General features: G+C 40.7%; 1 protein-coding gene across 1 annotated transcript; it reads left to right on the top strand.

Annotated features, from left to right (window-relative positions):
• Nucleotides 1-39,113: 39,113 nt before the first annotated feature.
• Nucleotides 39,114-100,509, top strand: LHFPL1 (LHFPL tetraspan subfamily member 1). The gene is made up of 4 exons (XM_061409516.1): nucleotides 39,114-39,253; nucleotides 48,036-48,674; nucleotides 60,573-60,671; nucleotides 99,264-100,509. The coding sequence occupies exons 2-4, from the start codon at nucleotides 48,224-48,226 to the stop codon at nucleotides 99,443-99,445; spliced, it is 732 nt and encodes a 243-aa protein (XP_061265500.1). The 5' UTR covers nucleotides 39,114-39,253; nucleotides 48,036-48,223; the 3' UTR covers nucleotides 99,446-100,509.
• Nucleotides 100,510-144,179: the final 43,670 nt, after the last annotated feature.

The raw sequence follows: 144,179 nt of genomic DNA, 5'->3' as shown, positions 1-144,179 counted from the left end.
TAGAAATAAACACATGCACCTATGGGTACATTATTTTTTAAAAAGGAGGCAAGAATATACAATGGGGCAAAATAGCCTCTTCAATAAATGGTGCTGGGAGAACTAAACAGCTCCATGTAAAAGAATGAAATTAGAAGACTTCCTAACACCATACACAAAGATAAACTCAAAATGGACTAAAGACCTAAATGTAAGACCAGAAACTATAAAACCCTTAGAGAAAAATATAGGCAGAACATTCAATGAGATAAATCAAAGCAAGATTCTCTATGGCCCACCTTCTAGAGTAACAGAAATAAAAACAAAATAAATAACTGGAACCTAATTAAACTTAAAAGCTTTTGCACAGCAAAGGAAACTATAAGCAAGGTGAAAAGAAAACCCTCAGAATGGGAGAAAATAATACAAATGAAACAACTGACAAAGGATTAATTTCTAAAATATACAAGCAGCTCATACAACAACAATACCAGAAAAACAAACAACCCAACCAAAAAGTGGGAAGAAGACCTAAACAGACATTTCTCCAAAGAAGACATACAGATGGCTAACTAACACATGAAAAGATGCTCAATATTGCTCATTATTAGAGAAATGCAAATCAAAACTTCAATGAGATATCACCTCACACCGGTCAGAAAGGCCTTCATCAAAAAGTTTACAAACAATAAATGCTGGAAAAGGTGTGGAGAAAAGGGAACACTCTTGCACTGTTGGTGGAAATTTAAATTGATATAGCCACTATGGAAGACGGTGGAGATTCGTTTAAAAACTATGATTAAAACCACCATATGACCCAGCGATCCCACTCCTAGGCATATACCCAGAGGAAACCAAAATTGAAAGAGACACATGTATCCCATTGTTCATTGCAGCACTATTTACAATAGCTAGAACATGGAAGCAACCTAGATGTCCATTGACAGGTGAATGGATAAAGAAGTTGTGGTACATATACCCAATGAAATATTACTCAGCCATAAAAAGGAACACATTTGTGTCAGTTCTGATGAGGTGGATGAACCTAGAACCTATTTTACAGAGTGAAATGAGTCAGAAAGAGAAAGATAAATACTGTATTCTAACACATATATATGGAATCTAGAAAAATGGTTATGAAGAATTTATTTACAGGGTAACAGTGGAGAAACAGACATAGAGAATAGACTTATGGACATGGGGAGAGGTGAGGAGAGGGTGAGATGTATGGAAAGAGTAACATGGAAACTTACATTACCATATGTAAAATAGATAGCCAAAGGGAATTCGCTGTATGGCTCAGGAAACTCAAAGAGCGGCTCTGTATCAACCTAGAGGGGTGGGATGGGGAGGGAGATGGGAGGGAGTTTCAAAATGGAGGGGATATACGTATACCTATGGCTGATTTATGTTGAGGTTTGACAGAAAGCAGCAAAATTCTGTAAAGCAATTATCCTTCAATAAAAATTAATTAATTAAAAAATTTATTTAAAAAATGCTAAATTTTAAAAATAAAGTGTAGTTGGGCTACTCCGAATCTTGCTTCCAGGTAAATTCTCCTTCTATTATTCATATGAATATTAAAATACAGTTATAGCATTGTAGGGTGACTGCAGCCATGAAATTAAAAGATGCTTACTCCTTGGAAGGAAAGTTATGACCAACCTAGATAGCATATTCAAAAGCAGAGACATTACTTTGCCAACAAAGGTTCGTCTAGTCAAGGCTATGGTTTTTCCTGTGGTCATGTATGGATGTGAGAGTTGGACTGTGAAGAAGGCTGAGCGCCGAAGAATTGATGCTATTGAACTATGGTGTTGGAGAAGACACTTGAGAGTCCCTTGGACTGCAAGGAGATCCAACCAGTCCATTCTGAAGTAGATCAGCCCTGGGATTTCTTTCGAAGGAATGATGTTAAAGCTGAAACTCCAGTACTTTGGCCACCTCATGCGAAGAGTTGACTCATTGGAAAAGACTCTGATGCTGGGAGGGATTAGGGGCAGGAGGAGAAGGGGATGACAGAGGATGAGATGGCTGGATGGCATCACTGACTCGATGGACGTGAGTCTGAGTGAACTCCAGGAGTTGGTGATGGACAGGGAGGCCTGGCGTGCTGTGATTCATGGGGTGGCAAAGAGTCGGACACGACTAAGCGACTGAACTGAACTGATAGCATTGTAAACATAAAATTTCATAAGATATAACTTCCAGACACAGTTGTTGGTTTTGTTAGCTTTGGTCTTCTATAGGCAACTGTGTTAAGTAGCAGTATTTGCCTAAGTCTTTGTGCACACTGATTTCTTAAACAGTTCTCTGTTGCTTATTTGTTGTAAATATGAAGAAACTCCACTTACAACAGAAATAATGGAAGTGATGAGACTTCTTATAGATAAGAGCAGGAGAATGTGTTTTATGGTGTCCTTTTCCCTTTCCCTATCTCTCCTCCTCTCCTTTTGCCTTTCCCTACTTCCCTCCCTCCCCTCTCCCCTCCCTACCATCCCCTCCTCTTGTTCCTCTTTCTCTTTTTTTGCTGCAGGAGTCTTCATAAACCCTAAGTTGTTCATTATCTTCTAAACAACTAGACCTTTCTAAACCTGCCCTGCTGTGTAAAATTCTGTGTATTTGTACTGGCTATTAATGCATCAATGCTCTAACATAAAAGTATAATCTATATGAAGGAATATATAGTTATTTTTAAAATAGATTTTTGAGTATAATATCTAACAGATATAAGAAATTCCATAGAACAAATGTATAAGTCAACCAGTTTTTATGAGGCAGACAACTTTAAAACCACCACCTAGGTTAAAAAATAGAATTTTGCCATGTATCTACCCTACCCACAACCCCTTTCCTCTTCTCAAAAGTAATCACAATTCTGACCTTCATAGCATTACTTCTTTCTTTATAAGTTTATCACCCAAATGTTATTCCTGGATTGCGAAGATCCCCTGGAGGAGGAAATGGCAACCCACTCCAGTAATCTTGCTGGGAAATACCATGGACAGAGGAGCCTGGAAGACTACAGTCCTTGGGGTCGAGGAGTCGGACACACAACTAAGTGACAAAGACTTAACTTAAGCACTAGTCTAGTTATACTTCCCTCTCTGCCAGAAGTCTCTCTCTCTGTCTTTTAAAATCTTTATTGAATTTCTTACAATATTGCTGCTGTTTTATGTTTTGATTTTTTGGCCATGAGGCATATGGAATCTTAGCTCCTCAGATCAGATCAGATGAGATCAGTCGCTCAGTTGTGTCCGACTCTTTGCCACCCCATGAATCACAGCACGCCAGGCCTCCCTGTCCATCACCAACTCCCGGAGTTCACTCAGACTCACATCCATCGAGTCAGTGATGCCATCCAGCCATCTCATCCTCTGTCGTTCTCTTCTCCTCTTGCCCCCAATCCTTCCCAGCATCAGAGTCTTTTCCAATGAGTCAACTCTTCGCATGAGGTGACCAAAGTACTGGAGTTTCAGCTTTAGCATCATTCCTTCGAAAGAAATCCCAGGGCTGATCTCCTTCAGAATGGACTGGTTGGATCTCCTTGCAGTCCAAGGGACTCTCAAGAGTCTTCTCCAACACCACAGTTCAAAAGCATCAATTCTTCGGCACTCAGCCTTCTTCACAGTCCAACTCTCACATCCATACATGACCACAGGAAAAACCATAGCCTTGACCAGACGAACCTTTGTTGGCAGAGTAATGTCTCTGCTTTTAAATATGCTATCTAGGTTGGTCATAACTTCCCTCCAAGGAGTAAGAGTCTTTTAATTTGATGGCTGCAGTCACAATCTGCAGTGATTTTGGAGCCCAGAAAAATAAAGTCTGACACTGTTTCCACTGTTTCCCCATCTATTTCCCATGAAGGGATGGGACTGGATGCCATGATCTTCGTTTTCTGAATGTTGAGCTTTAAGCCAACTTTTTCACTCTCCTCTTTCACTTTCATCAAGAGGCTTTTTAGTTCCTCTTCACTTTCTGCCATAAGGGTGGTGTCATCCGCATATCTGAGGTTATTGATATTTTTCCCGGCAATCTTGATTCCAGCTTGTGTTTCTTTCAGTCCAGCGTTTCTCATGATGTACTCTGCATATAAGTTAAATAAACAGGGTGACAATATACAGCCTTGACGAACTCCTTTTCCTATTTGGAACCAGTCTGTTGTTCCATGTCCAGTTCTAACTCTTGCTTCCTGACCTGCATACAAATTTCTCAAGAGGCAGATCAGGTGGTCTGGTATTCCCATCTCTTTCAGAATTTTCCACAGTTTATTGGGATCCACACAGTCAAAGGCTTTGGCATAGTCAATAAAGCAGAAATAGATGTTTTTCTGGAACTCTCTTGCTTTTTCCATGATCCAGCGGATGTTGGCAATTTGATCTCTGGTTCCTCTGCCTTTTCTAAAACCAGCTTGAACATCAGGAAATTCACGGTTCACACATTGCTGAAGCCTGGCTTGGAGAATTTTGAGCATTACTTTACTAGCGTGTGAGATGAGTGCAATTGTGCGGTAGGTTGAGCATTCTTTGGCATTGCCTTTCTTTGGGATTGGAATGAAAACTGACCTTTTCCAGTCCTGTGGCTACTGCTGAGTTTTCCAAATTTTCTGGCATATTGAGTGCAGCACTTTCACAGCATCATCTTTCAGGATTTGAAATAAATCAACTGGAATTCCATCACCTCCACTAGCTTTGTTCGTAGTGATGCTTTCTAAGGCCCACTTGACTTCACATTCCAGGATGTCTGGCTCTAGGTGAGTGAGTACATGCTTGTGATTATCTGGGTCGTGAAGATCTTTTTTGTACAGTTCTTCTGATTATTCTTGCCAGCTCCCCAACCAGTGATCAAACCCAGGCCTCCTGCAGTGGAAGGCTAAATCTTAAACATTGGACCACCAGGAAATTCACGATATGCCTCTTTTTATTTCAGGGACTATCCTTCTATTATTGTAATTTATTTGTTGAATAAATGGTGTCCTTTGTCTCTAGAGTTTCCCACAGTCTTGATTTCACTTGATAACATTCTCTGTTGCAGTTTAATATGCTTCTCAGTCCTGAGTTTCCTGTAGATTAGTAGTTAGGTCTACAGGATTAATCAGATTTGGGTTTATTTTTGTTTTTCTTTTGGCTTCTTAGGCAGTGGTGTGTTCTATTTGGAGGTACACAATGTGGGTTTCCTCTCTTTTCTGTCATTTTAGCTTCCATTAATGATCAATGTCATCAGGCTTTAGGTTGATAATATTTCTGGATGTTTTGATTGTTAGAAGATAGTTCTCTAAAATAAGGACAGAACTGTGGGAACAAGATTCCCTGATTTCTCACATGTTGGTAAATTTGTTGCCTTTCTATTTGAAAATCAGACTGGGTATAAAATCTTTGGCTCAGCTTTTCTTTCCTTGAGTATATTAAACATGCTATTCCATTTCCTGCTGGCATAATGATTGTTGTCAAAGTCTGACAACAATCTGGCTTTCTCTCCTTTATGAGCAATTTTGTCCTTTCACTGACTTTTTTCCCCTTAGACTCTAGTAGTTTTACTTGAATATGTCTCATTGCTTTGACTGGGTCAATTTCCTTTTATAATATGCAGTCTCAAATTCTATTTCAGATATATTTTCATGAACTATACTTTTTTGAAATTGTTCTGTTTCCTTCCTTTGATTGTCTTCTTTGAAGATTGAGAGCCTATGAAGAGTGAAACAATTTTGAACAGCTGCTTGAGGGACATCAACATAGGGGTGAAGAAATAAAGAATTGCCAATCAGTATTTAAAGGTGAACTGAGATTAAATGGCATTCACTTGTAGTGGAGCCAAGTTTGTATTGCAGAACTCAGCAGATATAAATAAAACAGATGTTTGGGTATGGTGACAAAGCAGATAGCATGGAACAGTAAGGGACTGAGGGATTCTAGGATGCTACTTATGGAGAAGGCAATGGCACCCCACTCCAGTACTCTTGCCTAGAAAATCCCATGGACGGAGGAGCCTGGTGGGCTGCAGTCCATGGGGTCGCTAAGAGTCGGACACGACTGAACGACTTCACTCTCACTTTTCACTTTCCTGCATTGGAGAAGGAAATGGCAACCCATTCCAGTGTTCTTTCCTGGAGAATCCCAGGGATGGGGGAGCCTGGTGGGCTGCCGTCTATGGGGTTGCACAGAGTTGGACACGACTGAAGCAACTTAGCAGCAGCAGCAGCAGGATTCTACTTAAAGTATAGCTGGAATAATTATCAACATATTCATTGCACAAATAAATGAAAAAAAATACATCTAGGTATTTCTGGGAGAGTTTCAATTTATTACTACTTTACTTAATTTTTTGTTTTCTTGAAATGATTTTCTACGTATTATGATTCTGAAGTATTTACTTATTTATGGCTACACTGGGTCTTGATTGCGCTGTGTGGGCTTTTCTCTTGTTGTGGAGAGTAGGGGCTACTCTCTAGCTGTGGTGTGCAGGCTTCTCATTGGGGTGGCTCCTCTTGTTGTGGAGCACAGGCTCTAGGCATGCAGACTTCAGTAGTTGTTGTGCATGGGCATTGTTGCCCAGCAGCATGTGGGATCTTCCTGGACCAGGGATCAAATCCTGTGTCCCCTGCATTGGCAGGTGGATTCTTTACCACTGGACCACCAGGGAAGTCCACTGCTTTATTTCAACTGAAGGGAACATAAATGTGTAAGTCAGTGGGGGTTAATTCTTATTCATTTGTAAGAATATTCATAATATATCAACAAATCAGAAAAGATAACCTTGATAAACAATCTGTCTGGATTTTTTGTTTCAAACAAAAATATTCTGTGTCTGTATGTTATATCAGCTAGGTCACAAAAATAGTCACACATGGATTTTTGTTACACAGTAATAATGGCAATGAAAACAGTGCCTAGGAGTCAGGACTTTTTAGTTGGAAATTAGTTCTTATAAGTCACATTGGCAGATGTCTCAACAACATTATTTCTACTAAATTTTAGGTCTGTGGCACTGAAACTATCACTCAGAAAGTGAGCAAAGTTGATCTTTGTTCATAGGCTCTATTTCTGAAGTAGGAATTCTTCAGTTTCTGGTTATTTTCTACATTTACACTTACCTTGAAGTAATACTAGACATAATTGTAATGTTAGAAAAGTGTATTACTTTTTGGCCTCTTTTCCTCATAGTAGTGGTAAAAGGGCTCCTTGGTCAAATACTTTTTCACTCTCCTGTAAGATTCCCCGTGTTCCTCTTGTCATATCTGTACCTCTTGTCACATCTGCACAATAAGCACCATTGATGTTTATTGGTTGGTTTTCTTTGCCACTTTCCCCTAGGTGTCTGTTAAACAAGAGTTAAGATACTGATGTCATCTCAGATAAAAATGTTTATGTCCACATGGTCTTGCCCTGCATGGCAGAGGAGGGAGGAGCAAGCTAGATATACATCAAATATATATCCAAAGGAATTCTGCAAGCAACTTTAGAATCTCACATGAAGTTTTATTATTTCCAACCACAAACTCTTGTTCTTTCCATACCTACAAAGTCCATTCTTTCTTGATGCCCTCCCTTGTAGTTGTCCAGGCAGTAGCCATTTCTTGCTTGCTTTGACAAGAATGGTGAAATGCAGTTGGGATGCTTCACAGTGAGCTGAATAGGATCTTAAAGTGAGCTTCTTGACTAATTTGTTCAGCCTGCAACAATCTCCTTCTAAAGGATCTCAACCCATTTCTGTCCCTATCTATTGTTAAGATGCATTTTGGGGCTACTCTCCACAGATGGCTCCAGGATGCTGATGCTTTCACCAGGAACACCAGTGCCTAAACTCTTTTTTGGACCAAGGTGACATTGTAGATGCTGAATTCTTTGTTGTAACAACACTGCAGGTACTTGCACTTAGAGTACTGACACTGTATTAGAGGCCGTGCATCATGTTGCTGCCAAAGCTGTTGGCACCCATGCTACTGATTCTTTTGTTTTCAATGTCCTATGGAGATTTACTGCAGTAAAGCAGCCTCTTTGCTAAAGGGTTCAGACTCCAGTCTCCAAGGCCTGGCCTAAAATACAATCTGATATACACCATGCTATTGTTAAAGTCTACCTCTCCTCATCCTCAGATACTAATTTATTTCTGTTGAATCAGATTTGTTTACTTTCCCATACAACTGTTTCCCAGAAGAATCCTTAGGTCCTAGAACAATATCTTTTCTAGCCTCACCAATGATCCTGATAACGCTCAGATTGTATCTGGAGCCCCTGTTAACATTCTTCCCCTTCCCATTAACCCTAGTAAAAAGTTTGCTGTCTTTATTTAGAGTCTAACCCCACCCAATAACCAGCCTGAGCAACTGACAGTCCTTCCAGTGAGAGCTTACACAACACTAAGTCATTGAGAAGAGACAAAAGTGGAGCCATCTGGTCTTGTTTATTAGCTCACACAAGTTGCCACAGCCCTGTTGATACTGACCCTGTCTGATGACTCATGGGACCCAGCAGGAAGCTGCTATTCAGTGCCTGCTTGGGACATGGTAATCTTTCTGTTGGGACATTGGTATATTTTATGAGATGTCTAATGGTCCTATCTTAGACGCACATCCCATAGCCATTTCCTTTTCAGAATCAGGAGACCTCACTATCCACACTGCCAAGAATCGGGATGCAGGCCTTTGTTTTTGTTATCCACATACCTCTTGCTTTCTATTTCCATTGTCTTGTAGCTCAAGGAACTATCCAGACTATAGGAAAAACCCCAGTGGCCCCACCATTCACAACCCTTACAAATTAATTTAACATACTTCTCCCATGTAGTTTAGCCAGAGTCAGGGTAGGGTGAGGTTCACAGGAACATTTTAAATATCTGTTAGAAAGAACTAAAGAGCCTCTTGATGAAAGTGAAAGAGGAGAGTGAAAAAGTTGGTTTAAAACTCAACATTTAGAAAACTAAGATCATGGCATCTAATCCCATCACTTCATGGCAAATAGATGGGGAAACAGTGGAAACAATGACAGGGCTTTATTTTGGGGGGCTCCAAAATCACTGCAGATGGTGACTGCAGCTATGAAGTTAAAAGACACTTGCTCCTTGGAAGATAAGTTATGACCAACCTGCTACTGCTGCTAAGTCGCTTCAGTAATGTCTGACTCTGTGTGACCCCATAGACAGCAGCCCACCAAGCTCCCCCATCCCTGGGATTCTCCAGGCCAGAACACTGGAGTGGGTTGCCATTTCCTTCTCCAATATTTGAAAGTGAAAAGTGAAAGTGAAGTCGCTTAGTCGTGTCTGACCCTCAGTGACCCCATGGACTGCAGCCTTCCAGGCTCCTCCATCCATGGGATTTTCCAGGCAGGAGTACTGCAGAGGGGTGCCATTGCCTTCTCCAATGACCAACCTGCTAAGTCGATTCAGTCATGTCTGACTCTGTGTGACCCCAGAGACAGCAGCCCACCAGGCTCCGCCATTCCTCGGATTCTCCAGGCAAGAACACTGGAGTGGGTTGCCATTTCCTTCTCTGGTGCATGAAAGTGAAAAGTGAAAGTGAAGTCGCTCAGTCGTCTCCAACTCTTCGCGACCCCATGGACTGCAGCCTACCAGGCTCTTCCGTCCATGGGATTTTCCAGGCAAGAGTACTGGAGTGGGGTGCCATTGCCTTCTTCATGACCAACCTAGACAGCATATTAAAAAGCACAGACATTACTTTGCCAACAAAGGTCCATCTAGTCAAAGTTATGGTTTTTCCAGTAGTCATGTATGGATGTGAAAATTGGACTATAAAGAAAGCTGAGTGGCAAAGAATTGATGCTTTTGAACTGTGGTGTTGGAGAAGACTCTTGAGAGTCCCTTGGACAGCAAGGAAATCCAACTAGTCCATCCTAAAGGAAATCAGTCCTGAGTGTTCATTGGAAGGACTGATGCTGAGGCAGAAACTCCAATACTTTGGCCACCTGATTCGAAGAACTGACTCATTTGAAAAGACCCTGATGCTGGGAAAGACTGAAGGTGGGAGAAGAAGGGGACTACAGAAGATGAGATGGTTAGATGGCATCACTGACTCAATGGACATGGGATTGAATAAGATCCAGAAGTTGGTGATGGACAGGAAGCCTGGCATGCTGCAGTCCATGGGGTTGCAAAGAGTTGGACATGACTGAGTGACTGAACTAAACTGAGAAAGCCTTGGAATAGGTATCTAGCATCTGCTTGAAACTTTTTTTTTTCTTTTCCTTTTTGTAGATAGGTAGCTCCCCTGGTGGCTCAGACTGTAGAGTCTGCCTGCAATGCAGGAGGACCCATGGTCGACCCCTGGGTTGCAAAGATCTCCTGAAGAAGGAAATGGCTACCCACTCCAGTGTTCTTGCTGGAGAATTCCATGGACAGAGGAGCCTGGTGGGCTACGGGGCCGCAAATAGTTGGACATGACTGCGCGACTAACACTTTCACTTTCAGTTCACTCTTACTATCTTCAGCTTTGAGATTTTTAATTGAAATTGTGACCAAAAAGTCCCATTTGTAAGTCTGTAAATTTTCCCTCAATAAATGTCAATCTTCCCCCTGAGTATAGCAAAGTGCATGTACTTCCCTAACTCTTACCTGTTCTCTTAGTAATAGTCCTCTTCCAAGGCTGGAGAGGGCCCTTTCTAGCATCCTGAAATGCAGGCACACTTAGTGTGCTGGGGATGGATAGCATTGTGGGACTACCTCAAGGGGAGTGCTGGTCAGAGATAATGAGAAAAATAAAATAAGGAAGCATTTTATTTATTGTATTGTAGGGCAAACCAAGGAGAAGGCAATGGCAACCCACTCCAGTACTCTTGCCTGGAATAATCCCATGGGCAGAGGACCCTGGTAGGCTGCAGTCCATGGGGTCACTAGTAGTTGGACACGACCGAGCAACTTCACTTTCACTTTTCACTTTCATGCCTTGGAGAAGGAAATGGCAACCTACTCCAGTGTTCTTGCCTGGAGAATCCCAGGGATGGGGGAGCCTGGTGGGCTGCCATCTCTGGGGTCACACAGAGTCAGACACGACTGAAGTGACTTAGCAGCAGTAGCAGCAGCAGCAGCAGCAGCAGGACAAACCAAGGCTATGTACTTTAATTGCTTTCATTTACATAGTCACTAGTTAGTATAAATAAGTCAATTGTTAACATAGAATTCCAGGGCAGATAGTAAGCTCCTATATCCCAGGGATGCAAACACCTTATTTAATATATTGTGAGGGATAGGTAAAGAAGGGCATGAGACTGGCACTATGGAAAATACAGGTTATAGAGTGCTTTGTAAATAGCAAGTTACTGCAGCAGGCTACCTTGCTCATTAGGGGACTATATTACTAGATATAGACCATGCTCAGTTCAACTTTGGGATGCTATCAAGCACAAAGTTCATAGAAATTATGGGAATTAAAAGATTTGAAATGTGTATAACAGACCTTATGGGTAAGATCCAATGACTGGGGTGTACATGTGTATGTGGCAGTATTGCAAATTTTTGAAATTTTACAAGAAGACAAGGGTGTCTGATAAACACTCAGAGGAGATAGTGTGAAGAAGTGTACTTTCTCAAATATAAGGTGACCATCTTATTATGGATTGATTGATCAATTGGCAGACTTTCCTTTTATCCAGCATCACCTAATAATGTGTGGTAACCCAGGGTGGAGACTCCCTGACTGATATCTAACTGTGCTGCAATCTTTTAGTGACAGTGCCCTGCAGCCCTTCAGCCCAGATGACTGTCTCCTTTGAACAGTCTCCTCAGTTTTTGGAACAAAGCCAAAGGAAGCAAACCCCAGGGTTTTCAGGGAACTCTTTGGTTCATTCAACCAGGAAGCCCCACACCAGGACAGTCTCCAGGTGTCACACATGTGGTATGGTCACAGCATTCAGGGCAAAGCCAAGAACACATTTAATCAGAAGGACAAATGAAACATGGGTTCAGTGGAAGGAGTAAGCCAAGACATTGAAACAAGGCTGCAGGGTGCACATCTATCAGTGAGGAAACCTTTAAACCTTCCAATGATGCATGATGGGAGTTTGGTCTAATGAACTATGAGACATTATTCTCTGTTAAATAGTAGGAATTCTTTCCACTTATAAATAAAAAGAGGAAAATAAAAACAAGTTTCCACATGGATCACTCCCAGCTGTATATGGTGCCTTGTAAATGTCTAGTTAGGTAGTTTCCTGAGGATTCATGGGGATTTTTCCTCTCAAGGTGAGATCTTCTTAATTAGGTGGCCTAAGAGTGTGAAGGCTGCCAGGAGGAGAGTCAGTCGTCTTGACCAAGGGAGTAATAAGACAGATAATGGAAAAGAAGTTTCTGACTTTTCAGGATCCACAGGGGATTGATCACCTTGGCTGAACTCATGATGTGCTGCTGTCCAAACTGAAGGAACAACAAAGCAAAAAATAACTGTGAAAACTAACTAACAGGCTAATGGTGTCAAAAATGGCAAAAGACATTTGAAAATTCTCTCCTTCACAAAAGCAATGAAAAAACAGGTAAAATGTGTCAGAATCAACTTTTTCAGAGCTCTGGAAATTAACAAAAAGTTTATGGCAACTTTGGAAATGTTTATTTAAGAAAAGTGGCTAAATCTCGAAACAGTGAACTTGTGGTTTTAACACCTCTTATTTACACTGCATTCTTTCCAGCTCAGTGGTAGTCTTGAAAACCAGTAGTTCATAATCACAATAAAAACCAACATAATGGGAGCACTAGAGGGAGCAGGACAGTTTTGGAGCTCCTTCAAAGTCTCACTCCAAGAGAACTGCTATTATTTGACTGATCCTGGAATGCTCCTACTTGCAAGGATATAGTCAGAGCTTACATAGTCCTAAAAGCCTTTTTTTGAGGGTATTTGTCAAAAATATATACAGGCATTATTTAACTTCAGTATTGCCTTAAGTGGTGGATAATAGGGCAAAAAACAAAAAACAGGCTAACCGAAATCTTAAAATGAAAAGCTGGAGAATGAGAAGTCCAATGGACTTTCATGTTGATATATGGCAAAACCAATACAATATTGTAAAGTTAAAAAAAAAAAAAAAAAGAAACAGTTGATCAGCAACATAAAGTTTAAAAAAAAAGTTCTTATGTATTCCTGAAAATCTAGATGGCCAAACACATTCCTAGACTGTAAGCAGCTCATCAAAAGACTGAGAAAGCCCTAAGTACTGAAAAAGGTAACTATATAGGTAAATATAACAGATAATTAAATATATTTTTGTTTATAATTTTTCTATATAATTTGAGACATTTATCAATCAGTTATTATAAATCTGTGTTGATGGGCATACCATCAGTTCAGTTCAATTGCTCAGTTGTGTCCAACTCTTTGCGACCCCATGGACTGCAGCACACCAGGCTTCCCTGTCCATCACCAACTCCCCAGGCTTGCTCAAACTTATGTCCATCAAATTGGTGATGCCATCCAACTATCTCATCCTCTGTCATCCTCTTTTCTTTCTTCAATCTTTCCTGGCATCAGGGTTTTTTCCAATAAGTCAGTTCTTCACATCAGGTGGCCAAAGTATTGGAGTTTCAGCTTCAGCATCAGTCCTTCCAATGAATATTCAGGACTGATCTCCTTTAGGATGGGCTGGTTGGATCTCCTTGGAGTCCAAGGGACTCTCAAGAATCTTCTCCAATACCACAGTTCAAAAGCATCAGTTCTTCAGTGCTCAGCTTTCTTTATGGTCCAACTCTCACATCCATACATGACTACTGGAAAAACCATAGCTTTGACTAGATGGACCTTTGTTGGCAAAGTAATGTCTGTGCTTTTTAATATGCTGTCTAGGTTTGTCATAGATACCCAGGACAAATGAGAACATATGTCCATACAAGAACGTGTACACGAATGTTCATGACAGCATTATTCAATAGCCAAAGAATGGAAGCAACTCAAAAGTCTATTAGCTAATATATGGATACAACAAAATGTGATATATCCATACAATGGAATATTTTTCATCCACAAAAAGGAATGAGTTTCTGAGACAAGCTAAAATATGGATAAACATTGAAAACATTATGCTAAATGACAGAAGCCAGACAATTGTATTGCATTTACCTGAAATGTCCAGAATGCAAATCCATAGAGAGACAAAGTAGATTAGTGGTAGCCAGGGGTTTGGACAGGACAGAGAAGTGTGCATGCTAATGGGTGAAAGATTTTTTTTTTTTGCATAAATGAAAATGCTCTGATATTAGTCACTCTTTCATAACTGTAAATGGAATATAACCTTAAAAATTGTGAATCATTGTATTGTATACCTTTAAATTATATAATGTGGTGGTGGTTTAGTCGCTAAGTCGGGTCCAACTCTTGCAATACCATGGACTATAGCTTTCCAGGCTCTTCTGTCCATGGGATTCTCCAGGTAAAAGTACTGGAGTGGGTTGCCATTTCCTTCTCCAGGGGATCTTCCCAACCCAGGAATCAAACTTGGTCTCCTGCATTGCAGGCAAATTCTTTACTGACAGAGCTATGAGGGAAGCCCAAATTATATAATATTGTACATCAACTATATATCACTTTAAAAAATAAAAACAAATCAAACAAAAGTAAAGGTGATAGAATAGGTAGGTAGACATTGATGAGGATGCATCTTTTAGGACAAATGATTTCACCTTGGCCAACCACATGACTGAGGTTCTGATATTTAAAAAGTATAACATTTGAAAAATATAGTAACTATTAGTATCCTTTCGTGGGATAACACCTGAAGGGCACCATTCCTGTGTGGTGCCAGTACACTTAGAATAAGATTTTATGGCTTAAGTGAATATGGAGTGATAATCTTGATTTTTGTGGGGGTACAAGGAAGAGGTTTACCAAAATTCTGGCTTCCAGTCAAAAAAAAAAAAAAAAAAAAAAGCCAGAATGCAGAGAGCCTCCTGGAAAGGCAAACTCCTTGTTTAGAGGTACCATTGGCTAGACTTGAAGTTAGGGTTCAAGAGGAAGCAGAATGCTCAGATTTTGGGACTCCAGAGTATATAATCATATGAGGAAATCTCTATGTCTTCATGAGAAAATCTCTCTAATGCATAGTGCAAATTTCCTTTAGCTAACTACGTGGTACTATTCTCTGTCTTAAAGATAAGAAAATTCATCCATTTGCCAAAAGGGGGAAGAATTAAGACAGAGGAATCTACCACATTGAGGTCCCCAGTTGTTCATAATCTAAATTGCGAAGCCCAAATGCCAAGGCTGCTCCTAAGGGAATCACTTGGTCTGACCTAGAGGGTACAGTATGCTATTGAGTGATAGTTGCTCAGTCATGCCTGACTCTTTGCAACCCCATGGACTGTAGCCTGCCAGGCTCCTCTGTCCATGGAATTCTCCAGGCAGGATTACTGGAGTGGGTTGCCATTTCCTTCTCCAGGGGATCTTCCTGACCCAGGGATTCTGCATTTCTTAAACATTAAAGAATAGGTAGACACTGGTGAGAAAGTCTTTTAAGTTTTTAGGACCCACGTTGGCCGATGAAACAAATAATTTTTTGAAATAAAAGAAAACAAACATTTCAAAACTGAAAAATAGCAACAAAAGTATTGATTGCAGGGAACACACGAGAAGGCCACCACTCCTTTGTGTGATGCCAGGACCTATTAGAGAAAACTTTATGGTTTGCATGTTTTACATAGTGAGGTCTGAGGAGTATTGATTCTTGTGTGTATGCAGGAGGGAAGGGGGTTGACGAAATGAAAATTAGCTAAGAAGCTAGCAAAACTCAAGACACAGAAGGCCTCCTTCTGGGAAGGCCAACTCCCTATTAGAGGATCCATTGGCTAGACCCAAGGACAAGGTGAGCAGAGGACCTGGAATAGGTAGTCACTAGTGAGAAAGTTTTTTCATCTTTCTGATCTGTCCTGAATATTTGCTTTGGCAAAGCTGAAGTGGTCATCTTTTATTAAAAGATAATAATATCTTCCTCTCACTAAAAAAGAAAAATAAAAATGTAATTGAGCAACAAAACAAAAAATACATGCACAAACACTGCAAACTACTATAACTCACTAAAATGGGGGCTTCCACATTGAAACCTACCAAAGATGTTTTTATCTCCTTAAGATGTGGTTTGTTTGTTTGTCTCCTGTGGAAAGCCTACCAAAACTTAGTTTTCAGTGATAGTGTTTTTATTGAAGGCTCCCTTTATTCCCAAGGGGAAACATTGGGAAACATTCCTTACCCCTGCCTCCCTGGTGGTCCAGAGGCTAAAGCGCCATGCTCCCAATGCAGGGGGCCCAGGTTCAATTCCTGGTCAGGGAACTAGATCCCATAAACTGAAACTAAGAGTTTGCTTGCTGAACTAAAAATATCCTGTGTGCTGCAACTAAGACCCAGCATAGCCAAATAAATAAATAAATAATAAATATAAAAAGTAAAAGACAGTAAGAAGAGCTAGGGGGAAAACCAGGAGCTTATACACAAATGGCTCAATAAACTATAATTTGTATGTACTCTACACTTTTTATACCTTCATGTATATATTGAAAAGTCAATTTTTATAGAAATTACATATAATAAGACAAAAAACACCTGGAACCTCCATATATGGTAATTTCACAAAAGGAAAATCATGTTAAATGCATCAAATATCAGTTGCCTTCTTAGGAATAATGAAGAAAAACTGATGCAAGCTTCAGTTAAAGGTACAATCTATGTGTGATTCAAAAATTTGACTGTCATCTCTTATTCTGGGCTAAAATGGAAGCTCTGAAGAGGCAGCTGTTGCTTTGTGTAACAATCCACATTTTAATAATTTCTAGCCAAGCTTGGACCAGATGACCTTCAGGACAATTGGCCCATTAATCAGCAGGATGCCTCATGATTATTTGATGTCATTCAGCTCTCTATTTTCACACAAAACTCTATTATTAGCCTAATTTCTATCAAAGAGCCACAGGCACAAAGCCAGCCATGGTCAACCTGAATATTTGCATTTACAGGAAGATGTTGTTCTGCAAAGGATGGAAGTCATTGAGAACTGAAGCTGGCTGTGGTATGAGAGATAAAAGTGGAAGTGCATGTCATTGGTAGACTTATTGCTGCAATATCTAGTTTTCTTGCCATTGCATTAGCTTATAAGTGGTCTTCCCTTTAGGTAGCCCTCTCAGAGATTACTTTGAAGGGTTCCACTCAATAAAAGGGTTCAGGAGTAGTCTTAAAAACTAAGTACTCAGATGTGGACAACAATATTCACTCTGAAAGCAGAGTTATGTTAGTTCAGAGGGCCTGACTTCCAAAAAAGTTAATTGCAGACATAATAAGAATTCTCATTTTTGTACTTTTCATTTTCCCTCACAGAAAAGACTTTGAAGACCTCCATAAGCCTTGAAAACAGCCAACTTTGGATTTTAAGGTCACAGAACACTCTTGGCAAAAGATGAGATGAAGGAGGCTCAAAGGGTTGAAGTTCCTTTATGCTCCATTCTATTTCAATGGTAAGCAATATCACAGAGACTCCCCTGTTCCAAGTCCGCATAGACCCCTAGATCGATTTCAGAAATGGAGAGAAACCCTGAGGTTTCTCTTACAAAAGGACTTAAGTTGTTGAAGTACCATCTCATTGGTCAGAGGTGATTACATAGGAGCAGTGGGAGATTTTAGAGAAATGGCCTCATGAATGTATAGGCAAGACTCAACCTCCTCTGAGGGGGGCTAGTCAGACCCATGGGCGATTATAGAACTTGCTCTTTAGTCCACTCATTTATGGGAAAAATAACAAAATAGCTTAGTAGCACACACCTAACTTCTAGAAGGAACTCAGGTCATCCTCTCTCACTCTACAAGAGGATACCTGAAGGGAGACAATGGATTGCGGGGTAGGGTGGATTGGAGTGTGGCCAAAAGAAAGGGCTATGATGCAAATGGTAAGCTAAAGACAGCAGGGATGGCAATACTAATATCAGACAAAATAGACTTTAAGTCAAAAGCTGTTACAAGAGACAAAGAAGGACATTTATAATGATAAATGGGTCAATTCACCAAGAAGATATAGAAATTATAAATATTTATGCACCAACCTCAGAGCTTCTAAATATATGAAGTAAATTTTGACAGAATTGAAGATAGAAATAGATAATATGACAAGAATAGATTTGAATACCCCACTTTCAATAACGTAAAGTACAATCAGGAGATGAGTAAGGAAACAGAGGACTTGACTAACACCGAAGACCAACTAATTGATCTAACAGAAATGAACAGAACATTTCATCCAACTTAGCAGAATATACATTCTTTTCAAGTACAGAGGAACATATTCTGTGATAAATCATAACTTAGGCCACAAAACAAGTCTTAACAATCAGAAAGATTGAAATCATACGAAGTATCTTTTCTGATCATGATGAAATGAAAATAGAAGCCAAGAGCGTAAGGAGAACTGGGAAATCCACAAATATGTGGACATTAAGCAGCACATTCTTAAACAACCAATAGGTCAAAGAAGGAGTCACAAGGGAAGTTAGAAAATACCTTGAGACAAATGAAGTGAAAACACAACACACCAAAATTTATATGACACACCAAAAGTAATAACAGAAGTTTATAGTTGTAATGTGTACATGAAAAAGAAAGAACTCAGAATAACAATCTAACTTTACATATTGAGAAATTAGAAAAACAAGAGCAAACTAAACCCAAAGCTAGCAGAAGGAAGAAAATAATAAAGATTAGAGACAAAATAGAGAACAAAACATAATAGAAAAAACAATGAAATGAAGTTTGTTTTTTGAAAAGATCAACAAAATTGACTAACCCTTACCTGATTTAACTTAGAAACAAAGAGAGACGATTCAACTAAAATCAGAAATGAGAGAGGAGATATTAGAGATGATGGCAGAGACATAAAGAAAAGGTTATAAAAGGATACTCTGAAAATTATGTACCAAAAGGTTGGATAACTTAGAAAAAAATGAATAAATTCCTAGAAGCACTCAACCTACCAAGACTGAATCATTAAAAAATAGCAAATCTGAACTCACTGACAACAAGTTAGAATATAGAATCACTAATCAAAACTTCCTAACCAAAAAAGTCCAAGACCAGATGGCTTCACTGCAAATTTTTACCGAATATTTAAAGAAGAATTAATACCAATCTTCCTAAAACTATTCTGAAAAACAGAAGCAAAGGGAACACTTCTAAGCTCATTCTATGAGGTCAGCATTACCTTTATACCAAAGCCAAAGACAATACAAGAAAGAAAACAGATCAACATTTCTGATGAATATTGATGCAAGAATTCTCAACAAAATACTAGCAAACCAAATTCCACAGCACATTAAAACAATTATACATCATAATAAGGTGAAATTTATTCTTTGAATACAAGGATGGCTCAACATACAAAAATCAATAAATGTAATAAAACACGTTAGCGTTATGAGTGACAACTACATGATCATCTGAATTAAGGCAGAAAAAAAACACTAGACAAGAACCAGCATCCTTTTATGATAAAAGAAAACACTCAGCAAACCAGGAATAGAAGTAAATTACCTCAGCATAATAAAGACTATATATGAAAAACTCTTAGCTAACATTATACTTAATTGTGAAAAACAGAAAGGTTTCCCTCTAAGATCAGGAACAAGGCACAAATGTTCACTCTCACCACTTCTATCCAACATAGTACTGGAAGTTATAGCCAGAGCAATTAAGCAATAAAAATAAATAAAATTCATCCAAATTAGAAGAGAGAAGTAAAATAATCCCTGTTTGTAGATGATATTTTAAATGTAGAAAATCCTAAAGATTATACACAAAGACACACACACACACACACACAAACTGTTAGAGCTAAAAAACTATTTCAGCAAAGTCGTTGCATACAAACTCAACATTCAAAAATATGTTTCATTTCTGTACATTAACAAACAATCCAAAAAGGTAATTAAGGAAACAATTCCATTTAGAAATAGTAAAAAATTTAAGAATAAACCTAACCATGGAGTTGAAAGACTTATATACTGGAAACTACAAAACCATGATGAAAGAAATTTTAAAAGGCACAAATAAATGGAAAGTCAGCCATGTTCATGGATTATAAGACTTAATGTTGTTAAGATGTCCATACTACCCAAAGCAATCTACAGATTCAATGCAATTGTTATCAAAATCCCCATAGCAAATTTCCATAAAAGGAGTCAAAGAAGTTCATTACATATTATAGTTATTAACTGTTTATCACATATATGATTTGCAAATATTTCTCCATTCTAGAGGCTGCCTTTTCACCCTGTTGTTTTACAAAAGTTGCTAAGTTTGATGTCCCATTTGTCTATTTTTGTAGAAAAAGTTATCCTAAAATTCATGTGGAATTTCAAGGGATCCCAAACAGCAAAACAATTTGAAAAGAAGAAAGTTGGAGACCTCACACTTTCTGATTTTAAAACACATTACAAAACCACAACAATCAAAAGTGTTACTGACATAAAGATAAGCATATAGATAAATGGAATAAAATATAGAGTCTAGAAATAAATTCTCATGTATATGGTGAAATAACCTTTGACAAGGGTGCCAAGACCATTCAATGGGGAAAGGATAGTCTCCAAAATGCATTTGGAAAACTGAGTATCCACATGAAAAAGAAGGAGGTTGTACACTTATCTTACACTATATACAAAAATTAATTCAAAAATGGATTAAAGATGTAAACATAAAATCCAAAACTATAAAACTTCTAGAATAAAACATAGGGGGAAATCTTCATGACATTGGATTTGGCAATGATTTATTATATAGGATACTAACAGCAAAATAGTCAAATAGGACTATACCAAACTTAACGTTTATACATCAAAGCACACAATCAAAACAGAGTGAAAAATCAACCTATGGAATGGCAGAAAATATTTGAAAATTATATGTCTGCTAAGGGGTTAATATCTGTAATATATAATTAACTACTGCAATTCAAAAATATCAAATAACCTAATTTTAAAAATGGGCAAAGTACTTGAATAGACATTCTTCCAGTGATGATGCACAAATATCCAACAAGCATACAAAAAGATGGTCAACATTTCTAATTATCAGAGAAATGCAATGCAAATCAAAACCACAATGACATTGCAATCATTAGGATGGTCACTATTAAGAAAACAAAACCACTTTTCCAAAGAAAAATACAGATAGCCAATAAACACATGAAAAGATGCTTCATATCACTAATTAGTAGAGAAATGCAAATCAAAACTACATTGAGCACCAAGCATCCTGTATCCTGCATCGAACCTGGACTGGCAATTCATTTCTTATATGATATTATACATGGTTTCAATGCCATTCTCCCAAATCATCCCACCCTCTCCCTCTCCCACAGAGTCCAAAAGACTGTTCTATATATCTGTGTCTCTTTTGCTGTCTTGCATACAGGGTGGGATGATCCAGAGGGATGGTATGGGGAGGGAGGTGGGAGAGGGGTTCAGAATGGGGAACATGTGTACACTCGTGGTGGATTCATGTTGATGCATGGCAAAACCAATACAATATTGTAAAGTAATTAGCCTTCAATTAAAATAAATAAATTTAAATTAAAAAAAAAAAACTACATTGAGGTATCACCTCACACCAGTCAGTATGGCCATCATCAAAAAATCTACAAACAATGAATGCTGGAGAGAATGTGGAGAAAAGGGACCCCTCTTGCAGTGTTGGTGGGAATTTATTTTTATTTGTGCATCATTTATTTTTTTAATTAATCTATTTTTTATTGAAGGATAATTACTTTACAGAATTTTGATGTTTTCTGATATAGCCACTATGGAGAACACTATGGAGATTCCTTAACAAAAAAACTAGGAATAAAACTACCATATGACTCAATAATCTCACTACTGGGTATATATACCCTGAGAAAACCATAACTGAAAAGACACATGTATGTACCCGAGTTTTCCTGGCAGCACTATTTACAATAACTAGGACATGGAAGCAACCTAGACATCCATCAACAGATGAATAGATAAAGAAGATGTGGTACATATATACAATGGAATATTACTCAGCCATAAAAAGAATGAATTTGAATCAGTTCTAGTGAGGTAGATGAACCTGTTATTCAGAGTGAAGTAAGTCAGAGAAAAACAAATATATTAATACATATAAAATATGGAATCTAGAAATATGGTATTGATGAAACTATTTGCAGGGAAGAAATAGAGACTCAGATACAGAGAATGGATTTGTGGACACAATGGGGTAAGGAAAGAGTGGGATGAACAGAGAAAGTAGCATTGACATATATACACTATGTGTAAAATAGATAGCTGGTGATAGGTTGCTATATAACACAGGAAGCCCTGTGTAGTGCTCTATGATGACCTAGAGGAGTGGGATGTGGAGAAATCTGGACCTTTGTGCACTGTTGTTGGGACTGTATAATGTTGAAACCATTATGAAAAAACATTATGGAGTTATAGAATTTCAATTCTGCAAAATGAAAATGTTCTGGAGATCTTTTGTACAGCAATGTGAAAATATTTAACACTGTTAGTATGAGTCACACATTCATGTCTTTTTGTGATGCCGTGGACTGTAGCCTGCCAGACTCCTCTGTCCATGGAATTTTCCAGGCAAGAATAGTGGAGTGGGTTACCATTTCCTTCTCCAGGGGATCTTCCCAACCCAGGGATCAAACCCAGTCTCCCTCATTGCAGGCATATTCTTTACCATATGAGCCACCAGGGAAGCCCCTTTTAACACTGTTAAGAAGTGAAGTCGCTCAGTTGTGTCTGACTCTTTGCGACCCCATGAACTGTAGCCTGCCAGGCTCCTCTGTCCATTGAATTCTCCAGGCAAGAATACAGGAATGGGTTGCCATTTCCCTCTCCAAACACTGTTAAGATGTAAACTTAAAAATGGTTAAGATGGAAAATTTTATTTACGTGTTTCTTACCAAAATTTCTTTAAAAAATCAAGGGCTCTGAGATCTGACTGACTGAAAACTGGTCATTGGTTTGAGTATGTTCATGAGCTGAGAGATCTATGACAAGTATGTTATAGTGGTGTTTCAGTATTTCCAATTATTAAAAAAGAAAATAACATAGTACCTCTCACACAAGTTTGCTGTCAGAAGCAAATGAGATAAACTATGTCAAAGCACTTAACCACAGTACTTACTAGATAGTATTTGTTAGCAATGATTGCTAGTTCAGGACACCTTTAGGCTACAGTTCCAGAGTAAGGGTTTTTATGTGATGAGGAAAGCAAAGCCTGAACTCTGATGACCAACATACTCTTTTCTCACAGGCCTTAGGTGAGTCAGAGAAGCAGGGTCATGAAGGTGTACAGATAGGATATTTCTGATACTCTGCCTATCTCCTTTAAGGCAGCCAGCTACATCTCTGGTTGGCCAAAACTTTATCTATTTAATCCTCTGAATTTACCAGAGAAAGAATTAAAGGTGTTAGGAGCATACCCCTAACTTTTAGAAGGATCACAATGCTCCCTCTTCTACCTGCAATGAGGGAGACCCAGGTTCTATTCCTGGGTCAGGAAGATCCCCTGGAGAAGGAAAGAGCAACTCACTCCAGTATTTTAGCCTGGAGAATCCCATGGACAAAGGAGCCTGGTGGGCTACAGTCCATGGGGTTGCAAAGAGTCAGACATGACTGAGCAGCTTTCACTTCACTTCTAACTCCACAAAGAGGAGCATTCCTGAGGGTCAGAGGAGACAGGGTAGTATGGTGTGGAGCTTAAGAACAAGTTTAGATTGACAGAACTTGGGAACTGCCCCTTATCTATGAGATCTTAGGCAAGATTTTAACCCAGCTATGGCTCAATTTCCTCACTTGTTGAACTCGTGTTACAAATGTGTAAAATCCTCACTAGATTGTTGTGTGGCTCAAATGAGATAACCTATGCAACACCTAGCATAATGCCTGGCACAGATAAGCATTCAATAAAATGTAGCTGTTAATGTTAGCAAGGTGATCCTTGGGCCACAGTTCTGGATAGTAGAGCTTTTGATGTTATGCACTTGGAACCATTGAACTTTCATATCCTTGGAACAAGCATATCATATCCTCACTCCATTGCGTCCTTGGTTGTATTCATGTCTCTGGAGCATTTAGTGAGAATTGGATGGAAGCTCACACCCTGAACAGGACTAGAGAGGATAGTTGGACTACCTCTGCTCTAGATGCAAAGAAAAGTACTCTCTTTCCCTGAGTTAGAGGGTTCCCTGATCTTTGATTTTAGAGGCCCTGGGCCTAGCACAATGAGGCCAAGAAAGCTGCTTAGCATATGTTTAGCATTATAAGCCTTAGACCTACGAGGAGCCTTAGGAAGATGGTATCCTTAGGTAATTTCCATCTTTGCCCCTTCTATCACTATTTTCCTATAACATTAGTCTGCTTTTTTTGTGATTATAACTTTGGTTGGTTGGTTGGCTGCTAAGTCGTGTCTGACTCTGCGACCCCCATGAACTGTAGCCCACCAGGTTTCTCTGTCCATGGGATTTCCCAGGCAAGAATACCGGAGTAGGTTGACATTTCCTTCTCCCAGGGGACCTTCCCGAACTAGGTTTTGAACCCAGGTCTCCTGTATTGGCAGGTGGATTCTTTACCACTGAGCCTTATTGACAAATAATTCACATATCATTCAATTTACCCATTTATTTTTTTTTCAATCAGTAGAATCCTTCCCCTCTCAGCTTTATTGAGATATATAAATTCACCCATTGAAAATGGTTTTCAGTATAATCACAAAGTTGTGAAACATCAGCATCATCTAGTTTTGTAATATTTTCATCATTCCTAAAGAAAACACTGCACCTATTGAGCAACCCTCTGTCCCTTCCCCCAGCCCCTAGCGAACAATAATCTTTCTGTCTCTGTAAATTTGCCTATTCTAGATATTTCATGTAAATTAAATTATATGATATATGGCCTTTTGTGTCTGGCTTATTTTATTTACCATGTTTTCAAGGTTCATCCATGTATCAGAATTTCATTCCTTTTATATGGCTATACTATAATTTGTTTATCTGTTCATCAATTGATGGATATTTGGGTTGTTTAAACCTTTTGGCAATTATGAAAAGTGCTTCTGTGAATTTTCATGCACAATTCTTTAATACTTGTTTTTATTTTGGGGGAGAGGGCGTATGGGTAGGAGTAGACTTGCTGGATCATATGGTAACTATATGTTTAACTTTTGGGGGGAATTGCCAAGCTGTTTCCCACAGTAGCTGTATGATTTTATATTCACACCAGCTTATTGATCATTTACATATCTTCTTTGGAGAAATATTCACTTAAATCCTTTGCCCATTTTAAAACTGGGTCATGTGTCTTTTTTGCCCTTGAGTTGTAAATGTTCTTTATATAGTCTGGATATTAGGCCCTTACCAGATATATAATCTGTAAACGTTTCCTTCCATTCTATGGGTTGTCTTCTCACTAACTTGATAGTATCTTTTGATGCACACAAGTTTTTAATTATGAAGTCCAGTTTGTATATTTTTTCTTTTGTTGCTTGCTTGTGCTTTTGTTGTCATGTCTAAAACACACTGCATAATCCAAGGTCATGAAGATGTATCTTTAAGTATTCTTCTATGAACTTTATGTTCTTTAGCTCTTATATTTAGATATTTAATGCATTTTGAGTTCATTTTTGAACATGGTGTGGAGTGAAGTAGGGGTTCAACTTCTCTCTTCTACACGTGGACATTCAGTTGTTCTTAACCCACATTTAATTCCTTAAACATTCTGAACGTTTTTATGCCTCTTAATTTTCTATGTCTTCTGCCTCTGCTTTCCCTCTGGGGAAGTTTCTTACCTTGGCTCTTTGCATGCCTGGCTCCTTCTGATCTTTTAGGTCTCATGTCAAATATCACCTCAGAGCCTTTCTGAACTACTTCACCTAAAGTTGTCCTTATTCATACCTTAACACCTTACCTTATGATCAAATTTTATTTTTGTTTTAGACATTATCATTTTATTTTATTAGCTCACTTGTTTGTTTGTTTTCTAAATTTCTTCTTCACTAGAATGTGAGCTTGGTGAGAGCAAGGATCTTGTATTTCTGATACACAACACATGGTCAACACTTCATTGTAGAATGAACAGAGTGGTCCCATCAGTAGTATAATACTGACAACTATGTCCTCTAAGTCATTTTGGAACTTAATAAATGATCTGTTCCCGCTGTGCATGAGGCTGGTTTTTAATTTTCTAAAATCTTTCCCTAGATAGGAAAATTAAATTCTGGGAAGGATATAAGTGACTCCCCAAGGTCAAACAGAGAGTCTTTCACTTGTGGAGTGATTCCCACAGCATTAATTTAGCTTGTGGTATCCCACAAGAGTAGAGGAGGAAGGCACAGGAGAGACTGTTCAAGGCCAAATCCAAGGTGCTTGAGCCTGCTTTTAGCCTCCCTGCTGTTTCTCGATATGTCTCTAAACTCAAGGAAGAAAACTGGGTGGTACTGGAGTTGATGGCTCTTTGCCAAGCACAGCAAGCATCAGTTACTGAGTGGCTCATTAAAACTCATTAAAAATAAAAGAGACTTGTTAAACAACCTGGAAATACTGTAGTGAGATTGGTTTCTCACAGCTCATCCCTGGTTACCCTAGGACAGAGGTTGATCAATAAAGCACTTAACACTGAAAGATTTTTAACCACTCTGCTGCCTCAGCCTCCATATCCCCACATCCTTCCTGAGCCTGTTCTTCCTGAGCCAGCTCTGTTCTTGAGAGGTTGTGGTGTGTGGGAAGCAGGATGATAAGGGGAGGACTGAGCAATTTGTGTCTCCTTCATAGGTCCTTGTCTCTTTGCGTGAGTTCTCAGTCACTCAGTCCCGTTTGACTCTTGTGACCCCATGGACTGTAGCCTGCCAGGCTTCTTTGTCTATGGATTTCTCCTGGCAAGAATACTGGGGTGGATTGCCATGTGCTTCTCCATGGGATCATTCCTGACTGAGGGATCAAACCTGTGTCTCCTGCATTGCAGGCAGATTCTTCTTTACCACTGAGCTACCTGGGAAGCGCTCCCCGCCATCTTGTCTCTTTGTGAAAGTTTCTCAGTTGTGTCCAAATGTTTACAACCCCATGGACTGTATTGTTTCTTTACCCATCCTTTTAATGTGGAGATAAACTTTATCAGGGTTATTCATGTCCTCAGCCCTCCTATTTGACAAACACCTTGGTCTTATAATCTACTCTTGGGGCTTCTGTCTTCCACATCTGAACTTTCAGTATAGACTTCCCTCTGAGCTTCAGGCTCATATAAACTATCTATTTACTATGTACTAGTATATTCCAGAGATGCTTCTAACAGCCAAGATGAACTCAGTTATTTCCAGTTCTTCGCTATCCATCACCAAAGAGAAAGGATGTAGGGAGGTCACAGTGCAATCTGCCTTTATTCTTATTTTAATGAAGGATGTCTCCATGCACCTGGTTTCTCAAAGCAGAAATGTAGGGTTCATGCCATGTTTCTCCCTTTCTCTCATACTCCTTTTGACCCATCCCCTCTGTTCCCAGGCAACCTGTCTTCTGTCTCCAAGTCTTTTTCTGAATATATTACTTAAGAGCTCCCTGGCTTTAGGAAAGTCATTTAACTTTTATTTATTTATTTTTAATATTTCATTTATATCTTTGGCTGGGCTGGGTCTTAGTTGCAGCACATGGAATCTTTGATCCTCATTGTGGGATCTTTAGTTGCCGCATGTGAAATCGTTTTAGTTGTGGCATGTAAACTCTCAATTGCGGCCTGTGGGATCTAGCTGCCTGACAAGGGATCAAATCCAGGCCCCCTGCATTGGGAGCATGGAGCCTTAGACACTGTATCACCAGGAAAATCTCCCCATTTAACTTTTCTAAGCTCCAGTTTTCTGCCCTGAAAATGGAGGTAATGTCTACTTTATAAGGCTGCTGTGAGGAACAACTTTACTATTCAAATTTAAGGGTCAATTACTAAGTAAAAGGCAAGTTCTGCTTGTGAAGATGAGGCAATGTCTGCCCCTAATTCCCAGCAAATATCCATGATGACAGCCTTGGAGGCAGGTCTTCTAGATAGAAGGCATTTTACTTTTAATTAATTAATTTTTTTTGTAGTTCTTCTTTACCTGGTGGCTCAGTGTAAAGAATCTACCTGCGATGCAGAAGATGCAGGAGACCCAGATTCGATCTCTGGGTGGGAAAGATCCCCTGGAGAAGAGCATGGCAACCCACTCCAGTATTCTTGCCTGGAGAATCCCATGAACAGAGGAGCCTGGCGATCTATAGTCCATGTGGTTGCAAAGAGTCAGACATGACTGAAGTGATTGAGTACCCACATGTGGATAAAATTTTATTTTCATCTTTAAAATATATTATTTTATCCTTAATAATAATGCTCTTTTTTCTGATTTTATTTATTTTTTTTAATTGAAGGATAATTGCTTTACAGAATTTTGTTGTTTTCTGCCAAATAGATGAGCCTATGATGTCCCCAGAAAGCAGGTACATTCCAGGAAGAGAATGAGCAAAGTTTTTTGGCTGCCAATTGTGTTTTACCCACAACTGCCAGGAAAACATGGTATATGCTGCAAGTCTCTAGGCAAATGCCCTCGGGTGGTCTTACCCCAGCACCCAAACACTCACCCAGAGAACAAAGCCAAGGTTCATAAAGCAGGGCCTTTCTTATTGTGTGGTCCTTCCTTCCTGCAGCTGTTGCTTCATGGGATTTTGTGGGCAAGTAGACTGGCTCATAGTACTGTCTCTGCTGGCCAGCCACTAGCCCTATCAGATAACCTCTATGGAAAATGCTGTCATATATTTCCTGAGCTCTACATCTCATTTCCTGAGCATTTGGGGGTTATCCTGTAACCCTCACTTTCCCTGCAGCCTTTAAGACTGTACTGAACTGGCAGGAGGCACATTCATCGTTTCAGTTCTTTTCATGTCCTTCTGGAGTATGATAGCCCAGGCGTTTTGGAGTAGCCCAGCTGGCTACACCAGTCAGCAAAGCCAGGGAAATGTAGTAATGCTGCAATAACCAATGGGATGTCCAGAAACCAATCTTTGGGAGTGAGGTCCCCAAATTGCCAAAGCTCCATGACTTGCTTCAGGGATCAGAGACAAGGATAATAAGGATTTCTTGGTTCTGGAATGCTGCTTCTCTTGTTTCATCAAAACTCTTATACCTCAGATTATCCCCTGGGAAATGAATCAGGGTGGTTTAGAAAATCAGTTATCCTATCAGAAGACACTCCCCACATGGTTTGGCTGGCTGTGAAGACAGGGGTTTACGCTGATGGCTTTGCAGTGAGAGGTGAGATAGAGAAGGACAGAGGAAATACTGTTGACAGACTTGGGAGAAGACTGTTTTTTTTTTTTTTTTAACTATGTGGACCATCATTTAGAACACTGGCCTAGGAATAGAATTCTAGTCACTTTTTTATTGACTGATGCATGAGAGTAGACCTTCTGTTCCTAGGCAAGACAATTTCATATTTAGTCAGCATTGGGATACCTTGAATGCAGAGGCTCAAAGGAAAAGAAAAGTGAAGTTTGGTGATTGTAAATGTAAGATGATTACCTAGAACAGATGAAAGCTTTGAGGAAGACCTGGACTGCAAGGAGATCCAACCAGTCCATCCTAAAGGAAATCAGTCCTGAATGTTCATTGGAAGGACTGATGTTGAAGCTGAAACTCCAATACTTTGGCCACCTGATGCGAAGAGCTGACTCATTTGAAAAGACTGATGTTGGGAAAGATTGAAGGCAAGAGAAGGGGACGACAGAGGATGAGATGGTTGGATGGCATCACCGACTCAATGGACATGAGTTTGAGTAAACTCCAGGAGCTGGTGATAGACAGGGAAGCCTGGCATGCTGCAGTCCTTGGGGTCGCAAAGAGTAGGACACGACTGAGTGACTGAACTCAACTGGAAATGCTAATATTGCATTTTTTTAAAGAGAAGACCATTTTCAAATATAAATCAGATAATACCAATGTATTCTCATTGGTCTGATCTGGCCAGACCAGAAAATCAGGTCAAAGGTCAAAGACTGGTGAAGATAATGACTTAGATTAGGTCAAGGCAGACTAAGTGATAAAGTACTAAACCTCAGTTTACTGCTAATAATCTGTGAATAGTAGTACCTCAGAAGCCCTGAGATAAAAATAAAATGATGGTTACTGTTTCCTTGTAGCTGCTCCTGTTTTCACAGCAGTACATATGAAGTTGTGTGGTCTTAGAGACCTAGTGGGCTTCCCTGGTGGCTCAGCTGGTAAAGAATCCGCCTGTGATGCGGGAGACCTGGGTTTGATCTCTGGGTTGGAAAGATCCCCTGGAGAAGGGAATGGCTACCCACTCCATTATTCTGGCCTGGAGAATTCCATGGACTGTAAAGTCCATGTGGTCACAAAGAGTCAGACACTACTGAGAAACTTTCACCTTCACTTTAGGCTTCCTTGATGGCTCAGATGGTTAAGAAACTGCTTGCAATGTAGGAGACCTGAGTTTGATCCCTGAGTCAGGAAGATCCTCTGGAGTAGGAAATGACAACCCACTCCGTTATTCTTGCCTGGAGAATTCCATGGACAGAGGAGCCTGGTGGGCTACAGCTCATGGGATAGCAAAGAGTCAGACACAATTGAGTGACTAACACTTTCACACTTTCATTAAAGTCCTTGCAGCATCTGCCGTCTGCTCACCTCTCTACCCTTACCTGATACCACTCCTGCTGGGTTCACTATGTTCCAGTGCCATTGGCCTTTCTGTTCCTTAGCATCCCAAGATCCTTCTGCAGAGCCTTTCCATTTACAATCTTCACTCAATTTCTTCCACCTCTTCTCTTACTTTTCATTCTTAAGCTTGTACACTCCAAGCCACATGAGAGAAGCTTTCCATGATTCCTCTATTTAAAGTAGGTCTCTCTCATTTATTCTTTGTCAATTTTTTGATGATGGCCATTCTGACCTGTCTGAGATGATATCTCATTGTAGTTTTGATTTGCATCTCTCTAATAATTAGGGATGTTGAGCATCTTTTCATGTGTCTCTTGGTTATCTATATGTCTTCTATGGAGAAATGTCTATTTAGGTCTTCTGATCATTTTTTTGATTGGTTTGTTTGCTTTGGTGATGTTAAGCCTCATGAGCTGTTTGTAGATTTTGGAGACTAATCCCTTGTCAGTCACATCATTTGCATATATTTTCTCCCAATGGTTGAGTCCCTTTGCTGTCTACCTGAAACTATCACAACATTGTTAATCAGCTATTCTGCAATTCAAAAAGTTTTAAAAAAAGTAGATCTCCCTCAACCTCATTACTCTTTCAGTATAACTATTTTTTAAATTAGTCAGTATTCATCACTGTTTATTATTATCATGTTTTTTTCCACTTGAAACTATCACAACATTGTTAGTCAGCTATACTCCAAAACAAAATAAAAAGTTAAAAAACAAAAATAAAGTAGGTCTTCCTCAACCTCACTCTATCAGTATCACTATTTTTAAATTACTCAGTATTCATCACTGTCCATTATTATCATGTTTGTTTGCTTGTTTAATCTTTTGCATCTCTTTGAGTTGAATGTAAACATCACAAGGGACCCTGTCTATCTTTAACTCTTGTGTTTCCAGCACCTAACACAGAGTCTGGCACACATTAGTGATTAGGAAGTAATTGTCAGGTAGCCTTTCTCCAAGAGGGAAACAACAGCATGAGTGATGGATCTCCCCACCTAATATATAGGACTTTTTAAGAATTTTGTTTGCTGACAAACTTTTTCCATATTTTTTTCTTTTTAAAAGTTAATTTCCATATAAACATGCTTAAAGAAAGATACTCATAGTAGTTAATATAATACAATTTAGTTTAGTTTATACTGCACAAGATGGACTAAAAACATTGTACATTATTTAAGTTTTTTTAAAAAAGGATTGCAATCTGTTTCTTTAAAATTTATTATAAATATAATAAAGATTCTCTCTCAGAAGTTGTTAAAGCAGTCAGTAATATCCATAAACAATTTATCTTTGGTTTACTTCTTAATAATACACCCATTGGACTCTAAAGACTCTAAGTTGGTGCAGTAAAAATTTTTGATATGTTTCAGTGTTGGCTGAATAGTGTGTTGAGAGTGGGGAGACGTCTGTGTGCAACACATAAGCAACTATGGTAGCTATTGTATTTTGGTTAATATTGTATACAACTTATAAATCTACACAAACCAAGACTGAAGTAATTCCCTGAATCTGAGTTCCAGTAATGTGTGGGAATTGGATTGTACCAGCTCGTGAGAGTAGACTGTGTATGTATCTTTCCAACTCCACTTTCATTGACTTTAAGTTGGTAGCTTGAAATTGGCCATGATGAGAGTATTTACACCATGGAGATCAGCAAATGTCACCAATCAGGGCTCTCTTGCTCCCATGACGCCAAAAACCAGTTATTAAATTAAGTATTTGCCTGCCCAACACACCACTAGTTAACACTAATAAGGTCATCGTCTGAGGGTAATAAGAAAACTCAACAAAGAGTTGTTAGTTCTAATTTTTATACAAAAAAAGAAATGTAAGTTTCATCCACACTGTGAAAACTCCATTAATAGCTGAGTGGATAAAGAAGATGTACGTATCTATATACAAAGGAATATTACTCAGCCATTTAAAAAATGAAAGCTTGCCATTTGGGACATCTTGAACAGATCAAAACAGTGTTATGCTAAGTGAAATAAGTCATATAGAGACAGACTAATACTATATGATTTTAAGTGTGGAATCTAAAAACTAAATCAAATAAGCATACAAAACAAAACAGAAACATAGAGAACAAGCTGGTGGTTGCTAGGAGGGTGGGAGAAGGGGCAAGTGTTGGATGAAATAGGTGAAGAGAATTAAGTGTACAAGGGTAGGTAATATGCAACATAAGGAACATATAAATAATACTATAATAACTTTGTATAGTGATAAATGTTTGCAAGATTTATGGTGATCATTTTGTATTAGATTTAATACACCTGAACCTAATATAACACTGTATATAAACTATACTTCAATAAATTTTTAATCTCTTGGTAATGTAAAAAAAAAAAAAGAAATATAAATTTCATTTCTAGGTTTTCAGTCTGGAACTGAAAATATAGTATAAGCAAAGTGTAGCTACTGTATCCAACCTGCATGAGTGACAGGTCATAGGGTCTATGTGGTTTTAAATTTGTATGCAAAGACCATCCCCATGGAAAAGAAATGCAAAAAAGCAAAATGGCTGTCTGGGGAGGTCTTACAAATAGCTGTGAAAAGAAGAGAAGCGAAAAGCAAAGGAGAAAAGGAAAGATATAAGCATCTAAATGCAGAGTTCCAAAGAATAGCAAGAAGAGATAAGAGAGCCTTCCTCAGCGATCAATGCAAAGAAATAGAGGAAAACAACAGAATGGGAAAGACTAGAGATCTCTTTAAGAAAATTAGAGATACCAAGGGAACATTTCATGCAAAGATGGGCTCGATAAAGGACAGAAATGGTATGGACCTAACAGAAGCAGAAGATATTAAGAAGAGATGGCAAGAATACACAGAAGAACTGTACAAAAAAGATCTTCACAACCCAGATAATCACGATGGTGTGATCACTGACCTAGAGTCCACATCCTGGAATGTGAAGTCAAGTGGGCCTTGGAAAGCATCACTACGAACAAATCTAGTGGAGGTGATGGAATTCTAGTTGAGCTATTTCAAATCCTGAAAGATGATGCTGTGAAAGTGCTGCACTCAATATGCCAGCAAATTTGGAAAACTCAGCAGTGGCCACAGGACTAGAAAATGTCAGTTTTCATTCCAATCCCAAAAAGGCAGAGGAAAGTGAAAGTGAAGGTGAAGTAGCTCAGTTGTGTCTGACTTTTTGCGACCCGGTTGACTGTATAGCCCACCAGGCTCCTCCGTCCATGGGATTCTCCAGGCAAGAGTACTGGAGTGGGTTGCCATTTCCTTCACCAGAGGATCTTCCCGACCCAGGGATTGAACCCAGGTCTCCCACATTGCAGGCAAACACTTTAACCTCTGACCCACCAGGGAAGCCCAAAAACCAGAGATTAAATTGCCAACATCTGCTGGATCATCGAAAAATCAAGAGAGTTCCAGAAAAACATCTATTTCTCCTTTATTGACTATGCCAAAGCCTTTGACTGTGTGGATCACAATAATTTAAGCTATATGCTAGTAATTATATGGTTTGTTTTGGGGGTGGTTAAAATGTTTTGGAATTATATTACAGTGATGGAGTGTACAACTTTGTGAATATACTAAGAAAACCATGTTGATGTATGGCAAAACCAATATAATATTGTAAAGTAATTAGCCTCTAATTAAAATACATAAATTTAAATTAAAAAAATAAACATACCACATTTTCTGTTAAAAAAAAAGAAAACTATATTCTATACTTTTAAAGGGTGAACGTCATGGTATGTGACATAGGTCTATAAAATTGTCAGTTAAAAACTTAAGGCATATTGGAGACGCACATAAACGCAGGTTCAAAGAATAGCCAGTTAACAGAGAAACACATTTTTGTAGACCTAGTGAAAATTTGGCTTATACTGATCTCTAGTGCATTCTTAACTTCACAGATTGATTCTAAAGAACTGGCAAGGGTTGACTGGCACCTTCACAAAGCTGAAAGCAAGCAGCACTTCTCTTTATTTCACTTTCCCTCCCTCTTTTTTCCACACCTTTCTTATAACAATTAACATAATGTCTCTGCTGTGGTGTGGATCTAAACCAGTAGTCAGAATTTTTTTTAAATAGCCAGAGTGTAAATATTTTAGGCTTTGTGGACCATGAAATCTTTGTCACAACTACGCAACTCTTCAGCTGTAACATGAAAACAGCCATAGATGATACATACATGAATAAGTTATGTCTGTGTGTCAATAAAACTACAAAAACAGGCAGCCTATTGAATTTGGTGCATGGCACAGGCTCCAGCTTGCTGACCCCTTGTCTAGACTGCAAATGTTGTTGGAGTGTTGATTCTGCTTGGGAAATTCTATTGTACAGAGCAGTGTTTTGCAAACTAAGAATGAGGGTGAGGTGGGGCAATGTATCAGAATCACCTGTCACCATATCTTATCTTCACAGGATCTCTTGTTTCATACTGATCAAAGGCAAAATGTAGGTATTCCCCAGGTCCCTGACCAATACCCATTTTAGTATTATTAAAATATTATATATCACCCTGTCCCTTAAATGACTAATAAGATGTGTTCCCTTCTCAATCCTTCCCATATGATATTATGGAAGCAGGGTTGAAAAGCCTTTTCAGATGTAAATTTACCAAGAGCTGCAAGATGCCAGCAAATTTTTTTCCCCAAGGTCACTATCAGTTGTTAAATTAAGAACAGGAAACAAAACTTTACCCAATAAATTTGATTGTTATTTAGCATACATTTAAGTTTACATGGTATTCCACTCAAAGGAACTGGAGGCACAAGAAAAAGAGGATAAAAAAGTAAAAATTAGCTCTTCTTAGAATTGCAGATAGTGATGTTACCCAAATGTCAGGTGTAGCCACTAAGCAAAAGGCAATCTTTATCAATGCATAGCACAGAATCACTATCTTTCTGATGTCAAAATTTTTAGCCATATCTCACACACAGTGTCTGTTAATATTGACTTATTTTTAATGAGAAAGGGTCAGCATTTCTCTTTATATAGTAACCAGTCCATTCTGAAGGAGATCAGCCCTGGGATTTCTTTGGAAGGAATGATGCTAAAGCTGAAACTCCAGTACTTTGGCCACCTCATGCAAAGAGTTGACTCATTGGAAAAGACTCTGATGCTGGGAGGGATTGGGGGCAGGAGGAGAAGGTCATAACAGAGGATGAGATGGCTGGATGGCATCACTGACTCGATGGACGTGAGTCTGAGTGAACTCCGGGAGTTGGTGATGGACAGGGAGGCCTGGCGTGCTGCAATTCATGGGATTGCAAAGAGTCGGACGCGACTGAGCGACTGATCTGATGTGATCTGATATCTGAAGCAGTACTACTCAAGAGGACATGAACAGGAAGATTATAAAACTTATCTTGGGAGTTTATACTACTGAAAGTTTGACATTCAACCTATGGGGTCACCTCTTCCTCCCCCAGAAACTGCCTTAGTAAGCCATCATTACAGATGGAAATGTGGTTTATCAGTGTGCTGGAGCAGGAAAAAAATGGTTAGAAAGTGCTGGTGGAAAGTAGCAAGACAGACAAATGCATACATTCATGAATATAAGGCTATATCACTGATGAAAGACAGAAATGCCCATGGGAAAAATTTCAACAACTTCATTAAATACTCAGGCTACAATGAATGTGCTAAACTGCTAGTTCACTTGCTCTCATATTCTGAATTATAACAGGTCTGATAACCTCCATAGCATTCTGAGAAGGTAAGTGGGCCATTATGGAAGGAAAGTTTCTTTGGATCAGTCTAGTATGCTCTATTGGGTACTCTTTCTGCCCCCTTCTGATGCCTATGTCAGAAGCTTTCTCTGTCTCCTTTATACTTTGATAAAACTTTATTACACAAAAGCTCTGAGCGATCAAGCCTTGTCTCTGGCCCTGGATTGAATTCTTCTCCTCCGGGGGCCAAGAATCCTGATGTCTTCGCGTGATTCAACAACAACCTTTCATCTTGGGGGCTCGTCCGGGATCCTTCAGGACAAGGTAAGGATGTTTGGAGCTCTAGTTCTTTGTTCTCTTAGCAAACACATTTTCTGCTATGCTTTACTAACTCTACGGTGTGCTTGTGTAAATGAATGACATGCCCTGCATGAAGCAAGTAAGGAGCCCTGCTCTGCGGTTCCACAGTGATCTCATACGGCTTATTGCAGAAACCTTTCTGGGGGTTATACCGACCTGCCAATGCCAAGAGGCACCCAATGTCTCCTTTGGGAACCGACCAGAAATGGGCAAAGCATGTGGACCGAACTCTCCTTTCTCGGTCAAACTTTTTGGTCTCTTTGACCATTTCATAACTCCTTGGGAATTAGAAGTACTAACCTAATCTATTGGATCAGAGACTTTCAAGGGACTTGTGATCTATACTGTTACTGTGTACTGTGGTTTAGGTCCCAAACTTGGATTGGTAGTCAAGAAAGCGCCTAGCCTCGCTAGGAATTGAAAATTCGGAAGCTAGATGGAGCTCTAGCTCCAAGAACATCTCTGAGGTTAAAGGTTACTCAGATTGGGACTGCAATGGGTTTACAGGCACTCAGGTGACAAATGTTTTCCCCAGTGGTCTTAGCTTGGGAGGCATTCCAGAAGTTTACTCTGATTGCACCCTGGGTGGCTTCAGAGGCAAGCAAAGTTAAGGGTGAAGAGCTGGACGTCAAGTAGGGATGCTATCAAGTCTACCCCTGGTACATGCCCACCCCATCTCGGTGGTAGAACTGAGAGGGACTCGGACGGTGCCTGCGTGGGTAAGGGACAGACTAAATCCGACCGGGAAGGAAAATCTTTTGGTGTAAAGTCTGTCTACACCCCCATCTAGAGCAGGGAGGGATGCCTCCGGTAGAAAAATGGTGCTGGTCACTTTTTTCCTGTCTTACAGATGGGAGCTAACAATTCCAGCCTCACTCCTTTGAACTGTATCCTGAAAAACAGATAGATTTGATCCCCAGGGCTTAGAGGAGACACACCTGGTCTTCCTATGTGATGCTGCATGGCCACAGTATCCATTGGAGGATGGCGAACAGTGGCCAGTCAAAGGGTCTCTTAAGTATAATACTGTTCTACAATTAGACCAGTTCTGTAAGGAACAAGGGAAATGGGTAGAAGCAATGGCACCCCACTCCAGTACTCTTGCCTGGAAAATCCCATGGACTGAGGAGCCTGGTAGGCTGCAGTCCATGGGGTCGCTAAGAGTCGGGCACGACTGAGCGACTTCATTTTCACTTTTCACTTTCATGCACTGGAGAGGGAAATGGCAACTCACTCCGTAATTCTTGCCTGGAGAATCCCAGGGACAGAGGAGCCTACTGGGCTGCCGTCTATGGGGTCGCACAGAGTCAGACATGACTGAAGCGACTTAACAGCAGCAGCAGCAGTATGCTCTATTAGGGCTTCCCTGGTAGCTCAGATGGTAAAGAACCCACCTTCAATGCAGGAAACCCCAGTTTGATCCCTTGTTCAAGAAGATCCCCTGGAGAAGTGAATGGCTACCCACTCCAATATTCTTGCCTGGAAAATTCCTTGGACAGAGGAGCCTGGTGGGCTACAGTCTATGGGTTCGCAAAGAGTCAGATACGACCGGGCAACTAACACACAACAACACAACAGTATGCTCTATTAAGTTTAGCTAGTTACCATTCCTTCTTCTAACTCATTTTGTTCAGCCAAGTTCCCTGTTCACAAGGCAACTCAGAGGTGAAAGGATACATACATGCAAAAAGTTGATACAAGGTAGAAGGTAATAAATTTCCTGAAATAAATATATAGTGCCAGGGACATTAGAGGTGGGAGAAATGACATCAGCTTGGAGCAGAGTGTCAGGCAAAGCTTCATGAATCTCCAGACTTCTCAATTCTTCTCTCAAATATAAAAACAGTTATTGGTGCTTTGGGATATTAAACATTGACTTTTGGTAGTGCTGCTATTATTTTTTGATAGTACTGTTATTTTTTTAAAAAAAGTATTATTTAGCCTTTTCAATGTGTGATTTCAACTTTTTCAGTGTAAACTTGGGAGACCTTGGAGTCATGGATGGCCCTGTTGGAGCACCTTCCCCGTCATATAGTGGAAATCAGTTTGGGGAAAAGAGTTTATTCTGTCCTACTTCCTTCATGCATGTGTCTACTGAGTCATTTCCAGCCATGTAAATCTGCTATGTAATATACATGGTGAGATTATTTAGGGTTTGGGAAGTTAGGGAGAACCTCTATTCCTCAGCAGGCATTTGGGCAGCAGGTGAGGAAGTGAGACAGCTATGCAGTTCAAGTGTGGACATGCCTGCACACACTCATACACACACGCATATACACACGCATGCACACTCTCACTTACTCACGCACAGCTGACTTGGCATCTGTGAGGATGGAGGTGGGGGACGCTGTGCCTGCTGAGCTACAAGTGCCTGCATGTCTGAGGCTGACTTTGAAGACACCAGCATGTTTGGAGTTAATTCCCATTAGGTTAGACTCCGCCTCTCTCTCCCAAAGGTAAAGCAAGTTTTTTTCAGGCATCACTGCAAAGAGCAGCTGGAATTCCCATCCCCTCTGACAAGCTGTGAGGAGAAGTTGTTTCTCAGATGTGAGTCTGAAGACAGGGAATAAGTCAATCAGCCTTCGTGGTCAGAAGGTAAATTTGCAACTTGGGCCAAATACAATTGAAACAGCTGGATAAGAAACTGTTTGCTCTCCCCTTGCTCAGCCCCCCTTCTCCCCTTCCTTTCTCAGGCTTCCTGCCCTTTCATCTGACAGCTCAGAGAAGCTGTTTTCTTCCCAAAGGCAAACTGGTTCATTTTTACTTCCTCAAGTCTGTTGTTTGCACAGAGGCTAAGAGGAATCGGGGCTGGATTCCCGTTTCGTGTTGACACGGTGTGAAGACCTAAGAGTTAAATGCTGGTTGGTTTCCCCAGGAGAGTTGGTAACTTGAGGAGAGGAAGTCCGTGTCTCTGGGAGTGGAGGGAAGGATTTTGTTCTGACCTGTCTATAGAAATAAAAGTGGATCGGGTTTGCTGATGTGCTGGGTTGACTTCTTAGACTTGCCAAAATTGGGGTTACAGTACTGAAATGGGGTGCTTGGGTTAAACTGAAATGCAGATGTTGAAGTGAGTTGGACTGGAAGTAAAAGATTGCATTTGCTCAGTAAATATTTGAGTTCCTACTGTGTGCCAAAGCATGATGATTTCCAGAAAAACCTGAAATAGTTTAGCTATAAATCCATTCTTGAAAGGAACACTGGGCCAAATAATTCTGTTTCGTGGTAGGAAACAAAGCAGAAATAAGTCTCATGGTGAGGAGAAATCACTGAGATACTGGTTAGGGGAGAAAGGGAAGAGGAATAATGTTCTCCTTCTTGAGTGACTCTGAGTCTTCTCTATTACTTAATGGGACGATATTGTCTTCTCTAGTAGATGGGAGAATTACTTATCCTGGTGTTAGGATAACAGCACAGATGATACTTCACTTGAACTCGGTGTTCCATCATCTTCATTTTATAGAGGAAACTCGAACTCATAGGTTTTAAGTGAGCCTTTCAAGTTCATCTAACTTGTAAGGGGCAGACCCTATCCCAGATCTGGATTCCAAAATCTGGACTCTTGTCCATGAACATGCTATTTCTCAATCATTAGTTTCCATCAGAATCAACTGAGGATTTTTGAAAAATGCAAATTCCATAGATTCTAATTCAGTGAATCCTAAAAGGAGGTTGTAGTCTACATTTTGGACAAGTACTGATGGTGATTCTGATGCAGAGGTGTTAGGAGACCCCATTTGAAAAACACTCTTCACATGCCAGGCTGCCTCTCATGTCTGCTGAAGTAGGAGAAGCATTCAGTGCACCTTCTTCCTACACTGGCTAGATTCATTGAATGGAGGAGGTCAGCTGTGGTGGCATTTTATTCATTACTGGAGGTCATGGGTAGAGGGAGTACTGGGCAACAATAGTAGGGCTGGGGCTGTTAACTTAAGGTTGTAGGGAAATGCTTTACCAGCTAATCCATTGATAGAACTTAACGGTGTCTTGCCAGAGCAGGCTGGTTGGAGTAGTTCCTAACCCATGGAGGGTGAGAGATAGGTCTCCTAGCCGACCAATTGAACACTAAATGTGGTGGCACTGGTCCAGGCAAAATAAGACCTGGGGTGAAGATCTCTGATTGATACCCCACTTTCCAAAGCAAAAGACAGACAGGGAGCTCAATGAGCAGTATTTTATTTTATTTTTACAAAGAAGGGAGAAGCTCATATAAAATTTAGGGAAATCATTCCAATTTCCACCTTTCTAATCTCAGACTCAGGAGAAAGGGAATAGCCCAGGACATAACATGGAGGTTCTTTTTATGGGCTTTCCCTGTCTCTCCATGGCCAACGTGATTATTTAGAATTGACCTTCTAGGTTATTGATGACTCGGTTGGTCCTCTCTTGGCACTAACTCCCTGGCTTCCTGCCTCCCAATATCTTACCTCCTGGTGAACATCTTCACCTCAGGATGGAGAAATGCAAATAAATGAACAAACAAACCCAACACAGCTACTTTTGCTAGTCTTTCTACCCCAGATTAAAAGAGGATGGGAGGAGGGAGAAGACTTAGAAAGACAATCCACAAGCAAGAAATCTGAGGATTTGAAAGACAAGATTTAGACCTAAAGTGAGGTCTTTATAAGCATAGAGTAGAATGGTGGTTGCCAGGGGCTGGAGGAAGGGGGAATGTGGAGCTGTTTCTCAGTAGGCATAAAGTTTCAGTTACACAAGGTGAAAAACTTCTAGAGATATTCTGTACAGCTTTGTGCCTGTGGTTAACAGTATGGTGTTGTGCACTTCAAAAATACACTGCAAGGACAGACCTTGTGTTAAGTTTTCTTCACACACACAAACTCACAAAACAATACAAGGAACTTGTTTTTTCAATTTGTTTCTTTATTTTTAATTGGAGGATAATTGCTTTACAATGTTGTGTTGGTTTCTGCTGTACAACAACACGAATCAGCTATAAGTATACATGTCTCCTCCCTCTCCAGACTCCCTCCTACCGCCACCCCATACCACCCCTTTATGTTGTCACAGAGCACTGGGTTGAGCTCCCTGTGTTATACAGCAACTTCCCATTAGCTATCTGTTTTACATATGGTAGTTTATATGTTTCAGTGCTACTCTCTAAATTCGTTCCACCCTCTCCTTACCCTCTATGTCCACAAGTCCATTCTCTAGGTCTGCATCTCTACTCCTGCCCTGCAAATAGGTTCATCAGTACAGTTTTTCTATATTTCATATATATGGGTTAATACATGATATTTTTCTCTTTCTGACTTACTTCACCCTGTGTAACAGGCTCTAGGTTCATCCACCTCACTAGAACTGACCCACATTCATTACAAGGAACTTTTTGAAGATTATGAATATATTCAGTGCCTTGGCTGTGGTGATGGTGTTACAGATGTAGGCATGTGTCCAAACTCATCGAGATATATACATTGAATATGCGCAGATTTTCATATATCAAGTGTACCTCAATAAACCTTACAAAAAGTGAGGTCTTCTTCAAGTCACCACAATACAAATGGGAAACAAACACAATTCTGGGGGTAGATAAGTCATGAGATGATTTCAGGCATAGGAGAATCTGGAGAGATGCCCATTGGGGAGATGTATAGAGGAGAAAATTCTGGGTGAACTCAGGTGGCAGAAAATAAGGCAAGAAATACTTGGAAAGTGGTTATAGATTCTTTTTGAGGCTGTGTCTGAAGCAGGTCGCACTTGTGGTAAAGAATCCATCTGCAGTGCAGGAGACCAAGGTTCCATCCCGGGTCGGGAAGATCCCTTGGAAAAGGAAATGGCTACCTATTCCAGTATTCTAGCTTGGAGAATCCCATGGACAGAGGAGCCTGGCAGGCTATAGTCCATAGGGTCACACAGAGTTGGACACAACTGAAGTGACTTAGCACGCACTGAAGCAGAAAGATCTAGAATGGTCATGTTGCTTATATACCCAATTCGATACAAGAGCAAGAAACTTTTCTGGAGTAGGACTCTATTTACCTACTGAAACCATATGCCTATGCTTATTAATTATTTCTTAAAGTCTCAACACTGAGTATGATGAATAGGGTTGGCCAAAAAGTTCTTTCAGGTTTTTCTGTAAGCTGTTATGGAAAAACTTTTTGGCAAACCCACTATTTGTTAAAGGGTTGGCTAGTAGGCTATGCACATTGTTTGGGGGTGTGATGAGAAATGCCCATTCATATTCTCTTGCCAATAACAGTGCCAACAAAGCTGCTTCTCACAAACCAGTCCAAAACTGGTAGTGTTTTGAGTCCTTTTCCATGAAGACTGGGGAGGAGATAAGGTGTTGGAAGAATTTGCTTTATTTTTCTCCACCAAGAAAAATACAAGAGCAATGTTTTCGGTTTCATTGATACTAAGTAAGTGCACACATATAAGTAGGAATACACAGGAGTGAAAAGTTGAGAACAAATGATGACAGGCTTGGGAAGGAGACACCACAGGGAGAGGTAGAGTGCTCATTTGGGGAGGAAAAGTCCAAAGGTAAGGTACCAGCAGGGCTTCCCTTGTGGTTCAGATGGTAAAGAATCCTCCTGCCAATGCAGGAGATGCAAGAGACACAGGCTAAATCCCTGGGTTGGGAAGATTCCCTGGAGGAGGGCATGGCAACCCACTCTGGTATTCTTGCCTGGAGAATCCCATGCACAGCAAAGCCTGGTGGGCTATGATCCATGGGGTCGCAAGAGTTTGACACAACCGAGCAACTGAGCACAAGATACCAGCAATCTGAGTTAATCTGTGTTGATGAAGGGCTCTTCTCTGGATGACAGTGGCCAATCTGTCCTCCATTTCCTCTGAGGACCTGACCAAAGGAATTGGTCTTAAGTTGGGAGTTGGTGATGGACAGGGAGGCCTGGAGTGCTGAGGTTCATGGAGTTGTAAAGAGTCAGACACGACTGAGCAACTGAACTGAACTGAACTGAACTGTATCAGAAAAAGGTTTAAAATGAGACATAAATTATTTATTGACAGTGAGAGTCATCAAGCTACTGAGAAAAACTGTTGAGTCCTCTTTTCTCTAGAGTTCTTTAAAAGCAGTATAGATAATCATTTGGTATGTATGGCTTAGGAGTGTTTCCTACATCTTATAGGTTGAAATGACCTCTATGCATGAGTCTATTTTAAAATGACCACTGTATCCTTACTACTAGTCTCTAGTAAGGACAATAAATTTAGAACAGCCTTCATGCTTCCACCCTGGTCATTATAACTTTCTAGCCACACTCATTGCATCTCATACAGCCACTCTCAGAAACAGGCATGTGATCCGTTGAGGAGCTAGAGCAACCAAGGCGGAGAGACCATGTGATAAACAAAGAGAGAGGGACAGTAGCCAACTTAGCAATACCTGGTTACTGGACCATTTAGCGGGAGCACCAGGCTGAGTTCTTGGTTTCTGAAATCCAGTGTGGCTGTGTGGTGAGGCCTTCCAGGACAGGGAGACAAAGTGATTGCTACATGAAATACACAAGAGAAGTAAAGTGAAGTATAGCATTGTGTGTGACTTTTATTTATGTGAATGTAAAAGAGACTTATCTAGCTCCTGGGAATGAACTTGATTGCTTTGGAGGGCTGTCATGAAGGGAGGTTACTCCATGACAGGTGGTGCAGTAACTCAAAGCATTTGGTTGAATGCATTTCTCTGTGTGAACATATAACAGTGTACATGCAGACCCCATGTGGGCCATTGCCGTAGGAGAAGCTGGGCTGGGACTTATTTTGTGCTCAGAAAATATTGAGCAATGGGATCTCTGACCTCCCTTTCTTTACTGCATGAGGTCAAGCCTATGATTCAGAAAGATTTTACCTTCAGGATATAAAGATTTCATCTCTCCATTATTTAATTCCATGGTAACTTTTCACTTTATATTGTTTGAGTCCTGGAGAGAGAGCAAGAGAAAATTATCTGTGGCAGTGATTCTCAACCTGCTGTCCATGGATTATGCTGGCTCACCACACTTCTAGTCCTAGATAGAATGACTAACTCATCCATTTGGGGACTTTCCTATTAATAGTTTCATCCCTGACAATCCCACATCCCTTAGTCCCAAGTTAACTAGCATGGTTGGACATCCTAGTTCTAAATGAGATAAGGAGAATGAGTTTTTCCTGAAGTTGAAAGTATTTGATTTAAATTCTGAAAGCCAATGAGTTTTTATAAAGCTAAACATATTTAATTTAAACTGAATTTTGTAATTCCACCTCCCTATCTCTTGGCTTCAAAATGGCATATTTAAAATGAAATGATGGCAACAGTGGTTGGTAGTCTTATAGGTTTTTAAACAGCCTGTCTTGGCACAGATGGTGATTACCTTATATCAGAAGTCCTCCTCCTATTTTAGTATAGCCTAGGTACCACTCACCGATTTAGTCCCTTTCTCCGCCTTATACTCTCTTCCCTTCTATTGGCTTTTGTCCTGGGACTTGATCTCAAGATGATAAACATTCATGGTGGACATACGGGGTTAGTTCTGACTACAAACTTGAAATATCTAATGCCCTGGTCCTGGTGGTGACATGCTGGGTACAGAAAGTCGCCTTCCTCCTGCCTTGCCTGTCCTTCCTGTCTGATTTTTTTCATCATCCTTAAACAGATTTGCCATTGTGGGTGGGAAACCATGGAGGCTTTTCGTTGAAACACTTTTGGGGTGATGAGGAAGAATATGGGGAGGGTGAAGTGAGAGGTGAGAAATGATAGTGTTGCCATTTGAGTCACTGTGTAAATTTGGGCAAGTTCCTTAGCTTTATTTTTTAAATTTATTTTTAATTGGAGAAAAATTGCTTTACAATGTTGGTTTCTGCCATACAAAATGCAAAACAGCAGGAATTATACATATATCCCCTCCCTCTGGAGCCTCCCTCCCCTCCCCACATCCCACCCTTCTGGGTAATCACAGAGGACCAGGCTGGGCTACAATAGCTTCCCACTAGTTATCTACTTTACACATGATAGTGTATATATGTCAGTGCTACTTTCTCCATTCATCCTGCTCTCCTTCCCCCGCTGTGTCCACAAGTCCACTCTCTACGTCTGCATCTCCATTCTTTCCCTGCAAATAGGTTCATCAGTACCATTTTTTTAGATTCCATATTTGCTCATTTGTAAACCAGGGGTACTACCTTTCTTACCAGCCTGAGGAGATTGTTTGCCAGAGCACATGAAACAATGGTCTTGGAAGGGAATATGATGGTGCACCCAGCAGCTGTTTATCAGCTTGTTTCCTCTCATCCTCTGGCCTGGGCTTCTTCACCAGGAAGTGAGCTCATAAAAGAGAGCTGCTTGCATTTTCCATAATCTTACATGCTCTAATATAGCAAGCAGAGGCATTACCTCATTGCGGCCAAGCATACCTGCTTTCTAACAGCAATTACTCAAGACTAGTTTCACTTCTCCTGTTGGCTTTCAACCCTGCATCACATCTTTCTTTCATTCCCCCAACTCTCAGGCACAAAGCCTCATTCCCTGGGGCCCAGCTCAGGGCACTTTCTTCCCAAGCCCTAACATTCCAAAGTAAACACCTGCAATTTATAGTCTCTGCTCCCTTCCTGTGCAAAACACACAGCACACAATATATCTGTATTGGGAGGGGAATTGTGGTGAAGCAAGAAAAGAGCATTATACTAAGAATCGAATAACTGGACTCTGATCCAGCCAGGGTACTCCACTAGTTCTTTACCCTTGAGGAAATCATTTCCTCTCTGTATTTCTATATGTAAAGTGATAGAGGAGGAAGGTGGTTTGCACTGTGGAGTACAACAGTACTGGCCTAGGCATCTGTAGATTGGGTTTCTTATTCCAGTCTGGCTGCTTGCTAAATTCTCTGTGATTTGGGGGAAATCACTACCCACTTACAAGGCCACACCTCCCCATATGTAAAAAAAAAAAAAAAAAGGTTGAATTAGGTGATTCATCAAGATTTCTGCCAGCCTAGAAATTGGATGCTTCTCTAGAATGGGTTTCATTAAATATACATGGATGGCAGTGCCTGCTTTATGCCAGACATTGTTTGATGATAGTTGTGACATGGCTGGGAAAGGTCCCTGAGACTCTGAGTACAACTGCTACTTGTTTCTGGCCATGTCTCAACTGGCAAGGTGGTGACCCCATGGACAGTTCCTATAATTCCCCTGCCTTTAGTCCCCTACCCCTTCTCCCCTTTCCCACCACCTGTAACTTTAAGCAGTGGTGATGAATCATGAAGTTTCTGAAACAGATTCCACCACCTGTTTGCTGGAGATGTTCACAGTGCTGTCAGCAGGCTGCAGTGTGGTCTCTGGCTGCCTTCATTGAGAAACAGGCCAGAATGCAATGGCAGATTAATGTAGTTGGGAAGGAAGCAGTTGATTTTTGACAGTGGGGTCTGTGAAAGCCATTTGTGAGCTGGGCTGAGGAGATTAAATTTAAAAAGGCACTCAGCGTCTTGAATCTGAGATGACTTGTTCCAAAAGGCATCTTGAAAGGCCCTTACAGCTCGAGATCTATGTTCCTGCAGCCAGGCAGGGGGAACCAGATCTGTTTCAGAGAGAGAAGTTTTGATGATTATATTCAGCAAAGGACTGGGCAGCTTTTCTTAGTAGACAGTTTAGTGTTAAACAACTCTCATTGTTTGGGATGGTGCCTCCTTTTTTGTTCTTGGGGAAAAGTGACTAAACAGAGCTCGCTCAGTGATGAACATAAGGATTGAGACTAGGTGCCCCTTATTTTATTTACCCATTTAAACCTAACTGATGCAATATTGGGAAAGCCCAAGTTAATGCTCTCTTGGATATCCTACTAAGGTCAAATGGGCACATCCTTTAACTCCATGGTGAGCGCTCCTTCCCTCTTCTCCCTTGGAGTATGGGCAGGCCCTGTGAGTGATCTTCCTTTTTCCTTCATTCTCTGAAAGCACCTTGGATCCTGGCCCTCTTGAGGCAGTACCTCCTTCCAGGCCTCAGGTAAACAAGGTCATTCCATCAGAAATTGAGGGCTCTTTGGAGAGCCTAGGTTTGATTCAGGCCTCCCTCTTACCCCTTGTTCCAAATTAGATGTCAAGAACTGAAAGCTCTCTGTTTGGGTTGCACTGGGCTTCCCAGGTGATGCTAGTGGTAAAGAACCTGCTTGCCAATGCAGGAGATGTAAGAGATGTGGGTTAGGTCCCTGGATTGGGAAGATCCCCTGGAGGAGGGCATGGCAACCCACTCCAGTATTCTTGCCTGGAGAATCACATGGACAGAGGAGCCTGGCGGGCTATAATCCATAGTGTCACAAAGGGTTGGTCACAACTGAAATGACTTAGCATTCACACACTCAGGCAGGCTGCATTGGAGTAGACGAAACAGTCACTAATTCACTTCTGTGGTTCTTCCATTGCAGCCTAGAGATCATAGAAGTCTGAACCAGGTGGAAGGAAGGGAAGATGAGAAAAGCGGTGGAGAGCAGAATCCCATAGGGACCCAAATGGTCCTCAAGACAATAACCTTATCCAGAAGTAAGGGCCAAGAAGCACATGACTGAGCCCTGGGGCTGGCCAGGCAGATGAAAACTAGGCTGGTGGAGCCTACATGACAACTTTCTGCATTTGGTGCTGTGAACCGACTCATCTCCCCATCCCCACCGAGAAACCTGGGACTATGAGGAGCAGCCTGACCCTGGTAGGGACCCTCTGGGCCTTCCTGTCCCTTGTTACCGCCGTGGCCAGTTCTACCAGTTACTTCCTGCCTTATTGGCTCTTTGGATCTCAGCTGGGGAAGCCAGTGTCATTCAGCACATTCCGGAGGTGCAATTACCCTGTGAGGGGAGAGGGGCAGAGTCTGATCATGGTTGAAGAGTGTGGGCGCTATGCCAGCTTCAGTGCCATCCCCAGCCTGGCCTGGCAGATGTGCACAGTGGTGACAGGTGCTGGCTGTGCTCTGCTGCTCCTGGTGGCACTGGCTGCTGTCCTGGGCTGCTGCATGGAAGAACTCATCTCCAGAATGATGGGACGTTGCATGGGAGCTGCACAGTTCGTGGGAGGTAAGACTGTGTGGCTGAGATTGGAGAGGTTGGGGAGCTTTGCAGGGGTGGGCATAGTGGGCGTGTTGCCTTACAGGGAAATCCACTTACAGCTTCTCCTCTTTGTCCAACTCTAAGGCTGTGAATGGACTAAGGCTGTGAATGGGCTAAGGCTGTGAATGGGCTTCCCTTGTGACTCAGATGGTAAAGAATCTGCCTACCAATGCAGGAGACACAGGTTCAATCCCTGAGTTGGAAAGATCCCCTGGGGAAGGAAATGGCAGTCCACTCCAGTATTCTTGCCTGGGGAATCCCATGGACAGAGGAGCCTGGGGTGCTACAGTACGGGGGGTTCACAAAGAATCAGACATGACTTGGCAACTGGATAACAACAACAAGACTCTGAATGGGGGCTCCTTTGAAATACCTGGTCTGGGACTCCCCAAAGCGCAATCTACATCAGGGTTTTATTCACAGCAAGATTGTCTAGTAGGCAGAATTGATATCTGTTTTTTTTGGCCCTGATTTTCATCACATTCTTTTGCCTGCAGAGTGCCCATTTAACAATATTATCCAGGTCTGATTTGCAGAGGACGCAACTCTAGTATACTACTAGTATGGTATACAACTATATACTCTAGTATTACAGTTCCCAAATAAACTTGACCTCTAAGATCCCTGATCGCTGGTAGTTATCTGAGGACCATGATCTCATTAACACGTACACAAAGGTGCTAATTACTGAATGAGTTTAATATGCAGTCCTCACCAAAAAAATATATCTCTAATAGTGAAATGCTAGCTACCAGGCAGACTGCAGTTGACCGCTTATCTGGCAATATCTAAGGCTAGCCCTGACTGGTAGCCATCAACAGTCTATCCAGGTTTCCTCTGGCCCCGACTCACTCTACTTATCTTTTCCCTCATTCAGTCTGCCTCTAAATTTAGTGCGGGAGACCTGGGATGCTGCAGTGTGTGGATGGGCTAAGAAAGAACAAAATGCAAAAATGGCAGACAGTAGGAAAGCAATGGGAGTGGTTTCATTTGAACTGAGAAGAAAAAGGCAAGTTTAGACACACAGGCAAATACGTGTGTGAATATATGAGCTATTTTTCACACCTGGATGGGGAAATGGAAAAAAGTGCTGGTAGAATCTATGGCTGAAGTTTGTTGTTGTTCCTGAAGTTTTAGAATTCCTATTCATTATAACTGTCATCTCCATTAGCAGCACAGTGTGGGTGACTGGAACCAGGAAACTTCGATCCCACTTCTGGCTCTTTCACTAAGTTGCCCTGTGGTTGTAAGCAAATGAATGACCTCTCTCATGTTCACTTCCCTTCTTTCCTTGAATTGGTTCATTGGCAGGATAGCCCAGATTCTAATTTTCTTCTTCTCTCCGATAACTGCATTCAAGTAGCCTTGAGGTGCAATGGCAGTGATGAGCTAAGACAGTGCTTCTCATCAGGGACTGACTTTTTACACCCTTCACCCGCCCCACCCCAACCAGAAGACATTTAGTAATGTCTTTGAGACATTTATGGTTATCACATATTCGGGAGAGTGTTACTGACAATCAGTGGATAAAGGTGAGGGATGCTGTTAAATATACCACAATGCATAAGAATAAAACAGTTGCCTACTCCCCAAAACAAAGAAATATCTGGTCCCAAATGTCAATAGTGCCAAGGTTGAGAAATCCTAAGCTAACGTATTATGAGTTCCTTGCCTTCTTATGAAAAGTACCGGATTCTCTTTTGTGCCAGTTAAGATGATGTTTTCTGTTTCCCTCTTTCCTCTAAGGAAAAGGGACCAGATATTTCTTTCTTTTGGGGAGTAGGCAATTATTTTATTCTTATGCATTGTGGTATATTTAACAGCATCCCTCACCTTTATCCACTGATTGTCAGGAACACCCTCCCGAATATGTGATAACCATAAATGTCTCAAAGACATTATTAAATGTCTTCTGTTTGGGGTGTGGGGGGGTGAAGGGTGTAAAAAGTCAGTCCCTGATGAGAAGCACTGTCTTAGCTCATCACTGCCATTGCACCTCAAGGCTACTTGAATGCAGTCATCAGAGAGCTCATTGTAAAAAAATGGAGCCTGTAAAAAAAAATCTCATTGTAAAAATTTTAAATTTGAATTAACATTCTAATCTAATGAACTAATCCATGAACTGAGTGGGGAAGAACTTTAACTGAGTGGCAGATGTCATGCAGAGGCAACAGAAACATCAGTATCATTTTCATCTCATATGATTCTGCCATTTTATATTCCCCATTGGCTATCGCTCATAGGAACATAGTCACAGTGTTTATGCTTAGATAAAGGTCTTTAAAACTCAAGAATAAAATGCCACTTGACAGTAGTCATGGAAAGAGTTAAGACCCAAGGTGTGCTACAAGGTTTCTCTCTGGACAAGGGAATAATATTGGACAGATGGCTGAATTTCCACAACTTCCCCATCTGTAATACCAGCCAACTAAGAGTCATTTTCATTTCCGTTTTAGAAGCTGGAGCCTGTCAAGGTTATATCAGATGTGAAGGAATGGTAAAGCCTGCTTGAATGTATCATATTTTCTAGGCACTCCTTGGCATACAAACATTATCCAAGGTTCTGCAGGATCTTGTGCCTCACTCCTCAGAGATGGGCACTGTTAGTGGCAGAAAGCCAAACCTGAAGAGTGTTTTGAGCTACACGGATAAAAGACATAAGAGAAAGAGCTGTGGGGGTTAAGTTGAAGCCTGTTGTTCAACCGAGGGAAATTGATTTCATTGCTCCAGGCCGGACTGCTTCTCAGCAGCTGGTGCATTAACCAAAATATATCAGGGGGAGGAGCCCATTTGTTTCAGGTTTGGTTTATCTCTGCCAGACCCCAAACCACTGAAGAGATGGAGTATCCATTAAGAACTACTCCCTCCCCTCTGCCTGATTTTTGTTCCCCAGTTTGGCGGCTGTCCACAGAGATGAGCGGTGGGAAGTGGGAGAGACAGGAAGAAATAAAGTACTGCTGGCCTGAGTCAGATTCAGCAAGGTGACCTGATGGGGCCCTTGGGTCCTATTTGCTCCACCTGCAGCCAATCCAGCTGGACAAGTGTAGGATCCAGAGAGCCTTCCACTGGGACCTTCATGCCCTCCTCTAACCAGGGAAGGAAACATCTGGTCAGGAGATTATTTCAACCCCGGGGATGCTGAGGTTTCCAACCAGCTGGCCCCTGATCCCAGAGAATAAGGTCATTATTTACATTCCCCTGTGTATACACATGCAAGATGCTTGTGAATTATCCTCTAACTTCAGTGAGAGCTAACTGAAGAAGAAATAGGTGAGAAGTAAATATAAAGAACTCTTGGCAGGAAAAAGTGTAAGATCTTGGATCAGGTTACTTGAGGGAGGCCAAGAATCTTTCTAGAGCAGGGAATGTATCAGAATCACCTGGAGGGCTTAAAAAAATGGTCTCTCTCACTCTTTCCCATACTGATATACATAGCAACAGGTGGAAGGCTACATGTTTTTAAAAATCTCCCCAGTGACTCTGATGTGTATTCTGTGTTCCCTTTCCCCAACCCAAGTGAGAACTACCACTCTGGACTTTTTTATTTTGGTTTAGTTAAGCAGATAGAATTCAACAAACCCAGACAGGCACTAATGTTTTGCTCCATATAAGGTCCTAATACTACATGCTTCAAGCTGAATGAAATTGCCATTGGATACAGATCACTGAGAATGTGATTCAAGGAAAGGGTGGTGTTTTCTAAAAACCGTTATCTTCTCTGCAAACCAAGCATTTCCTGAAAAGTCTTGCAAACTGTCATCAGTCATCATTTAACTTAAATGTACCATGTTGAGCAAGGATTATAAAAGTGGCTTTCTGTTTGGGAAATGTTATTTAAAGGAGTTAATCTATTAACAAAGACTCATGTAGAAGATTTGAAGCAGAGCAGAGAATGTGGTCCAGGCCTTCTGACTCTCAGCCCTGGGCTTTATGCATTGGTGTCATTGATTTTTCTTTATCTCTTTAGAGAGGAAGTTCTATCACAGTGTTTTTCAGAGTGGTCCTTGAAGCACTTGTATAAGAATTTCCTGGTGTGCTTATTAAATGCAGATTCCTTAGGGCCTTCCTAAACTTCTGAAAGAGATGGGAATACCAGACCACCTGACCTGCCTCTTGAGAAACCTGTATGCAGGTCAGGAAGCAACAGTTAGAACTGGACATGGAACAACAGACTGGTTCCAAATAAGAAAAGGAGTACGTCAAAGCTGTATATTGTCATCCTGCTTATTTAACTTATATGCAGAGTACATCATGAGAAACGCTGGGCTGGAAGAAGCCAAAAGCTGGAATCAAGATTGTTGGGAGAAATATCAATAACCTCAGATATGCAGATGACACTACCCTTATGGCAGAAAGTGAAGAGGAACTAAAAAGCCTATTGATGAAAGTGAAAGAGGAGAATGAAAAAGTTGGCTTTAAGCTCAACATTCAGAAAACAAAGATCATGGCATCTGGTCCCTTCACTTCTTGGGAAATAGATGGGGAAACAGTGGAAACTGTCAGGCTATTTTTTTGGGCTCCAAAATCACTGCAGATGGTGATTGCAGCCATGAAATTAAAAGACGCTTACTCCTTGAAAGGAAAGTTATGACCAACCTAGACAGCGTATTAAAAAGCAGAGATATTCCTTTGCCAACAAAGATCCATCTAGTCAAGACTATGGTTTTTCCAGTGGTCATGTATGGATGTGAGAGTTGGACTGTGAAGAAAGCCAAGCGCTGAAGAATTGATGCTTTTGAACTGTGGTGTTGGAGAAGGCTCTTGTGAGTCCCTTGGACTGTAGGGAGATCCAACTAGTCCATCCTAAAGGAGACAAGTCCTGGGTGTTCATTGGAAGGACATGCTGAGGCTAAAACTCCAATACTTTGGCCACCTCATGCGAAGAGTTGACTCATTGGAAAAGACCTTGATGCTGGGAGGGATTGGGGGCAGGAGGAGAAGGGGATGACAGAGGATGAGATGGCTGGATGGCATCACTGACTCGATGGACATGAATCTGAGTGAACTCCAGGAGTTGGTGATGGACAGGGAGGCCTGGCGTGCTGCGATTCATGGGGTAGCAAAGAGTTAGACATGACTGACTGACTGAACTGAACTGAAACCTCCCGAATAAGAGCTGATGCCTGGCACTCTGGATTCTACATAGCCTCTCAGGCTGACTTATTTATTTTTGAAAATATAATATGAAATATTTCAGATATATGCATCATAAGGCTTAAGGAATAGACTATTACTGATGTTGTTTAAGTCTTCATACCCTGATCGTACTCCACTGTCTCCACAGCAAAGGTAACTACTCACATCCATATATGACTACAGGAAAAACCATAGCTTTGACTAGATGGACCTTTGTTGGCAAAGTAATGTCTCTGCTTTTGAATATGCTGTATAGGTTGGTCATAGCTATTCTTCCAAGGAGCAAGCATCTTTTAATTTCATGTCTTCAGTCACCATCAGCAGTGATTTTGGAGCCCCCCAAAATAAAGTCCCTCACTGTCTCCATTGTTTCTGCATCTATTTGCTATGAAATGATGGGACTGGTGGAGAAGGAAATGGCAACTCACTGCGGTATTCTTGCCTGGAGAATCCTGTGGACGGAGGAGCCTTGTGGGCTGCTGTCCATAGGGTCACACACGGTCGAACACTACTGAAGTGACTTGGCATGTATGCATGCATAGTGGGGCTGGATGCCATGATCTTAGTTTTCTGAATGTTGAATATTAAACCAGCTTTTTCACTCTCCTCTTTCAATTTCATCAAGAGGCTCTTGAGTTCTTCTTCACTTTCTGCCATAATGGTGGTGTCATCTGCATATCCGAGGTTATTGAGATTTCTCCCAGCAATCTTAATTCCAGCTTGTGCTTCATCTAGCCCAGCATTTCACATGATGTACTCTGCATATAAGTTAAATAAGCAGGGTGACAATATACAGCCTTGACATACTCCTTTCCCTATTTGGAACCAGTCTGTTGTTCCATGTCCAGTTCTAACTGTTGCTTCTTGATCTACATACAGATTTCTCAAGAGGCAGGTCAGGTGGTCTGGTATTCCCATCTCTTTAAGAATTTTCCAGTTTGTTGTGATTCACATAATCAAAGGCTTTGGTGTAGTCAGTAAAGCAGAAATAGATGCTTTTCTGGAACTCTCTTGCTTTTTTGATGATCCAATGGAAGCTAGCAATTTGATCTCTGGTTCCTCTGCTTTCTCTAAATCCAGCTTGAACATCTGGAAGTTCACGGTTCACATATTGCTGAAGCCTGGCTTGGAGAATTTTGAGCATTACTTTGCTAGCGTGTGAGATGAGTGCAATTGTGTGATAGTTTGAACATTCTTTGGCATTGCCTTTCTTTGGGATTGGAATGAAAACTGACCTTTTCCAGCCCTGTGGCCACTGCTGAGTTTTCCAAATTGCTGGTATATTGAGTGCAGCACTTTCACAGCATCATCTTTTAGGATTTGAAATAGCTCAACTGGAATTCCATCACCTCCACTAGCTTTGTTCATAGTGATGCTTTCTAAGGCCCACTTGACTTCACATTCCAGGATGTGTGGCTCTAGGTGAGTGATCACACCATCGTGGTTATCTGAGTCATGGAGATCTTTTTTGTACAGTTCTTCTGTGTATTCTTGCCACCTCTTCTTAATATCTTCTGCTTTTGTTAGGTCCCTACCATTTCTGTCCTTTACTGTGCCCATCTTTGCATGAAATGTTCCCTTGGTATCTTTAATTTTCTTGAAGTGATCTCTAGTCTTTCCCATTCTATTGTTTTCCTCTATTTATTTACATTGATCACTGAAGAAGGCTTTCTTATCTCTCCTTGCTATTCTTAGGAACTCTGCATTTAGATGGGTATATCTTTCCTTTTGTCCTTTGCCTTTCACTTCTCTTCTTTGCTCAGCTATTTGTAAGGCCTCCTCAGACAACCATTTTGCCTCTTTGCATTTCTTTTTCTTGGGGATGGTTTTGATCCCTGCCTCCTGTACAATGTCATGAACCTCCGTCCATAGGTTGATGGTCAGAGTTCATAGGCACTCTGTCTATCAGATCTAATCTCTTGAATCTATATGTCACTTCCACTATATAATCATAAGGGCTTTGATTTAGGTCATACCTGAGTGGCTTATTGGTTTTCCCTACTTTCTTCAATATAAGTCTGAATTTGGCAATAAGGAGTTCATCATCAGAACCACAGTCAGCTCCCAGTCTTGTTTTTGCTGACTGTATAGAGCTTCTCCATCTTTGGCTGCAAGGAATATAATCAATCTGATTTCGATATTGACCATCTGGTGATGTCTATGTGTAGAGTCTTCTCTTGTGTTGTTGGAAGAGGGTGTTTGCTGTGACCAGTGCATTCTCTTGGCAAAACTCTGTTAGCCTTTGACCTGCTTCATTCCGTATTCCAAGGCCAAATTTGCCTGTTATTCCAGGTGTTTCTTGACTTCCTACTTTTGCGTTCCAGTCTCCTATAATGAAAAGGACATCTTTTTTGGGTGTTAGTTCTAGAAGATCCTGTGGGTCTTCACAGAACCATTCAACAATGAGGATAAATGACCCTGTGACTTTGTTTTTAAAATAATATGTCTCCTTGGACATCTTTATTCATCTGTGATCAAATGTATTATAATCCTCTGTTACAAGTGCAATGAAGTATGCACTTGTATGTTACAAGTCCATGAAGTATGTTTACAACCTATTGTGCTCACCTGTCTGAAAGGCAGGAGGGAGACTGGGGGATGGGAGGGGTGGTAGGGCAGGTTGAGAAGAGCATGTGGCCACCTGCACTGGGGCAGAACACATACCTGGCAGATTCCTACTTTCTGGCTTGGTGCCTGAGAAAAATTGCAAGAAAACAACACCAAGCAGGTGACTTTTGAATCAAGCCTTGTTCAGCTTTTGACTTTTCATCTGTTATGAGGACAAAAACATGAGAAAGAAATTAGCATGGCGAATATAAGTAGAAAGTTAGGGAAGAGCGAGAGAGAGAGGCTGCTGTTTAATAATAGTAATAAATCTTTATTGAGCACATTCTATGTGCCTGGCAGCTTTATGAGTACTACTTTTTGAAACAGCCCTGTAAGTTAGAGTACTATTATTTCCATTTTAAAGATGAGGTAATTTAGGCACAGAGAGATTAAGTAACTTGCTAAAGTCACACAGCCTCTAGGGGGCAGAGCTGGAATTAGAAATTAGTTCTAGGGACTGCTGCTGCTGCTGCTAAGTCACTTCAGTCGTGTCCGACTCTGTGTGACCCCATAGATGGCAGCCCACCAGGCTCCCTCGTCCCTGGGATTCTCCAGGCAAAAACACTGGAGTGGGTTGCCATGGACTACAGAACCCAATCTCTTTCTCTCTCTCTTTTTCCCCAGCTTCATTGAAATACAATTAACATAACATTGTGTAAGTGTTAGGTGTACAATACACTGATTTGATGCATGTATGCATTGTAAAAGGATTATCACAATAATGTTAGAGAACACATAAATCACCTCACATAATTGTTTTGTGGTGAGATCATTTAAGATCTACTCTCTTAGCAACTTTCAAGTATATAATATTGTATTGTTCTCTTGCTGTGTCTCTGAATCTTAATGCCTATAAGATTCCTAGTGCCTACTATAGATACTGTTGCCAAAAAGTGATCATTTCTGGACACCTGTCTCTAGAAGAACAGCACTTCTAAGGATCTCTCTTATTAGTAAGAAAAGCATTGCCAGCAACTGGCTCTGCGACCTTGAGTAAATTGCTTTCCCTCTCTGGGTCTAAGCACCCACATCTGTAATGGAGAGGGATTGGAGTAGATACTCTCCAAAGGCCTTTCCTTCTCTAAAATTCTGTAGCTGTATTGAATGTCTAGGATGACCTCTCATCTCTACTATGGAGATCCTTTCAGAAGGCTCCCCCCTTGGGAAGTGGGAGCAAAGGAAGCTATCTGTTAGATAGGCAGAGCATACTCTGACACAGGTACATTTATTGAGCACTTATTACATACCAGGTAATAAGTAGGTAACAAGGATACATAGTTGAAGAGAAATATGGTACCTGCCTTCAAGGAATGCACAGTCCAGTAATGAAAGCAGGTGGCAGTTTTAAGGGCTTATATCACAGAATATTCTTATCACAGAAATAAGCACAGGGTATTTCTGGAGCAGAGGTAAGGAATATGTAACTTTGCTTGGGGTAGGCACTGGGGATGGTGAGGAAAGGTTTCTGGAAAAGGTAATCTGTGACTTGAACTTCTCAGCATGATAAGGTCTAAGGAGCAGGAGGGCTGAAGAAGGTGGAAGGTTTCTCCTGCCATGTCGGGAAAGGCATTTAGCTAACACAGGCCCCTGCTTGAAAAGTCAGAGCTCATGCCCATCCCAGAGATCTGAGTGTGGAGGCTGGAATACAGAACTGCTGTTTTTTTATAAACATGTGTTTTTTTCTTCCTACTCTGTGTGGGAAAGCTCATTTTTTTATTAACTCTTCTCTCAAAGGGTAGACACTGAAAGCAGGAAAAGGCTGAGGTTTCATTTCCAGTTCTGTCCTTAACCCATTGTATATACTCTGGGATCACATACTTTGGTGCATACCTCTTCATATCATATGATTTCACTTTATCTGCTGTAAGAAAAAAATGAGTGCTGTTCCATTGCCACTGGACAAATTCCAGAGCCTAGAAAAGTCTTTTGAGTGACCAGTTTCATTTCCTTTAAGACTATCAGACAGATAAGAATGTCTTCTAATTTTAAGCATTCCACTGAAGGGAATTTCTAACCTTACTTGGTCACTCTTTTTAGTTTCTAAACGCTCTCTCACCATCAGAAAGCTCCTTCTGTTTTCCTATTTAAACTCTTCTTGTTTTTTCTTTAGGTCCATATCTTTTTCTCTGGCCTCACTGAATATTGAGAACAGCTCATGTTGCCATTGGAGAAGGCAATGGCACCCCACTCCAGTACTCTTGCCTGGAAAATCCCATGGACGGAGGAGCCTGGTAGGCTGCAGTCCATGGAGTCGCGAAGAGTCAGACATGACTGAGCAACTTCACTTTCACTTTTCACTTTCATGTATTGGAGAAGGAAATGGCAACCCACTCCCGTGTTCTTGGCTGGAGAATCCCAGGGACAGGGGAGCCTGGTAGGCTGCCGTCTCTGGGGTTGCACAGAGTCGGACACGACTGAAGTGACTTAGCAGCAGCAGCATGTTGCCATGTTGCTGACAAGCTTAGCGAGTATGTTAAGATCTTATTCAAAAAGGCTTCAGCTGAAGGCAAAGTGGGCTTATTAGCTTCTCAGAGTGTATACAGAGAATCTTCCTCATTGAGGAAAGAGAAACAAAGGTAAGGCCAGCAGTTCCTGGAGCAGCCTGCCTTTCACTGTCTGGAACATTTCTGGAACCTCTGAATATGCCATTCAGTCACCATTAATCAACCTGTCTATGGGGTTGCACAGAGTCGGACACGACTGAAGTGACTTAGCAGCAGCAGCAGCAGCATACTATGTTAGGTTCTGCATCGACACTCGTAGTAGGTGACCATCCCATGACCTGTGGTGTAGCACTCAAGTATAGTGTTCTTGTGGTTAGACTCTCTTGGTTGTAAGTAGCAGAGACTCGAGTTCTCCAATGAAAAAGGGGATTTATTATAACATAAGAAAAGTGGAACTGGAAAGCCATTGACAAGAACTGAATTCCCTAACTCTTTCAGGAACAGTACGGAGTTTCCCTTCATGGTGTATCTGATTTCTGCCACTGTGTTCTCTTCTTTTACCAATCAGTTTGCTCAGCTTACCCAGAACTGATGTCTATTCATAACTTTGGATTGAACTTGGCTTCAGCTTGACACAGACTTGATTTTACCTCCTGGTGTTTTTTTCCTATCTTCTGCTCCATCTGCTAACTAGCACAACGTTTCTGTGTTCCTTGATTAACATTTCCAGAAACAAGAATCTGGCCCAGCTGTTCTCTTCAGAGCATGATATATCACCCATTACTGGCCAGCCAATTAATTTGGTTGCTCTTGTGTCAGATGCCAATGCTTAGTCCAATTCACGATCACCAAAGGCAAGGGAGAGTGGGTCACAGGTTACAAAATGTAAACCTAGGCAGCAAACAAGAGCTGTAGTTGATGCAAATGTCCTTAAAAGGCAATGCCAACAAGTAGACCCAGATTTATATCTCTGGTCAGAAAAGTAATGTTATCACTAAGATTGCACAGAGTTGCCCTCTAATAATTAAATGACCTCAACAAAATGAGATGAAGGCAAGGGACACAATGGAAGGTTTTGAAAGCTAAAGAAAGTAGGAATGCTTAGCATGAATCTGGAATGGTCTCTCGAAGTGTTTCTGGAGGAGGGGATGTGGTCCCCTGCTCACCAGTAGAAGCCTACATAATGTGTATACTTTGTGTAGATCTCAGTCTGGCAACTGATTTCAAGTTACAGAAATCATGACCTATCTTCAACTAGTAGGGACTGACCTGACTCTTAGAAAAGGCTGAATTGTAGGGACAAGTAGCTGTCTCTACCTTGCTGTTCTTTGTAAATCAGACCAACATAGAAAAGGACTCTGGTTGGAGAAGCCAACTCAGCCATGTGAATCATTGGCAAAAACATTTTGGCTGTTAAAAGTACATTGGTTGGTCTCAATCCCCAGTACTGTCATTTTTTATGATTTGGCCCCTTTACTATCTGTTGCAGCTCACCACCTCTGACACAGTAAAGACATCCTGTTGAGTTGATAGTGTCATAGAAATCTAGGTTAAAAGAGGAAAGGTAAACTCTGAGTGAAAGAGGCAGAATTTGAGCTGAGCTAATCCAGAGGGGATTTTGGGATGACAGAGGCCTGTTGTATTTTTTTCTGCCTGTGTGTATTTTTTTTTTTTCTAGGACTGCTGATAAGTTCAGGCTGTGCATTATACCCTTTAGGATGGAATAGCCCGGAAATAATGCAAACATGTGGGAATGTCTCCAATCAATTTCAGTTAGGTAAGATGGTTTGTGCAAGATGGCAGTGACGGGGAATCAGTTTCTCAAAGTGCTCTTAGAGGGGCCTGTACTTGCTAGTGGTGCTTGCCTGAGTCTCTCATTGTGTTAGCTTTGTGGGAAGTGCTATCTTGGTCAGTCTCATGTGGCCTTGATAATTTACAAGGATTGAACATAAATTCTGCTTCTTTAACGATGTCTTACCACACCCTTATGTACTTTTACCCAGAGTTCTGTGACCGATTTAGGGCAACCCTGTCTACAGAGAGCTTCCCTGGTGACTCAGATGGTAAAGAATCTGCCTGCAATGCAGGAGACCTGGGTTCAATCCCTGGGTCCAGAGCATCCCCTAGAGAAGGAAATGGCAGCCTACTCCAGTATTCTTGTCTGGAGAATCCCATGGACAGAGGAGCTTAGTGGGCCACAGTCCATGGGTTCTCAAGGAGTTAGACATGACTAAGTGACTAACAGTTTCAGTTTTATCTACAGAGGGATTCTAAATGCTTAGAGACTGCAGATCTGTCATCCTTTGAATAAGTCCTAGACTCTATTAGTATTTCTTTCTAGGCAACTGTTTTCCAAATACAAATCAATAGTATCTCTTCTCACTCTCCACTGAGCATATAACAAGAGGTAATTTGTTTTATATCATGCATTAGGAACCTAAGTTAAACATTGGGAATTGTTACTGGCATTTTTACATTGTTACTGGCATGTTAATGACAAGAGGTGTTAAATATTAAAATGGGTGACAGAAATAACTTTGGACTCTTCTATGGTTGCCAACTTCTCTGAGAATGGCTTGAGTTCATTATTGTGAATTGGGAATAGATTAGACTCTACCTGGAAGATTTCAAAATACTTGTCCAAACTACCAGGATGGAATGTCTAGGTTTCCTTGATTATTTTCAATTGTAGTAGAGGATTTTGGAACAACGAGGCCACCCATTCGCAGTAGCTTATGCTCCCATACTTCCCTTTTCTCTCTGTTGCCTCAGACTGTTTTTTGAGCCTTACCTGACTCATTTTTGGAGGGAGTTGTTTACTGTACAAACATAATATAAGGAAAGGGCTGTAGAGAATATGTGACAAAATGAAGACCCTAGAATGCATGTCCAGTGTTCCTGGCTCAGGGTGGGGCTGACTGGTAAACACAATGATTCTGCCATAGGTGAAGGAAGGAGTAAAGAAATTCAAAAAGAAACTTTGGGGGCAGGGACTGAAGAAAAAAGAAGCAAGACACTGATGCTGCTAACCAGGGTAGAGAAAGCTGAAGATTTAGCACACATCTCCTACTGGGTTCTTACTCCTATAATTCTACTTTTTTTGTTGTTGTTGTTGTTGTTGTTTTTTAAAACAAATAATGGCTTTAACAGAGCATTTTTAGGGCAGTGAAACTATTCTGTCAGACTGAGTATCTACTATAATGGTGGACACACCCAGGTGGCTCAATGGTAAAGAATCCATCTGCCAATGCAGGAACACAGGTTCAATCCCTAGGTCAGGAAGATCCCCTGGAGAAGGAAATGGCAACCCACTCCAGGATTCTTTCCTGGAGAATCTCATGGACAGAGGAGCCTGGTAGGCTAAAGTCCATAGGATTGCAAAGACTTGGATACAACTGAGTGACTAAGTACCTTTGTCCAAGCATATTGCATGTATGATACCATGAGTGATTTGTAATATACACTGTGGACTTTGGGTGGTTATGATTTGTCAATTTTGATTCATCAATTACAAAAAATTTTCCACTCCATTGTGGGATGTTGACAATGAGGGTGGTTGCGGGTGTGTGGGACAAGGTGCAGAGGAGAAATCTCTGTAACTGTCTGCTCAACTTTGATGTGAACCTAAGACTGCTCTAAAAAGTAAAGTTTATTTTTTTAACTTAAAAAAGTAACAGTTTTATTGATATAAAATTTTCCCTTTTAAAGTGTACAATTAGTGGGTTTTACTATATTCACATGGTTGTGCAATCATCACTACTATCCAATTTCAGAATATTTTCACAATCCCCAAAAGAAACTCCTTACCCATTAGCAGCCACTTCTCATTCCTCCCTGTGCCCAGCCCCTGGCAACCACTGTCAATTTAGATTTGCCTGTTCTGGACATTTCAGATAAATGGAATCATATAACATGTGGCTTTGTAGGTCTGACTCCTTTTACTTAGCATAATGTTTTCAAGGTTCATCCATGTTGTAACTTGTATCAGTACTTCTGCCTTTCATGGATGAATAATATTCAATTGTGTAGCTATATTTTATTTATCCACTTATCAGTTGATGTATGGAGAAGGAAATGGCAACCCACTCCAGTATTCTTGCCTAGAGAATTCCGTGGATAGAAGAGCCTGGTGGGCTGCTGTCCATAGGGTTGCACAGAGTCAGACACGACTGAAGCGACTTAGCATGCATGCATGCATTGGAGAAGGAAATGGCAACCCCCTCCAATATTCTTGCCTGGAGAATTCCAGGAACAGAGGAGCCTGGTGGGCTGCCATCTATGGGGTCACACAGAGTCGGACATGACTGAAGTGACTTAGCAGCAGCAGCAACAGCAGCAGCAGCAGCAGTTGATGTATACTTTGGCCTTTCTACTTTGGGGCTATAATGAATAATACTGCTATAACAATTTGTGTACACATTTTTGTATGGAAATCTATTTTTATTTCTCTTGGGTGTAGGCACAGAATTACTGTGTCAAATGATAATTCTATATTTAAGCCTTCTGAGGACCTTGCAAGTTGTTTTCCAAAGTGGCTGCATCATTTTACATTTCCACCAGCAATGTACAAGGGTTCCAATTTTCTAGCATCTTCACCAATACTTATTTTACATTTTTGAAATTATAGCCATCCTAATGTGTATGAAATGATATCTCATTGTGACTTTAATTTTCATTTCCCTCATGACTGATGTTAAGCATTTTTTCATTTACTTATTGGCCATTTCTATATCTTTGGAGAAATGCCTATTCAAATCCTTTGCCGATTTTTAACTGGGTTATTTGCCCTTTTTTGTTGAATTGTAAGAATTCTTAATGTATTCTGGACACTAGACCCCTTTCAGATATATGATTTACAAGTACTTTTTCTCATTTTGTAGGTTGTATTTTCACTTTCTTGATGACATCCTTTGAAATACAAATTTATTTAATTTTAATGAAATCTGCTTTTATCTAATTTTTCTCTTGTGGCTTGTATTTTTGGTGTCATATCTAAGAATACAATTAGTAGTGCCAAATCTAAAGTTATGAAGATTGTTTTGGCTACTCTGGCCTCCTTGTGTTTCCCTGTGAATTTTAGGTTCAGCTTGTCAATTTCTGCAAAAAAGTGAGCTGAGATTTTGATGAAGATTGGATTGAATCTATACATCAATTTGGAGTATATAACCTCTTTAGCCATATTAAGTTTCCCAACCCATGAACACAAGATGATGTTCCAGTGAATCAGGTTATCTTGAATCTCTTTTTATGATATTTTTTAGTTTTCAGTATACAGTATACACGACTGAGCGACTTCACTTCACTTCACTTCTTCATACAGGTCTTACAATTTGTTTGCTGACATATATCCCTAGGTATTCTGTTGTTTTTGATGATATTGTAAATGGAATTGTTTTCTTAATTTTATTTTTGGATTGTTCATTGTTAGTGTATGTGTGTGTGCTAAGTCGCTTCAGTCGTATCTGACTCTGTGCCATCCTATGGACTGTAGTCAGGCTCCTCTGTCCATGGGATTCTCCAGGCAAGAATACTGGAGTGGGTTGCCATACCCTTCTCCAAGGGATCTTCCCAATCCAAGGATCGAGCCTGGGTCTCTTTCATCTCCTGCATTGGCAGGTGGGTTTTTCACCACTAGTGCCACCTGGGAAGCCCATGTTAGTGTATAGAAATATAAATGACTTTTCTGGATTGACCTTGTATCCCGCAACCTTGCAGAACACCTTTGCTAATTCTAATGATTTTTAGTGGATTGTTTAGGATTTATTATATACCTGATCATGTCATCTGAGAAGAGAGAAGTTTTACATCTTTCTTTCCAATCTTTTCCTTGTGTAATTGCCCTGGCTTGAACCTCCAGGACAATGTTGAATAGAACTTGTGAGAGTGCACATCCTTGTCTTATCTGTGATCTTAGGGGTAAATCATCCAGTTTTTCACCACTAAGTACTGATGTTGGCTAGGCTATTTTTGGACTTTCCCAGTGTCTCAGCAGTAAAGAATCTGTCTACAATGCAGGAGACACAGAAGACATGGGTTTGATCCCTGTGTCAGGAAGATCCCCTGGAGGGGGGTAGGGCAAACCACTCCAGTATTCTTGCCTGGAGAATCCGATGGAATGAGGAGCCTGATGGGCTACTGTCCATAGGGTTGCAAAGAGTTGGCCATGACTGAAGTGACTGAACATACATGTATAGGCTATTTTCATAGATGGCTTTCATTGGGTTGAAAAAGTTCCCTTTTATCTATTCCTAGTGTTGTGTTTTCATTATGAAAAGGTGCTGAATTTTGTCAAGTGATTTTTCTACACCTACTGAGATAATCATATGTATTTATTGATTGACTTTCATATATTAAACCAACCTTGAATTTCTGGGACAAATCCTAATTGATCATGGTATGTAATCCATTTTATATGTTGCTGGATTTGGTTTGCTCATATTTTGCTAAGGATTTTTACATCTGTATTTGTTAACCTGTAGATTTCTTGAGATGTTGGCTGGATTTTGGTATGGGCATAATATTATTCTAATAGAATCAGTTGCTGCTTTGATTAATGTAGCAATAAAATACCAGAGTGAAAAACTGGAGATGTGAGTTTCATGTAATCATTTGGCAATTTTCTGCACCAATCACCACCGCTAAGGACTTAGTTCCCAAAAGGGAAATTTTGTTTATGGCTGTCTCTGTCCCAAGTTGATGGCCTTCGATTGTGTTTACCACAGGATCATTACTTTTCTCATCTCCTTTATTTAACCTTCTCTCCTGCACCATATATTTGCCTAAGGACAACAGTGCCCCTCTCCTTAGTGCACTAAACACTGTGCTCTGTGAATCCATAGGGATGAAGGAATTACAGAATTTTGCTTGAGTCAAGTCCTCCTAGTTCCTTGTTTGATTCACTGTTGCATTCTTCCAACTGCTCATGTCTCTTATTCTTCTGAGGCTCGCATTTGCTGTCCATATTTTCCAATAACATGCCCCTATATTAGGACCTTCCTTTAGTTCAGTTCAGTTCAGTCACTCAGTTGTGTCCGACTCTTTGAGACCCCATGGACCGCAGCACGCCAGGCCTCCCTGTCCATAACCAACTCCCGGAGTTTACCCAAACTCATGTCCATTGAGTCGGTGATGCCATCCAACCATCTCATCCTCTATCGTCCCCTTCTCCTCCTGCCCCCAATCTTTCCCAGCATCAGGGTCTTTTCAAATGAGTCAGCTCTTCGCATCAGGTGGCCAAAGTATTGGAGTTTCAGCTTCAACATCAGTCCTTCCAATGAATACTCAGGACTGATCTCCTTTAGGATGGACTGGTTGGATCTCCTGTCAGTTGAAGGGACTCTCAAGAGTCTTCTCCAACACCACAGTTCAAAAGCATCAATTCTTCAGCACTCAGCTTTCTTTATAGTCCAACTCTCATATCTATACGTGACTACTGGAAAAACCATAGCCTTGACTAGATGGACCTTTGTTGGCAAAGTAGTGCTTTTTAATATGCTGTCTGGGTTGGTCATAACTTTCCTCCCAAGGAGTAAGCATCTTTTAATTTCATGCTTGCAGTCACCACCTGCAGTGATTTTGGAACCCCCCAAAATAAAGTCAGCCACTGTTTCCACTGTTTCCCCATCTATTTGCCATGAAGTGATGGGACCGGATGCCATGATCTTAGTTTTCTGAATGTTGAGCTTTAAGCCAACTTTTTTACTCTCCTCTTTCACTTTCATCAAGAGGCTCTTTAGTTCTTCTTCACTTTCTGCCATTTGTCATCTGCATATCTGAGGTTATTGATCCCGACAATCTTGATTCCAGCTTGTGCTTCATCCAGCCCAGCGTTTCTCATGATGTACTTTGCATATAAGTTAAATAAGCAGGGTGACAATATACAGCTTCCTGGTTAATACTAAAAACATGAGATAACCTGTGCCATTCTTGACCCATTTCTAGTCAACTGGCAAAGCATACATGACAATGACAATTCTATTAGCAGTTGTTCCCTTGTAATACAGAGGTGCCAGGAGCAATGGTAAAACATGTAATAGAATTTAAAAGAAATATTTTATGATGCGACAGGAATACCAAGCTTGTGAATACCAAGATTTGGGAATGCCAATGCTAGAAGTACAGCCTTTCTTCTTAGACCTTTCTTTAATATTCTGGAAATTCAGGTAGTGTGGAAGCATCCTCACATACCTTAGATATTGTGAGGATGGATGATAAACTAGGAGAAAAGTACCCTGAGTGTCCAGTGTCCAGGCTTTTGTTCTCTTTTCCTTGAGAGGCAGCATGGTATACGGGAAGATCATAGCGTTTGGAGTCAAACGACTTGGTTGGTATCCAGGCTCTGCCACCTATGGGGTAAAGTCAGTTGATGTTTGTGTCTCAGTTTTCTTCTCTGTGAAATGGGGGATACTAATGATACCACGGGGTTTTCCAGGTGGCTCAGTGGTAAGGAATCTGCCTGCCAATGCAGGAGATGCAGGAGATGTGGGTTTGAGCCCTGGGTCAGGAAGATCCCCTGGAGAATGAAATGGCAACCCACTCCAATATTCTTGCCTGGAAAATTCCATGGACAGAGGAGCCTGGTGGGCTAATCATGGAGTGTTGTAGTAGCAATGAAATAAGAAAAAGTGTATTGAAGGACCTAGCACAGTATTTGACTTAAAATAGGTGATGGGCTTCCTAACAAAGTAGAATGTCCTGGGGAGTAGAGTCAAATGATGGCATTACTTTGATTCTGCTCTAGGCTCTGTACCCTACTATGTGCTCTGTAGTTTGGGAAGGGAGAGACTCAGAGCCAAGAAATACATGGAACCTACCCAAGGAACAAAGCTTCTTACCCTGACTGGTCTGAGAGAGATGAAGGGGATAGGAAGGACAACAGAAGCAGAGATTTCAGTTGTTTTCAACTGATGTCCTAATACACATACTTCAGCTTTGCTGTGATATTCAAATCCTCTTAGAGCTACAGAACTATAATGGGATTCCTTCATACCCAATGGCCTATAAGTGTTGCATATACAAATGATCCCCATTGAGAATTTAGAGAAGCTAAATACTTCTAATGTCAGATTGCTGTTTTCAAGCAAGTTTATAAAACCATTGTGTTATCTTTAGCATGTGATTCTAAGGTAAGGTCTCTTTGTACTTTATGAATGGATCACATTTGCAATGTTTTCTCATGAATATGAGCTAATCTGATCCTGAAAATTGCATGCACAGAAGATGGCAATATGCCTATTTTATAATGAAGAAATCCTGAGATATAGAGAGGTATGGCAATTTGAATAAGGTCACACAGCAAGTTGAAGTCAGAACTATGAGTGGAGCCTGTGTCCTGATTCACTGTCCTGTGTGTACTACATTGACTCTCCCCCTCTCTATTGGTGAGTGTGCGTCTTGAATCATTTGAGATTTTTTTCCCCTTAAAATACACTTAAGCTCTATTGTTTTTGGAAACAAATGTCAGAAACACCATGGAAAATACCCAGTATTGCATCCTTTCTCCCCTACCCCCACCACCTGGACTCAGCCTGAGTTCCCTATCAGTCTTTTAGTGTAATCAGAGTACAAATAAATAAGGCAGTGGCTGGACCTGATGGAATTCTCAAAGACTTTCAGTGGAATGAATATTCATGGGAAATTTTAAAGTGCCTTTGGGTTTGAATTGCATCATAAAGGCACCTAAATGGTCCTTTAAAACTTGATCATAGAAGAAAGATATAAAGATATATAGAAGAGTTTTTGTGTTCCAAATTCTAAGATCATATGCAGTCTACCTAAGGTCTCTCTCTGGTCTTCTGGGATATCTACTCCTTATGTGTATTTTATGTTCCTGAGAGAAAGAGATTGTATGTGTGTGTATGTGTTTGGGTGTGTGTGGGTGTGTGTGTGTCAGATAAACAATCTGAGGCAGAGAGGGAAGATACAGATCTCAAAATAAAAACTTACAGTTGCAAAATATATCTCAACCCTCTTGCCTTCCAGAAGTTTGAACTCTTTCTTTCCAACCTTCTCCTGTTTCTAGGATCTGCTCTCCTATTTCTCAGTCCATCTTCCAGGTGCCCTGGGGTCCCAGTCCTCCCCTAGTGACTGCTCTACCCTGCTGGAAAATCACTTACCTGGCTCTTACCCACCAGTCAAGTTTAGGGAATTGACTTTCTTCTTTTTCTTCATTTAAAGAAAAAATTAACTTGTATGGAACCACACAACACCCTGAATAACCAAAGCAATCTTGAGAAAGAAGAACAAAGCTAGAGGCACCATACTTCCTGATTTCAAACTATATTACAAAGTTACAGTAGTCAAAAGCAGTATACTGTTGGGGTAAAAACAGACACATAGATCAATGGAAGAGAATACAGAGCTCAGAAATAAGCCCACACATGGGTCAGTTAATCTGTGATAATGGAAACAAGAATATACAATGGGAAAAGGGTAGTCTCTTCAATAAATGGTATCAGGAAAACTTGATGTCCACATGCAAAAGAATGAAACTGGACCACATCTTACACCATACATAAAAAGTAACTCAAATTGGGTTAAAGACTTTAACATAAGACCTGAAACCATAAAATTCCTAGCAGAAAAACATAGGCAGTAGACTCCCTGACATGGATCTTGACAATGATTTTTTTTTTTTTTTAATTTTACCCCGAACACAAAGGCAACAAAAGCAAAATTAAACAAGTGGAACTACATCAGACTAAACAACTTCTGTACAGCAAAGGAAACCATCAACAAAATGAAAAGGTAACCTACCAAATGGAAGAAAATATATGCAAATCATATATCTGATAAGCTGCTGCTGCTGCTAAGTCACTTCAGTCATGTCCGACTCTGTGCGACCCCATAGACGGCAGCCCACCAGGCTTCCCCATCCCTGGGATTCTCCAGGCAAGAACACTGGAGTAGGTTGCCATTTCCTTCTCCAATGCATGAAAGTGAAAAGTGAAAGTGAAGTCACTCAGTCGTGTCCAACTCTAGCAACCCCATGGACTGCAGCCTACCGGGCTCCTCCATCCATGGGATTTTCTAGGCAAAAGTACAGGAGTGGGGTGCCATAGCCTTCTTCATGATAAGCTGCTAGTATCCTATATATATATATATATATATATATATATATATATATATATATACATATATATGTGTGTGTGTGTGTGTGTATATATATGTAGAGAGAGAGAAGTCATATAAATCAATAATTTAAAAAATCTAATTTAAATATGGTCAGAGGGTATGAATAGACATTTTTCAAAAAAAAAAAAAAGACGTGCAGATGACAGTTGTCCAACAGGTACGCGGAAAGGTGCTCAACATCACGAATCATCAAGGAAATGCAAATAAAATCCACAGTAAGATATCACCTCACACCTGTCAGGATGGCTATCATCAAAAAATACAGGAAATAGCAAGTGTTGGTAAGGATGTGGAGAAAAGGGAACATTTGTGCACTGTTGGTGGGAATGTAAATTGGTATAGCCACCATGGAGAACAGTATGGAGGTTCCTCAAAAAATTAAAAATAGAACTACCATATGATCTAACAATTCCACTTCTGGGTATTTATTCAAAGGAAACAAAGGTACTTACTTGAAAAGATATATGTACCCCAATGTTCATTGCAGAATTATTCATAGTAGACATGACATAGAAACAACCTTACCATGTCCACCAATGAATGAATGTATAAAGAAAATGTATACAAAGGAATATTATTCAGCCTTAGAAAGCAAGGAAATCTTGACATTTGCAAAAACATGGATCGGCCTTGAGGGCATTATGCTAAGTGAAATATCAATCAGTCAGACAGACAAATACAAGTACTGTATGATCTGAAAAAAACAACCAACGACAAAAGATAAAAATAAATTCTTAGATACCGAAAATAGGTTGGTTGTTGCCAGAGGCCAGGAGTGGGCACTGGGTGAAATGGGTAAATGGAGTCAAAAGGTACAAACTTCTGTTTATAAAATGTATAAGTACTAGCGATGTGATGTATAGCATGATTACTATAGTTAATGATGTCTGCTTAGTCACATCTGACTCTATGACCCCATGGACTGTAGCCCACCAGGCTCTTCTCTCCATGGGATTTTCCAGGCAAGAATCCTGGAGTGGGTAGCCATCCCCTTCTCCAGGGGATCTTCCTGACCAGGGGCCAAACCTGGGTTTCCTGCACTGCAGGCAGATTCTTTACCATCTGAGCCATCAGGGAAGTCATATTTTATGATACTATATTGTATATTTGAAAGTTGCTAAAAGAGTAGATCTTAAAATTTCTCATCATAAGAAAAAAATGTGTGGTGATGGATGTTAACTAGACTTACTCTGGTGATCATTTCATAATATATGCATATAGTGAATCATTATGCTGTACATCTGAAACTAACATAATTTTATATGTCAATTGTATCTCAATAAAAATAAGAAATTAATGAATCATATTTTAAATAGAAAAAAAGAATCATGAGCTTGAACTGAAACCTACAAGGCGAGGGACCATGCAGATCAACCAGTGGTCTCATTTATAGCTAATAAGATCCAACAAGCACAGTGACTTTCTCAAGTCCCCACTAGGGATTTGAGACTAGCCCACTGATCCTCATATATACTACTAAGATATTGCTCAATGGCAATCCAATATCTGTTCGTTAAATGTATCACCTATCAGTAAGAAGGGAAGAGTCAGACAACAGCTGCCAGCAATAGCCAAGTGCAAATTTCCTCACACTTAAATTTGACTAAGTAAATGAAAGATGTAAGCTGAGAAAGGTGTTTTGATGGTTGTTAATTGAACTCTAGATATCAAATAAAGATTTCATGGACTTGATCCATACAAATGAATCTATCTTGGTTCAACTTTAGCTTTGATGCATTTAATGCCACCTTCACCAAGCCTTTAATTGGCTTCACCAAGAGTAGGAGCCAGAGAAGAACCCATGAAAGGATTGCCTAGTGGTAAGAGTGGGCTTTATCATCACTACACCCTTAGTTCTGTGACCTTGGGCAAATCTTTCAGCATTTTGGAGCTTATTGCTACTTCCTGGGGTTGTTGTGAGGATCAAATGATATCAGACATGCAAAACACCTAGTACAGGGTTTGGAATATAGTACCCTGTCAGTAGTTGTTGTCTGGTATTATCATCATCATCATCATTATAATGATACCAGTTGTTGAAATGAAAATGTTCTCAGTACTTTAGTTTTCAGAAAAAGCCTCTATTACAGCAAGGAGCCACTTGTACAAATCATGATGAATAACAACACAGGCTATTAGTAGAAAGACCTGGGTTCAAATGTGAGCCCTGCCACTTAAATACTTGTGCATCTCTGGGTGCACTACTCAACCTCTCTGCCTTTCCATTAATGGGGATGGATAAAAATATGTTTTTTCCTAAGGTTATTTAGAAGGCTAAGTGAAGTAAAACATGCATAAAAACATTTAGCACACTCAGTCAGTCAGTTAAGTCACTCACTCAGTCATGTCTGACTCTTTGCGACCCCATGGACTGCAGCACACCAGGCTTCCCTGTCCTTCACGAACTCCCAGAGCTTGTTCAAACTCATGTCCATCGAGTTGGTGATGCCATCCAATCTCTGTTTTCCCCTTCTCCTCCTGCCTTTAATCTTTCCCAGCATCAGGATCTTTTCCAATGGGTCAGTTGTTTGCATCAAGTGGCCAAAGTATTGAAGTTTCAGCTTCAGCATCAGTCCTTCCAATGAATATTCAGGACTGATTTCCTTTAGGATGGACTGGTTTGATCTCCTTGCAGTCCAAGGGACTCTCAAGAGTCTTCTCCAACATCACAGTTCAAAAGCATCAGTTCATCAGCACTCAGCTTTCTTTACAGTCCAACTCTCACATCCATACATGACTACTGGAAAATCCATAGCTTTGACTGGACAAACCTTTGTTGGCAAAGTAGTGTCTCTGCTTTTTAATATGCTGCAGAGGTTGGTCATAGCTTTTCTTCCAAGGAGTAAGCGTCTTTTAATTTCATGCTTGCAGTCACCACCTGCAGTGATTTTGGAGCCCCCCCAAATAAAGTCTGTCACTTTTTACATTGTTCCCCCATCTATTGGCCATGAAGTGATGGGACCGGATGCCATGATCTTAGTTTTCTGAATGTTGAGGTTTAAGTCAACTTTTTCACTCTCCTCTTTCACTTTCATCAAGAGTCTCTTTAGTTCTTTTCTTAGGTTGCACTAAATATAACCTGCTGTTAGTAGGTAATCAGCCCATTTCTCAAGAGCCTCTTTGGAGAGGATGTCCCCGGCTTGACTTCTGGGAGGGAGGGTGGGAGGGACCCAGTCAGCTTGATAATGGCCCACAACAGAGTCTACCTAAAGGCCTTGTGTGCGCTCCCTGTTTCCTCTCTCAGAGGCCCATTTCCTCTATTTTCCCATCATTTCCTGTCATTCTTGCCAGTTCAAAGCCTTTTACGGTGACTTGGAGTTTAGCTTTTATGGTTTCACTTTACAGGGATTTCCTGTTACCTTTCCTCTCTGCCAGTTTCCTTCTTTAGGGACGGAGTGTTCTTATGCTCATCAGAGCACAATAGAACAGCTTAATACATGCTCATGTCCACAGAGGGGCAGCAGAGTGTGGTAGAAATAGCCCTTGCCTGGGTTTCAGAACAGTTGGGTTTTAATTTTCCTGAGCTTACTTGGGCATGTCACTTTCCCATTCTGAGCCTTGGTTTCCCAGTTTTGACATAGAGAGCCTTGGACTAGCTGATGAACAACCAGAGGCCCCAAATACCTACTGAGCTCCCTGTCATGACCCACCTACCTTTTTTAAAAAAAATCTTCTATTTTATGTGTTTCCTAAAAATGTTACACAACATTATTACATGCTTTTATAAAAAAAACCCACAAATCTACATTTAGCTGTTGATGTAAAGAACCAATTATCTTTCTTCACACATGCTTCATGTGGGATGAATTTGATGAGTTAAATAATATGTTTTTATTTTTTTATTTAAACCTTCCTGCCAGCCAGATACACTCCCTGTTTTTCTAAACAGTTTCTCACTTCCACATGAGCATTAGCACAATCCAAAAACCTTAACGGCATATGGGTGCAATTATCTTTTCTCCTGAGGAGATAAGTCAACCGATTTAGAGAAGTGTTTCTCTAGGCCTCCAATGGTGTCAGCCATGGGAATGGTGTCTTAGGGTTTCAGTCATGCAGTGCTGGCTCTCCCACCTCCTTTGTGGGGAGACATTTGATCCAATTTCATATTTACTTTGTTCTTAAAAACCAGAAATAGTGACAAAATAAGCCAATCTACTTAAGGCAACCCTCCTAGAAGAAAGGAGCCTTTTAGTATCGGTCATCCATGGCATCACCAATTCAATGGACATGAATTTGAGCAAACTCTGGGAGATAGTGGAGGAAAGGGAAGCCTTGTGTGCTACAGTCCATGCGGTGACAGAGTCAGACTTGACTTAGCAACTAAACAACAACATGGGGGTGGAGTCCAAGGATTGGCCAAAGGCATTGCCAAAAGCATCTCATTGATGGGCAGCATCAACTAGAATGCCCTGGGCAGCCAGTCCTTCCAGAAAACTTGTGGTTCAGGTGTTGCCTAAGGTTTTTCAGTTGCCCTCTTAGTTCACTCAGAGAGGAGTCTCCACCCAGAGAGGAGTCTCCACCCTGAGAGGAAGCTGGGCTAAGCTGGAGGAGGAAGGAGGGAATCAGTGGATGAAGGAGAAACTTAATTCAACTGTGGATCCCTGGTACCTGGCATGCTCTTGGCATTCTCTAAATGTTGCATTGAGTAGAATGAACAAATTGTAGAGTGGTTATGTTGCCATCTTACTGTGATGGCATAGCCAAGTGATTTAGTTCTTTATTTTTTGTGTGTTTTAATTGAAATACATTTGGTATATAACATTGTATAAATATAAGCTGTACAATATGTTAGTTTAATACATTTATATATTATAATATGATTGCCATTGTAGTGATCACTAGCACCTATATTACATTGTGTAATTATAATTTCTTTGTAATGATTGGAATAATTATGTTCTAGTCTCTTAGCAAGTTTGGTGACTATAATACAGTATTGTTTTCTATATTCACTGTACTATGTATTAGATCTCGAGGTCTTATTTAATATTTGTTGCAAGTTTGTATCCTTAACATCTGTCCTATTCCCTCACCCCCAGCCCCTGGTAACCATTTTATTCTTTTTTTTAATGATTTTGGCTTTTATAGATTTCACATGCAGAGTTCAGTTCTTTACACCTATTTCCCTATGGCTAAAGTGGGGATAATTTTATCTACTTTCAGAGATGGTTTCGTTCATGAAATGACAAAGTCTACTTGAACCTGATTTATGAGAACAATGCCCAACAAGTGTAAGTGATAAAACATGAGAAAGCTGCTTTGTTAACTTCCTCCTCCCTCTCATTTCAGTAGCTAAAATTCAGGGCAAATTTTTTCACTGACCATCTTCTATTAAAAATAGAGACAAACTTAATGAGATTCTACACATCTCATGGAATGCTAAGCTATTTTCATTTTGAATGCAATAGAAAAAATGGTGGTTCTTATAGACATTTCTGTCTTTCCTGAAATTCCCCATATGAAAGGAGGGTGCTTACCCCTAGAGTAGTTAATCTCTAGGGTGGTGTCTAGCCTGGTGACTCCAGAGTGAGTGTCATGTGTGCTAAGTCACTTCAGTCGTGTCCCACTCTTTGCAACCCCATGGACTGTAGCCCTCTAGGCTCCTCTGTGCATGGGATTCTCCAGGCAAGAATACTGGAGTGGGTTGTCATGTCCTCCTCCAGGGGATCTTCCCGACCCAGGGATCAAACCGGTGTCTCTCAAGTCTCATGCATTGGCAGGTGGGTTCTTTACCACTAGCGCCACCTGGAGGGAGACAAGCTCTAAAAAGTCCCCAAGGGCAGGTCCTCAGCTTCACTTGGCTTTATTTCCTTATCCAGTGTCCTGGAAAGGGTTTCAGATCAGATCAGATCAGATCAGTCGTTCAGTCGTGTCCGACTCTTTGTGACCCCATGAATCGCAGCCCGCCAGGCCTCCCTGTCCATCACCAACTCCCGGAGTTCACTGAGACTCACGTCCATCCAGTCAGTGATGGAGAGGGTTTAGTAGGCTCATAGAAACAAGGCTGAATTGTGAACCAGTTGTCTATACATCAGACCACCATGAGGTGGCAGTAAAGTCAGGCGGATTTCTTCTTTTCTCTGCCGCTTTCCCAGTCCTGCCTCTGGTCCTCCGGTCAAAGAACATTATTGACGCTTCATTTCTTTGTTTCCGTTTTCCTCCACTCGATTTCCCTCTATAAACCTCTACATTGGCTTTCTTTGTTCTCCTCACCTTTAATGAGTGTTTGTCTTTCCCTGCTACTCTAAGGATTATACTGTATCCTAAACCTTTGTTTTAAAATCAGAAACCATTTTTTAATTCAGTTCAGTTCAGTCACTTAGTCGTGTCCAGCTCCTTGCGACACCTTGGACTGCAGCACGCCAGGCCTACCTATCCATCGCCAACTCTCAGAGTTTACTCAAACTCATGTCCATTGAGTCGGTGATGCCATCCAACCATCTCGTGCTCTGTCGTCCCCTTCTCCTCCTGCCTTCAATCTTTCCCAGTATCAGGGTTTTTTGTTTTTTATTTTTTTTCAAATGAGTCAGTTCTTCACATGGTGGTCAAAGTATTGAAGTTTCAGCGTCAGCATTAGTCCTTCCAATGAATATTCAGGACTTATTTCCTTTAGGATGGACTGGTTGGATCTCCTTGTAGTCCAAGGGACTCTCAAGAGTCTTCTCCAACACCGCAGTTCAGAAGCATCAATGCTTCGGCGCTCAGCTTTCTTTATAGTCCAACTCTCACATCCATACATGACGGTTAGAAAAACCATAGCTTTGACTAGACAGACCTTTTTTGGCAAAGTAATGTCTCTGCTTTTTAATATGCTGTATGGGTTGGTCCTAATTTTTCTTCCAAGGAGCAAGTGTCTTTTAATTTCATGGCTGCAGTCACCATCTGCAGTGATTTGGAGCCCCCCAAAATAAAGTATCTCACTGTCTCCATTGTTTCCCCATCTATTTGCCATGAAGTGATGGGACCAGATGCCATGATCTTAGTTTTCTGAATGTTTAGTTTTAAGCCAATTTTTTCACTCTCCTCTCTCACTTTCAACAAGAGGCTCTTTAGTTCTTCTTAGCTTTCTGCCATAAGGGTGCTGTCATCTGCATATCTAAGGTTATTGCTATTCCTCCCGGCAATCTTGATTCCAGCTTGTGCTTCCTCCAGTCCAGCGTTTCTTATGATGTACTCTGCATATAAATTAAATAAGCAGGGTGACTATATACAGCCTTGATGTACTCCTTTCCTGATTTGGAACCAGTCTGTTGTTCCATGTCCAGTTCTAACTGTTGCTTCCTGACCTGCATGTAGATTTCTCAAGAGGCAGGTTAGGTGGTAAGGTGGGTATAATTTTTTAATTAGTGGTGTTAATACTGCAGCAACCATTTCACTGGGTTCTTGTGATAAAATGAAATTATATACCTAAAACATTTAGTACAGTGTCTCCACTCAGTAAATGTTAATGATAACTGCTATTATTATACATTAGGCTAAGCCAGAAGGAATTTTTTTTAAGTAAAATGAAATGTGTTTCAAAGGCGGGAACCAGAAAGAAAACCGGGGACAACTTCTACACATGCTAAAATCAATTCTCTGGCTAAGTTAATGATACAGGGGTGAAAATATATGTCTGTCTATTGTGTCATGACTTTTCCAAACCATCTTCTCCAAGCACCATCCAGGTGAACTGGAAAGAATTGTGTACAAATGTATCTTTCAAATGAAAGCCCCTACCACTGCACTGAGCATACTGTAGATTCTCAATAAATGTTGATTCCCTCCTACTTTTTACCTAAAAGCTCTGAATATGATCTGGTTTAGGTGATTCCCCAGTGCACTGTACATCAGAATCATTTGGGCCCTCCCCTGAAAGATAACAATTCTGTACATCTGGAGTAGAGCCTAGGAATCTGTGTTGTAAAGCTCTTTTGTAAAGCTCTTCCTAGACACTTTTGGGAACTAGTGCATTAATTGAAAAGTGTTTAGCTGAGAGAAAACAGAGCTGAGAAATATTGATCATTCTAGGTGCCATGCTAAGTGCTTTATATGTGTCATCTCATTTGATCTTCACAGCTGCTCTGAGAGGTAGGTGGTGTCACTTCTATTTTCCCCATGGGGGACCTGAAACTCAGAAAGGTTAAATGCCTTGCCTAGAGATTCAGTAAATGACAGGGCATGGTTTCAAACACAGTTCCTTGTAATCCTCGTCCCAGGCCCTTCTCCCTGTATTGCAGACTTGCCAAGCACACATGGGCCTGGTCCTGTCTCTACCCTCTGACCAAGTGAAAATCTTGGTCAAACACTTCATCTGGCTGCTCATTTCCTTCCTTGATAACAGTATTCCTGCCTCTGACTTAGACTTGATGAATGAATAAAACAAACAAAAGAGAATTAAACGAGATAATGAATGGAAAAACTAGCTTGTAAAGTGCTATATACATATTGTATTATTTGTGGCATTGGTTATTGTTTAGTCTCTAAGTCCTGTCCAACGCTTTTGTGACTCCATGGACTGTAGTTTACCAGGCTCTGCTGTCCATGGAATTTCCCAGGCAAGAATACTGGACTGGGTTGCCATTTCTTCCTTCAGGGGATCTTCTCAAACCAGGGATCGAACCTGTGTCTCCAGATTCTTTACCAATGAGCCACCTGGGAGACAAGGCATTGGTTATTGCTCAGGGATCCTGGATCTCAGGAAAGTGTGTATGGCCTATATCTATTGACCAATGGAACCTGGAAGGAAATAGATGATACACAAAGCTGGCATTGCTGATATGGCATGAAGTCAATAGCTGGAATGAGGGTGCATTCACTCCAGAGTTCTGAGGTAGGTCAGCTTGCCAGGTCTGGCTTTTTAGCACTTTTAAGTACTTGAATATTATGTCAAAAATAGATAACAGTCACTCAATAAGCATATTCTGGACACTTACTGTATACAAGATGGTGAATGGAGCACTGTACATAATTCACAGAACTCAAGATTACAGTCTTCAAGGAGCTTGTAGTTTATTTGAGGAGACATTATATATATATATATATATATATATATATATATATTTTTTTTTTTTTTTTTTTTTTTTAAACAATGGCTATCTAATGAATTCGACCATAGTAATGTCAACCCCAAACTATAAGAATGCTGGTCATCAGAAGGGATAAATACTGCTAGCAAAGGTATACAGTGAGACCCCCATAATCTATCTTCTTTCCCTTAGTATCAGTTCTTATCTGGATTATAGAAAACAGCCCCTGACTTTCTCTCTCTCTCTATTCCTTAAGATACTGCACACGACTGCCCTAATCTGTCTCCTGTTCTGTGTCCAAAAGTGATGTTTCAAAACTGCAAATCTGATGTCATTCTCACTGTTTGGCAATGGTTTCCCCACTGCCTTAAGGATAAACCCCAGATTCCTTTACATGGTCCATAGGGACCCCGACCATCATTTCCATCACCACCCAAGTTTCTCTTGCCCAGCCACCCTGAAAATACCATGTTCTTTCAAACTTTGGCAACCTTGCATGTGTTCTGCCCTTTGATCAAAAGTACCCTTCTCACCTTCCTCACCTTGTTGTTGTTGTTCAGTCGCTCAGTCTTTTCATTCTTTGTGACCCCATGGACTGCAGCATGCTAGGCTTCCCTGTCCTTCACAATCTTCCAGACTTGCTTAAACTTATGTCCACTGAGTTGATGATGCCATACAACCATCTCATCCTCTGTCGTCTCCTTCTCCTCCTGCCTTCTATCTTTCCCAGCATCAGGTGAGTTGGCTCTTTGCATCAGGTGGCTAAAGTATTGGAGCTTCAGTTCAGCATTAGTCCTTCCAATTAATATTCAGGATTGATTTCCTTTAGGATTTACTAGTTTGATTTTCTTGCAATCCAAGGGACTCTCAAGAGTCTTCTCCAACACCACAGTTTGAAAGCATCAATTCTTCAGTGCTCAGCCTCCTTTATGGTCCACCTCTCACATCCATACCTGACTACTGGAAAAACCATAGCTTTGACTATACAGACCTTTGTTGGCAAAGTAATATCTCTGCTTTTTAATATGTTGTATAGGTTGGTCATAGCTTTTCTTCCAAGGAGCAAGCGTCTTCTAATTTCATGGCTGTAGTCACCATCTGCAGTGATTTTGGAGCCCCCCAAAATAAAGTCTCTCACTGTCTCCATTGTTTTCCCATCTATTTGCCATAAAGTGATGGGACCAGATGCCATGATCTTTGTTTTTTGAATGTTGAGTTTTAAGTCAGCCTTTTCACTCTTGACTTGTTCACCTTCATCAAGAGGCTCTTTAGTTCCTCTTTGCTTTCTGCCTAAGGGTGGTATCATCTGCATATCTGAGGTTATTGATATTTCTCCCAACAATTTTGATTCCAGCTTGTGCTTCATCTAGCCTGGCATTTTGTATGATATATTCTGCATAAAAGTTAAATAAGCGGGGTGACAGTATACAGGCTTGATGTACTCCTTTCCCAATTTGGAATCAGTCTGTTGTTCCATGTCTGGTTCTAACTATTGCTTCTTGACCTGCACACAGATTTCCCAGGAGGCAGGTAAGGTGATCTGGTATTCCCATCTCTTTATGAATTTTCCACAGTTTTTTGTGATCCACACAGTCAAAGGCTTTAGTGTAGTCAATGAAGCAGAAGTAGATGTTTTTCTGGAATTCTCTTGCTTATTTTATGATCCAACGGATGTTGGCAATTTGATCTCTGGTTCCTCTGCCTTTTGTAAATCCAGCTTGAACATCCAGAAGTTCCCAGTTCATATACTGTTGAAGCCTAGCTTGGAGGATTTTTAGCATGACCTTGCTAGCATGTATTTCACAATTGTGTGGTAGTTTAAACATTCTTTGGCATTGCCTTTCTTTGCCTTTCTTTGCGATTGGAATGAAAACTGACCTTTTCCAGTCCTGTAACCACTGCTGAGTTTTCCAAATTTGCTGGCATATTGAGTGCAGCACTTTCACACAGTATCATCTTTTAGGATTTGAAATAGCTCAGCCATAATTCCATAACCTCCACTAGCTTTGTTTGTAGTGATGCTTATTAAGGCCCACTTGACTTCACAGTCCAGGATTTCTGGCTCTAGGTGAATGATCATATCATTGTGGTTATCCAGGTCATTAAGATCTTTTTTGTACAGCTCTTCTGTGTATTCTTGCCCCCTCTTCTTAATCTCTTCTGCTTCTGTTAGGTCCACAGCATCTCTGTTGTTTATTATGCCCATCTTTACATGAAATGTTCCCTTGATATCTCTAATTTTCTTGAAGAAACCTCTAGTCTTTCCCATTCTCTATTTCTTTGCATAGTTCACTTAGGAAGGCTTTCTTATTTCTCATTGCTATTCTTTGGAACTCTGTATTCAATGGGTATATCTTTCCTTTCTCCTTTGCCTTTCATTTCTCTTCTTTTCTCAGCTATTTGTAAGGCCTCCTCAGTCAACCATTTGTCTTTTAAATTTCTTTTTGGGGATGATTTTCATCACTGCCTCCTGAACAATGTTATGAACTTCTGTCCACAGTTCTTCAGGCACTCTGTCAGATCTAATCTCTTGAATCTATTTGTCACTTCCAGTTATAATCATAAGGGATTTGATATAGGTCATACGTGAATGGCCTAGTGGTTTTCCCTACTTTTTTCAATTTGAATCCGGATTTTGCAATAAGGAGTTCATGATCTGAGCCACTGTCAGCTCCTGGTCTTCCTCGCCTACCTTTTTATTTTTCTTGAAAACACCCTGCCCCCTTCAAACTGGATTTGACCCCCCTCATCTGTACCCTTTTGTCACTCTATGTCATAACACTCATCACATTAATACTGTATTTCCTTGTTCTACATCTGTCTCTGGTACCCTTTTACTCATCTGATTTGTTGATCTTGCATATGTGAGAACAACACGTTTAAAGAGCTTAACACAGCACCTGGTACATGGAGGCATTTGACCAATATTAGCTATTTCTATTCCAGTTGCAGACATAATTAGCTGAGAAAATTCTGGATGTAGCTTGATGCAAGAAGAGGTCTATTGAGCAGATGTTAGAGAGGTCCAACACTTCCTTAGCTGTTTGTTTTTTTTTTTATTAAAAAAAAATAAAACCTGTCTCTTGCGGAGAGTACGTGTCTTAGTCTATTTGGGCTGCTATGAGGGATACCAAAGACTGGGTAGCTTATAAACAACAGAATGTTTTTCTCTCAGTTCTGGAGGTTGGCCAGTCCAGGATCAATGTGACATCAGATTCAGTGGCTGATAAGGAAATGCTTCCTTATTTGGTACATGACCATCCTCTTACTGTATTTTACATGGCAGAAGAGGGCAAAGGAGCTCTCCTCCTTTATTAGAAAACTAATTCCATTCATTAAGGGTCTGTCCTCATGACTTGATCACCTCCCAAAGGCTCCAACTCCAAAGGCCATCACACTGAGCATTAGCATTTAACATAGGAATTTGGGGGACACAGACTTTTAGTCTCTAGTAATCCCCAAAGTTCTTGTGAGAAGCTGCTCCAAGTGTGCGGTGTGTGCTCGATTGTTTCAGTCATGTCCAACTCTTTGCAGCCCCATGGACTGTAACCTGCCAGGCTACTTTGTCCGTGAGATTTCCCAGGCAAGAATACTGGCATGGGTTGCTATGTCCATCTCCAGGGGATCTTCCCAACCCAGGGATCAAACCCGAGCCTCCTGCAGTTCCTGCATTGGCAGGGAATATTTTTTACCACTGAGCCTCCAGTGAACCCTAAGTGTAGTTGATGGAGTATACAAAGGACAACACAGAGTGACATGGAGGTCTTTTTAGGGGCAAGTAGGGGGTCAATTTTGGTAAAGACCCAGTAGCATAATTTATATTGGTCTGAGACATAATTCCTTCTCCTCACCCCCAGTGGAATAAAAAACATGAGCAGAGTAGCTGGACCTCAGGCTAGTGATGCAAGAAATAATATACATAGGAAAAGCAGGCTGGCAAAGTATGAGGATAGATGAGAATCAAATGCTCAGTAGTGGTGGGGAAGATTTCAATAGGACTCAATTTGTTTAGCAGAAGTTTGTGTAAAAACAAGAAAACAATCAACCAAGTCAGGACATCTCTGTCACTGTGAGGACTTGATTCTACAGAGTGCTACCCTGACTTTCTAGAAAGTGCCCTGGTCTTCCCTTGCTTTTTAGAACATCAGGTTGGACCAAGATGGAGTTGGCAACTCAGAAAGTCCTACCTCCCTGGCAGACCTGACTGAGCCAGCCAAATAGTGGCTACTAGAAATAATATGGTTACCTGAACTACTGAAGTTTTCAGAAGTTTTCTTGTTTATTTGTTTGATTTGCCTTCCTCCCTAACAAGGGAGCCTGAGAGGCTCCTGGAATCTTCCATAGGTTCTTGGCTTCCAATCTAAGCTCCTACTAATACTCATATTCAGTGAAGCAAGTGAGAAGAGAGCTATTCTCATGGCTTGGGTATCTTTTCACTGGGGGCTGTGGTGGGTGTGGGTACCTTTGAATTCACTGGCTTTGCTTTATCTTTGACAATTATGCATCTGTACTGAATCTAGCATAGAAGCTTCTCTACTCATTTAACTTGGTCTTGCCTGCATTAAAAATGTTTTTATGCTGCTACCTATGGCCTTCCCTGGTGGTTCAGATGGTAAAGAATCTGCCTGCAATGCAGGAGACCTGTGTTCAATCCCTGGGTCAGGAAATCCCCTGCGTAAGGAATGGGTATCCACTGCGGTATTCTTGCCCAGGGAATTCCACGGACAGAGGAGCCTGGAGGGCTACAGTCCATGGGATCATAAAGAGTCAGGCATGACTGAGCGACTAACACTTTGACTTTCATGGAGACCCTGAAGTCAGCAGTATGCTTAGCACTAAATTCAGGTCCCAGTGGGAAAAAATACGTTGAGTTAAGCAAGTAACAACCTGCCCTCTTCCTCACTGCCTTCCTAGTCCACCAACTACACACATCAAGCAGCAACTGGGGCAGTGGGTTGGAAATTTGGTCTCATAAGCTTAGAGGGTGCTGCAGTGATGGAGGGAGTACCTGTTTTTCCTGAGCTGAGTCTGCTTGGGAAAAAATAAGACCCTCATGAGGAAGAGGTCTGTTGAAAATCTCAACTCAGTGTGCATTGTGTTCTCAAGGGTTCTGATCTTCTCCTAATGTTCTCTCAACAAACTCCCCCTGCCTTTCTTCTCATGTTCTTCCACCTTCCCCTTTAGTCTTTGTCTTATTTAGTCTCACTGCCTCCTTTGATCTTTCTCTAGTCCGTCCCCTCTCAATCTACTCCTTGGAATTCCAAAGGAAACTTAGGTATCTCTCTGTAGCTGAGGGTCTTTCCCTCAGGGCCAGTGTAGGCAGCCTGATTTGATATGATGAAGGCTATGAAAGCCCCAGACATCCTGCATAGCTCATATCTATGCCATCCCTCTGTTCTGGGTACTGAGGTTGAGAGCACTATGCTGGTTCCCACTGCAGGTCCTTCTACATCCTGCAATCACTCCTTCCCTTATTTTGCCTACCTAAGTCTTTAGCAGTATTTTTCACATTTCCTGGTTATTGGACTAAATTAGACAAAACAAACAAACAAACAAAAAACAAAAAACACAACAAACAACAGCTGTTAATATGGTTCTCTTGGCATTCTTCATCAACCACTTCCCAACATTCTGACTCCATGAGTTGCTGGAATTTGTATTTTCTCTTTGTACAGGATTTCAGTCCTCTCTACACCCTGGAGCTGCTTATATTCTCAAAGCAAATTTATTACTTCTTGTCCTACCTTAAGGCTTGCCTCCATCAGCCTCTCCTCTACCACACTAACAGCTAGGTCTTTTTCCCACTGATCTCAAGTCACAAGCAAGTCTTTTCCTGAAGTATTAGCTCTCAGAACTTGACTTTTTGCCAACTCTTGTGTCAAATCAAGGGCTTCCCAGGTGGCGCTAGTCATAAAGAACCAGACCTGCCAATGCAGGAGACATGAGACATGGGTTCAATCCCTGAGTTGGGAAGATCCCCTGGAGTAGGAAATGGCACCCCACTTCAGTATTGTTGCCTGGAAAATTCCATAGGCAGAGGAGCCTCGTGAGCTACAGTCTATGGGGCTGTAAAGAGTTGGACACGATTGAGCACATATGCACGTGTAAACAGAGAAGGCAATGGCACCCCACTCCAGTACTCTTGCCTGGAAAATCCCATGGACAGAGGAGCCTGGTAGGCTGCAGTCCATGGGGTCGCTAAGAGTCAGACACGACTGGGCTACTTCACTTTCGCTTTTCACTTTCATGCATTGGAGAAGGCACTGGCACCCCACTCCAGTACTCTTGCCTGGAAAATCCCATGGACAGAGGAGCCTGGTAGGCTGCAGTCCATGGGGTCGCTAAGAGTCAGACACGACTGGGCTACTTCACTTTCGCTTTTCACTTTCATGCATTGGAGAAGGCACTGGCACCCCACTCCAGTACTCTTGCCTGGAAAATCCCATGGACAGAGGAGCCTGGTAGGCTGCAGTCCATGGGGTCGCTAAGAGTCAGACACGACTGGGCTACTTCACTTTCGCTTTTCACTTTCATGCATTGGAGAAGGCAATGGCACCCCACTCCAGTACTCTTGCCTGGAAAATCCCATGGACAGAGGAGCCTGGTAGGCTGCAGTCCATGGGGTCGCTAAGAGTCAGACACGACTGGGCTACTTCACTTTCGCTTTTCACTTTCATGCATTGGAGAAGGCAATGGCACCCCACTCCAGTACTCTTGCCTGGAAAATCCCATGGACAGAGGAGCCTGGTAGGCTGCAGTCCATGGGGTCGCTAAGAGTCAGACACGACTGGGCTACTTCACTTTCGCTTTTCACTTTCATGCATTGGAGAAGGCAATGGCACCCCACTCCAGTACTCTTGCCTGGAAAATCCCATGGACAGAGGAGCCTGGTAGGCTGCAGTCCATGGGGTCGCTAAGAGTCAGACACGACTGGGCTACTTCACTTTCGCTTTTCACTTTCATGCATTGGAGAAGGCACTGGCACCCCACTCCAGTACTCTTGCCTGGAAAATCCCATGGACAGAGGAGCCTGGTAGGCTGCAGTCCATGGGGTCGCTAAGAGTCAGACACGACTGGGCTACTTCACTTTCGCTTTTCACTTTCATGCATTGGAGAAGGAAATGGCAACCCACTCCAGTACTCTTGCCTGGAGAATCCCAGGGACAGGGGAGCCTGGTGGGCTGCCGTCTATGGGGTCACACAGAGTCGGACACGACTGAAGTGACTTAGCAGCAGCAGCACGTGTGAAATCAAAACTTAGTGTATCTATAAATTCCATTCCATTTCATTTAGCCCTCATCAGTTTTCAGGTGTTAGTGGTTGCTATATTCTTTCTATATCTCTGCTTCTATGTCTCCTCCTCCAGCCTTTCAGGAACCTAGCATCTCATCAAATGATTCTAAAAGGGAAGACTTGAGAAACTGAAAAGACAGACTTCCCTCAGTCTTTCTCTCTCATTTTATTAAGACTTTAATAAATAAGTTTTAGTTCACAGCAACATTGGGGGGAAGGTACAGAGATTTTCTATATACTATCTGCTCCCACACATGCATAGTTTCCCCCATTATCAACACCCTTACCAGAGTGGTACATTTGTTACAACTGATGAAGGTACATTGACACAACATAATCACCCAGAGCCCATGTTTGAACACTATGGTTCATTCCTAGTGTTGTACATTCTATGAGTTTGGGCAAATGTATAATGATGTACATCCATCATTATTTTGGGTTGGCCCAAAAGTTCATTTGGGAAAACATCTTCCAGCAAAAAACTCAAATGAACATTTTGGCCAACCCAGTAGTATCCTACAGAGTATTTCACTGCTCTATCTTCTGTTATTAAAAAAAGCAGAGGCATTACTTTACCGACAAAGGCCTGTCTAGTCAAAGCTATGGTTTTTCCAGTAGTCATGTATGGATGTGAGAGTTGGACTATAAAGAAAGCTGAGTGCCAAAGAATTGATGCTTTTGAACTGCGGTGTTGGAGAAGACTCTTGAGAGTCCCTTGGAATGCAAGGAGATGCAACCAGTCTGTCCTAAAGGAAATTAGTCCTGAATATTCATTGGAAGGACTGATGTTGAAGCTGAAACTCCAATACTTTGGCCACCTGATGTGAAGAACTGACTCATTTGAAAAGACCCTGATGCTGGGAAAGATTGAAGGCAGGAGGAGAAGTGGATGACAGAGGATGAGTTGGTTGGATGGCATCACTGACTCAATCGACATGAGTTTGAGTAAACTCTGGGAGTTGGTGATGGACAGGAAGGCCTGGCGTGCTGCAGACCATGGGGTTGCAAAGGGTCAGACATGGCTGAGAGATTGAACTGAACTGAACTAAGCAATCCTCTGTGCTCTGCCTAGTCATTCCCATACTCTTGCAACTCACGGCAACCACTGATCCTTTTACTGTCTCCATCTTTTTTCCTTTTCCAGAAGATCATATAGTTGGAATTTTACACTATATAGTCTTTGGGAAATGGCTTCTTTCAACTTAGTGATATGCATTTAAGGTTTTCCCACGTCTTTTCATGGCTTGAAAGCTCATTTCTTTTCAGCACTGGATAATAGTCCGTTGTTGGGATGTACCACAGTTTACTTATCCGTGTACCTAATGAAGGACATCTTGGTTGCTTCCAAGTTTTGGCAATTATGGATAAAGTTGCTGTAAACATCTGTGTGCAGGTTCTTCTGTGGCTGTAAGTTTTCAACTCCTTTGGGTAAATACCAAGTAGTGTGATTGCTGGATCATATGGTATGAATATGTTTAGTTTTGTAAGAAACTATCTTCCAAAGTGGGCACACTCTCTTTTTATGCCTTTCTTCTCTTCCTCCAAGGAGGACTCTTTTCTTTGGATTACTTCACTGGAATTGTTGGCTTTCAAGCTGGAACTACAACCATGCCCCCTGCAAAGAAATATTCTCCATCAGACTCATTCCTACTCTTATTCCCAACTCTGACACCCACACCACTGTTGGGCCCCATGAAAAGCATTAGCTTGTGGCTAACCCTTCCCACTTACTCATCATGAACCATTGACATTTGGCCAGATACCAAGTCCCTGAAGAGCATAGGACTAGATCTCTAGGGAGGAGGGTCAGTTTAAGTAGCAGACAATGATAATTTGTTCTCTAAACAGTGTAGATGTAATAACATAACTTAATGCTGAATCAAAGGAAATAGTCAAACTCCAAACCAATTTGATTTGCAGCTTGGAATAAAAGGCAACATGTCTTGATTTAAATGTCAGGCCCACTGCTGAGTGATGATTTAATAACTCTTATGAGGGATCTTGTCACAGCAAATTCAACACTGGAATAGAATGACTCACAGAGAGGGTGTTAGAAATGATACAGAAGAGCACAAAAAGAAACAGGATTATCTCAAGGCTTATCTAGAAGCTTTGCATAAAGCTAATTTGCAGTTAGGACCTCTTCTCTCACCCTATCCTGCCACCCAGTCTTTCTTGTCACAGATAACTATGCATGTATGTAGATACAATCCCCAGGTGTGATGTCAGCTCACTGCAGTATTTTCTGGGGACACAGGTCCTTGAACAATTCCAGCATGCAGGCTCAGTCCATGCATTCAGGCTGAAAGGCTAAGCACCTGTGAGCCTGGCTATTTTTGAAGGTGATCTCAAAAATTCATCCCATCCTATTGCTGTATCTTTACAAAGGTACTTAATTATTTTCTCCCATTTTAAGAGTGAGAGAGCTGAGATCCTATAGAGTTAAGAGATTTCTTCAAAGACTCCAGTTTCTTGACTCTCAGGGAATCAGTAGTTCCTTCTCAGTACGTTATGAGATCTCTCTCCTTGACCTGTCCCAGCTTCCCTGGGCTAGCACACTAGAATGCTCAAGGCTGACCAGGCCCCAGTTTCAGCCAGCTTGCCAGGTCAGTGAGGAACCATGCATAGCTGTTCTTAAGGAAGAAGAATCCATTCTTCTGGGGTAATCTTTCAGTCATCAAGATTCATTTTGGAGGTAATGCAAAGTATAAAATTGTGATGTTTGCCTCGATGACAGTTGCTCAATCTTGAAAATATGAACATTTTTGTCCAGATCATTTTTTGTGGTGGGAGGCTGCTTTGCATATTGTTGGATGTGTTGCAGCGTCTGTGGCCTCTGGTTAACTGGTCTCTGCCTATAGCAAAGGATTACTTCCAATCCCTTTTACACAGAGCTTTTAGGTTAATCTCCCAAACTGTACTTCTAACTCAGTGGTTCTTAATACCTCCACCCTGGGGACATGGCCAAGTCTGTCAATATTTTTGGTTTTCACAGTTCAGTGGAGCAGGGATAAGTTGAAGACATCTAGTAGGTAGAGCCAGGGTGTTACAATTCACAGAACAACACTACCCACCCCCATTATGACAAAGAATTCTTTGGCCTAAAATGTCAATAGTAACAAGGATGAGAAACTTTGTTTTATCATATCATTAGATAATTATTTCTGATGATTAGATAATCATCAGAAATTACCATTGTTCTCCACTCCTGGTGGTAAAGATGACAGAGTCATGATCCTTCCTTGTCTAGATTCAGCTCATTATTTGCCATCTACAGCTTCTTTTCTGAAATGACTCTGAATGGAGTGCTGTTTCTGAACCATGTGGTCTGCATTCTCACTTGTATAACTTTGCTCACACCAACCTCTCCCCCTGCCCAGAATGCCCACTTCTCATTACTAAAGTCTTGTTGAAATGCTATAAAACCCTACCTGAACCTAAATCCTCTCAGCTACAAGTAATTCTTTCCCTGGATATTATGTACATTTTTTACTTGTATGTCTCTCAAAACATTTATCATATTCATAATAGAATGGAAAATTTGAATTGGAAGCTGCCTTTAGAAATGTCTCCAGTAAAATTCCCTTCACTTTAGAAAAAGGAAATTGAGACCAAGAACAGTGAATTAATTAGGTGAAGGTATCATGAGTGTGTGTGTGTGCTAAGTTGCTTCAGTTGTGTCCAACTCTTTGCAACCCTATGGACTACAGCCCGCCAGGCCCCTCTCTCCATGGGATTCTACAGGAAAGAGTACTGGAGTGGGTTGCCATGCCCTACTCCAGGGGATCTTCCTGACTCAGGGATTGAACCCGAGTCTCCTACATCTCTTGCATTGGCAGGTGGGTTCTTAACCACTAGCGCCACCTGGGAAGCCCAAAGTTATCATACTTTCTCATAACACTTGGGCCATAATAATGTGTATTGTTGATTCCACTCTCCTGGCATGGTTGAAATGGATAACCATGGGCTTAGTCCTGGCATTCAAATTTCAACTCTGACACTTGTAAGTTGATAAAGTAATTAAGTTTCTGAGATTACTAAATCTTCAGCTCTAAATGGAAATAATCATGGCTGTTGTGAGAATCAAATGAGATGATGTATTCAAAATGTATGGCACATAGTAGATACTTAATAAATAATTGTCAGATGAATAGAAGGATCAATTGTATTTCAAGAAATAGAATTTAGGGATTGGTGATGTTCCATGGGGCTTCACTAAAAGTTGATTGGAGGTAAAGTGTGGTAGCTTATTCCCATGGCTTCCTACTTTTACCTCCTTCCACAGAAAACACGAGTTCCTCTGTAGGCCATGAGACCAGTGTCCAAGCTTTCTGTGGAGTATGTGAATAATGACAGCATCTCTCAACTTGGAAATGTAGTTCTTAAAAGGTTTGCTCTTTCCCCTCGTTTGCAATGCTAATGTTGTAACCTCTCTGTTCCCTCAGGTAGATAACAGGTAGGGTTGTCCAGAGAGGATTGGATAGGAGATATATTTCCTCTATTTCTCTTTGATTTCCTGTGTGATAGCAGCCTTGGGCTTAGATGCTTTTCAGTGGCTTAACTGGCATCTCTGTGAGAGGAAATTCTGCACTTCGAATGGCAATGGGGGCACTTTGGTGTTGGCTTTTAACCCAGGGATACCTGGTTCTGACTTGGCTTCAGTAAGGTTTATTAAGACCTTTCTAGCTAGCTCTTCACTCTGGAGCTGCCCACTGTGTCAGCTTTCTTCCTGCTTAGGGCTTTGGAGTAATGGCATGCTATGCATTTATTCCTTTCATTTACAGAAACAAGTCTTTCCCTGGCCCCAGGGTGCATGGACCTAATAGAAAAAGCTCTGCCCCTCCAATGGGGGTGGGGGTGACCAGACAGGAAACTGAAGCAGCAGCTTGAGGCTTCTGATACCTGCCTAGACTAGATTGGAAGCATTGCAGAGAGGAGGAAACTCTCCAACAGTGGCCCTTCCACAAAGCTGGCTTCTGCCTACTCTGTCATGTGAGCACAGGAGCTTTTCATTTGAGGGGTTAGGAAAGAAGCTCTGGTGAGTGAGTCTACTGCAAACTGACACAGGATCCCCCTCTGTACGGTTTACAGATTAAGGGTCCTGTAAGAGGCAAATGGCTTTTGGGAGGATGAGAAAAACAGTAGAGGGCAGAGAACCAGATTGAAAGTAAAGATACTTGATCTAGATCCCTGCCTGTACCTGCTATTTCTGAGAGAGTTTCTAAAGGCTTTAAATTGAGCCTCACATTCCTGTCTGTGAAGCAGGTACAAATAGCCTGTAGCCTTCCTTGTAAGGATGGCAAAACTGGAAGGTTTGCCCTTCTCTAGAATTTTCACTCTGTGAAATCCTAAGTATATAAAACCTCCTACTTTTACTGAGTGACTGAGTGAATGAAAAAGTGAGTGTCTAAAGGAAGGTGTGACAAGGTTGGAATAGGGGATCCAGCTCTATTGTCTGCTTGCCTCAAGATGGTATTTTTCACTTTACTCTTCCCAGAGTTCTACTGTCATTGTTCACGTTGCAGTTACTCAGAAAGTTGGATTCCTTTCTTCTCTATCATATTCAGAGTTGAGCTCTGAAGAATGATTGAACATTGACTACTCAGAGTGGTGAGAAGTGTATATGTATGTATGCACATTCAATAAGCATTTTAGGCAAAAGAAACAGAATACACTTATGCCTTATAGCACATTCCAGAAACAAATAAAATAGCTGGTTTTGTCATTTTAATTCAAATTTTAAGTCATAGTTTTGAGTGTTGAGGTTTGAAAATGCAAATATATCTATCTTTGAAGTATTGTTAGGCTAAATCATACTGAGCATCCACTGTTGACAGAGCATGGGGGGCATTATCAAAAAAGAAACAAATACATTTACTCTATTGAGCCAACAATCTGGAAGGAGGTAAAAAGTAAATGAAAAATACATGATATGAAAATCTTCATTCCAACATTTTGTCTAACAGGTATACTTATGTAAGTGGTATATAGATAAATTCCTGGAGGGCTACCTGGTTGAGGTGACTTGCGCTCACTGGGGTTAGCCAGGGAAGATTTCCTGGAGGTGCTGAATACTGAAGAGTATTCTTAGGAAGATATGAATTGGTGAACAAAAGGAAAGAAACTGTTTATAGCAAGAGAGACAGCATGAGTGATGCCTTGGTGCTCGAAAGATTATTTCTAAGGTGGGAAATTAGGGATAAATTAGCCTGGCCCTAACGGAAAAGCAAAGCAGCCTAACTTGGGGGTATTCTAGACTCATTAAATAACATGCCAACCAGACAATAAAAACAAGGAAAATTAAGGGTCAGTGGGAACCATGTGAAAAGAAATAATTGTTTATTGAAAAATAAATTGTCATGAGGGGAGATCAATCAAGATGGTGAAGTGAGAGGACTTGGGGACCACATTCCCCCCATACAAACATCAAAAATGTATTATGTGTGGAACAAGTCTCACTGAAAATCATCTGGAAACTGGCAGAAGGACTCCTGCACAAGCAAGTCTATATGAAAGATACATACGTAATTTGATAGGAAGGAAGAAAAGGACCTGAGTCTCTGGGAAGGGAGAATGCAAGGATGGAGACAGTGAGAGTTACAAATTGGGTCCCCAGTCCTGGGGTCCTATGTGTAGGAGACAAGCCATTTTGGCTGGTTGGAAAACCACAGGGATTATTGAGGGGTGGTGGAGTAGGGTTGCAGGAAACCTGAACTCTGCTCATGTGCTTGTGTACACATGCTTGCTTGTTCCCTAGGCAGGGCATAGAGAGCTCTTCTCTGGTGACTGCCCAGTTTCCCATGAATGCCTTGCTGTGCCTCAGCCTAAACCAAGCAAATGCTCCAGCCCTACTCACTCCACATCACAATGCAGCACTGAATCTGGGGCAGCCACAACCAAGGAGAAGACTCAACCATGGGATACAGAGGTGATCAGGTCCTAGGGCAAAGTCTTGGTAGAATAGCAGTGGCTATCATGGGTGCTTATTCAAGCAGTATATCAGAAGCAGCCTAGACCTCTGAGGAGTCCACTATAGCTCAATCCCCAATTTACACTGAGAGTTCACATGGACCCTGCCTGCCTTGTGATATGGCATGGTAGCATGGGTGGCAGAGGCTGGAACAGTAGTTAGCTATGAGGAACAAAGGGAACTTGTATCTAAGGCTTTGTCTGAGCAGAGAGGAAACAGTTTCAGGTGCCCATATAGGCAGCTTATTGGAGACAGTTTGGATCACTGTCTGCAGCTGACTTGAGCAGAGAGCCTGCATGAGGCCCCCTTACTTTAGCACTCCCCATCTCTGGGACAAGGGTCCTGGTTTAGGGAGAGGGGAAAATACATGCATAAAGGCAACAGAGCCAGCTTGAACTCAGACTTAAGAGCTTTTCCTCCAGCAACATGGGATTAGATCCAATCCTTGATAGGGTGGTAATAGCCACTGAGCAGAAGTCCCACCTCACACTGGCTCCAGCTCTAGCCCCTCCATTTCCAGCCCAAACACATGGAACTGAAATAACATGCTACTAAAAAATCAATGAGTCAGTGAAGAAACCAAAGAGGAAATCAGAAAATACTTGAGACAAATGAAAATTGAAACACAACACATCAAAATCTATGAGATTCAGCAAAAGCAGTTCTAAGATGGAAGTTTATAACAACGAAGGCCTTGCTTAAGAAAAAAAAAATATTGAATAAACAACCTAACTTAAGGAATTAGAAAACAAAGAACAACAACAACAACCAAAAAAAAAAAAAAAAACAAAGTCAGTAGAAGAAAGAAAATAAAGATCAGAGGGAAAATAAAGATAAAAAAATAGAAAAAATCAATGAAACCAAGATCTGTTTTTTAAAAAGGTAAACAAAATTGATAAACTTTCACCCAGCATCACCAATAAGAAAAGAGAGAAGGCCCAAGTAAACAAAATAAGAAATGGAAGAGGAGAAATAACAACCGCTACCACAGAGATACAAAAAATAATGAGAATACTAGGAATAGTTATATGCCAACAAATTAGGCAGACTAGAAGAAAGAAAATTTCTAGAAACATACACTCTGCCAAGATTCGATCAAGGAGAAATAGATAATTTGAACCAACTGATCACTAGTAGTCAAATTGAATTTGTAATTTCAAAAATACTCCCTGTAAACAAAAATCCAGAATTAGATGGCTTCACATGGGAATTCTACCAACCATATGAAGAAAAGATGATACTTACCCTTCTGAAACTATTCAAAAAAAAAAAATTAAAGAGGAGGGAACACTCCCAGATTTATTCTATGAGGCCACCATTACTCTTCCCTGGTGGCTCAGATGGTAAAGAATCCACCTGCAATGCAAGAGATCAGGGTTTGATCCCTGGGTCAAGAAGATCCCCTGGAGAAGGGAATGGCTACCTACTCCAGTATTCTTGCTTGGAGCATTCCATGGATAGAGGAGCCTGGTGGGCTACAGTCTATGGGGTTGCAGAGTCAGACGCAACTGAACAACTAACACTTTCATTTTACCATTACTCTTATACCAAAAGCAAACAAAGATACTGCAAAAACAGAAAATTACAGGCTAATATGTTTGATGAACATAGATGAAAATATCCTCAACAAAATATTAGCATATGGGATTATCGTTACCATCTAAATTCCGTATATATGAATAGCATTGAAACATGTATAATATCATATAAGAAATGAATCGCCAGTCCAGGTTTGATGCAGGATACAGGAAGCTTGGGGCTGGTGCACTGGGATGACCCAGAGGGATGGTATGGGGAGGGAGGTGGGAGGGGGGTTCAGGATTGGGAACACGTGTACACCCGTGGCAGATTCATGTTGATGTATGGCAAAACTAATACAATATTGTAAAGTAATTAGCCTCTAGTTAAAATAAATAAATTTAAATTAAAAAAGATAAAAAAATTAGCAAACCAAATTCAACAAAATATAAAAAGTGTCATATACCATGATCAAGTGGGATTTATTCCAGTGAAGCAAGAATGCTTCAGTATTTACAAATCAATCAATGTGATACCCAGATTAATAAAATAAAAACATCACATGATTATTACATGATTAATAGATGCAGGAAAAAATTTTTGACAAAATTCAATATCCATTTGTGATAAAAACCCTCATCACAGTGGGTATAGAGTGAATGTATCTGAGTATAATAAATACCAGTTATAGCAAACCCACAGCTAACTTATGCTCACTCAGTGGTGAAAAGCTGAAATCCTTTCCTCTAAATTCAGGAAGATGACAGTGATGCCCAATCTTGCCCTTTCTATTTAACATAGTATTGGAAGTGCTAGCCATAGTAACCAGACAAGAAAAAGAAAAAGCATCCAAATTGAAATGAAGAAGTAAAACTGTCACTTTTTACAGATGACACAATACAACATATAAATAAACCTAAAGTATTCACCAAAAAAACTATTAGAACTAATAAATAAATTCTGTAACATTGCAGGATATAAGATTAATATACAGAAGTCTGCTGCTTTCCTATACATTTTTAATGAACTATCAGAAAAATAAAGTTAAAAAATCTATTTTAAAACTGCATCAAAAAGAATAAAATTCTTAGGAACAGACTTAACCAAAGAGGTGAAAAACCTATACCCTGAAAGCTGTAAAACATTGATGAAGGAAACTGAAGATGACACAAAGAAATGGAAAACCTAGCTCATGCTCTTGGATTAGGAGACTTAATATTGCTAAAACGGCTATACAACAGAAAGAAAGAAATCTACAGATTTAATGCAATCCCTATTAAAATACTAAATATTAAAACCCTAAACCTAATAAAATACTCATAATATTTGTCACCAAGCTAGAACACATAATCCTAAAATTCATGTAGAACCACAAAACACTCAAAATTGCCAAAGCAATCTTGAAAAAAAAAGAACAACTGGAGGTATAACCCTTCCAGATTTCAGACTATACTACAAAGCTACAATAATCAAAATAGCATAGTACAGGCACAAAAACAGACAGATAGATTAATAGAACAGAATAGAGTGCCCAGAAATAAACCTACACACTTGCTTGCTTGCTTGCTAAGTCACTTCAGTTATGTCCAACTCTGTACGACCCCATAGACGGCAGCCCACCAGGCTCCCCGTCCCTGGGATTCTCCAGGGAAGAACACTGGAGTGGGCTGCCATTTCCTTCTCCAAAACCTACACACTATGGTCAATTAATTCATGACAAAGGAGGCAAAAATATACAACAGAGAAAAAACAGTCTTTCCAATAAGTGGTGCTTGAAAAATTGGACAGCTATATATAAAACCATAATATTTCCTCATACCACATACAAAAATAAACCCAAAATCGATTAAGAATCTAAATGTAAGACCTGAAACCACAAAATTCCTAGGAAAGAACATAGGCAGAACAGTCTTTGACATAAATTGTAGCATTGCCTTTTTTTGGTATCTGTCTTCCAAGGAAAAGAAATAAAAGCAGAAATAAGCAAATGGGACCTAATTAAACTTAAAAGCTTTTGCACAGCAAAGGAAACTATCAACAAAATAAAAAGAGAACCTGTGAAATGGAGGAAAATGCTTACAAATAACATGATCTACTGTGATTAATACCCAAAATAGAAAAAAATAGCTCATACAACTTAATATTGTAAAAACAAACAACCAATTTAAAATTGGACAGAAAATATGAATAGAGATTTTCCCAAAGAATATATACAGATGGCCAACAGGTACACGAAAAGGTACTCAATATTACTAATTATCATAAATTCAAGTCAAACCAATGAGACATCACCTCACACATGTCAGAATGGTTATCATCAAAAAGTTTACAAATAACAAATGTTGGTGAAGACGTGGAGAAAAAGGAACACTGTACATTGTTGGTGGGGATATCAATTGCTGTAGACATTATGGAAAACTGTTTGGAGAGTCCTTAAAAAATGACTGTATGATCTAACAATTCCACTCCTGTGTATATATCAGGAAAACATGAAAACACTAATTCAAAAAGCTACATGCACCCCAATGTTCATAACAGCATTATTTACAATAAACAGCATATGAAAGCAACCCAAATGTCCATCAACAGATGAAAGGATAAAGAAGATGTGGTGTGTATATATATATATATATATATATATATATATATATATTTGGGGAGGGGGGTGGTTTGCCAAAATGTTTGTTCAGGTTTTTCCATATGATGTTATGGAAAAACCAAACATTTTGGCCAACCCAATGCAATGGACTATTACTCTGTCATAAAAATATTGATAATGTAATTCTGCCATTTGAAGCTATATGAATGGATCTAGAGAATATTATGCTTAGTGATTTGTCAAACAGAGAAAGACAAGTACTGTATGATATCACTTACATGTGGAATTTAAAAATATAATATAAATGAATGTATATGGCAAAATAGAAACAGATTCGCAGATATGGAATAGAAACTTCATTACCAGTGGGACTAGGAAAGGGGGGAGTGACAAGATAGGGGTATGGGATTAAGAGATACATACTACTGTGTATAAAATAGAGAAGTAACAAGGATATATTGTATAGCACAGTGAATTATAGCCATTGCCTTATAATAAATTTTAAATGAAAGTATAATCTGTGAGAGCTTCCCTGGCTCAGGTGGTAAAGAATCTGCCTGCAATGCGGGAGACCTGGGCCCAATTCCTGGGTTTGGGTTTGATCCCTGAGTTGAGAAGATCCCCTGGAGAAAGGAATGGCAACCCACTCCAATATTCTTGCCTGGAGAATCCCATGGACAGAGAAGCCTGTTGGGCTACAGTCCATGGGGTCTCAAAGAGTCGGACATGACTGAGTGACTAACACTATAATTTGTAAAAGTACTGAACCACAATGCTGCACATGTAAAACTAATATAATCTTGTAAATCAACTACACTTCAATTAATAAATGTAAATTGCCCTGAAAATCAGTCTTGACATCACCACTGACTGACTATAGTCAGGACTTGCTTTCTATAGGACTGTGATATAGGTGAAAGCCACTTTTTATTCTCAGGATTCCTCTGCCATTTTGTATCACTGGGCATCTACTCCAATTTCTGGAGTCCTATTCTCTTAAGCACTTGATTTCAGCAGTTACTTATTACTCTGATCCCTTGTGATATAATAGCTTTCTTTCTTTGGGGATTGACTTTTTCTGATGGATCTCTGAAAAAACTCAAATACTTCAAAGGAAAGAATCTACCTGTGGTAGAATAAATGATGGGTGGAGTGGATGTTTGTGAACAGGTGACTTTTCCCATTAACCTTCAGACTGAAACTACCCCTTAGAAGATTGGCCTTGATTCCAGTGCATATTTCTTCCCTGAATGTTGAAAGATTAGGTTAGAATAGAGACACATGGCATGGAGCAAGTAATTTGATTTTGCCTGCATATTTCCCATGATACAGGATATAGTTCTTTGAAAACAGTTCATGCAGTGTAGTATATCAGTGTGGTTAAAAGTGCAGAGCTGCAGAGTTAGGATGAGCAAGTGTTTATATCCTGATTCTACCACTTCCTATCTGTGTGATTTTCCTCAAACCTGTGCCTAGGTTGCCTCATCTTGTATAAAATAGGTAGGGATAATAAGAGTACCTAACTCCTATAGTTACTATAATGTTCAATGAGATATATGTCTAAAGAATTTAACATAGTTCTTAACACTTGATCCAGTTGTTCTTCTCATCACTGTCATTAGCATCACCACCACTGCCATTACCCACACCACTTCCATTCTGTTACAGATGTGTAACAAAATAACATTTTATAACCTCTTGCTAAAGCTAATATCAGCCATCAGCAAAGGAAGAAAGAGTGAGCCTAGTCTCATTCACTGTTTCCTACTCTCACTTTAACCCTAACATCTCCAAGAGAATGTATGAGAAGACAATCTAACACTTATGTCTCTATCCCTGTTTCCACAGGTACCTGTCGGCTTGGCTGGGCCTATTACTGTGCTGGAGGTGGCGCAGCTGCAGCCATGTTGATTTGCACCTGGCTCTCTTGCTTTGCTGGAAGAAACCCCAAGCCTGTCATGTTGGTGGAGAGCATCATGAGGAACACCAATTCTTATACCATGGAGCTTGACCATTGCCTCAAACCTTGAGATTTGGCAGAATTGGAGAGGGTGGGAAAGAGGAAGGAAGGGAGCCTTGAAAAGAAGTACTAAGACTAGGCCAGTTGCTACCCACTTGCCAGTCATGTAACACAGTGTTTGTATGCTTTTTAACTCATCATTCATTTTCACTTTGCCTTAAATCAGTGGGTCAGTGGCTATTTACAAAATTCACCAAGGACAATAATTCTCTCAAATGTTTATCTAGCTGGTGAGTACCCACTGGCTTTCAAGTCCCAAAGTGCCCTTTCATACAAAATAATAAGAAAGATCCTCAGTTGAAAGCTGTACAATCAAGCAGTTCTTCAGAATTCTGCATCTTCTGTGACTTACCCCAAAGCTTAAACGTTGGGTAAAAACACTTATGGGCTTTCCAGGTGGCTCAGCAGTAAAGAATCTGCCTGCAATGTGGGAGACATGGGTTCAATCATCCCTGAATTGGGAAGATTCCCCTGGAGAACGGCATGGCAACCAACTCCAGTATTCTTGCCTGGGAAATCCCATGGACAGAGGAGGCTTGCAGGCTGCAGTCCATAGGGTCACAAAAGAGTCAGACTCAACTTAGTTACCAAACAACAGCATCAGCAGCAACAACAAAAACACTAGTGCAGGGAGGAGCCATGAGATGAACAGGGCTGGTTCCTACTGCTCCATTCCTTTGGTCCTCCCTTGATATTTGTTGCCATCTGTAAACATCTATGAAGTGCCCCTGCCCAATTTTTTATGCCTCTCTCATGATTGTGCTTTGACTCTTCTTCTTTTTTCCTGCTTCTCTTCCTTTCTGGTTGTGACGAAGCTTGTGGGGAGAGCGACTGCCAGTGGAAAAAACAGTAATCAAGGATGCTTGCATGTGGTCTAAGATTCCTTCCTCATTATGCTTTAGAAAATATTCATAAGAGTTCATTTTGTGTTCTGGCCGGGTGACTGGCATTAAAATAGTAGCAAGTATTCCCTCTTCCCTTATAGATACAGGAATGGTTTTCATCAGATGTTCTGAGCAGAGACTAGCATTTGTTGTGTGCTCAATAAATACTAATTCAAAATGATGATGACAAGGATGTTTCTGCTGGTTCTTTATTGAAATTTTTCAATAGACAAGAGTTCATTTTCACTGACAAGGAAATCCACAGTGGCCTTTTGCCCCTATAGTCATTCCCAGCATGATACATGTTTCTCTGCCTGTTTCAAAGACTTTCAAGTGCTTTCCCTTCCATCTGGGGTGAATTAGACATAAAAGCACACAATCCTGATGTCACCTAGGGCTGATGTATTTTTAGGCCTGGCCTCTATCCCATCTGTGCTCAAGGCTGATGGATGGTGAAGAACTTGGTGTTTCTCAGGAAGAGAATTTATCTCCCCTACTCTTCCTTAATTAATTCAGGCTAGCTCTATTGTTCCATAAGTACAGTTTTAGGGACTAGGGACGGCCTGTGACTCAAAATGCCAGTTCATCTTTTTCTATTCTTAATCACTCCAGTGTGGTTTTTATACAGCCCAGGACAGCCCTACCTGGAAGGAGAGAAATGGCAAAAAGTGTTCTCATTAGTTACAGGCCACCCTAAGAAGGGCCACTCAGGGTCCATATATCGGCCTTATGGAGGTAAGTGAATTCAAGTGTATACTCTATTCATGAGCTCATTCATTCATTTAATCCCTCATTCAGGACACACTTTTTGAATATCTATCTATATGCCACTTTCTATGCTAAGTACTGGGGGAAAAAAAGATAAAGATAGTTACCCTAAAAGTGATAGGATATTGACAGACATGTAAATAAGTAATTGTCAAACAGTGTGTTAAGTGCTAATAAGTGAAGGGGTGGGGGTTAAAGGTTCACATAGAGGGGCTGTTAAACCAATTTGGGGATGAAGGAGTTCATGGGAAAGATTTCTAGAAAAGATGATGTCTAAGATGAGTCTGAGAGATGAATAGGGAGAGTTAGCAAAGGCTAAGTGTGTACCTTTGAACTGTGGTGTTGGAGAAGACTCTTGAGAGTCTCTTGGACTTCAAGGAGATCCAACCAGTCCATTCTGAAGGAGATCAGCCCTGGGATTTCTTTGGAGGGAATGATGCTAAAGCTGAAACTCCAGTACTTTGGCCACCTCATGTGAAGAGTTGACTCATTGGAAAAGACTCTGATGCTGGGAGGGATTGGGGGCAGGAGGAGAGGGGGACAACAGAGGATGAGATGGCTGGATGGCATCACTGACTCGATGGACGTGAGTCTGAGTGAACTCCAGGAGTTGGTGATGGACAGGGAGGCCTGGCGTGCTGTGATTCATGGGGTCACAAAGAGTTGGACACGACTGAGCGACTGAACTGAACTGAACTGAACTGAAGTGTGTACCATACAAGGGAACATGGAAAGCAGGGCATGGAGACTTGACAAGACATGGCTGCATCACAAGAACGACGAATAAAGGTGTGAAAAGGAAGGTAGCAAAAGCTGAGGCTACAACGGGAAATACTAACGGGATCTTTAAAACCAGGATAAGGAGCTTGGATTTTATCTTAAAGGAGGGCCATTGAAAGGGAAGTGAAGTGAACGTATTTGTGTTTTTCAAAGATCAGTTTGACTAATGTGCAGAGAATGGAAGAAAATAGGGAGAGACTATAGATATTTCAATAATCTAGGTGTAAGATGATCAGGTCCTGAACTAAGGCAATGACTATGGAGCTAGAGCAGATGGACTAATCTGAATGAAGATATTTAGAATATTTTGTTACATACCAGAATTAAAATACCTTATTAATAATTTTATAGTGATAAGAACATACTACATTTGATTTTAGCCAAAAGGCCAAGTAATGTTGAAATGATAATATTTGGTGTATACTGGGTTAAATAGAACATATTAAAATTTTATAAAGGTATCTAGGAAATAGATCCCATAACACTTGATGTCTAGGGGTTTTGTGATGGTGAGGACAAGTGAAAATTTTGGTATGATCACTTTGGGATGTCCGCTTTCATCAAGATGGGGAATAACATAGGAATACCAGATAGTAGGGAACTGATATTTGAATTAATAGCAAGTATTTTCCCCATGAAACTGGATTAAGTATTTAAGGTAAAGAAAGTTGAGCATACCTCACTGGGAGGAAAACAATGTAATTAGGTTTGTAGCACTCCCTTTCCCCGAGAAAGATGACAAAGAACAGGTGAAACAAAAATGGAACTGGCTCAAAGTTCATTTCTATTGTGTAAGCACAATAATGCAACCTTAATTTAGGAGAGCTTGGTATATGGAGAATATGTCTGTCATTTGAGAGAATGCAGATCAGTCTCTTTAGAAAAGGCAGTTGGATGAGGTCATCTTTCTTCTCAGAAGTCTAGGGAACCTTTTGGAATTCTGCAGGATAAAATTTGTGAAAGTGATGTAAGTGTTAAGTTAGGGTATTGGCAGGAAACAGATGGTACACTCAAGGAGTTTTCCTAGCTGAGCTTAATGAAGGGGCTATTTATGGTGGTACGGGTAGAATTCAGGGAATCTACCATGATGGTGGGGCATGCAGAGACGATGAATGGTAGAGAGGTGATATCACCCCAAAGACTGAAGGGGCAAAGGGAAGAAACTGTGTTATTAGAACCCAGCCAGAACTCTAGTAGTGCAAGAAGGGCTACCTGATAGGAGCTGTGTCTTTAGGTAGAAGAGTTGAGTGAAAAAAAGTGTCAGTCGTGTCCGACTCTGTGACTCCAGGGACTGTACCCCACCAGCCTCCTCTGTCCATGGGATTCTCCAGACAAGAATACTGGGTTGCCATGCCCTTCTCCAGGGGATCTTCCCCACCCAGGGACTGGATCTGGGACTCCTGCATTGGCAGGCAGATTCTTTACTGTCTGAGCCACAGGGAAGCCCACTGCCTAAATGTAACACACCTGGGAGGGAGGCAGGGGCACAAAATCTTTATTTTCCTCTCTTTCTGCTCTCTGATCTCCTACTGTTGCCCACCATTAGCCAGCCCCAGCCAGATGCCAGCTGACAAAAAAGCCTGTTGCTATAGTCCATTGAGGTCAGCCTCCTTTGGCACAGAGCATGGCAGAGAAGGGCAGAGCATGGACCTTGGGGATTTCAGAGGCAAAAGGAAAATAACAGCTCAGTGAGTGTTCTCAGTTCCCGATTTCCTTCCACATTGCTTCCCCAATGCCTCGCTGCCCTCCCTGGCTCAGATACCTGAACACATTGTGAAGTAGCTATACCCTAGAGAGGAGACTGAGCAGAAAGGGATTAATTCAAAATAACCATTTAAAATGACTGTCATCTTGTATAAGGTAGTTCATTGGTCAGTTTCCTCTCCTTTTCCAGGGAAAGGGGATAGGACTTAAAAGGGATTTTTTTTTTTCCCCTGTGAAGAAACCAGGCCCACGGGGGCTTATATTCAAAGAGGGATACAGCCCCTTGTTCAATTTGAATTTAAATTTCTCACTGCCGTGTCTGGTTTCTTTCCTGCCAAGTCTTGTTTTTGCATAGAATAGACATCTGACTAGCCTGCTTGTTTTTTTCCCCCTGTGGCCTAGAGCGGACTCTGGATGCTAAGCCAGCCTTGTCTGTCCCTGTTAAGTAGAGAGGAAGGAGAGCCCATGGATTAGGGGAGGGTTGAAAGAGCAAAGGGAGGATCTGAGAGACAGGGATCTGTCCCAGGCCTGGCTGGCTAACATGCTCCCCGCCTGTGCACACAAATCGAGTGCCTAACCATGGATCCTCTCTGTCTCTCAGAACCACTTAGATCTTGTGTGTAGAGGGGTGATGGGTGGCAGGCTAGCTCAAAACCAACTGAGCATTTCTGAAGAGTCTACTTAGCAGGATATTCCTTCAAGAAGGAATGTCAGATTGACAGCACCTACCCAATTGACATGTCTGTTCAGTTCAGCTCAGTCATGCCAGACTCTTTGCAACTCCATGGACTGCAGCACACCAGGCTTCCCTGTCCATCACCAACTCTAGGAGCTTAGTCAAACTCATGTCATCGAGTCAGTGATGCCATCCAACCATTGCATCCTCTGTCCCCTTCTCCTCCCGCCTTCAATATTTCCCAGCAGGAGGGTCTTTTCCAATGAGTCAGTTCTTCGCATCAGGTAGCCAAAGTATTGGAGTTTCAGCTTCAGCATCAGTCCTTCTAATGAATATTCAGGACTGATTTCCTTTAGGATGGACTGGTTGCATCTCCTTGCCGTCCAAGGGACTCTCAAGTCTTCAACCACATCACAGTTCAAAAGCATCAATTCTTTGGCGCTCAGCTTTCTTTACAGTCCAACTCTCACATCCATACATGAATACTGGAAAAACCATGCTGCTGCTGCTGCTGCTGCTAAGTCGCTTCAGTCGTGTCCAACTCTGTGCAACCCCACAGACGGCAGCCCATCAGGCTTCCCCGTCCCTGGGATTCTCCAGGCAAGAACACTGGAGTAGGTTGCCATTTTCTTCTCCTATACATGAAAGTGAAAAGTCAAAGTGAAGTCGCTCAGTCGTGCCCGACTCTTAGCGACCCCATGGACTGCAGCCTACCAGGCTCCTCCATCCATGGGATTTTCCAGGCAAGAGTACTGGAGTGGGGTGCCATTGCCTTCTACGGAAAAACCATAGCTTTGACTAGATGGAACTTTGTTGGCAAAGCTTTTTAATATGCTGTCTAGGTTGGTCATAGTCTTTTAATTTCATGTCTATAGTCACCATCTTCAGTGATTTTGGAGTCCAAGAAAATAAAGTCTGTCACTGTTTCCATTGTTTCCTCATCTATTTGCCATGAAGTGATGGGACCGGATGCCATGAGCTTAGTTTTCTGAATGTTGAGTTTTAAGCCAACTTTTTCACTCTCCTCTTTCACTTTCTGTAGGGTTATAATTTCTCCACGTTGGGTGTCCCTCAGTATACTGCAAGTATCAAGTCACTCAGGCCTGTCTTGAATGATCCTTCTCCCTAATGTCACCTCTCATTATGCCAGTCCTAGGGGAGTAGCTGCCTCCATTGATTTTCAGATGCTGGTGACTTCCAGGCAGTGGGTCCCTGCCTTACAGGAGCATGTGCCCTGAACCAAAATGGACCAGCTCTGGTTTCTGAGTTTCTGCAAGAGCAGGTGGTAATATGAGGTTTGGGTTGGATGAGGAGAAAACCTGGGAGGATGAAGGCATGAGGAAGCTGCTGGCAAGCCGAGATTTTATAAACTGTCCAACAGTTTGCACTAAGACAGAGGTCTGGCCCCTTCAAAATGTGATAAGGACACTTTCTTCAATCAGGTATTCACTCTTGGTAGAAATACTAATGTGGAGAAGCTTCTGGGTGGTATTTAGTCCCAGGAAGTCTGTTGGTGAGAAAAAAATGGAAGTTTCCAGAAAACTAATAGTGCATGCATTTTGTAAAAGATGGAAGGTAGCACACTCAGTGGCCTGAGAGGAAAGTTGTATGGTTTCTAGAACTCACAATCAATCTCCAACCAGACCTAGTAAAGCTTTTTTAGCAAGCAGACAGAAGGAGTCATCTCCTTACAAGGAGTCATCTCTGCTCTGTGTCACTGATTTAAAAGCATTTTTCTGAGCCGGAGGGGGGCTGAAGTTGAAGGATATTTATTACCGGCCTCTCTTTCAGATATGGAGGGATGCATTTTTGGCTTTGTTTTTCATTTTGTCTACTTATGAGATTAGACTCTCCCAGTGTTGATCTCTTTTCTAAATGTATCGAACCCCTACTGTGTCCTCAAAGCTAACAGCAAATAAACAGTTGCTATGTGTGCACACAAATGATTTAGATTTTCATTACACAGAGCTGCTGCTATGTCAGGAGGCAGAAGTAGTAGGAAACAGAATGCTTGGTTTTGACTGCAGCACTGTATCCTGCTTCTTCCTCTCTCTCCAGAAATGAGGCTCCAGGGCACAGTACTTGGGGAAGGAGGACATCAAAGCTGGCTGGCCTCCGTGAGGGCAGCCTGCAATGCTGGCTCCTTTTCATGTAGTGCCTCCACTTCTGAAAGAGGTGGTGGCAACTACAGAAAGGAAACAAAGCTACTGGAAAGATCAAAGGGAAGAAAGAGGGGTAGATGAAGAGGTAGACGTGGGGATCATTCCAGAGACACAGTGCCTTTTGCCAGTGTGGCCTATTAAAATCTCATTTGGGGAAACATTGCATTTTTCCCCCTGAGATATCTCTTTGTACAGTTCAGGTTTTGGAGTCAGATAATGGTTGGGGTTTTTCTCCTCTCTTTTTTTACTTTTTTGGCCACACTGTGCAGCATGTGGAATCTTAGTCACCTGACCAGGAATTGAAACTGCATCCCTTGCATTGGAAGCATGGAGTCTTAACTGCTGGACCACCAGGAAAGTTCCCAGACAGATCAAGGTTTGAATCCCAGCCCAGATATTTGTGAGTTGTGTGTTCTTGGGCAAGTTACTTCTTTGAGTTTACAAAGCTTTCTGAGACAGCCTCTCCTGTCTGCTTCTCAGTGTCCAGAAGCTATAGGATGCACTTATCATCCAGTGGCCCCATACTTTTCAGTTTGCACTGATTAACAGTAATTTTGAATTCTGGTTCACATTAGAATTGGGCTTCTCTAGTAGCTCAGATGGTAAAGAGTCTCCCTGCAATGCAGGAGACCCAGGTTCAGTCCCTAAGTTGGGAAGATCCACTGGAGAAGGGAATGGCTACCCACTCCAGCATTCTTGCTTGGAGAAATCCATGGACAGAGGAGCCTGGTGGGCTATAGTCCATGGGGTTGCAAAGAGCTGGACACAGCTGAGTGACTAACACTTTGTTTCATACTCTTGCTACTCAGTGTGTAAGCTTTAATCCAAAAGCTTGGGATGGCATTAGAGATTTAGAATCTTGGGCCCCACCCCAGGCCTACTGAATCATCATCTGTATTTTAGTAAAGTCCTCTGGTGATTCTTATTCATTAAAGTTTGAGAAGCACTGTTCTATGCCAATTGGTCTCAGCTTTGATTGCAAATTGGAATCAGCTGAAGAGTTTAAACCCTGCAAATGCCTATGCCCACTTTCAGAGGTTCTAATTTAATTGGTCTAAGGTAGGGCCCAGAGAAAGCAATGGCACCCCACTCCAGTACTCTTGCCTGGAAAATCCCATGGATGGAGGAGCCTGGTGGGCTGCAGTCCATGGGGTCGCTAAGAGTCAGACACGACTGGGCTACTTCACTTTCACTTTTCACTTTCATGCATTGGAGAAGGAAATGGCAACCCACTCCAGTGTTCTTGCCTGGAGAATCCCAGGGACGGGGAGCCTGGTGGGCTGCCGTCTATGGGGTCCCACAGAGTCAGACACGACTGAAGCGACTTAGCAGCAGCAGCAGCCCCAAGGTAGGGCCTTGATATATGCAAGTTTTGTAAGTCACTGTGTGATTTTACTTTGCATCTATGATGGAGAACCATTGATTTAAATATTGATGACTCCCAGAGTAGTATCTCTAGGCTAGTGCTGGCTCACTAGTGGGTGGAGCCCATGTCCAGAAGAGTTTGGGGCTGTTCCCCACCCATTGGTGGATGAAGCCAGGTCCTGTGGTTAGTGCTGGACTACTGGCAAGCAGAACTGGGTCCCACTGTCTGGTTGCAGGACCCAGGGTAACCAGAGTAGGTGTCAGATTGCTGGTGGTGGGGAATGGGCAGTTCTTGACACAGCTGGGTTTGGGACCTGGAGTGCCCCAAAGCTTTTACTGGCTTGCTAGTGAGCAGGGACAGGACCCAGCTGGTCTAAGGGAAGGGTCTGGCCTACTGATAAGCATGCTGGGTCCACAGGATCCAGGACTGTGGTTTTCTTGGCATCTGGTATGTGCCCCCTGGTGGGTGCAGCTGGTTTAGAGGCTAAAGCAAGCTTCTTGGAAGGCAGGGCTGGGGCCCAGGGCATTCTGGGGCTGGCGGGTGGAGCTGGGCCCTCTGGTGTGCAGGGCCTTGTCCAGAGGCGGCTGTGGGCTCAGAGGGTCTAGGCAACTTTTGTGCTGCCTAGTGGGGCTGTGTCCCTGCCCAGCTAGTTGGTTGGCCTGAGGTGCCTCAAGAGTGGCAACTGCAGGCTCTTAGGCCAGGGCAGGACTGGGTCCTGGGGCTAATAAGCTAGAGGGAGGAGCAGCAGTATCCCTGTGGTAGAAGGAGCTCCCCAAAATGGCTGCCACCAGTGTCCATGTTTTCAGAGTGAGCTGCACTTGCCTCCTGCCTCTTGGGGAGACCCTCCAAGACCAGCAGGTGGGTCTTACCCAAGCTCCTACTCAATTATGGCTTTTGCCCTGGGTTCCAGAGCTTGTGAGATTCTGTGTGAGCTCTTTTGTGAAGTCTCTATTTTCCCCAATCTAATGTCATGTTTCTGTCTCAGCTTCCTTGCCCCCTGCCCCCAAATGCAAAGCCCCTTTTGGCTGAACTCTATATGCTTCATCTCTCTTTTCTAGGTCAGACTTGCTTTCATTATTTATACAAAATTCTGACTCAGTAGTAGCATTCCAGGATCCTGAACCAAACTCTAAACTCTCTGGAATATAACCTAGGAAAAAGGATCTATTTCATTATTATGTGAGCTTTAAGCTCTTGCACAGTTTTGCTTTCTCAGCCAGGACTAGCTCATCTCCACACCATCCTTTTAGGTCTGAGTCAGCAGTAGTGTAGAACATTAACTCATTAACAATGAAATCCTCTTTCCTAACTCTTGCCAGGCTAAGGTTGTTTTCAATTAACAAATTTGGAGAGAGAGGTTTTTTTCCCCCCTTTATTGCACAGCCCTTCCTTTTACAGGGTAACTGGGAACTCTGAACTCTGCCACAACCACACAAGCATGGAAGAGAGTCCTGGGCTTCCACACGAAAATGCAGCTCAGCTGACAGCTTAGAAGACCCTGAGCAGAGGTTCCTATTACACCATGATACACTTGTGACCTACAGAACTGTGAATGAATAAATGGGTATTATTTTAAGTCATGAAGCTGATGGTAATTTGTTAGGCAGCCAGAAAAACGAATACATTACTGAATTCTGTCCCAGGATCTTGAAGCTCCTGAAAGCGTAGATCATGTCATCTTCATGGAAAAGGCCCACAGTCCCTAATGCAAAGTCTTGTGTCCAGTAAGTATTCCAGAACTGCTCACTGATGATAGATCAGCTCACTAGTCCAGGTGCAATTGCTCAATCTGCTCACAAGCTTAGAGTATCATTGAGCTGCTTCTCTGATTTCCTGCCACTATTAAAATACTGGCTGGAAGACAAGGGCCAGAGAGCTAAGTTGCTCAGCTTCGGTTCTCTCTTCCCCTGAAACAGATAGGAAGTGTCCCTCAGGCACACACGAGTTTAATAACAATATTGTGTGGTCTTAAATACGACAGGCTGGGCCCCTCTGGGATCTGGGAGGTGATGGGAGTGGTTTATAAAAATAAACCACGAGGCACTTTCTGCCCTCATTCTTGGGCTGATGAGCCTGATGATGAAGTTACACTTTAAACATGATCATGAGAATGGACCACTCATCTTTCAGTTCCCATTAGGGTCTTTGTCCAGAAAAAGTTTGTCTATGTAGAGATGCTTTGCAAAATGTGAGAAGGGTATAGCAACCCACTCCAGTATTCTTGCCTGGAGAATCTCATGGACAGAGGAGCCTGGTGGGCTACAATCCATAGGATTGCAAAGAGACAAACACTACTGAAGCGATTCATTAGGCAAGCATGCATGCATGCAAAATGCAGCTCTCTTCCTGTTCTTGGCAGGAAGGGCAGCACGGTGCTGGAAATGGCTTGGCTTTCCCTTCCACCTTCATTGCTTTCTTTGCTTCCTTCTTCCCTGCCCCCATACCTAATTTCACTTTTTGCTATTGAGCTGTTTTTTGGGGACAGTGAGAGCCCCAGAGCTGCAGCAGGCAAAAACAAACAAACAAAACCACAAAAAAACCTCAGCCTCTCAGAGTAAGATAAATACCCTTCAATTCTTATTTGAGTTTCTCACTGCCTAGAGTGTAAGGATAGAAAATAGAACTGTCTAAGAGAAGCAGAGAGCAAGACCTTTTCCATTGTGTTTGGAAAATACTGAAAAAGGGAGCAGAAAGGGGGATGAGGTGACCCTGTTTCTGTCCCTCAGCAGTCAGTCAACATTTCTGGAGTGCTGTGACATTTACTGTCATTTCATGTAATGTCATTAAATAGGGCATAAGGTGGTTTTAGTACATGTGTCCCCTGTGTGCCCAGACGTTTGCTACCTGTTCTGGTGCTCCAAAAGAAAAAGATGATTTGGGCTATGCCCTTGAGGAGCTAATAGGGTTTCTTGGGAGCATAGAACCCATGTATGAAAAACACATGCAGAAGATAAAGACAGCCCCAGGACCAGGCCACAAAACTGGGGACAAGGTGTTTGGGGGCTGGAGTAGAAGGGATGTGACTTGAGGAAGCACCAATGATGGTTATAGAGATGTGTGTGAAGGATCTTTGTGGAATGGGGTTGGGAAAGAAGTTGGAAATGCAGTTGCATAGATGCAGGGAGCGACTTAGCAGCAGCAGGGTGAATGAGGATAAACATTCTTTGTACCCAGTTGTCACAGTTTTCATGTTCTTTTGGACTGATCTTGTTGTTGTTCAGTTGTGTCCAACTCTGCGACCCCATGGACTACAGCACATCAGGCTTCCCTGTCCATCACCAACTCCTGGAGCTTGCTCAAATTCATGTCCATTGAGTCGGTGATGCCGTCCAATCATCTCATCCTCTGTTGTCCCCTTCTCCTCCTGCCTTCAATCTTTACTAGGATCAGGGTCTTTTCCATGAGTCAGCTCTTCACATCAGGTGGCTGAAGTATTGGAGCTTCAACGCTAATACTTTGGACTGATCTCTGTTCCCTCAAATGTATATGTTGAAGCCCTAACTCCCAATGTGACACTCTCTGGAGATAGGGCATTTACAGAGGTGCGTGGGTATTAAGTCATTTCAGTTGTGTCCAACTCTTTGTGACCTGATGGACTTTAGCCTGCCAGGCCTCTCTATCAGTGGGATTTCCCAGGCAAGAATTCTGGAGTGGGCTGCCATTTCCTTGTCCAGGAGATCTTCCCAACCCAGGGATCAAACCTGTATCTCCCGTGTCTCCTGCATTTACCACTAGCACCACCTGGGAAGCCCTCTAGAGAGGTAACTAAATAAATAAAGTCATGAGGTGGGACCTGAATCCAATAGTATTAGTGTGTGTACAACAAACAAACAAACAAACAAACAACAGACACCAGGAGGCATGTGCATAAAATAATAGGCTGTGTAAGAACAGAGCAAAACATGTTCATCTGCAAGCTAAGGAGAGGGGCCTCAGGAGATCAATACCACTGACGCCTTCATTTTGGGCTTCTAGCCCTCCATAATTGATAAAATAAATTTCTATTGTTCAAGCCACCCAGTCAGTGGTATTTTGTTTTGGGAGCCCAAACAGACTCATACATATGTGAAGGAAGATTGTTTGCAAGCCCCAGTTCTCAGGGCTGGATGCCAGTTGCTGTAAGTCACTTATTCTCATGGTCAAACATTTAAGAGGACCAACAGTGATGGCTATGTAAGCACTTGAAGAGACAGGCAGCTTCTGGCATGGTTCTCAGCTAGGTGATGTTTTGTAGGTCATGTTACTTATCTGGGCCATTTTTGTCTCTTCAGTGAATTAGGAAATTAATAAGAGTAACTTGCTAATGCATGGATATAAAGTTAAAGGTAAGGATCATAATAACCTTGGCATATCTTTCATAATAGTCATGCTGTATTGCTTGGCTCCCTGTTCCTACTGAGAATCCTACTGCTTTTGATATTACAGGTCAGTAAACTCTGCAGTCTTACCCATACCTCCCTACTTCTTGTAATTGATAAGTTCTTCGAATCCTAAGAGAACCAGTATCATCTGCCTTTTCGCTGGGTAGAGTCAAGAACTTAATCCATCCTATGGTAGCACCATTAGGTGCTAAGAGAGAGGAAAATGCCTCTTCTGATGTGAAGGTTGAGGGGAACCTGAGAGTGGTGAATCAGGGTTTGGTAACTCTCAGAGGGTCAAATAAGTGTGACTCAGGTTAGGAAACACCAAAGCCTTCACTTCCTGTTTTATGTTCACTCTTAGAAAACGTGCCCCTAGCTCTGGAGGAGGTGGCATGGAGTAGTATGACTTCTCATGGGCAGAGGGGAGCATCCCCATCCTTAGCAACCTTTGCTTCCCACTTACCAGGCATGTCTTAGCTGTAGTTCTCATTCAAACAACCTGAATATAGGTCTGTTCACAGAGACTAGGGGCCTAGGTACAAGAATGAAGCTTTGAACTCATAGGCACAGATCACCTGGTTCTACCCTGCCACTAAAACTAATGACCTCTCCCACCGTGTTTGAACCTCCACTTTCCGTATACATCTGCCACCCTTCTGAACTGGGGAGGATCAAAGTCTCCTGAAGCCCATGCTAGAAATCCTGAGTGCAACTGATTTAGTGCCAGAATGATTGAACATCTTTTCCTTCAGCTTTGATGAGCCTCTAACCCAGGCAGGAGATTTATTTCTGTTGTCAATGTTATTTCAGGGCTCAGGAACTAGTTGTCTACCTGGCTCCTCAGCCAGTCACAGGCAGTGGTAAAGAGAAGCCTGGCAGGCAGCAAGGTCCGCTGGGGATAGTGCAGGTTATTTTAAGCTTATCTTATTCTTAGCCAGCAGCCTGGGGTATTGGTGTCTGCACATGATTCAGTTTTGCCTGGTGGCGGTGGCAGCAGGACACTTTGCTTCAGGTGACTGGTGTGCAGGATTACAGAGATGAATTATGGGTAAAGCAGTTTCCTGATGCCAACTCAGTCTCCCGGTAGACCTAGAGGGTCAGGGGGAAGATTTCAGGCAGGCAGCCTTCTATGTGAGCAGATGCAGAAATGCCAGTGCCCACAGGGGAGCCTGGTGCTTAAAACAGAAAACAACCAACTTGGCACCACAATCTATCTGGCCTGATTCCGAGATGCAAGAAACCAAGGCCCCCATCATTCTGATGTGGCAAGACTGGCAAGGGACTGGGCAATAGGAGAGGGGCTGGTAAAATGCACATGGAAAGGGATGCTTTATTCTTTGTGTTGCTCCCTCTTTGGGAACAGGATGGACAATTAATACCCACGCCTTCTCAATACATAAAATACTAGGTGATGAGTTACTCTGGTTCCCAGAAAGTCGCTCCCCATGGCCTTAGATTTCCAAATCCTTGGTGTGTAGAAGCCATTAATAACTCCCAACTCTTTCCTAATTGCACATAGGAATGCTTAGCACAGTGCTGGGCACATTTGCATTAATTCAACACATTCAATAAATGCTCTCTATTGGTGGTTTTCATACATAAAAAGTTGACAGAACCCTGTTTTCCAAATATAATCTTACTCTGAAACTGAATACACAGAATGGATAAAGAAGAACCACACTATTATACTGGTACTGGGGGAAGGGGAGGGGAAGAACTATGCCTCTGTCTTCCCTTCACTGTTTTCTATGGAACAGAGTCAAGAATGCCAAGATTCCCTCAATGAGGATTCATTAAGTATCTATGGCTTTCTCAGTCTCATATGCATTCTGGAAAACTTAAAATGAGTAGAAAACTTTATTATGGATAGGACACAGTTTAAGATGAATGATAAGCAGATGTTAGATGCTGTTATTAGCAAGCCTCATTTTACAGCAGCACTGGGCACTGAAAGTAGTAGAAGAAATGAGAGACATTAGGGTAGATGTGTTGAGGGGATGTAGAAAGGGCCCCTATAAGAAATAATAAAAGTGTTAATAAAATGGAAAAAATTACAATAAAATGTATACATGAAAGATATATGGGGGAACCAGAGAAACATGAGGAAAGAAATTCATGGGCTGGATTTCACAGAAAAGCTTGTCTTTAACCCAGGCCTTAAAACAAATGAAAGATTTCCGTTTATACCAACAGGGGTAAGTGCTGCAGATTGAGGCTACAGGGTAAGCAAAGGCATAGCAGTGGGAATGAGCATAACAATGGCACCAGGATGGAAGAAAGGGACTGATAGTGGAGCAGCCTAACTATGTAAGTGGAAGAGGTGTGTGTGTTGTGGGTGTGATGTTGTGTTCAGAGGGATAGGATTTACTAGGCATCAAAGTGGAGTCAGATGATGGTGGTCTTTTAAAAACATTTTGTTTTATTATTTTTTTAAATATTTATTTTAATTGGAGGATAGTTACAATATCATGGTGGTTTTTGCCTACATCAACATGAATCTGGCACACATATACATGTGTCCCCTCCATCCTGAACCTCCCTCCCACCTCCCTCCCCACCCCATCCCTCCAGGTTGTCCCAGAGCACCAGCTTTTGGTGCCCTGCTTTAAGCATTGGACTTGCATTTTATTTTTTAAATTTATTTTCAATTGGAGGAAAATTGTTTTACAATGTTGTGATGTTTTCTGCTGTACAACAAAGCAAATCAATCATAATTATACATATATTCTCTCCCCCTCAAGTCTCCTTCCCCTCCCATCATCCACCCCTCTAGATCATCACAGAGTGCCAGGCTGAGCTCCCTGTGTTACATGGCAACTTCTCACCAGCTATCTATTTTACACATGGTGGTGTATATATGTCTATTCTGCTTTCTCCAATCATCCCATTCTCTCCTTTCCCCACTGTGTCTGGAATATTACTCAGCCATGAAAAGAATGCTTTTGAGTCAGATGTAATGAGGTGGATGGACCTAGAACCTGTTATACAGAGTGAAATAAGTCAGAAAAACAAATATCATATATTAACATATATATATGGGATTTAGAAAAATGGTATTGATGAACCTATTTGCAGAGAAAGAATGGAGATGCATATATATATATATATATATATATATATATATATATATAATTTATTTATTTATTTTTGGCTGTGCTAGGTCTTCATTGCTGTGTGGATTTTTCTCTAGTTGTGGAGAGTGGGAGTAGGAGCTACTGTCCAGTTGCAGTGCAAGGGCTTCTCACTGCAGTGGCTTCTCTTGTGGAGCATGGGCTTCAGAAGTTATGGCTCCTGGACTTTAGATCACAGGCTCAATAGTGTGGTGCATGGACTCAGTTGCTCCTCAGCATTTGTGATCTTCCTGGATCAGGGATGGAACCCGTGTCTCCTGCCTTGGCACATGAATTCTTTACCACTGAGCTACCAGGGAAGCCCGATGGTGGTCTTGAAAGGCTGCCAGAGAAACTTAAGAGTTGGTAGGCTGTGAGGAAGCTATGGGAGGTATTTAAGCATGTGAATAGCTCAGTGAGAAATTTCTCTGACAGTAATCTAGAGAACACATGCATGGAAGAGATGAAAGTCCGCAAGTCCATTTACGAAATTACTGCATTAACCCAGGTCAGAGGCATGTCCCTTTCTTTTTCTGTTTAATATGACTTAGTCCCTGTTGAGTTGGGTCAGACCAACTGATCTAGAAAATGATTATTTGCATCCCACTGCAGGCTATATGGCCTGCTAAAGTGTTATCCATTTTTAAAGCAAATAATGCCCTTAGTCTATAGCAAACCGGCTATGAATGTTTCAGATTGTTCAGTGAGTTTCAGATCAAGAGAAATAACCCAGGGAAGGTAGCTTCTAACGGCATTGTCACTAAGTACTGTCTTGAACCAACACAGGTCTGCTTTGAAGCATTAAATTAATGTCACATCATGTTGGGTGGCACTCAGGTTGGACATGCAATGAGGATTTGTTTTTAAAGTATCTGGAGAAAATTACCCAGTACAATTGGATTACAAGCATCCTGGGAATATTTATGGAGTTACAAGTTCTAGATAATACGTTTAAGCATCCCAGTCTATGCACAAGCAGTGAGCTGGATTTGCCTAGAGCAGTGTGATAAAATCAGGCATTAGTGCATTTATCCCCTTTTGCCTCTCCAGGCAGACTTTGCCAATTCTCAACCCAACCTCAAGTCAGATACTCCCATGAGAATTTCAATTTTACAAGTCCTCTCTAAGTTTGGGTAATAAGGCAAAGAAGTGGGAATGGTGGTAAGTAAAAAAGTCACAAGACCTAGGCAAAAGAAACCCATAGAGATGGAAATATCAAGAGAGGCAGATGTGACTAAATAATAACTTTCCCTGGAGCTTGGAGATGTGATGGCAGTTGTTATGAGTGACTATGATTCCTCATAAGAGAACAAAGAATAAAAAAAAAATACTGAATGGGAGATGGTATTTCCAAATCATATATTTGATAAGGGGTTAATATCCAAAATATGTAAATAACTCATATAACTTAACAATGAAAAAAATCAAATGACCTGATTAAAAAATGGGCAGAGGACCTGAATGGTAATTTTCCCAAAGAAGACATACAGATAGCCAATCGGTACATGAAAAGAAGCTCAACATCACTAATTATCAGGGAAATGCAAATCAATACCACAAAGAGATATCACCTCACCCCTATCAGAATGGCTATTGTAAAAATACACAAGAAATAACAAATGTTGGATGTGCTAAAAAGAAAACCCTAAGCGCTTTTTGTGGGAATGTAAATTACTGTGGCCACTATGGAAACAGTATGGATATTCCTCAAAAAATTAAGAATAAAACTACCACATGACCCAATTATTCTACTTCTGGATATTTATCCAAAGAATACAAAAACACTAATTCGAAAAGATATGTACCCCTATATTCACTGCAGCATTATTTGCAATAGCCAAAATATGGAGACAACCTAAGTGTCCATTGATGAATGAATGGATAAAGAAGACACAATATATGTACACAGTGAAATGCTACTTGATCATAAAAAAGAATGAATTCCACCATTTGTGACAACATGAGTGGACTTTGAAAATATTATGCTAAGTGAAATAAGTCAAAAAAGAAACACAAATACTGTATAATTTCATGCATATGTGGAATCTAAACAAAGCAAATGAACAAGTAAACTCAAAACAGATTAGCACCAACCAGAGGGGAAGAGAGTTGGAGATAAGGGAAATAAATGGGTGATGGATGATAACTAGACTTGTGGTGGTGATCCCTTTGTAGTGTATACAGATGTCAAATTATAATGCTGTTACCTGAAACTTATATAGTAAAAAAAAAAAAAAAAAAGAAAGAAACAAGGAATAGGAGGCTAGAATAGGCCCAAGTGCCATCTATTGAGAGATATTTAATGAAAAACATAAAATCATTCATTTTGCATGTTCAATGAATTTTTAATAAGTGAACAAATTTAGGCACTAAAGAATCACCAGTAAATAGAAATACCTGCTTGCACGGAGCTTACATTCTAATGTGGGACTGGAGCAGGCAAGAGACAAAATAAACAGACTGCCTAAATGATTTCATCCAGATTCATGGTTTTATTTACCATCTATATTTTGACTCCTAAATGTACATATCTAGCCCTGATGTCTCCCTGGGACTCCAGATTTATTACTTGATTGCCAATTCAGTGTCTTCATTTAGGTCTTATAGACCTATCAAGTAGAACATGACCAAAACAGAATTCTTATATCCAGCCCCCCAGATCTGTTTCTCCTATCGCATACTCCATCTTGATAAATGATGTCCTTCAGTTGCTCAGATCAAGACCTGAGAGTCATTCTTGATTGTTAACTTTTCTTCACCTTCCAGTCTATCAGCAAATCTTGTAAGTTCTGCCATTTCTCGCCACCTCCATGACTATCATCCTATCAAGCTGTTATCTCTCACCTGAAAAACTGCAAGCCTAAAAAACTTACTACTTGGTCACTCTTCCTCCACTTTTTTCTTCTTATAATTTATTTTCCACACAATAGTCAAAATGATCTTATATACTAAGAATTACATCACATCACTCTTGCACTTAGAAACTAAAGTCTTCCCATGAGTTTAAGAAGTAAACAAAAACTCCAACAGAGTCTGGTCAAAATCTGGCCCCAGCATCTTTCTACATACTCCTCTCCTATAGTCTCTTACTCTCTTGATCAGTAAGCTCCAAGTACTCTGGTCGCCTTTCTTCTTTTTTTCTTTAATTGAAGTATAGTTGATTTATAATATTGTGTTAGTTTCAGGTATACAGCAAAATGATTCAGTTTATACATACACATATTTACATATATGTATTTCATATCATTTTCCTTTATAGGTTATTATAAGATGTTGGGTATAATTCTCTGTTGTCGTCGTGAAGTAGGGAAGTCGCTCAGTCGTGTCCGACTCTTTGTGACCGCATGGACTGTAGCCCACCAGGCTCCTCCATCCATGGAATTTTCTAGGCAAGAGTACTGGAGTGGGTTTCCATTTCCTTCTCCAGATAATTCTCTGTACTATACAGTAATTCCTCCATGCTTGGCTATTTTATGTATAGTAGTTTGTATCTGTTAACCTCATATCCATAATTTATCCCTTACCCCTGCTCCCTTTCCCCTTTGATAACTATAAGTTTGTTTTCTGTATCTGAAGTCTGTGTTTTGTATATAGATTCATTTGTATTATTTTTTTAGATTTCCAAATATAACTGATATCATATAATTGACTTTTTCTGTCTGACTTACTCAGTATGATCTTCTCTATGTCCATCCATGTTACTGAATAAAATATTTTATTCTTTTTGTTTTTATGGCTGAGTAATATTCCTTTGTATGTATATACCACATCTTCATAAGCCAATCATCTATTGGTGGGCAGTGGGGTTTCCATGTCTTGGCTATCATAAATAATGCTGCTATGAGAATTGGGTTGTGTGTATCTTGCCAAGTTAGATTTTTCATCTTTCTTGGATATATGCTCAGGAGTGGGATTGCTGGATCATATGGTAGCTCGAATTTTAGTTTTTTTAAACAATCACCAGGTTGTTTTCCATAATGGCTACATCAATTTACTTTCCGATCATCAGTGGGGGAGGGGTCACTTTTTCCATACCCTGTTCAGAATTTATTATCTAAAGACATTTTGATGATGGCCATTCTGATCAGTGTGAGGTGATACCTCATTGTAGTTTTGATTTGTATTTCTCTAATAATTAGCAGTGTTGAACAACTTTTTATGTGCCTGTATGCCTTCTTTGGAGAAATGTCTATTTCAATCTTCTGTGCATATTTTGATTGGGTTATTTGGGGATTTCTTGATATTGAGTTGTATGAGCTGTTTGTATATTTTTGAAATTAAACCCTTGTCAGTTGCATTGTTTCCAAATATTTTCTTCCATGCTGTAGGTTGTCTTTTTGTTTTGTTGTAGCTTCCTTTGCTCTGCAAAAGCTTATATATTTTATTAGGTCACATTTGTTTATTTTTGATTTAATTTCTTTTGCCATGGAAGATTGATGTAAGAAAGTATCACCATGATTTACACACAAGAATATTTTACCTATGTTCTTTTCTAGGGGTTTTTTAGTGTCATGTCTTATATTTAGGTCTTGAACCATTTTGAGTTTACTTTTGTATTTGGTGTGAAGATGTGTTCTGATTTCATTGATTTACATGTAACTGTCTAGCTTCCCCTACACTGCTTGTTGAAAAGACTGTCTTTTCTCCATTATATACTCTGCCTCCTTTGTTGTAGATTAATTGACCTTTTAGGTGTGGGGTTTATTTCTGGGTTCTCTACTCTGCTCCATTGATCTATATATCTATTTTTGTGCCAGTATCATGCTATTCTGATTTCTATAGCTTTGTAGTATAGTCTGAAGTCTGCAAGATTTACCCTTCCAGTTTTGTTCTTTTTTCCTCAGAATTGCCTTGAAAGTTCTGGGTTTTTTATGGTTCCATACACATTTTAGGATTATTTGTTATAATTCTGATTAAAATGTCATGGGTGTTTTGATAGGGATGACATTAACTCTGTAGATTCCTTCAGGTAGCATGGCCATTTTAACATTAATTCTTCCAGATCAAGAGCATGAGATGTCTTTCCATTTCTTTGAATCATCTCCAGTTTTCTTTATCAGTATCTTATATATTTCAGCATATAGGTCTTTCACTTCCTTAGTTTATTCTTAGGGTTTTTTTAAAACTCAATTTTAAATGATACTTTTTTTTAATTTTATGATATTTCATTGTTAGTATAAATAAATGCAATAGATTTCTATATATTAATCTTATATCCTACTACCTTACTAAATTAATTTATTCTAATAATTTTGTGCAGAGACTTTAGAGTCTTCTGAAAATAGTGACAGTTTAACTTCTTCCTTTCCAATTTGGATGACTTTCTTTTTCTTGTCTGATTGCTATGGTTAGGACTTCCAATACCATGTTGAATAGAAATTATGAGAATGGGCATCCTTGTCATGTTCCTGAATTTAACAGGAAGGCTTTCAGCTTTTCACTGTTGAGTATTATGTTGAGTATGGGTTTATTACAAATGGCTTTTATTATGTTGAGATATATTCCCTATATACCCACTTTGGTGAGAGTTTTTATCATGAATGAATATTGAATTTTGTCAAATACTTCTTCTGCATCTTTTGAGATGACCATGGTTTTTGTCTTTCCTTTTGTTCTCATGGTGTATGACATTGATTTTCTGCATGTTAAACTATACTTGCAACCCTGGAATGGCTCCAGAGTTTCTTGGTGTATGATCCTTTTCATATATTGTTGGATTTGGCTTGCTAATATTTTGTTGAGGGTTTTTATATCTATATTCATCAAAGATATTGCCCCATAATTTTCTTTTTGTATTGTATTGTCTGGTTTAGGTATCAAGGTGATGGTGACTTTATAGCATGAATTTGTCAGTGTTTCCTCATCTTCAGTCTTTTGGAATATTTTGAGAAGGATAAATATAAGTTCTTTGTCTGTTGGGTGGAATTCCCCAGTAAATCTCTCTGGTCCTGGACTTTTGTTTGCAGGGAGTCTTTTTTTTTTTTTTTTTTTGGACAGAGTCTATTTCACTTTTGGTGCTCTGTCTGTTCAAAGTATCTGTTTCTTTTTGGCTCAGTTTTGGTCATCTGTATGTTTCGAGAAACTTGTTCATTTCTTTAGGTTGTCCAATTTAGCTGTTCACACTATTGTTTTTTTATTTTTTAAAATTTCTGTCTTATCAGGTAATTCTTCTGTTTCGTTTCTTATCTTGTTTATTTTGCTCCTCTCTCTTTTCTTCTTCATGAACCTGGCTAGAGCTTTGCCAATTTTGTTTATCTTAACAAAAAACAAGATCTTGGCTTCATTGATTATTTTTTCTATTTTTAAATTTCCATTTTATTTATTTCTTCTCAATTTACTTTCTTCCTTTTTCTGAGTTTGGGTTTTGTTTTTTTCTAACTTTTTTACCTGGTAGATTAGGTTGTTCATTTGAGGGATTGTGTGTGTGTGTGTGTGTGTGTGTGAATGTGTGTGTGTGAGTGTGTAAAGCCTTTACTGCTGTGGACTTCCCTCTTAGAACTGCTTTTAATGCATCCAGTAGATTTTGTAAGGTTGTATTTTCATTGCCATTTTTCATGAGGTATTTTCTGATTTCTTCTTTGATTTCATTATTTTCCTATTGGCTTTTTAAATAGGATATTTTTCAGTTTCCATTTACTTGTTCTTTTCCCATTTTTATTCCTGTGTTTAATTTCTAGTTTCATACCATTGTGGTCAGAAAATATGCTTGAAATAGTTTCTATATTCTTAAATATATTGAGGCTTGTTTTGTGACTTATTGTGTCATTTAGGACCTCTGCTGCCTTGTTGATTTTCTGTTTGTAAGACCCATCCATTGATCTCAGTGGAGTATTAAAGCCTCTTACTATTAATAGTTTTGTATTTCTGTCAGTTTCATCCTTTATGTCTGTTCGTATTTATTTATATGTTTAAGTGCTCCTGTGTTGGTTACAGGAAAAGGCAATGGCACCCCACTCCAGCACTCTTGCCTGGAAAATCCTATGGACGGAGGAGCCTGGTAGGCTGCGGTCCATGAGGTCGCTAAGAGTCAGACACGACTGAGGGACTTCACTTTCAATTTTACTTTCATGCATTGGAGAAGGAAATGGCAACCCACTCCAGTGTTCTTGCCTGGAGAATCCCAGGGATGGGGGAGCCTAGTGGGCTGCCGTCTATGGGGTCGCACAGAGTTGGACACGACTAAAGCAACTTAGCAGCAGCAGCAGCAACATGTTTGTTACATATATGTTAACAAGTGTAATATCCTCTTCTTGAATTGATCCTTTTATCATTATATAATGTTCTTCTTTGTCTTTCTTTATGGACTTTGTTTTAAAGTCTATTTTGTCTGATATGACTATTTCTATCCCTGCTTCCTTGCCATTTTCATTTACATAAAATATCTGTTTCCAAATTCTCACTTTCAGTCTATCTGTGTCTTTGACACTGAAGTGAATCTCTTGTAGGCAGCATACTGCAGGTTCTTTTTCTTTTTTAAAATCCAATCTGCCTATGTATTTTGATCAGAGCCGTTAGTCCCTTGTAATAAACTGAGTTCCTTTCTTTTTGGTTTTTGTGAATGTATTGTGTGTTTTTGAATTTCAGCTACCATGGAGTTTAAGTATGTTGACCCATAATTATATCTACTCCCTTAATTGATAGTCATTCAAATTCGAACACATTAAAAAGATTTTTAAATTCCCCTCTCCCATATTTTGTGATTTTGATGTTCTATTTTATATCTTCACACTTTTATTTTCACTGTTTATTGTGTTAATAGTTAAAATAGTATTTACAATATTTTATTCTTTTTTTAATCTATGTACTGGATTTGTATTTAAGTGATCTTCGGTTCTTTTATACATTTGCCTTTCCTATCATGATTTTCTTTTTTCTAAAGGTTGTAGCTTCTTTTCTATTTATAGAATACCCTTTAATATTTGAGTGTAAGTATAGTATTGCTTAATTTTTTTAGTTTTTGCTGTCTGAGAAATTCTTTACCTTTCCTTGTATTCTAAATTATAATTTTGCGGGATTGAATATCCTAGGTTGCATGTTTTTCCCTTTCAGGACTTAGAATATATTTTGCCACTCCCTTTTGGCCTGCAAAGTTTCTGTAGAGGAATCAGTTTATGGGGTTTCCCTTGCAACTGACTCTTTATTTTTCTCTTGCTGTCTTTAGAATTCTCCGTTTATCTTTAACTTTTGCCATTTTAATTATGATATGTCTTGGTGTGGGTCTATTTGTGTTCATCTAGTTTGGGACCCTCTGTGCTTCCTGTACCCGGATATTTGCTTCCTTTAGTTTTGTAAAGTTTTCAGTTGTAACTTCTTCAGATACATTTTCAATCCCCTTTTCTCTCTTTTCTTTCTAGGACCCCTATTATGTGTAGGTTGGAATACTTTATATTATCCCATAAATTTCGTATGTTGATTTCTTTATTATTATTTTTTTCTATTTGTTTTTTGTCTGCTGTTTTGATTGGGTGGTTTCCATTATTCTATCATCCAGGTCACTTATTCATTCTTCTGTATTATTTAATCTGTTATTCATTGCTTCTAGATTGGTTTTCATCTCAGCAATTGAGTTGGCTAATTTTTATTGGTTCCTGTTTATAGTTTCTAGTTCTTTGTTACAGTGATCTGCATTTCTATTGAGAATCTTTCTTAATTCCTTTCACATTTTTATTACCTCCTTTTTGAATTTGGGGTCTGTTTCATTATTTGTTCTTTCATGGGATTTCTCATATTCTTTTAATTAGGAGTAGTTCCTCTGCTTTTTAATATTACTTAAATCTATCTCTGTGAATTTAGGAGAATCAGTTATCTACTGTGGTTCTGAAGGGGTATTTTTATGTGGGAATGTCCCTGTGTAAATTGTGTGAGTCCAATATTATTGGTGCTGCTTTCTGTATGGATGCCATCCATGTCTTTCCTCAGAGTCTGATGGCAATTTAACCTTGATAGGGGATGTGATTGATGTTGTGGTGTCCAGAGCCTACACTGGATGTTGACCAGGGCTTCCTCATTGCCTCATGGCTGCCACAGCCTTGTCAGGGACAGGGTCTACTCCCCAGTTATTGGAGTAGAAGCACTGATGTTCAGTTTTGATCAGCCTACATTGCCCTCTCATGCATGCCCTGCCTCAACAGAGGTGATTGCTGAAGCAAGTGAATCCCACCCATATGGTCAGAGCCAACCTATTCACTGCCTGTGCAGACATCCACAGGTCTGCCCATAAGCAGCCCAAGGTCATGTCCCTTTCTCTGTTATGCTCATCCCAGACCTAGCACTAGGCTATGGTGTGGAATGGGCTGATATTGGGGGCCCAGGTGCTGGCTGCAGGAGCCTAAGTACTTGTGCTGCTGCCTGGGACCTGGGTTGCTCTGGAGCAGACCTCTCTCAGAATCTGTCCACCCCAGATCCAGCTCTAAGCTTCCATGTAGTCGGGGAAGAGCCAGAGTGCTCCTGCCAGGAAATGAACCACTGTCTATTTTCCCCAAGGGCTGTCCACCTGAAAGTTGTTTCTGTGATGCCACTTGTGTGCACACCAACCAGTACCCACCATGAGTTGGTTAATAGTGGACTCCATAGCCAGACCCACCCCTACCGTGTACACACTGACAAAGGGCTCCATGGTTCTGGCTGGGCCAAACCCCAGGTCCTCCATGCTGTCCTTATGTAGCTAGATGAGTCCTTTCCTAGGGCCTGTCAGTCTGAGATTCAGTACTTAGCAGCTCTGCATAGTTGTGGCCCCAACTAGTGTGCACTTCAGATTAGGAAGTGGGGGAAAGTGGTAGCCAGTGCTGGTCTCTTTCTGCCCTGATTGTTAGTAACCCAGCATGTGCACACTCACAAATAGATTTTGGGCTACTCCAGCCCCTCTATTTGGCCCAGTGGATTTCTTAGGAGGCAAGGAATCTCCCAAGGGTGAGGGTATGCCCCTATAGATTTTCTGCCCTTTACAGATACTTCCCAGGGCCACTGATCCTGTCCTGATGACTTTTTTCCTCTGTCCTACCTGGTTATGGGAAGATGTTTCTTGCAGATTGGTTGTTTAGGAGATCATGTGCCAGTTTCCAGTTGGTTTTCTGTGACATTCCACATGTAGATGTATTTTTGGTGTGTTTGTTGCAGAAGGTGAGCTCTGTATTCTTCTACCCCTCCATCTCAATCCCCCTCCTGCCTCACTCCACATTGGTCTCCTTTCTATTGCTGAACTATCCAAACCCTTTCCTCCTGCCCTTTGCTATTTCTCTTCCCTGTGTCTGCTGTGCTCTTTCTCTGGCTCTTCACATGACTAGCTCCTTTCTCTTTCCAGCTTACTACCTCAGAGGGACCTTCCCTGACAATCTAAAATAGACCCACTTCTGTTTTATTTTTTTTTTGGCAATAGCTCCCTATTTGTTTCCTTTATCATACTTATCACTTGTATGAGTGCATGTGCACATGTGGGTGTTGTCTGCTTCTCCCATTAGGCTGCAAGCTTCATTAATGTCAGGGTAATGGCCATCTAGTGCCCAGATCAATAAAATGTTTTGAATAAATGAATGGGTGGAGAAGGGTTTTTGGATATAAGCATCATGAAGGTCTGGAGAAACTAAAACTATGAATGTTCTGGGCTCTAGATCTTCATACCAAAGACTCTTGGGATTAGGCACAAACTTTCAGGATAGGGTCAAAGCCAGAGATTATCATGGCCAACGTGCATGATGTGGAGGTCGGGACAGTGATTGTATGTATACTAGGTCAAGAATACTGAAGTAACGAATTCATGTGTAGTGTGAATCTTCCCTGATAACTTATGTCCGAGGGACACAGAATTTTCTTTCATCAGAGGCAGAATATTACTTAGAAGGAATAAATACTTTGGCATCAGACAGACCTGGGATTAAATATCTTCTCAGTCATTGACAAGCTGGGTGACTTTGGGCAATTTATTTAACCCATCTAAACATAAATTACAGAGAAGGCAATGGCAAGCCATTCTAGTACTCTTGCCTAGAAAATCCCATGGATGGAGGAGCCTGGTGGGCTACAGTCCATGGGGTCGCTACGAGTCGGACACGACTTAGCGACTTCATTTTCACTTTTCACTTTCACGCAATGGAGAAGGAAATGGCAACCCACTCCAGTGTTCTTGCCTGGAGAATCCCAGGGATGGCAGAGCCTGGTGGGCTGCCGTCTATGGGGTCGCACAGAGTTGGACACGACTGAAGCGACTTAGCAGCAGCAGCAAGCATAAGTTATCTCATTTTCAAAATGGATATGATAACACAGTTACTGCATAGGATTATTGTAAGGACTAATGAGAAGGCAATGGCATCCCACTCCAGTACTTTTGCCTGGAAAATCCCATGGATGGAGGAGCCTGGTAGGCTGCAGTCCATGGGGTTGCTAAGAGTCAGACACAACTGAGCGACTTCCCTTTCGCTTTTCACTTTCATGCACTGGAGAAGGAAATGGCAACCCACTCCTGTGTTCTTGCCTGGAGAGTCCCAGGGACAGGGGAGCCTGGTGGGCTGCCATCTCTGGGGTCACACACAGTCGGACACAACTGAAGTGACTTAGCAGCAGCAGTAGCAATGAGTTAAAATGTAGAATAGGACCTAGAGCATAATACAAATCAGCAATGAACAAGAGAGGAAGAAGAAGGAGAAGAAGAAAAAGAAGAAATGAGTTCTCACAAGATTATACATACTAGGATTCTCTCTGTCTATATCATTGGTTGGCCTGGGATTTCAGGAAAGTGATTGTAATGACCCGGGCATGATTGTATGGGTTACAATCTTGAGGGCTATGGTCATAGCTCCATAACCGTACCAAAACCCAGTCAATTAAATCAAGAAAAAATAGAATCATTCAAGCTATTATAATTGTATGTCCCAGGGCTCAGACCATGGTCCGTCAGTGGTTTACTAGCCCAACAGTTCCATGCCACCTATATGGGTCCCTATAGACTGACTCCTTCATGTACTTTGAGGTAGAGATGTACTGATGTAGCATGGAATTACAGATGGCCAGGGAGCCAGGAAAAGCTTCAGTATGGCTTCTTTCAAAGAATGCCACAAATGCAATACAATAAAAAAGAAGTCACTTATCTCCTGAATGAGGGCATAAATTCTGAGAAGTAATGATACTTCTAGTTGTTCTTGGTGCACAAAATAGAAGCAGCAATGAATTATCAATCCTAAAATTAGAAAGGAATATTTTCTATGAATATTTGTAGTTCATTATTGACTTTTGAGGCTCATTATATGGGAACTAAAATATGGAATTTTGTGATTACTTTGTATAATTATGTATAGACAGAGGGAGCCAAACTCCCTTTAAAGTCAGTGGGAGATATGCATAAAGAATGAGAGCTAAAATTGGCCCCTCTGTATCTTTCAATTTTGCTGGATGTAGAATTCAATATTTTAAAATGACAAAAGACTCATCTTGTTTTCAAATTGACTATAAAGCATAATAACAATAATTTATGTACATAGCTGTGTTCTGAGAGCTTATAGCATTTTGCAGCTGTTCTCTTAGTTATTTTCATAATGGAAAGAGTAAGAAATCTAAATCTCTGCTTTTTTCCAGCTATGGAAACTGAGTCAGAGAGTGTCCAAGTCATTTACTAGTAATAGCACAGTAGATTGTTGATACTTTTAGAATGAGAATAACAAATAATGCCCACTCTATCTTATAGTGTTGCTATAAGGGCATGTACAGGAGACTTCTTGTATAGTATCAAATCATCTCGACCTTACCTCCTACCCTAGCCACTCCTGCATTGTTTATTTCCTCATAGACTTTCAATCTGACACTGCTTCACATTGGACCCATTGCTCCCGTCTATTGTTCCCTACTCTGTGGTTTTGGGGACATCTTGGAATTGAATGTTCTTGGAACCACCCTTGACCAATGGAAGTCATAGTTTATAGATAAATGCTTCCCTGGTGGCTTAGACAGTAAAGAATCTACCTGCAGTGCAGGAGACCTGGGTTTGATCCCTGGATCAGGAAGATCGCCTGGAGAAGAGAATGGTTACCTGCTCCAGTATTCTTGGTGATAATAGCTACCCACTCCAGTGTTCTTGCCTGGGAAATCCTATGGACAGAGGAGCGTGGCCAGCTACAGTCCATGGTATCCTAAAGAGTTGGACACAACTGAGCAACTAACACCTTCACTTTCTTTTCCTCATTTCCCCCCTGGGCTAGTAGTTCTGAGACACCCTCTTTGAGTTTCCTCAGCTTCCCAATTATCCATGAAGATAGTCGGTTCAAGAATGTATCATTTTTCTCTCCTTTCCCATTTCACTACCCTCTCTCTCTCTCCTTTGAATTGTTTCTCTAATATACTACCTGCACCCAAACCTTTCCCTTAGTCTCTGTTTACAGATTAACTAAGGCCAAAGAGAAGGACATAAAACAGTAACATATATGAGAAAACTTGAAAACCCCAAAATGCTATGTAATAGAAACTATTACTATGACATATAATAGTAGTCATATTTGTACCAATTATAGTTGTTATAATTAATTTTCAATTTTAAGCTATTGAAGCAATGAAGCAAAAATTGTCAGGTCTTTCTGAAACTCTGGAATCATCATAAAAAATCAGCAGTATTCCTTTCTTGGGGGGGCACAATGACCCCCCCAAGGGATACACAGGCAAAAGAAGTATTGAGAATCAATTTTGAGCGTCATTTCAACTTCCATATGTATAATTCTTAAAATTGATCTGCCTGAGAATGTGCGTGCAGTTAAGGTGTCCTACTAAGATCTTTTTTTCCCACCTGTCCTTTCAGAGTTGTCCTCCTGCTACACAAAAGAAAGGCAGAATATGCATCCTGAAACTTCTGATCATGTAATTCATCTTCTGACTACTGCTTAGAAACAATAGCAACATTCCTGAGAAAGAGTCCTGTGAGAGAAGACCAAAGAGAGCACAGGTAAGAAATAACTTTTGTCAACCTGTTATTTCTTTTTTTTTAAATTTATTTTATTGAAGTTTAGTTGACTTAAAATGTTGTGTTAATTTCTACTGTACAGCAAAGTGATTGTTATACATGCATGCTGCTGCTGCTGCTGCTAAGTCGCTTCAATTGTGTCCGACTCTGTGCGACCCCATAGACGGCAACCCACCAGGCTCCTCCATCCCTGGGATTCTCCAGGCAAGAACACTGGAGTGGGTTGCCATTTCCTTCTCCAATGCATGAAAGTGAAAAGTGAAAGTGAAGTCGCTCTGTCGTGTCCGACCCTCAGCGACCCCATGGACTGCAGCCCTCCAGGCTCCTCCGTCCATGGGATTTTCCAGGCAAGAGTACTGGAGTGGGGTGCCATTGCCTTCTCCGTTATACACGCATACATATGTATATTATTTTTCATATTATTTTATATTATAGTTCATTGTAGGATATTTTCTATACCATTTATTTTCCTTATTATAGAATATTGAATATAATTCCCTGTGCTATACAATAGGACCTTGTATCGATCTCTCCCTCACCTTCTCCTCCCCCTTGGTAATCACAAGCCTGTTCTCTATGTCTGTGGGTTTGTTTCTGTTTTGTAGATCAGTTCATTTTCATCATATTTTAGATTCTGCATGTAAGAAATATCATATGGTATTTGTCTTTCTCTTTCTGATTTACTTCACTTAGTAAAATAATCTCTAGGCCTATCCACGTTGCTGCAAATGGCATCATTTTACTCTTTTTTTATGGCTGAATAGTATTACATTGTATATATGTACTAATTAATTCATTTTATCCATTCATCTGTCAATGGCCATTTAGGTTGTTTCCATATCTTGGCTATTGTAAATAGTGCTGCTATGAACACTGTGGTGCATGTATCTTTTTGAATTATAGTTTTGTCCATGTATATGTCCAGGGGTGGGATTGCTGGATCATATGGAAACTCTATTTTTTGTTTTCTGAGGAAATTCCATACTGTTTTCCATAGTGGCTGTATCAATTTACATTCTCACCAACAATGTAGGGGGATTCCCTTTTCTCCATACCTTTTCCAGCATTTATTGTTTGTAGATTTTTTAAATGATAGCCATTCCGATTGGTGTGAGGTGGTACCTCGTATTCATGTACCTGTTGGCTATCTGTAGGTTTTCTTGGGAGAAATGTCTATTTAGATCCTCTACCCATTTTTTGATTGAGTTGTTTGGTTTTTTGTTGTTAATTTGTATGAGCTATCTGTATGTTTTGGAAATTAAGCCCTTGTCAGTTGCATCATTTGCAAATATTTTCTCCCAGTCTGTGGGTTGTCTTTTCATTTTGCTTATGGCTTCCTTTACTTGTGAGCTGGATTAGATTGTGGACCTCTCACTTCTTAATGGTTCTATAGCATCTCTTTCATGTGCTGTTAATTTCTATGTATAGATTAAAATTGCTCTTATAAAAGTGAGCATCTGCCTCTACAAGTGTAGGACAAAAGATTTCTAAAATGCTTTAGAATGTGATATCCAGGACTTTAGGAAACCATTTGCATTTAATTAGGGAAAAAAAACTCTTTCCTCAGCTTATATATATTTTTCTAATTCTGTCAAGTGAATAATTATAAGCAATAATTTCAACAATAAAATTACTAATCTATATATAAAATTCTTAAGTGTCTTTCTCTCTGTCTACCAATTTTAAACACATTTCTAAGATAGTTTGATTATCCTAGAGCTGGAGTAGAGCATACAAAATATGTATGTATGTATTTATGTGTTTGTAGTCCATGAGACAAATCTTAAAAATACACAGCTTCCAATTTTTAAATTTATTTTTAACTTTTTACTTTGAAATAATTTTAGATGTTCACTTTGTAGTTACTACATATCTTGGGAGAGATACTTTGAGACTGCAAATGTCTAGGTCCTCCTTAAACTTTTGCCCACTATTTTTACCATCCATTGGTAGATGTTGTCTGTTACAGTTTGGTGTACTAATAGTGTTTTTGTATTTCCCATATTCCTTCTATATTTATTACCTGGAATTCTTTCTTTCTTTCTTGAATCAATATGGACTTAACAGATATTTCTTATATTCAATGGGCTATAATCCCGTACCATTATTTATTTTCCTCAAATTGTTCTAGCTTTGACCATTGGGATTTCCAATAATTGGGAAAGAAATATGTTTGTAAGTCAGATGGTTTAAATTATTTACTGTCAACAAAATGGAAGGATTAGTCGGTTTATGAGCTGATTGATCATTAAAAGGAATGTTGATAGAACACTGTGAAATTTAAGTCTTTTTTGAACTTTAAAAAATGTTTGAGATAATCTCAAAAATATACAAGCAACTCCTGCAGCTCAATTCCAGAAAAATAAATGACCCAATCAAAAAATGAGCCAAAGAACCAAATAGATATTTCTCCAAAGAAGACATACAGATGGCTAACAAACACATGAAAAGATGCTCAACATCACTCATTATCAGAGAAATGCAAATCAAAACCACTATGAGGTACCATTTCACACCAGTCAGAATGGCTGTGATCCAAAAGTCTACAAACAATAAATGCTGGAGAGGGTGTGGAGAAAAGGGAACCCTCTTACACTGTTGGTGGGAATGCAAACTAGTACAGCCACTATGGAGAACAGTGAGGAGATTCCTTAAAAAACTGGAAATAGAACTGCTTTATGACCCAGCAATCCCACTGCTAGGCATACACTTTGAGGAAACCAGAATTGAAAGAGACACTTGTACCCCAATGTTCATCGCAGCACTGTTTATAATAGCCAGGACATGGAAGCAACCTAGATGCCCATCAACAGCTGAATGGATAAGAAAGCTGTGGTACATATACACAATGGAGTATTAGCTGTTAAAAAGAATACATTTGAATCCATTCTAACGAGGTCGATGAAACTGGAGCCTATTATACAGAGTGAAGTAAGCCAGGAAGAAAAACACCAATACAGTATACTAAGGCATATATATGGAATTTAGAAAGATGGTAACAATAACCCTGTATGTGAGACAGCAAAAGAGACACTGATGTATAGAACAGTCTTTTGGACTCTGTGGGAGAGGGAGAGGGTGGGATGATTTGGGAGAATGGCATTGAAACATGTATAATATCATATATGAAACAAGTCGCCAGTCCAGGTTCGATGCAGGATACTGGATGCTTGGGGCTGGTGCACTGGGACGACCCAGAGGGATGGTACGGGGAGGGAGGAGGGAGGAGGGTTCAGGATGGGGAACACATGTATACCTGTGGTGGATTCATGTTGATACATGGCAAAACCAATACAATATTGTAAGGTTAAAAAATAAAATAAAATTAAAAACAAAACAAAAAAAAATGTTTGCACAATTTTAAAGGTTACTTTCCACTTATCATTGTTATAAGCTATTGACTCTATTCCTTGGGTTTGTACAATACGTCCTTGAGCCTTACACCCAGTAGGCTGTTCCTGCCACTCCCAGACCCCTGTATTGCCCCACCCCCTATTCCCCTCTGGTAACCACTAGTTTAACATTGTGAAACTTTTTACATGTAATACAGACAACCTTCAAATAATTAAGTGACACTGTAATTAGAAACCTTTATTCCCATATGCCTATCCTATGGCCCAGAAGTTTCAGTCTTCAGTATTTGTTGAAGAGAAATGAGCACATATAGTTACCCAGACTTGTAGCAAATGTTCATAACCATTTTGTTCATAAGAGCCCCAAACTGGAAACAACCCAAATATTCCTGATTAATAGAATAGATAATGAAATAGTAGTCTTTTCATAAGATGGAATAAAAGACAGTCCTTTTTTGTAAAGAACAAACCGCCTATATACCCCAAAACATTGGTGAATGTCAAATACATTATATTAAGTGAAAGAAGTAACACAAAAGAGTATACACTGAATGTTTTCATTTCTATGGAATTCAATAGCATGTTAAATTCCATTTAGGGTGATAGAAGTGAGAACTGTATTGTTTGGGGAAGGGCACAAGGGAAACTTCTGGTGTGCTGTAAATGTCCTCTATCTTGATCAGGATGGTGGTCACAAGGGTGAACACTTTTATCAAAACTCAGGATTTGTTCACTTTTTTGGTTTATGAATTAATACCTCAATGAAAATAATAGTGTGTGAAAAATATCAACTGAGAAAAAAAATGTTTGATGCATAGAGGATGCAAAGGGGCTATATGCAAGAAATCTAAAGAGCTCCTGAAAAAAGAAGTGTCCAGTGAAAAAAATGGCTAAAAGATAGAAATAGGCCAGTCACCCAAAAGGAGTTGTATGTCATCAAAATGCCTATGAAAAAATTCACTAGTAATCAGAGATATGCCAAATAAAACACAAAACTATACAATTCTATTTTTAACCCCAAACTGGTAACTTTGTTGGGAAGATAGTAGAGGACTGTAAACAAATTCTCCCTTCTCTCTCTCCCAGAGAATTATTACAATGTTATAAATAATACTTAATAAATACTTACAATGAGCACTATATTAAATGATAATAGAATAGATAACAAAATTGTTTTGACCTAAGCCTCAGTCATTAAGAGCTGAAATTGGGTCACGATTCTTGAATCCATATAGGACACAAGATAATCTCAGTTTTCTAAATCCAAATCTCTTATTGGGTCTTTGACAGTGGGGTGGTTTTCACACATAGATGACGTAACTTACCTGACATCCCTGCATTGGTTTGGAGAGCAGGAAGAGAGCATATACCATGCCTTCTTGGTAAATGCTGCATGGTACAGGTAAACAAGAAATCCAAACTGGTTGGTCCCTGAGCTGATATATTTTGTTTTGCTTTCACAGTGTGCTGGTTTTACTTGAGACCAACATTTAAAAATTTAAGAAATTAACACAAAAATCATTCATATCTAAATCAGCTAGAGCTGTGTAGCAGCCGACTCCCCAGTCAATGTGTTCTCCAGTTTACTACAGTGCCCATGGCCACATTTTGTGCTCTGACACAGAGGCTGGTGGCAGGTTTTCTGATGTCAGATCAGAAATATTACTTGTTTATGTTACCCATCTTGTCCATATAGGTAACTGAGTTTGTGACCTGATATAAAATACCATGGAGAAACAATAACAGATTTTAAGTTTTAAAGACTACCATTTATTAATAATGTACATGAATGAAAGAGAGAGAGAGAATGAATGAATGAATGAAGTCCTCAGATGGACTGATTTACTTAGCTCTTTGACACCTTTAAGTTATAAATGTCTTTCTAAACAACTTCATATGGAATAAATATGCAGATATGCAGAACTGTCTTTACAAAATTTAACAGTCTGAAAGAGGACCTTGTCCCTTTCCCATTCACTGTTATTCTTTTATATTTGGGGGCAGGAATGCATTGTGACATGGAGTTTGGCAGAAGATTTTCATGTAACATAGGGGAACTGTGGGTGCTTCTGGCAAGAGAGGTATGAGTGCAGTCTTTTTAAAAAGTACATGGATTTTACTCTTGGGACTTGCTGTCAAAGGGTTTTGGCCCTTTCTTGACCCAGTTAAAAGTGGCTTATCTCCTCTGTCAGCGTGGCTGAGCTGACTCCCTTCTTAAATGTAGAGAAGACATTCAGTAATTCAGTGCCCCTGAGGTACACAGATGTCAGGTTAAAACCAAAATAGCTAGCCCCATCCCCAGATCCTGGGGTACAGCCCAAGAATTTGTATCTATAACAAGTTCCTATTAGCTTCCCTGGTAGCTCAGGTGGTCTTCTGCCTGCAATGCAAGAGACATGGGTTCGAGCTCTGTGTCAGGAAGATCCCCTGGAGGAGGGAATGGCAACCTGCTCTAGTACTCTTGCCTGGAGAATCCCATGGATAGAGGAGCCTGGTGGGCTACAGTCCATGGGGTTGCAAAGAGTCAGACACACAACTGAGTGACTAAACAACAAGTTCTCAGGCCATGCTGATGCAACTGGTCAGGAAACTACACTTTAAGAATCCCTGGTGAAGTATTCAGCCTCTGGTAAAGAGCGATAACTCCTGGGAGTCTGTATGAATGATTTTATGCTCAAGAAGATCAGACATAAATGATAACCCAGTGAATTTAATTGCATGTTATTTTAAAAATTTTTTATTAATTTTTGACTGTGCTGGGTCTTCATTGCTGTGTGGGCTTTTCTCTTGCTGCTGTGAGTGAGGGCTACTCTCTAGTTGTGGTGTGAGGGCTTCTCATTGCAGTGGCTTCTCTTGTGGATCCTGGGATCTAAGGCACATGGGCTTCAGTACTAGGGGCATGTGGGCTCAATAGTTGTGACTCCCAGGCTCTAGAGCACATGATCAATAGTTGTGGCACACAATCTTAGTTGCTCCACAGCATACGGAATCTTCCCGGATCAGGGATTTAACCCATGTCTCCTGCATTGTAGGCAGATACTTTTACCACTGAGACACTGGGGAAGGCTTAATTGCATGCTCTTAATGCATGCTTCCTGTTACTAATTACCCTTATTTTTTCTTGCAAAGATTTCAGGAATTGGAATTATTTAATTGTGAGATTGTTTTTGGAGGCATGAAAGCCATCAATGGAGAATTGACTCAGTTAAACCTGAGATCTGAGGCTTTCATTTCTCCCTGGGAATTCCCTCCAATGGGCAACCATAAACACAATGCCCTGTGGTTTTGTTGCTGACAAATGGAAGTTTTCACAATAGATCAGGAAGTGCTGGGTTTGCATGGCATTGAAAGAGAAGACCATTAAACAACATGACCAAGCAAACTTGAAAACTAAAACTGGCATGCTGGGAAAGTAACTAAAGGAATTATTTCTCTCCTGATGTGTTTAAAGGTAGAATCAGATGTTCTGATAGTTATTAGTTCAAAAGCCTCTCCCCTAAGGCATGCTCTCTTTCTCCCTGTCTCTCTCTCTGTCTCCTATCTTTATTGCAGCCAACCATTCCAAGAGAAGCAATGTACATTTTTTTTTTTGGCTTGTGTGTGTTCATGCAGAATCTCTGTGGCTTTCCGATTTACATAAATATTGTTCTGGGGCTTCCATTTGGCTCAGCTGGTAAAGAACCTGCATGCCAATGCAGGAGACACTGGAGATGTTGGGTTTGATCCCTGGGTCAGGAAGATCCCCTGGAGAAGGAAATGGGCAACCCACTTCAGTATACTTGCCTGGAGAATCCCATGAACAGTGGAGCCTGGCAGGCTACAGTCCATGGGGTCACAAAGAATCGAACGGGACTGAGTGTGCACACACAAAAATATTCTAAATCTCACTGCTGCTTGCTGCTTTTCCCACTCAACTGTAATATTTTTTGATTCACCTATGTTGCCTTTGACTGTGTGGATCACAATAAACTGTGGAAAATTCTGAAAGAGATGGGAATACCAGACCACCTGACCTGCCTCTTGGAAAACCTATGTGCAGGTCAGGAAGAAACAGTTAGAACTGGGCATGGACATGGACTGGATTGGTTCTAAACAGGAAAAGGAGTACATCAAGGCTGTATATTATCACCCTGCTTATTTAACTTATATGCAGAGTACATCATGAGAAACGCTGGGCTGGAGGAAGCACAAAGTGGAATCAAGATTGCGAGGAGAAATATCAATAACCTCAGATATGCAGATGACACCACCCTTATGGCAGAAAGTGAAGAAGAACTAAAGAGCCTCTTGATGAAAGTGAAAGAGGAGAGTGAAAAAGTTGGCTTAAAGCTCAACATTCAGAAAACTAAGATCATGGCATCCAGTCCCATCACTTCATGGGAAATAGATGGGGAAACAGTGGAAACAGTGGCTAACTTTATTTTTCTGGGCTCCAAAATCACTGCAGATGGTGGTGATTGCAGCCATGAAATTAAAAGACACTTACTCTTGGAGGGGAAGTTATGACCAACCTAGACAGCATATTAAAAAGCAGAGACATTACTTTGCCAACAAAGGTCCGTCTAGTCAAGGCTATAGTTTTTCCAGTGATCATGTATGGATGTGAGAGTTGAACTGTGAAGAAAGCTGAGTGCTGAAGAATTGATGGTTTTGAACTGTGGTGTTGGAGAAGACTCTTGAGAGTCCCTTGGACTGCAAGGAGATCCAACCAGTCCATTCTAAAGGAGATCAGTCCCTGGTGTTTATTGGAAGGACTGATGCTGAAGCTGAAACTCCAATACTTTGGCCACCTCATGCGAAGAGTTGACTCATTGGAAAAACCCTGATGCTGGGAGGGATTGGGGGCAGGAGGAGATAGGAGACGACAGAGGATGAGATGGCTGGATGGCATCACTGACTCGATGGATGTGAGTCTGGGTGAACTCCGTGAGTTGGTGATGGGGTCGCAGAGTTGGACACGACTGAGCGACTGAACTGAACTGAACTGAATGTTGCCAGTAAGTGAAAGTTGCTCAGTCATGTCTGACTCTTTGCGATCCCATTGACTATACAGTCCATGAAATTCTCTAGGCCAGAATACTACAGTGGGTAGCCTTTCCCTTCTCCAGGGATCTTCCCAACCTAGGGATCGAACCCAGATCTCCCACTTTGCAGGTGGATTCTTTACCAGCTGAGTTCAGCAGGCATCAAAGTTACCAGGTGATGTTAAAATAGAGATTGCTGAGTTCCAATCGAAGAGATTCTTATTCAAAAGGCCTTAGGTGATGCCCAGGAATCTGCATTGAAACAAATGTATTGTGGTATAATTTATTTACCATAAAATTCACCTGTTTAATACATTCAATTTTTAGGAAACATGTAGAGTTGTATAACCACTTTACACAATCCAGTTAGAAATGTGCATTTTAATAGGTTCCCTGGAAGTTTCTAACACAGCAGAACCCCAGACTGCACTTTCAACATGGCAGAGATTAAGAGTAGGTTTTCTGGGACTCCAACAGCTCTGTCACTTTTTGCCCAACCTTCTCATGGCTCCCACCTCTCTCACACCCTTACCCCTCTCACTCCTGATGGCCCTTCAGGCTATCCTTTGATATGATGTGAGCTGTAATCCTGTCTCCCACCCCTCCTGTTTATCTTTGCCCTTTTCACACACACTGATATCCCCTTGTACAGGATCCCATCTGAAAGACCTATGTTAACTCAGGTAATGGCCTATTCTCTCATTCACATGGTTCTTAGACCTCACTTTAAAAATCTTAATATTCTTCATTTAAAAAAATAATTATTTATTTTTGATTTTTTAAATTGGGGGATAATTGCTTTACAATATTGTTGGTTTCTGCCATATATCAACATGAATCGGCCATGAATGTATACATGTCCCCTCCCTCCTGAGCCCCCACTTCCCTCTCCCTCCCCATCGTACCCCTTTAAGTTGTCACAGGACACTGGTTTGAGCTCCCTGTGTCACACAGCAAATTCCCACTGGCTATCTATTTTACATATGGTAATGTATATGCTTCCATGCTATTCTCTCAATTTGTCTCACCCTCTCCTTCCCCCACTGTGTCCACAATTCTGTTAGGATAATTACTTTACAATGTTGTGTTAGCTTCTGCTGTACAACAACATGAGTCAGCTATGCTGTCCTTAGTAGCTCAGTCATGTCTGACTTTTTGTGACACCATAGACTGTAGCCTGCCAGGCTTCTCTGTCCATGGGGATTCTCCAGGCAAGAATACCCAGTGGGTTATATGTGTACATGTATCCTCTCCCCCTTGAGCCTCCCTCCCACCCGACCCCTCTAGGTCAGTGACAGAGCACTGAGCTGAGCTCCCTATACTATATGGTAGATTCTCACTAGCTATCTCTTTCACACATGGTAGTGTATATAGGTCAGTGCTACTGTCTCAATTTGTCTCACCCTCTCCCTCCCCCACTATGTCCACAGATCCATTCTTTATGTCTGTATCTCTATTCCTGCCCTGAAAATAGGTTCATCAGTACCATTTCTCTAGATTCCATATATATATATATACACTTTAATATACAATTTGTTTTTCCTCTTTCTATCTTTACTTTGTATAACAGTCTCTGGGTTCACTACAACTGACTCAAATCCATTCCTTTTTATGGCTGAGTAGTATTCCATTGTATATATGGAATATATATGTAGGTACCACAACCTCTATCTGTTCATCTGTCAATGGACATCTAGGTTGCTTTCATGTCCTACCTATTGTAAATAGTGCTGCCAGGAACATTAGGGTATGTGTGTCTTTTCAAATTATGATTTTCTTAGGGTATATGCCCAATAATGGGGTTGTTGTTTTATTTCTCATTGTTTAATGTATCTCCATACTGTTTTCCATATTGGTTGTATCAATTTACAATTCCAGCAACAATGCAAGAGGGTTTCCTTTTCTCCACACCCTCTCCAGCATTTAATGTTTAATGTTTGTGGATTTTTTTATGATGGCCATTCTGATTGTTATGAGGTAGTTTTGATTTCCATTTCTCTAAAGAGAGATGTTGAGCATCTTTTCATGTATTTGTTGGCCATCTGTATATCTTCTTTAGAGAAATGTCTGTTTAGGCCTAAAACTATGCAGAAGATTATATGAAGATCCTAGGAGCTTCATGTTACAAGGCAGATCCATCAACCAGGTAAAAAGATGTTGCTTGGCTGCAGAAGATGGTGTTTCTCTATGTGAAGTAAATAATGCTGACCAAAAGAATGCAATGACCAGAATCATTTCTGAGGAAGAGGCTGCCATGAGTCTCAGTCAGTTCCCCACTATCCTCAAGGATGAGAAAGCAGTAGGATCAATAATTAGGACTTTGTGATTTCATATATAAAATGCCACTTGTCAAGACAGAAACAATAGCAAGCACATCAAGTTGTCTGGAACCTAAACAAGGAATGAAACCCAAACATCACTGCTTCTGGCATTGAAATAGATCTTAGAGATGAGCATCACTAGTAGGTACATCACACTCTGGGTCTATATGAAGAACTCAAAGTTCCATATGACTATAAAATGCAACCTAATAAACTACTGAAAATTATCTAGAGTTTTCATTCAAGAAATATTTATTGAGCAAATATAGTGCCCCAGGCACATTAGTTTCTGTGTTACTGGTGCACATAATTAAATTCACCAGTGAAGATGGCAAAAATGTAATATAAATATTCTGACCTTGGTCTTGAAGCTCTGATTCAGTAAGTTTGAGGTGATACTATAGGCATTGCTGAGGAGAGACTGTGTTGAAAATCAGGACTGTAGAGATGGGTCTCTGAAACTTCTCTTTTCTCATTGTCAAAATCACAATGCGGAGATGCTGGTTGCTTTTCAGTTCATACTAAACTTAACCTTGCTTAATAATTTAGGATGTTAGTTTTTATTCCTTTTTCTTCAAGTCTCCTGTTATGGCATGACCTCCAATCTTACTCCCTGGAATAGGCATTGTATGATTGGAATTCAGTATTCTGATAAATATGAGGTCACAGAGGCCCCTATATGTTATGTTGTTTTGGCTACTCTCAATACAAAACTGAGGGTACCTATGTTTTTCAAAAAGATGATATGGATGACTTGTAGAGTAGGCAGAATTTTTAGACGGCTCCTGGTATGGGCAGAATTGTGTCCCCTCCTGCCCCAAATTCGTATGTTGATGTTCCAATGTCTAGTACCTTACTATGCTACAGTATTTGCGGGAAAGTTCTTTATAGTGGTGATTAAGTTAAAATCAGCACATTAGGGTGGGGCCCCTGATCCAATATGACTGGTGTCCTTGTAAAAAGAGAAAAAGACACCAAAGGTGCACACAGATGAAAGTCTGTATGAAGAGCAACCAAGAGGTCAGCCATCTGCAAGCCAGGAGAGAGGTCTCAGAGGAAACCAAACCTACTGACACCTTGATTTTGGACTTAACAGCCTCCAGAACTGTGACAAAATAAATTTATGTTATTTAAGACGTCCATTTTATGGTATTTCATTATGGCAGCCCTAGCAAACTAATATAGCTCTCAAAATTTCTATCCTCTGGTATAAACCACCTCTCAGTTATGTAATCAAACACAAACCTAGGTACTGCTGTGACTTTGCTGATGCAATTAAAACCTCAAGTCAAGACTGTGCGTGATCCTTCAGCCAGAATGGGGAGGGAGATCCTGTGAGCTCCTGGCTAAGAGTGAGGGTTATTTTGCAAAACTCCCTTGGTCTTGTGCCAGCAGAGTATTGTGGACAGTTGGTGTGAACTCGAAGCTAAATTCATCACTCAGCTGTCACTGCCATTGATCTTGCTCTCATCACATCTTATCTAGAATGCCTTGGCTGCCTTCTAACTAGTGTCTGCTCTGGTCTCTTCCACCCTCAACACTGCCTTCTGAGGGATGTTTCTGGAATACAATGCAGTGTGGATGGAGAAGTCTTGAGGCTACTGTAAGAATAAGACTGAAAGCCAAGAGCTATAGGCTTAAATACCAAACTTGAGAACACTAGAAAACTGCTGACTCCAGGCAACATTAATCGACAAGAGCTCATCCTAAAGCCTCCACATCTACACTGAAACCAAGCTCCACCCAAGAGCCAACAAGTTTCAGAGCAAGACATACCAAGCTAATTCTCCAACAATGAAGGAACATAACACTGAGCGTTAAAATGCAGGCAGTCAAAAGTCACACCAAACCCATACATAACTCAAAACTCACTCCTGGACACTTCATTGCACTCCAGAGAGAAGAGATCCAGCTCCACCTACCAGAACACTGACGCAAGCTTCCCTAACCAGGAAACCTTGACAAACCACTCATCCAACCCCACCCACAGGGAGGAACCTCCACAATAAAGAGGAACCACAAACTTCCAGCATACAGAAAGGCTACCCCAAACAGCAATCTAAACAAGATGAAAAGGCAGAGAAATATTCAGCAGGTAAAGGAACAGGATAAATGCCCACCAAACCAAACAAAAGAGGAGGAGATAGGGAGTCTACCTGAAAAAGAATTCAGACTAATGATCATAAAAGTGATCCAAAATCTTGAAAACAAGATGGAGTTACAGATAAATAGTCTGGAGACAATGATTGAGAAGATGCAAGAAATGTTCAACAAGGACCTAGAAGAAATAAAAAAGAGTCAATCAATAATGAATAATGCAATAACTGAGATAAAAAACACTCTGGAGGGAACCAACAGTAGAATAACTGAGGCAGAAGATAGGATAAGTGATATGGGAGATAGAATGGTGGAAATAAATGAAGCAGAGAGGAAAAAAGAAAAAAAGAATTAAAAGAAATGAGGACTTCCTCAGATACCTCTGGGACAATGTCAAATGCCCCCACATTCAAATCATAGGAGTCCAAGAAGAAGACAAAAAGAAAGGCCGTGAGAAAATACTTGAGGAAATAATTGTTGAAAACTTCCCTAAAATGGAGAAGGAAATAGCACCCAAGTCCAAGAAAACCCATAGGGTCCCAAACAGGATAAACCCAGGGCAAAACACCCCAAGACACATTTTAATCAAGTTAACAAAGATCAAACACAAAGAACAAATATTAAAAGCAGCAAGGGAACAACAACAAATAACACACAAGGGGATTCCCATAAGGATAACAGCTGATCTTTCAATAGAAAATCTTCAGGCCAAGAGGGAATGGCAGGATATACTTAAAGTGATGAAAGAGAAAAACCTCCAACCCAGATTACTGTACCCAGCAAAGATCTCATTCAAATATGAACAAGAAATCAAAAGCTTTACAGACAAGCAAAAGCTGAGAGAACTCAGCACCACCAAACCAGCTCTCCAACAAATGCTAAAGGATCTTCTCTAGACAAACTCGAACCCAAAACAACAAAGTAAATGGCAATGGGATCATCAGTCCAGTTCAGTCGCTCAGTCGTTTCCGACTGTTTGCAACCCCATGAATCACAGCACACCGGGCCTCCCTGTCCATCACCAACTCCCGGAGTTTACCCAAACTCATGTCCATTGAGTCAGTGATGCTATCCAACCATCTCATCCTCTGTCGTCCCCTTCTCCTCCTGCCCTCAATCCCTCCCAGCATCAGGGTCTTTTCCAATGAGTCAACTCTTCGCATGAGGTAGCCAAAGTATTGGAGTTTCAGCTTCAGTACCAGTCCTTCCAATGAACACCTGGGACTGATCTCCTTCAGGATGGACTGGTTGGATCTTCTTGCATTCCAAGGGATTCCCAAGAGTCTTCTCCAACATCACAGTTCAAAAGCCTCACTTATCAATAATTACCTTAAATGTAAATGGGTTGAATGCCCCAACCAAAAGGCAAAAACTGGCTGAATGGATACAAAAACAAGACCCCTATGTATGCTGTCTACAAGAGGCCTACCTCAAAACAAGGGACACCTACAGACTGAAAGTGAAGGGCTGGAAAAAGATATTTCATGCAAATGGAGACCAAAAGAAAGCAGGAGTAGCAACACTCATATCAGATAAAATAGACTTTGAAATAAAGGCTGTGAAATGAGACAATAAAGGACACTACATAATGATCAAAGGATCAATCCCAGAAGAAGATATAACAATTATAAATATATATGCACCCAACATAGGAGCACCACAATATGTAAGGCAAATGCTAACCAATATGAGACGGGAAATTAACAGTAACATAATAACAGTGGGAGACTTTAATATCCCACTCACTCCTATGGATAGATCAACTAAACATAAAACTAGCAAGGAAACACAAACTTTAAATGATACAATGGACCAGTTAGACCTATTTATAGGACATTTCACCCCAAAACAATGAATTTAACCTTTTTCTCAAGTGTACATGGAACCTTCTCCAGGATAGATCATGTCCTGGGCCATAAATCTAGCCTTGGTAAATTAAAAAAAATTGAAATCATTCCAAGCATCCTTTCTGATCACGATGTAGTAAGATTAGATGTCAACTACAGGAAAAAAATGTTATAAATACAAACATATGGAGGCTAACCAGCATGCTTCTGAAAAACCGACAAGTCACAGAAGAAAGCAAAAATGAAATAGAAATATGTATAGAAAAGAATGAAAATGAAAACACAACAACTGAAAACCTATGGGATTCAGTAAAAGCAGTGCTAAGGGGATGGTTCATAGCAATACAAGCTTACC

This window comes from Bos javanicus, chromosome X (assembly GCF_032452875.1).
Source record: "Bos javanicus breed banteng chromosome X, ARS-OSU_banteng_1.0, whole genome shotgun sequence".
Classification (NCBI taxonomy): domain Eukaryota; kingdom Metazoa; phylum Chordata; class Mammalia; order Artiodactyla; family Bovidae; genus Bos; species Bos javanicus.
This window is presented reverse-complemented; position numbering and strand designations above follow the sequence as displayed.

Bases quoted from the DNA above. Each gene is read 5' to 3' on its own strand.
- LHFPL1 (XM_061409516.1), top strand. From the start codon at position 48,224: ATGACAACTTTCTGCATTTGGTGCTGTGAACCGACTCATCTCCCCATC. The intron at 48,675-60,572 runs GTAAGACTGTGT...TTTTTTTTCTAG, and splicing joins AGCTGCACAGTTCGTGGGAG to GACTGCTGATAAGTTCAGGC. The intron at 60,672-99,263 runs GTAAGATGGTTT...CTGTTTCCACAG, and splicing joins CTCCAATCAATTTCAGTTAG to GTACCTGTCGGCTTGGCTGG.